We start from the raw sequence: 122,500 nt of genomic DNA on the forward strand, positions 1-122,500 counted from the left end.
CTCAGGGCCGGATCTACCATATGGGCACTTTGGGCACGTGCCCAGGGGCCCCTTTTTTGCTCCACAGAAAATTTCCCTGCTAATCCGAATTAAATAAATGGTGTCTAAAAAGATTAGTGTTTTATTGTTGGTGAGAAGGGCAGCTGAAAAGTGCAATTGTGTGTAAAGCAGCAACAATGCGCTAGATAGAGCTGTCACTCTGGGGGGGGTAGGCGACCGGAAATAGGCCAATATAACGGCATAAAACTGCCCCAAAACGGCTCTGAAACAGCAAAAATGTTGCGCGCGCGTGAAGGGGGGACCTTCGAGCTTCAGTGCCCAGGGGCCCTCAGAGGTGTTAATCCGGCCCTGGCTACTAGTCCTACATACTTACACCTAGAAACCCCATTCAAACCTATTTAGGTTCATCTTACGGTGGACATGTTTGCCTGAAAAGGAATCTTTGAAATGTTTCATCATTTTAGAAATATAGTGCTTTCAAATTTGAGACATTTACAATGGGGCTCAATGGCAGATAATGGCACGTCAAAAAAGCACTTTCACCTAGAAACTCCATTCACACTTTTTATAATTCAGCTTACTGTGGAGACACATGCTGGAACTTTTCACTTTGAAATGTTTTGTAGTTTCTGAGTTATTTAAGTTAAACGCCCAATGCATTCCCAATGGCAATAGCACAAACTTTGGCATGCTACTAGTCCTACATACTTACACCTAGAAACCCCATTCAAACCTATTTAGGTTCATCTTACGGTGGACATGTTTGCCTGAAAAGGAATCTTTGAAATGTTTCATCGTTTTAGAAATATAGTGCTTTCAAATTTGAGACATTTACACTGGGGCTCAATGGCAGATATTGGCACGTCAAAAAAGCACTTTCACCTAGAAACTCCATTCACACTTTTTATAATTCAGCTTTCTGTGGAGACACATGCTGGAACTTTTCACTTTGAAATGTTTTGTAGTTTCTGAGTTATTTAAGTTAAACGCCCAATGCATTCCCAATGGCAATAGCACAAACTTTGGCATGCTACTAGTCCTACATACTTACACCTAGAAACCCCATTCAAACCTATTTAGGTTCATCTTACGGTGGACATGTTTGCCTGAAAAGGAATCTTTGAAATGTTTCATCGTTTTAGAAATATAGTGCTTTCAAATTTGAGACATTTACAATGGGGCTCAATGGCAGATATTGGCACGTCAAAAAAGCACTTTCACCTAGAAACTCCATTCACACTTTTTATAATTCAGCTTACTGTGGAGACACATGCTGGAACTTTTCACTTTGAAATGTTTTGTAGTTTCTGAGTTATTTAAGTTAAACGCCCAATGCATTCCCAATGGCAATAGCACAAACTTTGGCATGCTACTAGTCCTACATACTTACACCTAGAAACCCCATTCAAACCTATTTAGGTTCATCTTACGGTGGACATGTTTGCCTGAAAAGGAATCTTTGAAATGTTTCATCGTTTTAGAAATATAGTGCTTTCAAATTTGAGACATTTACAATGGGGCTCAATGGCAGATATTGGCACGTCAAAAAAGCACTTTCACCTAGAAACTCCATTCACACTTTTTATAATTCAGCTGTCTGTGGAGACACATACTGGAACTTTTTACTTTGAAATGTTTTGTAGTTTCTGAGTTATTTAAGTTAAACGCCCAATGCATTCCCAATGGCAATAGCACAAACTTTGGCATGCTACTAGTCCTACATACTTACACCTAGAAACCCCATTCAAACCTATTTAGGTTCATCTTACAGTAGACATGTTTGCCTGAAAAGGAATCTTTGAAATGTTTCATAGTTTTAGAAATATAGTGCTTTTAAATTTGAGAAATTCAGAATGGGGGTCAATGGCAGATTTTGGCAAGTAATGATTTGAGTGGGGTTTGAACCCACAATCTCCAGGTCATGCAGCCAGTATGCTAAGTCACTGATCTACTTGCTACCTGCCACAACAAAGTCTGCTATTCCCTTTGAGTACAACATTGATACAAAAATAAAATACAAAAATTAAAATAACAGGAGATTTGTCTATTGTTTCTTTTGCTGTTGTTTATCTCTAGACGTTCGAATGTTTATGAACCACAATGGAAACAAGTCTCTGGCTCTTCTGTCATTATCTATTCGGCCTTTTAAGAACAGCATGCACAGTGGCTCACTGGGTACAGAGCCTGCCTGGGAATCAGGAGGCTGCAGGTTCAAGTCCTGCCTCTGACATAGTGTCCCAAAATCATGAAAATATGACAAACCATGGACTATAGTATGTCGTTTTTTCATGATTTTCATCTTTTTTTCAAATCCTCCAAAATCATGAAAAACGACATGCTATAGTATGCCGTCCGAAACCATGAACTATAGTATGTCGTTTTTTCATGATTTTCATCTTTTTTTCAAATAGTCCAAAATCACGAAAAACGACATGCTATAGTATGCCGTCCGAAAAAAATTATAACTTTGGCATGCTACTAGTCCTACATACTTACACCTAGAATCCCCATTCAAACCTATTTAGGTTCATCTTACGGTGGACATGTTTGCCTGAAAAGGAATCTTTGAAATGTTTCATAGTTTTAGAAATATAGTGCTTTAAATGTGAGAAATTTATAATGGCAGATAGTGGCACGTCAAAATCACTTTCACCTAGAAACTCCATTCACACGTTTTATAATTCAGCTTACTGTGGAGACACATGCTGGAACTTTTTACTTTGAAATGTTTGGTAGTTTCTGAGTTATTTAAGTTAAACGCCCAATGCATTCCCAATGGCAATAGCACAAACTTTGGCATGCTACTAGTCCTACATACTTACAACTAGAAACCCCATTCAAACCTATTTAGGTTCATCTTACGGTGGACATGTTTGCCTGAAAAGGAATCTTTGAAATGTTTCATCATTTTAGAAATATAGTGCTTTCAAATTTGAGACATTTACAATGGGGCTCAATGGCAGATAATGGTACGTCAAAAAAGCACTTTCACCTAGAAACTCCATTCACACTTTTTATAATTCAGCTTACTGTGGAGACACATGCTGGAACTTTTCACTTTGAAATGTTTTGTAGTTTCTGAGTTATTTAAGTTAAACGCCCAATGCATTCCCAATGCCAATAGCACAAACTTTGGCATGCTACTAGTCCTACATACTTACACCTAGAAACCCCATTCAAACCTATTTAGGTTCATCTTACGGTGGACATGTTTGCCTGAAAAGGAATCTTTGAAATGTTTCATCGTTTTAGAAATATAGTGCTTTCAAATTTGAGACATTTACAATGGGGCTCAATGGCAGATATTGGCACGTCAAAAAAGCACTTTCACCTAGAAACTCCATTCACACTTTTTATAATTCAGCTTTCTGTGGAGACACATGCTGGAACTTTTCACTTTGAAATGTTTTGTAGTTTCTGAGTTATTTAAGTTAAACGCCCAATGCATTCCCAATGGCAATAGCACAAACTTTGGCATGCTACTAGTCCTACATACTTACACCTAGAAACCCCATTCAAACCTATTTAGGTTCATCTTACGGTGGACATGTTTGCCTGAAAAGGAATCTTTGAAATGTTTCATCGTTTTAGAAATATAGTGCTTTCAAATTTGAGACATTTACAATGGGGCTCAATGGCAGATATTGGCACGTCAAAAAAGCACTTTCACCTAGAAACTCCATTCACACTTTTTATAATTCAGCTTACTGTGGAGACACATGCTGGAACTTTTCACTTTGAAATGTTTTGTAGTTTCTGAGTTATTTAAGTTAAACGCCCAATGCATTCCCAATGGCAATAGCACAAACTTTGGCATGCTACTAGTCCTACATACTTACACCTAGAAACCCCATTCAAACCTATTTAGGTTCATCTTACGGTGGACATGTTTGCCTGAAAAGGAATCTTTGAAATGTTTCATCGTTTTAGAAATATAGTGCTTTCAAATTTGAGACATTTACACTGGGGCTCAATGGCAGATATTGGCACGTCAAAAAAGCACTTTCACCTAGAAACTCCATTCACACTTTTTATAATTCAGCTTTCTGTGGAGACACATGCTGGAACTTTTCACTTTGAAATGTTTTGTAGTTTCTGAGTTATTTAAGTTAAACGCCCAATGCATTCCCAATGGCAATAGCACAAACTTTGGCATGCTACTAGTCCTACATACTTACACCTAGAAACCCCATTCAAACCTATTTAGGTTCATCTTACGGTGGACATGTTTGCCTGAAAAGGAATCTTTGAAATGTTTCATCGTTTTAGAAATATAGTGCTTTCAAATTTGAGACATTTACAATGGGGCTCAATGGCAGATATTGGCACGTCAAAAAAGCACTTTCACCTAGAAACTCCATTCACACTTTTTATAATTCAGCTTACTGTGGAGACACATGCTGGAACTTTTCACTTTGAAATGTTTTGTAGTTTCTGAGTTATTTAAGTTAAACGCCCAATGCATTCCCAATGGCAATATCACAAACTTTGGCATGCTACTAGTCCTACATACTTACACCTAGAAACCCCATTCAAACCTATTTAGGTTCATCTTACGGTGGACATGTTTGCCTGAAAAGGAATCTTTGAAATGTTTCATAGTTTTAGAAATATAGTGCTTTCAAATTTGAGACATTTACAATGGGGCTCAATGGCAGATATTGGCACGTCAAAAAAGCACTTTCACCTAGAAACTCCATTCACACTTTTTATAATTCAGCTTACTGTGGAGACACATGCTGGAACTTTTCACTTTGAAATGTTTTGTAGTTTCTGAGTTATTTAAGTTAAACGCCCAATGCATTCCCAATGGCAATAGCACAAACTTTGGCATGCTACTAGTCCTACATACTTACACCTAGAAACCCCATTCAAACCTATTTAGGTTCATCTTACGGTGGACATGTTTGCCTGAAAAGGAATCTTTGAAATGTTTCATCGTTTTAGAAATATAGTGCTTTCAAATTTGAGACATTTACAATGGGGCTCAATGGCAGATATTGGCACGTCAAAAAAGCACTTTCACCTAGAAACTCCATTCACACTTTTTATAATTCAGCTGTCTGTGGAGACACATACTGGAACTTTTTACTTTGAAATGTTTTGTAGTTTCTGAGTTATTTAAGTTAAACGCCCAATGCATTCCCAATGGCAATAGCACAAACTTTGGCATGCTACTAGTCCTACATACTTACACCTAGAAACCCCATTCAAACCTATTTAGGTTCATCTTACAGTGGACATGTTTGCCTGAAAAGGAATCTTTGAAATGTTTCATAGTTTTAGAAATATAGTGCTTTTAAATTTGAGAAATTCAGAATGGGGGTCAATGGCAGATTTTGGCAAGTAAAGATTTGAGTGGGGTTTGAACCCACAATCTCCAGGTCATGCAGCCAGTGTGCTAAGTCACTGATCTACTTGCTACCTGCCACAACACAGTCTGCTGTTCCCTTTGAGTACAACATTGATACAAAAATAAAATACAAAAATTAAAATAACAGGAGATTTGTCTATTGTTTCTTTTGCTGTTGTTTATCTCTAGACGTTCGAATGTTTATGAACCACAATGGAAACAAGTCTCTGGCTCTTCTGTCATTATCTATTCGGCCTTTTAAGAACAGCATGCACAGTGGCTCACTGGGTACAGAGCCTGCCTGGGAATCAGGAGGCTGCAGGTTCAAGTCCTGCCTCTGACATATTGTCCCAAAATCATGAAAATATGACAACTATGGACTATAGTATGTCGTTTTTTCATGCTTTTCATCTTTTTTTCAAATCCTCCAAAATCATGAAAAACGACATGCTATAGTATGCCGTCCGAAACCATGAACTATAGTATGTCGTTTTTTCATGATTTTCATCTTTTTTTCAAATAGTCCAAAATCACGAAAAACGACATGCTATAGTATGCCGTCCGAAAAAAATTATAACTTTGGCATGCTACTAGTCCTACATACTTACACCTAGAATCCCCATTCAAACCTATTTAGGTTCATCTTACGGTGGACATGTTTGCCTGAAAAGGAATCTTTGAAATGTTTCATAGTTTTAGAAATATAGTGCTTTAAATGTGAGAAATTTATAATGGCAGCTAGTGGCACGTCAAAATCACTTTCACCTAGAAACTCCATTCACACTTTTTATAATTCAGCTTTCTGTGGAGACACATACTGGAACTTTTTACTTTGAAATGTTTTGTAGGTTCCGAGTTATTTAAGTTAAACGCCCAATGCATTCCCAATGGCAATAGCACAAACTTTGGCATGCTACTAGTCCTACATACTTACTGTACACCTAGAAACCCCATTCAAACCTATTTAGGTTCATCTTACAGTGGACATATTTGCCTGAGAAGGAATCTTTGAAATGTTTCATAGTTTTAGAAATATAGTGCTTTTAAATTTGAGAAATTCAGAATGGGGGTCAATGGCAGATTTTGGCAAGTAAAGATTTGAGTGGGGTTTGAACCCACAATCTCCAGATCATGCAGCCAGTGTGCTAAGTCACTGATCTACTTGCTACCTGCCACAACAAAGTCTGCTGTTCCCTTTGAGTACAACATTGATACAAAAATAAAATACAAAAATTAAAATAACAGGAGATTTGTCTATTGTTTCTTTTGCTGTTGTTTATCTCTAGACGTTCGAATGTTTATGAACCACAATGGAAACAAGTCTCTGGCTCTTCTGTCATTATCTATTCGGCCTTTTAAGAACAGCATGCACAGTGGCTCACTGGGTACAGAGCCTGCCTGGGAATCAGGAGGCTGCAGGTTCAAGTCCTGCCTCTGACATAGTGTCCCAAAATCATGAAAATATGACAAACCATGGACTATAGTATGTCGTTTTTTCATCTTTTTTTCAAATCTTCCAAAATCATGAAAAACGACATGCTATAGTATGCCGTCCGAAACCATGAACTATAGTATGTCGTTTTTTCATGATTTTCATCTTTTTTTCAAATAGTCCAAAATCACGAAAAACGACATGCTATAGTATGCCGTCCGAAAAAAATTATAACTTTGGAATGCTACTAGTCCTACATACTTACACCTAGAATCCCCATTCAAACCTATTGAGGTTCATCTTACGGTGGACATGTTTGCCTGAAAAGGAATCTTTGAAATGTTTCATAGTTTTAGAAATAAAGTGCTTTAAATGTGAGAGATTTATAATGGCAGATAGTGGCACGTCAAAATCACTTTCACCTAGAAACTCCATTCACACTTTTTATAATTCAGCTTACTATGGAGACACATGCTGGAACTTTTCACTTTGAAATGTTTTGTAGTTTCTGAGTTATTTAAGTTAAACGCCCAATGCATTCCCAATGGCAATAGCACAAACTTTGGCATGCTACTAGTCCTACATACTTACACCTAGAAACCCCATTCAAACCTATTTAGGTTCATCTTATGGTGGACATGTTTGCCTGAAAAGGAATCTTTGAAATGTTTCATCGTTTTAGAAATATAGTGCTTTCAAATTTGAGACATTTACACTGGGGCTCAATGGCAGATATTGGCACGTCAAAAAAGCACTTTCACCTAGAAACTCCATTCACACTTTTTATAATTCAGCTTTCTGTGGAGACACATGCTGGAACTTTTCACTTTGAAATGTTTTGTAGTTTCTGAGTTATTTAAGTTAAACGCCCAATGCATTCCCAATGGCAATAGCACAAACTTTGGCATGCTACTAGTCCTACATACTTACACCTAGAAACCCCATTCAAACCTATTTAGGTTCATCTTACGGTGGACATGTTTGCCTGAAAAGGAATCTTTGAAATGTTTCATCGTTTTAGAAATATAGTGCTTTCAAATTTGAGACATTTACAATGGGGCTCAATGGCAGATATTGGCACGTCAAAAAAGCACTTTCACCTAGAAACTCCATTCACACTTTTTATAATTCAGCTTACTGTGGAGACACATGCTGGAACTTTTCACTTTGAAATGTTTTGTAGTTTCTGAGTTATTTAAGTTAAACGCCCAATGCATTCCCAATGGCAATATCACAAACTTTGGCATGCTACTAGTCCTACATACTTACACCTAGAAACCCCATTCAAACCTATTTAGGTTCATCTTACGGTGGACATGTTTGCCTGAAAAGGAATCTTTGAAATGTTTCATAGTTTTAGAAATATAGTGCTTTCAAATTTGAGACATTTACAATGGGGCTCAATGGCAGATATTGGCACGTCAAAAAAGCACTTTCACCTAGAAACTCCATTCACACTTTTTATAATTCAGCTTACTGTGGAGACACATGCTGGAACTTTTCACTTTGAAATGTTTTGTAGTTTCTGAGTTATTTAAGTTAAACGCCCAATGCATTCCCAATGGCAATAGCACAAACTTTGGCATGCTACTAGTCCTACATACTTACACCTAGAAACCCCATTCAAACCTATTTAGGTTCATCTTACGGTGGACATGTTTGCCTGAAAAGGAATCTTTGAAATGTTTCATCGTTTTAGAAATATAGTGCTTTCAAATTTGAGACATTTACAATGGGGCTCAATGGCAGATATTGGCACGTCAAAAAAGCACTTTCACCTAGAAACTCCATTCACACTTTTTATAATTCAGCTGTCTGTGGAGACACATACTGGAACTTTTTACTTTGAAATGTTTTGTAGTTTCTGAGTTATTTAAGTTAAACGCCCAATGCATTCCCAATGGCAATAGCACAAACTTTGGCATGCTACTAGTCCTACATACTTACACCTAGAAACCCCATTCAAACCTATTTAGGTTCATCTTACAGTGGACATGTTTGCCTGAAAAGGAATCTTTGAAATGTTTCATAGTTTTAGAAATATAGTGCTTTTAAATTTGAGAAATTCAGAATGGGGGTCAATGGCAGATTTTGGCAAGTAAAGATTTGAGTGGGGTTTGAACCCACAATCTCCAGGTCATGCAGCCAGTGTGCTAAGTCACTGATCTACTTGCTACCTGCCACAACACAGTCTGCTGTTCCCTTTGAGTACAACATTGATACAAAAATAAAATACAAAAATTAAAATAACAGGAGATTTGTCTATTGTTTCTTTTGCTGTTGTTTATCTCTAGACGTTCGAATGTTTATGAACCACAATGGAAACAAGTCTCTGGCTCTTCTGTCATTATCTATTCGGCCTTTTAAGAACAGCATGCACAGTGGCTCACTGGGTACAGAGCCTGCCTGGGAATCAGGAGGCTGCAGGTTCAAGTCCTGCCTCTGACATATTGTCCCAAAATCATGAAAATATGACAAACTATGGACTATAGTATGTCGTTTTTTCATGCTTTTCATCTTTTTTTCAAATCCTCCAAAATCATGAAAAACGACATGCTATAGTATGCCGTCCGAAACCATGAACTATAGTATGTCGTTTTTTCATGATTTTCATCTTTTTTTCAAATAGTCCAAAATCACGAAAAACGACATGCTATAGTATGCCGTCCGAAAAAAATTATAACTTTGGCATGCTACTAGTCCTACATACTTACACCTAGAATCCCCATTCAAACCTATTTAGGTTCATCTTACGGTGGACATGTTTGCCTGAAAAGGAATCTTTGAAATGTTTCATAGTTTTAGAAATATAGTGCTTTAAATGTGAGAAATTTATAATGGCAGCTAGTGGCACGTCAAAATCACTTTCACCTAGAAACTCCATTCACACTTTTTATAATTCAGCTTTCTGTGGAGACACATACTGGAACTTTTTACTTTGAAATGTTTTGTAGGTTCCGAGTTATTTAAGTTAAACGCCCAATGCATTCCCAATGGCAATAGCACAAACTTTGGCATGCTACTAGTCCTACATACTTACTGTACACCTAGAAACCCCATTCAAACCTATTTAGGTTCATCTTACAGTGGACATATTTGCCTGAGAAGGAATCTTTGAAATGTTTCATAGTTTTAGAAATATAGTGCTTTTAAATTTGAGAAATTCAGAATGGGGGTCAATGGCAGATTTTGGCAAGTAAAGATTTGAGTGGGGTTTGAACCCACAATCTCCAGATCATGCAGCCAGTGTGCTAAGTCACTGATCTACTTGCTACCTGCCACAACAAAGTCTGCTGTTCCCTTTGAGTACAACATTGATACAAAAATAAAATACAAAAATTAAAATAACAGGAGATTTGTCTATTGTTTCTTTTGCTGTTGTTTATCTCTAGACGTTCGAATGTTTATGAACCACAATGGAAACAAGTCTCTGGCTCTTCTGTCATTATCTATTCGGCCTTTTAAGAACAGCATGCACAGTGGCTCACTGGGTACAGAGCCTGCCTGGGAATCAGGAGGCTGCAGGTTCAAGTCCTGCCTCTGACATAGTGTCCCAAAATCATGAAAATATGACAAACCATGGACTATAGTATGTCGTTTTTTCATCTTTTTTTCAAATCTTCCAAAATCATGAAAAACGACATGCTATAGTATGCCGTCCGAAACCATGAACTATAGTATGTCGTTTTTTCATGATTTTCATCTTTTTTTCAAATAGTCCAAAATCACGAAAAACGACATGCTATAGTATGCCGTCCGAAAAAAATTATAACTTTGGAATGCTACTAGTCCTACATACTTACACCTAGAATCCCCATTCAAACCTATTGAGGTTCATCTTACGGTGGACATGTTTGCCTGAAAAGGAATCTTTGAAATGTTTCATAGTTTTAGAAATAAAGTGCTTTAAATGTGAGAGATTTATAATGGCAGATAGTGGCACGTCAAAATCACTTTCACCTAGAAACTCCATTCACACTTTTTATAATTCAGCTTACTATGGAGACACATGCTGGAACTTTTCACTTTGAAATGTTTTGTAGTTTCTGAGTTATTTAAGTTAAACGCCCAATGCATTCCCAATGGCAATAGCACAAACTTTGGCATGCTACTAGTCCTACATACTTACACCTAGAAACCCCATTCAAACCTATTTAGGTTCATCTTACGGTGGACATGTTTTCCTGAAAAGGAATCTTTGAAATGTTTCATCGTTTTAGAAATATAGTGCTTTCAAATTTGAGACATTTACAATGGGGCTCAATGGCAGATATTGGCACGTCAAAAAAGCACTTTCACCTAGAAACTCCATTCACACTTTTTATTATTCAGCTGTCTGTGGAGACACATACTGGAACTTTTTACTTTGAAATGTTTTGTAGTTTCTGAGTTATTTAAGTTAAACGCCCAATGCATTCCCAATGGCAATAGCACAAACTTTGGCATGCTACTAGTCCTACATACTTACACCTAGAAACCCCATTCAAACCTATTTAGGTTCATCTTACAGTGGACATGTTTGCCTGAAAAGGAATCTTTGAAATGTTTCATAGTTTTAGAAATATAGTGCTTTTAAATTTGAGAAATTCAGAATGGGGGTCAATGGCAGATTTTGGCAAGTAATGATTTGAGTGGGGTTTGAACCCACAATCTCCAGGTCATGCAGCCAGTGTGCTAAGTCACTGATCTACTTGCTACCTGCCACAACAAAGTCTGCTGTTCCCTTTGAGTACAACATTGATACAAAAATAAAATACAAAAATTTAAATAACAGGAGATTTGTCTATTGTTTATTTTGCTGTTGTTTATCTCTAGACGTTCGAATGTTTATGAACCACAATGGAAACAAGTCTCTGGCTCTTCTGTCATTATCTATTCGGCCTTTTAAGAACAGCATGCACAGTGGATCACTGGGTACAGAGCCTGCCTGGGAATCAGGAGGCTGCAGGTTCAAGTCCTGCCTCTGACATAGTGTCCCAAAATCATGAAAATATGACAAACCATGGACTATAGTATGTCGTTTTTTCATCTTTTTTTCAAATCTTCCAAAATCATGAAAAACGACATGCTATAGTATGCCGTCCGAAACCATGAACTATAATATGTCGTTTTTTCATGATTTTCATCTTTTTTTCAAATAGTCCAAAATCACGAAAAACGACATGCTATAGTATGCCGTCCGAAAAAAATTATAACTTTGGCATGCTACTAGTCCTACATACTTACACCTAGAATCCCCATTCAAACCTATTTAGGTTCATCTTACGGTGGACATGTTTGCCTGAAAAGGAATCTTTGAAATGTTTCATAGTTTTAGAAATAAAGTGCTTTAAATGTGAGAGATTTATAATGGCAGATAGTGGCACGTCAAAATCACTTTCACCTAGAAACTCCATTCACACGTTTTATAATTCAGCTTACTGTGGAGACACATGCTGGAACTTTTTACTTTGAAATGTTTTGTAGTTTCTGAGTTATTTAAGTTAAACGCCCAATGCATTCCCAATGGCAATAGCACAAACTTTGGCATGCTACTAGTCCTACATACTTAAACCTAGAAACCCCATTCAAACCTATTTAGGTTCATCTTACGGTGGACATGTTTGCCTGAAAAGGAATCTTTGAAATGTTTCATTGTTTTAGAAATATAGTGCTTTCAAATTTGAGACATTTACAATGGGGCTCAATGGCAGGTATTGGCACATCAAAAAAGCACTTTCACCTAGAAACTCCATTCACACTTTTTATAATTCAGCTTACTGTGGAGACACATGCTGGAACTTTTTACTTTGAAATGTTTTGTAGTTTCTGAGTTATTTAAGTTAAACGCCCCATGCATTCCCAATGGCAATAGCACAAACTTTGGCATGCTACTAGTCCTACAAACCCCATTCAAACCTATTTAGGTTCATCTTACGGTGGACATGTTTGCCTGAAAAGGAATCTTTGAAATGTTTCATCATTTTAGAAATATAGTGCTTTCAAATTTGAGACATTTACAATGGGGCTCAATGGCAGATATTGGCACGTCAAAAAAGCACTTTCACCTAGAAACTCCATTCACACTTTTTATAATTCAGCTTACTGTGGAGACACATGCTGGAACTTTTCACTTTGAAATGTTTTGTAGTTTCTGAGTTATTTAAGTTAAACGCCCAATGCATTCCCAATGGCAATAGCACAAACTTTGGCATGCTACTAGTCCTACATACTTACACCTAGAAACCCCATTCAAACCTATTTAGGTTCATCTTACGGTGGACATGTTTTCCTGAAAAGGAATCTTTGAAATGTTTCATCATTTTAGAAATATAGTGCTTTCAAATTTGAGACATTTACAATGGGGCTCAATGGCAGATATTGGCACGTCAAAAAAGCACTTTCACCTAGAAACTCCATTCACACTTTTTATTATTCAGCTGTCTGTGGAGACACATGCTGGAACTTTTCACTTTGAAATGTTTTGTAGTTTCTGAGTTATTTAAGTTAAACGCCCAATGCATTCCCAATGGCAATAGCACAAACTTTGGCATGCTACTAGTCCTACATACTTACACCTAGAAACCCCATTCAAACCTATTTAGGTTCATCTTACGGTGGACATGTTTGCCTGAAAAGGAATCTTTGAAATGTTTCATCGTTTTAGAAATATAGTGCTTTCAAATTTGAGACATTTACAATGGGGCTCAATGGCAGATATTGGCACGTCAAAAAAGCACTTTCACCTAGAAACTCCATTCACACTTTTTATAATTCAGCTTACTGTGGAGACACATGCTGGAACTTTTCACTTTTAAATGTTTTGTAGTTTCTGAGTTATTTAAGTTAAACGCCCAATGCATTCCCAATGGCAATAGCACAAACTTTGGCATGCTACTAGTCCTACATACTTACACCTAGAAACCCCATTCAAACCTATTTAGGTTCATCTTACGGTGGACATGTTTGCCTGAAAAGGAATCTTTGAAATGTTTCATAGTTTTAGAAATATAGTGCTTTCAAATTTGAGACATTTACAATGGGGCTCAATGGCAGATATTGGCACGTCAAAAAAGCACTTTCACCTAGAAACTCCATTCACACTTTTTATAATTCAGCTTACTGTGGAGACACATGCTGGAACTTTTCACTTTGAAATGTTTTGTAGTTTCTGAGTTATTTAAGTTAAACGCCCAATGCATTCCCAATGGCAATAGCACAAACTTTGGCATGCTACTAGTCCTACATACTTACACCTAGAAACCCCATTCAAACCTATTTAGGTTCATCTTACGGTGGACATGTTTGCCTGAAAAGGAATCTTTGAAATGTTTCATCGTTTTAGAAATATAGTGCTTTCAAATTTGAGACATTTACAATGGGGCTCAATGGCAGATATTGGCACGTCAAAAAAGCACTTTCACCTAGAAACTCCATTCACACTTTTTATAATTCAGCTGTCTGTGGAGACACATACTGGAACTTTTTACTTTGAAATGTTTTGTAGTTTCTGAGTTATTTAAGTTAAACGCCCAATGCATTCCCAATGGCAATAGCACAAACTTTGGCATGCTACTAGTCCTACATACTTACACCTAGAAACCCCATTCAAACCTATTTAGGTTCATCTTACAGTGGACATGTTTGCCTGAAAAGGAATCTTTGAAATGTTTCATAGTTTTAGAAATATAGTGCTTTTAAATTTGAGAAATTCAGAATGGGGGTCAATGGCAGATTTTGGCAAGTAAAGATTTGAGTGGGGTTTGAACCCACAATCTCCAGGTCATGCAGCCAGTGTGCTAAGTCACTGATCTACTTGCTACCTGCCACAACACAGTCTGCTGTTCCCTTTGAGTACAACATTGATACAAAAATAAAATACAAAAATTAAAATAACAGGAGATTTGTCTATTGTTTCTTTTGCTGTTGTTTATCTCTAGACGTTCGAATGTTTATGAACCACAATGGAAACAAGTCTCTGGCTCTTCTGTCATTATCTATTCGGCCTTTTAAGAACAGCATGCACAGTGGCTCACTGGGTACAGAGCCTGCCTGGGAATCAGGAGGCTGCAGGTTCAAGTCCTGCCTCTGACATATTGTCCCAAAATCATGAAAATATGACAAACTATGGACTATAGTATGTCGTTTTTTCATGCTTTTCATCTTTTTTTCAAATCCTCCAAAATCATGAAAAACGACATGCTATAGTATGCCGTCCGAAACCATGAACTATAGTATGTCGTTTTTTCATGATTTTCATCTTTTTTTCAAATAGTCCAAAATCACGAAAAACGACATGCTATAGTATGCCGTCCGAAAAAAATTATAACTTTGGCATGCTACTAGTCCTACATACTTACACCTAGAATCCCCATTCAAACCTATTTAGGTTCATCTTACGGTGGACATGTTTGCCTGAAAAGGAATCTTTGAAATGTTTCATAGTTTTAGAAATATAGTGCTTTAAATGTGAGAAATTTATAATGGCAGCTAGTGGCACGTCAAAATCACTTTCACCTAGAAACTCCATTCACACTTTTTATAATTCAGCTTTCTGTGGAGACACATACTGGAACTTTTTACTTTGAAATGTTTTGTAGGTTCCGAGTTATTTAAGTTAAACGCCCAATGCATTCCCAATGGCAATAGCACAAACTTTGGCATGCTACTAGTCCTACATACTTACTGTACACCTAGAAACCCCATTCAAACCTATTTAGGTTCATCTTACAGTGGACATATTTGCCTGAGAAGGAATCTTTGAAATGTTTCATAGTTTTAGAAATATAGTGCTTTTAAATTTGAGAAATTCAGAATGGGGGTCAATGGCAGATTTTGGCAAGTAAAGATTTGAGTGGGGTTTGAACCCACAATCTCCAGATCATGCAGCCAGTGTGCTAAGTCACTGATCTACTTGCTACCTGCCACAACAAAGTCTGCTGTTCCCTTTGAGTACAACATTGATACAAAAATAAAATACAAAAATTAAAATAACAGGAGATTTGTCTATTGTTTCTTTTGCTGTTGTTTATCTCTAGACGTTCGAATGTTTATGAACCACAATGGAAACAAGTCTCTGGCTCTTCTGTCATTATCTATTCGGCCTTTTAAGAACAGCATGCACAGTGGCTCACTGGGTACAGAGCCTGCCTGGGAATCAGGAGGCTGCAGGTTCAAGTCCTGCCTCTGACATAGTGTCCCAAAATCATGAAAATATGACAAACCATGGACTATAGTATGTCGTTTTTTCATCTTTTTTTCAAATCTTCCAAAATCATGAAAAACGACATGCTATAGTATGCCGTCCGAAACCATGAACTATAGTATGTCGTTTTTTCATGATTTTCATCTTTTTTTCAAATAGTCCAAAATCACGAAAAACGACATGCTATAGTATGCCGTCCGAAAAAAATTATAACTTTGGAATGCTACTAGTCCTACATACTTACACCTAGAATCCCCATTCAAACCTATTGAGGTTCATCTTACGGTGGACATGTTTGCCTGAAAAGGAATCTTTGAAATGTTTCATAGTTTTAGAAATAAAGTGCTTTAAATGTGAGAGATTTATAATGGCAGATAGTGGCACGTCAAAATCACTTTCACCTAGAAACTCCATTCACACTTTTTATAATTCAGCTTACTATGGAGACACATGCTGGAACTTTTCACTTTGAAATGTTTTGTAGTTTCTGAGTTATTTAAGTTAAACGCCCAATGCATTCCCAATGGCAATAGCACAAACTTTGGCATGCTACTAGTCCTACATACTTACACCTAGAAACCCCATTCAAACCTATTTAGGTTCATCTTACGGTGGACATGTTTTCCTGAAAAGGAATCTTTGAAATGTTTCATCGTTTTAGAAATATAGTGCTTTCAAATTTGAGACATTTACAATGGGGCTCAATGGCAGATATTGGCACGTCAAAAAAGCACTTTCACCTAGAAACTCCATTCACACTTTTTATTATTCAGCTGTCTGTGGAGACACATACTGGAACTTTTTACTTTGAAATGTTTTGTAGTTTCTGAGTTATTTAAGTTAAACGCCCAATGCATTCCCAATGGCAATAGCACAAACTTTGGCATGCTACTAGTCCTACATACTTACACCTAGAAACCCCATTCAAACCTATTTAGGTTCATCTTACAGTGGACATGTTTGCCTGAAAAGGAATCTTTGAAATGTTTCATAGTTTTAGAAATATAGTGCTTTTAAATTTGAGAAATTCAGAATGGGGGTCAATGGCAGATTTTGGCAAGTAATGATTTGAGTGGGGTTTGAACCCACAATCTCCAGGTCATGCAGCCAGTGTGCTAAGTCACTGATCTACTTGCTACCTGCCACAACAAAGTCTGCTGTTCCCTTTGAGTACAACATTGATACAAAAATAAAATACAAAAATTTAAATAACAGGAGATTTGTCTATTGTTTATTTTGCTGTTGTTTATCTCTAGACGTTCGAATGTTTATGAACCACAATGGAAACAAGTCTCTGGCTCTTCTGTCATTATCTATTCGGCCTTTTAAGAACAGCATGCACAGTGGCTCACTGGGTACAGAGCCTGCCTGGGAATCAGGAGGCTGCAGGTTCAAGTCCTGCCTCTGACATAGTGTCCCAAAATCATGAAAATATGACAAACCATGGACTATAGTATGTCGTTTTTTCATCTTTTTTTCAAATCTTCCAAAATCATGAAAAACGACATGCTATAGTATGCCGTCCGAAACCATGAACTATAATATGTCGTTTTTTCATGATTTTCATCTTTTTTTCAAATAGTCCAAAATCACGAAAAACGACATGCTATAGTATGCCGTCCGAAAAAAATTATAACTTTGGCATGCTACTAGTCCTACATACTTACACCTAGAATCCCCATTCAAACCTATTTAGGTTCATCTTACGGTGGACATGTTTGCCTGAAAAGGAATCTTTGAAATGTTTCATAGTTTTAGAAATAAAGTGCTTTAAATGTGAGAGATTTATAATGGCAGATAGTGGCACGTCAAAATCACTTTCACCTAGAAACTCCATTCACACGTTTTATAATTCAGCTTACTGTGGAGACACATGCTGGAACTTTTTACTTTGAAATGTTTTGTAGTTTCTGAGTTATTTAAGTTAAACGCCCAATGCATTCCCAATGGCAATAGCACAAACTTTGGCATGCTACTAGTCCTACATACTTAAACCTAGAAACCCCATTCAAACCTATTTAGGTTCATCTTACGGTGGACATGTTTGCCTGAAAAGGAATCTTTGAAATGTTTCATTGTTTTAGAAATATAGTGCTTTCAAATTTGAGACATTTACAATGGGGCTCAATGGCAGGTATTGGCACATCAAAAAAGCACTTTCACCTAGAAACTCCATTCACACTTTTTATAATTCAGCTTACTGTGGAGACACATGCTGGAACTTTTTACTTTGAAATGTTTTGTAGTTTCTGAGTTATTTAAGTTAAACGCCCCATGCATTCCCAATGGCAATAGCACAAACTTTGGCATGCTACTAGTCCTACAAACCCCATTCAAACCTATTTAGGTTCATCTTACGGTGGACATGTTTGCCTGAAAAGGAATCTTTGAAATGTTTCATCATTTTAGAAATATAGTGCTTTCAAATTTGAGACATTTACAATGGGGCTCAATGGCAGATATTGGCACGTCAAAAAAGCACTTTCACCTAGAAACTCCATTCACACTTTTTATAATTCAGCTTACTGTGGAGACACATGCTGGAACTTTTCACTTTGAAATGTTTTGTAGTTTCTGAGTTATTTAAGTTAAACGCCCAATGCATTCCCAATGGCAATAGCACAAACTTTGGCATGCTACTAGTCCTACATACTTACACCTAGAAACCCCATTCAAACCTATTTAGGTTCATCTTACGGTGGACATGTTTTCCTGAAAAGGAATCTTTGAAATGTTTCATCATTTTAGAAATATAGTGCTTTCAAATTTGAGACATTTACAATGGGGCTCAATGGCAGATATTGGCACGTCAAAAAAGCACTTTCACCTAGAAACTCCATTCACACTTTTTATTATTCAGCTGTCTGTGGAGACACATACTGGAACTTTTTACTTTGAAATGTTTTGTAGTTTCTGAGTTATTTAAGTTAAACGCCCAATGCATTCCCAATGGCAATAGCACAAACTTTGGCATGCTACTAGTCCTACATACTTACACCTAGAAACCCCATTCAAACCTATTTAGGTTCATCTTACAGTGGACATGTTTGCCTGAAAAGGAATCTTTGAAATGTTTCATAGTTTTAGAAATATAGTGCTTTTAAATTTGAGAAATTCAGAATGGGGGTCAATGGCAGATTTTGGCAAGTAATGATTTGAGTGGGGTTTGAACCCACAATCTCCAGGTCATGCAGCCAGTGTGCTAAGTCACTGATCTACTTGCTACCTGCCACAACAAAGTCTGCTGTTCCCTTTGAGTACAACATTGATACAAAAATAAAATACAAAAATTTAAATAACAGGAGATTTGTCTATTGTTTATTTTGCTGTTGTTTATCTCTAGACGTTCGAATGTTTATGAACCACAATGGAAACAAGTCTCTGGCTCTTCTGTCATTATCTATTCGGCCTTTTAAGAACAGCATGCACAGTGGCTCACTGGGTACAGAGCCTGCCTGGGAATCAGGAGGCTGCAGGTTCAAGTCCTGCCTCTGACATAGTGTCCCAAAATCATGAAAATATGACAAACCATGGACTATAGTATGTCGTTTTTTCATCTTTTTTTCAAATCTTCCAAAATCATGAAAAACGACATGCTATAGTATGCCGTCCGAAACCATGAACTATAATATGTCGTTTTTTCATGATTTTCATCTTTTTTTCAAATAGTCCAAAATCACGAAAAACGACATGCTATAGTATGCCGTCCGAAAAAAATTATAACTTTGGCATGCTACTAGTCCTACATACTTACACCTAGAATCCCCATTCAAACCTATTTAGGTTCATCTTACGGTGGACATGTTTGCCTGAAAAGGAATCTTTGAAATGTTTCATAGTTTTAGAAATAAAGTGCTTTAAATGTGAGAGATTTATAATGGCAGATAGTGGCACGTCAAAATCACTTTCACCTAGAAACTCCATTCACACGTTTTATAATTCAGCTTACTGTGGAGACACATGCTGGAACTTTTTACTTTGAAATGTTTTGTAGTTTCTGAGTTATTTAAGTTAAACGCCCAATGCATTCCCAATGGCAATAGCACAAACTTTGGCATGCTACTAGTCCTACATACTTAAACCTAGAAACCCCATTCAAACCTATTTAGGTTCATCTTATGGTGGACATGTTTGCCTGAAAAGGAATCTTTGAAATGTTTCATTGTTTTAGAAATATAGTGCTTTCAAATTTGAGACATTTACAATGGGGCTCAATGGCAGGTATTGGCACATCAAAAAAGCACTTTCACCTAGAAACTCCATTCACACTTTTTATAATTCAGCTTACTGTGGAGACACATGCTGGAACTTTTTACTTTGAAATGTTTTGTAGTTTCTGAGTTATTTAAGTTAAACGCCCCATGCATTCCCAATGGCAATAGCACAAACTTTGGCATGCTACTAGTCCTACAAACCCCATTCAAACCTATTTAGGTTCATCTTACGGTGGACATGTTTGCCTGAAAAGGAATCTTTGAAATGTTTCATCATTTTAGAAATATAGTGCTTTCAAATTTGAGACATTTACAATGGGGCTCAATGGCAGATATTGGCACGTCAAAAAAGCACTTTCACCTAGAAACTCCATTCACACTTTTTATAATTCAGCTTACTGTGGAGACACATGCTGGAACTTTTCACTTTGAAATGTTTTGTAGTTTCTGAGTTATTTAAGTTAAACGCCCAATGCATTCCCAATGGCAATAGCACAAACTTTGGCATGCTACTAGTCCTACATACTTACACCTAGAAACCCCATTCAAACCTATTTAGGTTCATCTTACGGTGGACATGTTTTCCTGAAAAGGAATCTTTGAAATGTTTCATCATTTTAGAAATATAGTGCTTTCAAATTTGAGACATTTACAATGGGGCTCAATGGCAGATATTGGCACGTCAAAAAAGCACTTTCACCTAGAAACTCCATTCACACTTTTTATTATTCAGCTGTCTGTGGAGACACATACTGGAACTTTTTACTTTGAAATGTTTTGTAGTTTCTGAGTTATTTAAGTTAAACGCCCAATGCATTCCCAATGGCAATAGCACAAACTTTGGCATGCTACTAGTCCTACATACTTACACCTAGAAACCCCATTCAAACCTATTTAGGTTCATCTTACAGTGGACATGTTTGCCTGAAAAGGAATCTTTGAAATGTTTCATAGTTTTAGAAATATAGTGCTTTTAAATTTGAGAAATTCAGAATGGGGGTCAATGGCAGATTTTGGCAAGTAATGATTTGAGTGGGGTTTGAACCCACAATCTCCAGGTCATGCAGCCAGTGTGCTAAGTCACTGATCTACTTGCTACCTGCCACAACAAAGTCTGCTGTTCCCTTTGAGTACAACATTGATACAAAAATAAAATACAAAAATTAAAATAACAGGAGATTTGTCTATTGTTTCTTTTGCTGTTGTTTATCTCTAGACGTTCGAATGTTTATGAACCACAATGGAAACAAGTCTCTGGCTCTTCTGTCATTATCTATTCGGCCTTTTAAGAACAGCATGCACAGTGGCTCACTGGGTACAGAGCCTGCCTGGGAATCAGGAGGCTGCAGGTTCAAGTCCTGCCTCTGACATAGTGTCCCAAAATCATGAAAATATGACAAACCATGGACTATAGTATGTCGTTTTTTCATCTTTTTTTCAAATCTTCCAAAATCATGAAAAACGACATGCTATAGTATGCCGTCCGAAACCATGAACTATAATATGTCGTTTTTTCATGATTTTCATCTTTTTTTCAAATAGTCCAAAATCACGAAAAACGACATGCTATAGTATGCCGTCCGAAAAAAATTATAACTTTGGCATGCTACTAGTCCTACATACTTACACCTAGAATCCCCATTCAAACCTATTTAGGTTCATCTTACGGTGGACATGTTTGCCTGAAAAGGAATCTTTGAAATGTTTCATAGTTTTAGAAATAAAGTGCTTTAAATGTGAGAGATTTATAATGGCAGATAGTGGCACGTCAAAATCACTTTCACCTAGAAACTCCATTCACACGTTTTATAATTCAGCTTACTGTGGAGACACATGCTGGAACTTTTTACTTTGAAATGTTTTGTAGTTTCTGAGTTATTTAAGTTAAACGCCCAATGCATTCCCAATGGCAATAGCACAAACTTTGGCATGCTACTAGTCCTACATACTTAAACCTAGAAACCCCATTCAAACCTATTTAGGTTCATCTTACGGTGGACATGTTTGCCTGAAAAGGAATCTTTGAAATGTTTCATTGTTTTAGAAATATAGTGCTTTCAAATTTGAGACATTTACAATGGGGCTCAATGGCAGGTATTGGCACATCAAAAAAGCACTTTCACCTAGAAACTCCATTCACACTTTTTATAATTCAGCTTACTGTGGAGACACATGCTGGAACTTTTTACTTTGAAATGTTTTGTAGTTTCTGAGTTATTTAAGTTAAACGCCCCATGCATTCCCAATGGCAATAGCACAAACTTTGGCATGCTACTAGTCCTACAAACCCCATTCAAACCTATTTAGGTTCATCTTACGGTGGACATGTTTGCCTGAAAAGGAATCTTTGAAATGTTTCATCATTTTAGAAATATAGTGCTTTCAAATTTGAGACATTTACAATGGGGCTCAATGGCAGATATTGGCACGTCAAAAAAGCACTTTCACCTAGAAACTCCATTCACACTTTTTATAATTCAGCTTACTGTGGAGACACATGCTGGAACTTTTCACTTTGAAATGTTTTGTAGTTTCTGAGTTATTTAAGTTAAACGCCCAATGCATTCCCAATGGCAATAGCACAAACTTTGGCATGCTACTAGTCCTACATACTTACACCTAGAAACCCCATTCAAACCTATTTAGGTTCATCTTACGGTGGACATGTTTTCCTGAAAAGGAATCTTTGAAATGTTTCATCATTTTAGAAATATAGTGCTTTCAAATTTGAGACATTTACAATGGGGCTCAATGGCAGATATTGGCACGTCAAAAAAGCACTTTCACCTAGAAACTCCATTCACACTTTTTATTATTCAGCTGTCTGTGGAGACACATACTGGAACTTTTTACTTTGAAATGTTTTGTAGTTTCTGAGTTATTTAAGTTAAACGCCCAATGCATTCCCAATGGCAATAGCACAAACTTTGGCATGCTACTAGTCCTACATACTTACACCTAGAAACCCCATTCAAACCTATTTAGGTTCATCTTACAGTGGACATGTTTGCCTGAAAAGGAATCTTTGAAATGTTTCATAGTTTTAGAAATATAGTGCTTTTAAATTTGAGAAATTCAGAATGGGGGTCAATGGCAGATTTTGGCAAGTAATGATTTGAGTGGGGTTTGAACCCACAATCTCCAGGTCATGCAGCCAGTGTGCTAAGTCACTGATCTACTTGCTACCTGCCACAACAAAGTCTGCTGTTCCCTTTGAGTACAACATTGATACAAAAATAAAATACAAAAATTAAAATAACAGGAGATTTGTCTATTGTTTCTTTTGCTGTTGTTTATCTCTAGACGTTCGAATGTTTATGAACCACAATGGAAACAAGTCTCTGGCTCTTCTGTCATTATCTATTCGGCCTTTTAAGAACAGCATGCACAGTGGCTCACTGGGTACAGAGCCTGCCTGGGAATCAGGAGGCTGCAGGTTCAAGTCCTGCCTCTGACATAGTGTCCCAAAATCATGAAAATATGACAAACCATGGACTATAGTATGTCGTTTTTTCATCTTTTTTTCAAATCTTCCAAAATCATGAAAAACGACATGCTATAGTATGCCGTCCGAAACCATGAACTATAGTATGTCGTTTTTTCATGATTTTCATCTTTTTTTCAAATAGTCCAAAATCACGAAAAACGACATGCTATAGTATGCCGTCCGAAAAAAATTATAACTTTGGCATGCTACTAGTCCTACATACTTACACCTAGAATCCCCATTCAAACCTATTTAGGTTCATCTTACGGTGGACATGTTTGCCTGAAAAGGAATCTTTGAAATGTTTCATAGTTTTAGAAATAAAGTGCTTTAAATGTGAGAGATTTATAATGGCAGATAGTGGCACGTCAAAATCACTTTCACCTAGAAACTCCATTCACACGTTTTATAATTCAGCTTACTGTGGAGACACATGCTGGAACTTTTTACTTTGAAATGTTTTGTAGTTTCTGAGTTATTTAAGTTAAACGCCCAATGCATTCCCAATGGCAATAGCACAAACTTTGGCATGCTACTAGTCCTACATACTTAAACCTAGAAACCCCATTCAAACCTATTTAGGTTCATCTTACGGTGGACATGTTTGCCTGAAAAGGAATCTTTGAAATGTTTCATTGTTTTAGAAATATAGTGCTTTCAAATTTGAGACATTTACAATGGGGCTCAATGGCAGGTATTGGCACATCAAAAAAGCACTTTCACCTAGAAACTCCATTCACACTTTTTATAATTCAGCTTACTGTGGAGACACATGCTGGAACTTTTTACTTTGAAATGTTTTGTAGTTTCTGAGTTATTTAAGTTAAACGCCCCATGCATTCCCAATGGCAATAGCACAAACTTTGGCATGCTACTAGTCCTACAAACCCCATTCAAACCTATTTAGGTTCATCTTACGGTGGACATGTTTGCCTGAAAAGGAATCTTTGAAATGTTTCATCATTTTAGAAATATAGTGCTTTCAAATTTGAGACATTTACAATGGGGCTCAATGGCAGATATTGGCACGTCAAAAAAGCACTTTCACCTAGAAACTCCATTCACACTTTTTATAATTCAGCTTACTGTGGAGACACATGCTGGAACTTTTCACTTTGAAATGTTTTGTAGTTTCTGAGTTATTTAAGTTAAACGCCCAATGCATTCCCAATGGCAATAGCACAAACTTTGGCATGCTACTAGTCCTACATACTTACACCTAGAAACCCCATTCAAACCTATTTAGGTTCATCTTACGGTGGACATGTTTTCCTGAAAAGGAATCTTTGAAATGTTTCATCATTTTAGAAATATAGTGCTTTCAAATTTGAGACATTTACAATGGGGCTCAATGGCAGATATTGGCACGTCAAAAAAGCACTTTCACCTAGAAACTCCATTCACACTTTTTATTATTCAGCTGTCTGTGGAGACACATACTGGAACTTTTTACTTTGAAATGTTTTGTAGTTTCTGAGTTATTTAAGTTAAACGCCCAATGCATTCCCAATGGCAATAGCACAAACTTTGGCATGCTACTAGTCCTACATACTTACACCTAGAAACCCCATTCAAACCTATTTAGGTTCATCTTACAGTGGACATGTTTGCCTGAAAAGGAATCTTTGAAATGTTTCATAGTTTTAGAAATATAGTGCTTTTAAATTTGAGAAATTCAGAATGGGGGTCAATGGCAGATTTTGGCAAGTAATGATTTGAGTGGGGTTTGAACCCACAATCTCCAGGTCATGCAGCCAGTGTGCTAAGTCACTGATCTACTTGCTACCTGCCACAACAAAGTCTGCTGTTCCCTTTGAGTACAACATTGATACAAAAATAAAATACAAAAATTAAAATAACAGGAGATTTGTCTATTGTTTCTTTTGCTGTTGTTTATCTCTAGACGTTCGAATGTTTATGAACCACAATGGAAACAAGTCTCTGGCTCTTCTGTCATTATCTATTCGGCCTTTTAAGAACAGCATGCACAGTGGCTCACTGGGTACAGAGCCTGCCTGGGAATCAGGAGGCTGCAGGTTCAAGTCCTGCCTCTGACATAGTGTCCCAAAATCATGAAAATATGACAAACCATGGACTATAGTATGTCGTTTTTTCATCTTTTTTTCAAATCTTCCAAAATCATGAAAAACGACATGCTATAGTATGCCGTCCGAAACCATGAACTATAGTATGTCGTTTTTTCATGATTTTCATCTTTTTTTCAAATAGTCCAAAATCACGAAAAACGACATGCTATAGTATGCCGTCCGAAAAAAATTATAACTTTGGCATGCTACTAGTCCTACATACTTACACCTAGAATCCCCATTCAAACCTATTTAGGTTCATCTTACGGTGGACATGTTTGCCTGAAAAGGAATCTTTGAAATGTTTCATAGTTTTAGAAATAAAGTGCTTTAAATGTGAGAGATTTATAATGGCAGATAGTGGCACGTCAAAATCACTTTCACCTAGAAACTCCATTCACACGTTTTATAATTCAGCTTACTGTGGAGACACATGCTGGAACTTTTTACTTTGAAATGTTTTGTAGTTTCTGAGTTATTTAAGTTAAACGCCCAATGCATTCCCAATGGCAATAGCACAAACTTTGGCATGCTACTAGTCCTACATACTTAAACCTAGAAACCCCATTCAAACCTATTTAGGTTCATCTTACGGTGGACATGTTTGCCTGAAAAGGAATCTTTGAAATGTTTCATTGTTTTAGAAATATAGTGCTTTCAAATTTGAGACATTTACAATGGGGCTCAATGGCAGGTATTGGCACATCAAAAAAGCACTTTCACCTAGAAACTCCATTCACACTTTTTATAATTCAGCTTACTGTGGAGACACATGCTGGAACTTTTCACTTTGAAATGTTTTGTAGTTTCTGAGTTATTTAAGTTAAACGCCCAATGTATTCCCAATGGCAATAGCACAAACTTTGGCATGCTACTAGTCCTACATACTTACACCTAGAAACCCCATTCAAACCTATTTAGGTTCATCTTACGGTGGACATGTTTGCCTGAAAAGGAATCTTTGAAATGTTTCATAGTTTTAGAAATATAGTGCTTTTAAATTTGAGAAATTCAGAATGGGGTTCAATGGCAGATTTTGGCAAGTAAAGATTTGAGTGGGGTTTGAACCCACAGTCTCCAGGTCATGCAGCCAGTGTGCTAAGTCACTGATCTACTTGCTACCTGCCACAACACAGTCTGCTGTTCCATTTGAGTACAACATTGATACAAAAATAAAATACAAAAAATAAAATAACAGGAGATTTGTCTATTGTTTCTTTTGCTGTTTTTATCTCTAGACGTTCGAATGTTTATAAACCACAATGGAAACAAGTCTCTGGCTCTTCTGTCATTATCTATTCGGCCTTTTAAGAACAGCATGCACAGTGGCTCATTGGGTACAGAGCCTGCCTGGGAATCAGGAGGCTGCAGGTTCAAGTCCTGCCTCTGACATAGTGTCCCAAAATCATGAAAATATGACAAACCATGGACTATAGTATGTCGTTTTTTCATGATTTTCATCTTTTTTTCAAATCCTCCAAAATCATGAAAAACGACATGCTATAGTATGCCGTCCGAAACCATGAACTATAGTATGTCGTTTTTTCATGATTTTCATCTTTTTTTCAAATAGTCCAAAATCACGAAAAACGACATGCTATAGTATGCGGTCCGAAAAAAATTATAACTTTGGCATGCTACTAGTCCTACATACTTACACCTAGAATCCCCATTCAAACCTATTGAGGTTCATCTTACGGTGGACATGTTTGCCTGAAAAGGAATCTTTGAAATGTTTCATAGTTTTAGAAATAAAGTGCTTTAAATGTGAGAAATTTATAATGGCAGATAGTGGCACGTCAAAATCACTTTCACCTAGAAACTCCATTCACACGTTTTATAATTCAGCTTACTGTGGAGACACATGCTGGAACTTTTTACTTTGAAATGTTTTATAGTTTCTGAGTTATTTAAGTTAAATGCCCAATGCATTCCCAATGGCAATAGCACAAACTTTGGCATGCTACTAGTCCTACATACTTACACCTAGAAACCCCATTCAAACCTATTTAGGTTCATCTTACGGTGGACATGTTTGCCTGAAAAGGAATCTTTGAAATGTTTCATTGTTTTAGAAATATAGTGCTTTCAAATTTGAGACATTTACAATGGGGCTCAATGGCAGATATTGGCACGTCAAAAAAGCACTTTCACCTAGAAACTCCATTCACACTTTTTATAATTCAGCTTACTGTGGAGACACATGCTGGAACTTTTCACTTTGAAATGTTTTGTAGTTTCTGAGTTATTTAAGTTAAACGCCCAATGCATTCCCAATGGCAATAGCACAAACTTTGGCATGCTACTAGTCCTACATACTTACACCTAGAAACCCCATTCAAACCTTTTTAGGTTCATCTTACGGTGGACATATTTGCCTGAAAAGGAATCTTTGAAATGTTTCATCGTTTTAGAAATATAGTGCTTTCAAATTTGAGACATTTACAATGGGGCTCAATGGCAGATATTGGCACGTCAAAAAAGCACTTTCACCTAGAAACTCCATTCACACTTTTTATAATTCAGCTTACTGTGGAGACACATGCTGGAACTTTTCACTTTGAAATGTTTTGTAGTTTCTGAGTTATTTAAGTTAAACGCCCAATGCATTCCCAATGGCAATAGCACAAACTTTGGCATGCTATTAGTCCTACATACTTACACCTAGAAACCCCATTCAAACCTATTTAGGTTCATCTTACGGTGGACATGTTTTCCTGAAAAGGAATCTTTGAAATGTTTCATCGTTTTAGAAATATAGTGCTTTCAAATTTGAGACATTTACAATGGGGCTCAATGGCAGATATTGGCACGTCAAAAAAGCACTTTCACCTAGAAACTCCATTCACACTTTTTATTATTCAGCTGTCTGTGGAGACACATACTGGAACTTTTTACTTTGAAATGTTTTGTAGTTTCTGAGTTATTTAAGTTAAACGCCCAATGCATTCCCAATGGCAATAGCACAAACTTTGGCATGCTACTAGTCCTACATACTTACACCTAGAAACCCCATTCAAACCTATTTAGGTTCATCTTACAGTGGACATGTTTGCCTGAAAAGGAATCTTTGAAATGTTTCATAGTTTTAGAAATATAGTGCTTTTAAATTTGAGAAATTCAGAATGGGGGTCAATGGCAGATTTTGGCAAGTAATGATTTGAGTGGGGTTTGAACCCACAATCTCCAGGTCATGCAGCCAGTGTGCTAAGTCACTGATCTACTTGCTACCTGCCACAACAAAGTCTGCTGTTCCCTTTGAGTACAACATTGATACAAAAATAAAATACAAAAATTAAAATAACAGGAGATTTGTCTATTGTTTCTTTTGCTGTTGTTTATCTCTAGACGTTCGAATGTTTATGAACCACAATGGAAACAAGTCTCTGGCTCTTCTGTCATTATCTATTCGGCCTTTTAAGAACAGCATGCACAGTGGCTCACTGGGTACAGAGCCTGCCTGGGAATCAGGAGGCTGCAGGTTCAAGTCCTGCCTCTGACATAGTGTCCCAAAATCATGAAAATATGACAAACCATGGACTATAGTATGTCGTTTTTTCATGATTTTCATCTTTTTTTCAAATCCTCCAAAATCATGAAAAACGACATGCTATAGTATGCCGTCCGAAACCATGAACTATAGTATGTCGTTTTTTCATGATTTTCATCTTTTTTTCAAATAGTCCAAAATCACGAAAAACGACATGCTATATAGTATGCCGTCCGAAAAAAAGTATAACTTTGGCATGCTACTAGTCCTACATACTTACACCTAGAATCCCCATTCAAACCTATTTAGGTTCATCTTACGGTGGACATGTTTGCCTGAAAAGGAATCTTTGAAATGTTTCATAGTTTTAGAAATAAAGTGCTTTAAATGTGAGAGATTTATAATGGCAGATAGTGGCACGTCAAAATCACTTTCACCTAGAAACTCCATTCACACGTTTTATAATTCAGCTTACTGTGGAGACACATGCTGGAACTTTTTACTTTGAAATGTTTTGTAGTTTCTGAGTTATTTAAGTTAAACGCCCAATGCATTCCCAATGGCAATAGCACAAACTTTGGCATGCTACTAGTCCTACATACTTAAACCTAGAAACCCCATTCAAACCTATTTAGGTTCATCTTACGGTGGACATGTTTGCCTGAAAAGGAATCTTTGAAATGTTTCATTGTTTTAGAAATATAGTGCTTTCAAATTTGAGACATTTACAATGGGGCTCAATGGCAGATATTGGCACGTCAAAAAAGCACTTTCACCTAGAAACTCCATTCACACTATTTATAATTCAGCTTACTGTGGAGACACATGCTGGAACTTTTCACTTTGAAATGTTTTGTAGTTTCTGAGTTATTTAAGTTAAACGCCCAATGCATTCCCAATGGCAATAGCACAAACTTTGGCATGCTACTAGTCCTACATACTTACACCTAGAAACCCCATTCAAACCTATTTAGGTTCATCTTACGGTGGACATATTTGCCTGAAAAGGAATCTTTGAAATGTTTCATCGTTTTAGAAATATAGTGCTTTCAAATTTGAGACATTTACAATGGGGCTCAATGGCAGATATTGGCACGTCAAAAAAGCACTTTCACCTAGAAACTCCATTCACACTTTTTATAATTCAGCTTACTGTGGAGACACATGCTGGAACTTTTCACTTTGAAATGTTTTGTAGTTTCTGAGTTATTTAAGTTAAACGCCCAATGCATTCCCAATGGCAATAGCACAAACTTTGGCATGCTACTAGTCCTACATACTTACACCTAGAAACCCCATTCAAACCTATTTAGGTTCATCTTACAGTGGACATGTTTGCCTGAAAAGGAATCTTTGAAATGTTTCATAGTTTTAGAAATATAGTGCTTTTAAATTTGAGAAATTCAGAATGGGGGTCAATGGCTGATTTTGGCAAGTAATGATTTGAGTGGGGTTTGAACCCACAATCTCCAGGTCATGCAGCCAGTGTGCTAAGTCACTGATCTACTTGCTACCTGCCACAACAAAGTCTGCTGTTCCCTTTGAGTACAACATTGATACAAAAATAAAATACAAAAATTAAAATAACAGGAGATTTGTCTATTGTTTCTTTTGCTGTTGTTTATCTCTAGACGTTCGAATGTTTATGAACCACAATGGAAACAAGTCTCTGGCTCTTCTGTCATTATCTATTCGGCCTTTTAAGAACAGCATGCACAGTGGCTCACTGGGTACAGAGCCTGCCTGGGAATCAGGAGGCTGCAGGTTCAAGTCCTGCCTCTGACATAGTGTCCCAAAATCATGAAAATATGACAAACCATGGACTATAGTATGTCGTTTTTTCATGATTTTCATCTTTTTTTCAAATCCTCCAAAATCATGAAAAACGACATGCTATAGTATGCCGTCCGAAACCATGAACTATGGTATGTCGTTTTTTCATGATTTTCATCTTTTTTTCAAATAGTCCAAAATCACGAAAAACGACATGCTATAGTATGCCGTCCGAAAAAAAGTATAACTTTGGCATGCTACTAGTCCTACATACTTACACCTAGAATCCCCATTCAAACCTATTTAGGTTCATCTTACGGTGGACATGTTTGCCTGAAAAGGAATCTTTGAAATGTTTCATAGTTTTAGAAATAAAGTGCTTTAAATGTGAGAGATTTATAATGGCAGATAGTGGCACGTCAAAATCACTTTCACCTAGAAACTCCATTCACACGTTTTATAATTCAGCTTACTGTGGAGACACATGCTGGAACTTTTTACTTTGAAATGTTTTGTAGTTTCTGAGTTATTTAAGTTAAACGCCCAATGCATTCCCAATGGCAATAGCACAAACTTTGGCATGCTACTAGTCCTACATACTTAAACCTAGAAACCCCATTCAAACCTATTTAGGTTCATCTTACGGTGGACATGTTTGCCTGAAAAGGAATCTTTGAAATGTTTCATTGTTTTAGAAATATAGTGCTTTCAAATTTGAGACATTTACAATGGGGCTCAATGGCAGATATTGGCACGTCAAAAAAGCACTTTCACCTAGAAACTCCATTCACACTATTTATAATTCAGCTTACTGTGGAGACACATGCTGGAACTTTTCACTTTGAAATGTTTTGTAGTTTCTGAGTTATTTAAGTTAAACGCCCAATGCATTCCCAATGGCAATAGCACAAACTTTGGCATGCTACTAGTCCTACATACTTACACCTAGAAACCCCATTCAAACCTATTTAGGTTCATCTTACGGTGGACATATTTGCCTGAAAAGGAATCTTTGAAATGTTTCATCGTTTTAGAAATATAGTGCTTTCAAATTTGAGACATTTACAATGGGGCTCAATGGCAGATATTGGCACGTCAAAATCACTTTCACCTAGAAACTCCATTCACACTTTTTATAATTCAGCTTACTGTGGAGACACATGCTGGAACTTTTTACTTTGAAATGTTTTGTAGTTTCTGAGTTATTTAAGTTAAACGCCCAATGCATTCCCAATGGCAATAGCACAAACTTTGGCATGCTACTAGTCCTACATACTTAAACCTAGAAACCCCATTCAAACCTATTTAGGTTCATCTTACGGTGGACATGTTTGCCTGAAAAGGAATCTTTGAAATGTTTCATTGTTTTAGAAATATAGTGCTTTCAAATTTGAGACATTTACAATGGGGCTCAATGGCAGGTATTGGCACATCAAAAAAGCACTTTCACCTAGAAACTCCATTCACACTTTTTATAATTCAGCTTACTGTGGAGACACATGCTGGAACTTTTTACTTTGAAATGTTTTGTAGTTTCTGAGTTATTTAAGTTAAACGCCCCATGCATTCCCAATGGCAATAGCACAAACTTTGGCATGCTACTAGTCCTACATACTTACACCTAGAAACCCCATTCAAACCTATTTAGGTTCATCTTACGGTGGACATGTTTGCCTGAAAAGGAATCTTTGAAATGTTTCATCATTTTAGAAATATAGTGCTTTCAAATTTGAGACATTTACAATGGGGCTCAATGGCAGATATTGGCACGTCAAAAAAGCACTTTCACCTAGAAACTCCATTCACACTTTTTATAATTCAGCTTACTGTGGAGACACATGCTGGAACTTTTCACTTTGAAATGTTTTGTAGTTTCTGAGTTATTTAAGTTAAACGCCCAATGTATTCCCAATGGCAATAGCACAAACTTTGGCATGCTACTAGTCCTACATACTTACACCTAGAAACCCCATTCAAACCTATTTAGGTTCATCTTACGGTGGACATGTTTGCCTGAAAAGGAATCTTTGAAATGTTTCATAGTTTTAGAAATATAGTGCTTTTAAATTTGAGAAATTCAGAATGGGGTTCAATGGCAGATTTTGGCAAGTAAAGATTTGAGTGGGGTTTGAACCCACAGTCTCCAGGTCATGCAGCCAGTGTGCTAAGTCACTGATCTACTTGCTACCTGCCACAACACAGTCTGCTGTTCCATTTGAGTACAACATTGATACAAAAATAAAATACAAAAAATAAAATAACAGGAGATTTGTCTATTGTTTCTTTTGCTGTTTTTATCTCTAGACGTTCGAATGTTTATAAACCACAATGGAAACAAGTCTCTGGCTCTTCTGTCATTATCTATTCGGCCTTTTAAGAACAGCATGCACAGTGGCTCATTGGGTACAGAGCCTGCCTGGGAATCAGGAGGCTGCAGGTTCAAGTCCTGCCTCTGACATAGTGTCCCAAAATCATGAAAATATGACAAACCATGGACTATAGTATGTCGTTTTTTCATGATTTTCATCTTTTTTTCAAATCCTCCAAAATCATGAAAAACGACATGCTATAGTATGCCGTCCGAAACCATGAACTATAGTATGTCGTTTTTTCATGATTTTCATCTTTTTTTCAAATAGTCCAAAATCACGAAAAACGACATGCTATAATATGCCGTCCGAAAAAAATTATAACTTTGGCATGCTACTAGTCCTACATACTTACACCTAGAATCCCCATTCAAACCTATTTAGGTTCATCTTACGGTGGACATGTTTGCCTGAAAAGGAATCTTTGAAATGTTTCATAGTTTTAGAAATAAAGTGCTTTAAATGTGAGAGATTTATAATGGCAGATAGTGGCACGTCAAAATCACTTTCACCTAGAAACTCCATTCACACGTTTTATAATTCAGCTTACTGTGGAGACACATGCTGGAACTTTTTACTTTGAAATGTTTTGTAGTTTCTGAGTTATTTAAGTTAAACGCCCAATGCATTCCCAATGGCAATAGCACAAACTTTGGCATGCTACTAGTCCTACATACTTAAACCTAGAAACCCCATTCAAACCTATTTAGGTTCATCTTACGGTGGACATATTTGCCTGAAAAGGAATCTTTGAAATGTTTCATCGTTTTAGAAATATAGTGCTTTCAAATTTGAGACATTTACAATGGGGCTCAATGGCAGATATTGGCACGTCAAAAAAGCACTTTCACCTAGAAACTCCATTCACACTTTTTATAATTCAGCTTACTGTAGAGACACATGCTGGAACTTTTCACTTTTAAATGTTTTGTAGTTTCTGAGTTATTTAAGTTAAACGCCCAATGCATTCCCAATGGCAATAGCACAAACTTTGGCATGCTACTAGTCCTACATACTTACACCTAGAAACCCCATTCAAACCTATTTAGGTTCATCTTACGGTGGACATGTTTGCCTGAAAAGGAATCTTTGAAATGTTTCATCGTTTTAGAAATATAGTGCTTTCAAATTTGAGACATTTACAATGGGGCTCAATGGCAGATATTGGCACGTCAAAAAAGCACTTTCACCTAGAAACTCCATTCACACTTTTTATAATTCAGCTGTCTGTGGAGACACATACTGGAACTTTTTACTTTGAAATGTTTTGTAGTTTCTGAGTTATTTAAGTTAAACGCCCAATGCATTCCCAATGGCAATAGCACAAACTTTGGCATGCTACTAGTCCTACATACTTACACCTAGAAACCCCATTCAAACCTATTTAGGTTCATCTTACAGTGGACATGTTTGCCTGAAAAGGAATCTTTGAAATGTTTCATAGTTTTAGAAATATAGTGCTTTTAAATTTGAGAAATTCAGAATGGGGGTCAATGGCAGATTTTGGCAAGTAATGATTTGAGTGGGGTTTGAACCCACAATCTCCAGGTCATGCAGCCAGTGTGCTAAGTCACTGATCTACTTGCTACCTGCCACAACAAAGTCTGCTGTTCCCTTTGAGTACAACATTGATACAAAAATAAAATACAAAAATTAAAATAACAGGAGATTTGTCTATTGTTTCTTTTGCTGTTGTTTATCTCTAGACGTTCGAATGTTTATGAACCACAATGGAAACAAGTCTCTGGCTCTTCTGTCATTATCTATTCGGCCTTTTAAGAACAGCATGCACAGTGGCTCACTGGGTACAGAGCCTGCCTGGGAATCAGGAGGCTGCAGGTTCAAGTCCTGCCTCTGACATAGTGTCCCAAAATCATGAAAATATGACAAACCATGGACTATAGTATGTCGTTTTTTCATGATTTTCATCTTTTTTTCAAATCCTCCAAAATCATGAAAAACGACATGCTATAGTATGCCGTCCGAAACCATGAACTATAGTATGTCGTTTTTTCATGATTTTCATCTTTTTTTCAAATAGTCCAAAATCACGAAAAACGACATGCTATAGTATGCCGTCCGAAAAAAAGTATAACTTTGGCATGCTACTAGTCCTACATACTTACACCTAGAATCCCCATTCAAACCTATTTAGGTTCATCTTACGGTGGACATGTTTGCCTGAAAAGGAATCTTTGAAATGTTTCATAGTTTTAGAAATAAAGTGCTTTAAATGTGAGAGATTTATAATGGCAGATAGTGGCACGTCAAAATCACTTTCACCTAGAAACTCCATTCACACGTTTTATAATTCAGCTTACTGTGGAGACACATGCTGGAACTTTTTACTTTGAAATGTTTTGTAGTTTCTGAGTTATTTAAGTTAAACGCCCAATGCATTCCCAATGGCAATAGCACAAACTTTGGCATGCTACTAGTCCTACATACTTAAACCTAGAAACCCCATTCAAACCTATTTAGGTTCATCTTACGGTGGACATGTTTGCCTGAAAAGGAATCTTTGAAATGTTTCATTGTTTTAGAAATATAGTGCTTTCAAATTTGAGACATTTACAATGGGGCTCAATGGCAGATATTGGCACGTCAAAAAAGCACTTTCACCTTGAAACTCCATTCACACTATTTATAATTCAGCTTACTGTGGAGACACATGCTGGAACTTTTCACTTTGAAATGTTTTGTAGTTTCTGAGTTATTTAAGTTAAACGCCCAATGCATTCCCAATGGCAATAGCACAAACTTTGGCATGCTACTAGTCCTACATACTTACACCTAGAAACCCCATTCAAACCTATTTAGGTTCATCTTACGGTGGACATGTTTGCCTGAAAAGGAATCTTTGAAATGTTTCATCGTTTTAGAAATATAGTGCTTTCAAATTTGAGACATTTACAATGGGGCTCAATGGCAGATATTGGCACGTCAAAAAAGCACTTTCACCTAGAAACTCCATTCACACTATTTATAATTCAGCTTACTGTGGAGACACATGCTGGAACTTTTCACTTTGAAATGTTTTGTAGTTTCTGAGTTATTTAAGTTAAACGCCCAATGCATTCCCAATGGCAATAGCACAAACTTTGGCATGCTACTAGTCCTACATACTTACACCTAGAAACCCCATTCAAACCTATTTAGGTTCATCTTACGGTGGACATGTTTGCCTGAAAAGGAATCTTTGAAATGTTTCATCGTTTTAGAAATATATTGCTTTCAAATTTGAGACATTTACAATGGGGCTCAATGGCAGATATTGGCACGTCAAAAAAGCACTTTCACCTAGAAACTCCATTCACACTTTTTATAATTCAGCTGTCTGTGGAGACACATACTGGAACTTTTTACTTTGAAATGTTTTGTAGTTTCTGAGTTATTTAAGTTAAACGCCCAATGCATTCCCAATGGCAATAGCACAAACTTTGGCATGCTACTAGTCCTACATACTTACACCTAGAAACCCCATTCAAACCTATTTAGGTTCATCTTACAGTGGACATGTTTGCCTGAAAAGGAATCTTTGAAATGTTTCATAGTTTTAGAAATATAGTGCTTTTAAATTTGAGAAATTCAGAATGGGGGTCAATGGCAGATTTTGGCAAGTAATGATTTGAGTGGGGTTTGAACCCACAATCTCCAGGTCATGCAGCCAGTGTGCTAAGTCACTGATCTACTTGCTACCTGCCACAATAAAGTCTGCTGTTCCCTTTGAGTACAACATTGATACAAAAATAAAATACAAAAAATAAAATAACAGGAGATTTGTCTATTGTTTCTTTTGCTGTTGTTTATCTCTAGACGTTCGAATGTTTATGAACCACAATGGAAACAAGTCTCTGGCTCTTCTGTCATTATCTATTCGGCCTTTTAAGAACAGCATGCACAGTGGCTCACTGGGTACAGAGCCTGCCTGGGAATCAGGAGGCTGCAGGTTCAAGTCCTGCCTCTGACATAGTGTCCCAAAATCATGAAAATATGACAAACCATGGACTATAGTATGTCGTTTTTTCATGATTTTCATCTTTTTTTCAAATCCTCCAAAATCATGAAAAACGACATGCTATAGTATGCCGTCCGAAACCATGAACTATAGTATGTCGTTTTTTCATGATTTTCATCTTTTTTTCAAATAGTCCAAAATCACGAAAAACGACATGCTATAGTATGCCGTCCGAAAAAAATTATAACTTTGGCATGCTACTAGTCCTACATACTTACACCTAGAATCCCCATTCAAACCTATTTAGGTTCATCTTACGGTGGACATGTTTGCCTGAAAAGGAATCTTTGAAATGTTTCATAGTTTTAGAAATAAAGTGCTTTAAATGTGAGAGATTTATAATGGCAGATAGTGGCACGTCAAAATCACTTTCACCTAGAAACTCCATTCACACGTTTTATAATTCAGCTTACTGTGGAGACACATGCTGGAACTTTTTACTTTGAAATGTTTTGTAGTTTCTGAGTTATTTAAGTTAAACGCCCAATGCATTCCCAATGGCAATAGCACAAACTTTGGCATGCTACTAGTCCTACATACTTAAACCTAGAAACCCCATTCAAACCTTTTTAGGTTCATCTTACGGTGGACATGTTTGCCTGAAAAGGAATCTTTGAAATGTTTCATTGTTTTAGAAATATAGTGCTTTCAAATTTGAGACATTTACAATGGGGCTCAATGGCAGATATTGGCACGTCAAAAAAGCACTTTCACCTAGAAACTCCATTCACACTTTTTATAATTCAGCTTACTGTGGAGACACATGCTGGAACTTTTCACTTTGAAATGTTTTGTAGTTTCTGAGTTATTTAAGTTAAACGCCCAATGCATTCCCAATGGCAATAGCACAAACTTTGGCATGCTACTAGTCCTACATACTTACACCTAGAAACCCCATTCAAACCTATTTAGGTTCATCTTACGGTGGACATGTTTGCCTGAAAAGGAATCTTTGAAATGTTTCATCGTTTTAGAAATATAGTGCTTTCAAATTTGAGACATTTACAATGGGGCTCAATGGCAGATATTGGCACGTCAAAAAAGCACTTTCACCTAGAAACTCCATTCACACTTTTTATAATTCAGCTTTCTGTGGAGACAAATGCTGGAACTTTTTACTTTGAAATGTTTTGTAGTTTCTGAGTTATTTAAGTTAAACGCCTAATGCATTCCCAATGGCAATAACACAAACTTTGGCATGCTACTTCAGAATGGGGGTCAATGGCAGATTTTGGCAAGTAATGATTTGAGTGGGGTTTGAACCCACAATCTCCAGGTCATGCAGCCAGTGTGCTAAGTCACTGATCTACTTGCTACCTGCCACAACAAAGTCTGCTGTTCCCTTTGAGTACAACATTGATACAAAAATAAAATACAAAAATTAAAATAACAGGAGATTTGTCTATTGTTTCTTTTGCTGTTGTTTATCTCTAGACGTTCGAATGTTTATGAACCACAATGGAAACAAGTCTCTGGCTCTTCTGTCATTATCTATTCGGCCTTTTAAGAACAGCATGCACAGTGGCTCACTGGGTACAGAGCCTGCCTGGGAATCAGGAGGCTGCAGGTTCAAGTCCTGCCTCTGACATAGTGTCCCAAAATCATGTAAATATGACAAACCATGGACTATAGTATGTCGTTTTTTCATGATTTTCATCTTTTTTTCAAATCCTCCAAAATCATGAAAAACGACATGCTATAGTATGCCGTCCGAAACCATGAACTATAGTATGTCGTTTTTTCATGATTTTCATCTTTTTTTCAAATAGTCCAAAATCACGAAAAACGACATGCTATAGTATGCCGTCCGAAAAAAATTATAACTTTGGCATGCTACTAGTCCTACATACTTACACCTAGAATCCCCATTCAAACCTATTTAGGTTCATCTTACGGTGGACATGTTTGCCTGAAAAGGAATCTTTGAAATGTTTCATAGTTTTAGAAATATAGTGCTTTAAATGTGAGAAATTTATAATGGCAGCTAGTGGCACGTCAAAATCACTTTCACCTAGAAACTCCATTCACACTTTTTATAATTCAGCTTTCTGTGGAGACACATACTGGAACTTTTTACTTTGAAATGTTTTGTAGGTTCCGAGTTATTTAAGTTAAACGCCCAATGCATTCCCAATGGCAATAGCACAAACTTTGGCATGCTACTAGTCCTACATACTTACACCTAGAAACCCCATTCAAACCTATTTAGGTTCATCTTACAGTGGACATATTTGCCTGAAAAGGAATCTTTGAAATGTTTCATAGTTTTAGAAATATAGTGCTTTTAAATTTGAGAAATTTACAATGGGGCTCAATGGCAGGTATTGGCACATCAAAAAAGCACTTTCACCTAGAAACTCCATTCACACTTTTTATAATTCAGCTTACTGTGGAGACACATGCTGGAACTTTTCACTTTGAAATGTTTTGTAGTTTCTGAGTTATTTAAGTTAAACGCCCAATGCATTCCCAATGGCAATAGCACAAACTTTGGCATGCTACTAGTCCTACATACTTACACCTAGAAACCCCATTCAAACCTATTTAGGTTCATCTTACGGTGGACATGTTTGCCTGAAAAGGAATCTTTGAAATGTTTCATCGTTTTAGAAATATAGTGCTTTCAAATTTGAGACATTTACAATGGGGCTCAATGGCAGATATTGGCACGTCAAAAAAGCACTTTCACCTAGAAACTCCATTCACACTTTTTATAATTCAGCTTTCTGTGGACACAAATGCTGGAACTTTTTACTTTGAAATGTTTTGTAGTTTCTGAGTTATTTAAGTTAAACGCCCAATGCATTCCCAATGGCAATAGCACAAACTTTGGCATGCTACTTCAGAATGGGGGTCAATGGCAGATTTTGGCAAGTAAAGATTTGAGTGGGGTTTGAACCCACAATCTCCAGGTCATGCAGCCAGTGTGCTAAGTCACTGATCTACTTGCTACCTGCCACAAAACAGTCTGCTGTTCCCTTTGAGTACTGTCGTATCTGGTAGACACGAAACATTCTAGTTGTACTATACGAAATACTGTACAGAGACACTTAACCAAAAAGCTGGAGAGCAGAAGAGAATTGTGACACGGCAGCAGACAGAGTGATGTTCCTTGATGATGTCAGTTTATTCAGCAATACAGCATACAGTATACACCTCCTCAGCCTCACGGCCTCGGATCAACTGAACAAATTACATTGAAATCTAACAGTTTAAGTACAGTTTCACAAACATAGGTGACAATGTAGGCGTGTTCACTGTTCCCCTGAAGGCGAGATGCTTAACCTTTGATCAAGCACTCCAACAGTGGCCACTTTGAACCCCTGTTTAGCATGTAATTGCCCTAGGTGTGTCACACAGGAACTGAATTCAAGACAAAAGGCACAGTAAAAGCAAACCATCGACACCCCTGTCCCCAGGTGTTCCTTGCATATCAGTAAGAACAAAGTCAGGCTTTGGAGACGAACTGGCTAGTGGTTTGCATAATTAAGTCAGCTAAACAACAGTTGAGTACATTTGTTCACACATAGCCTATGTCCAAGAGAATTATTGATTCCCAGATATCACAGTACAACATTGATACAAAAATAAAATACAAAAAATAAAATAACAGGAGATTTGTCCATTGTTTCTTTTGCTGTTGTTTATCTCTAGACGTTCGAATGTTTATGAACCACAATGGAAACAAGTCTCTGGCTCTTCTGTCATTATCTATTCGGCCTTTTAAGAACAGCATGCACAGTGGCTCACTGGGTACAGAGCCTGCCTGGGAATCAGGAGGCTGCAGGTTCAAGTCCTGCCTCTGACATAGTGTCCCAAAATCATGAAAATATGACAAACCATGGACTATAGTAGGCTATGTAATATGTGAAAGCTGGTGTTAGTGTGCTATTTATGAAGAATGTGTTCTTCATTTCAGGGGGTGGGTGGCAGTTTGAGTCTTGGAAAACTGTAAAGGTCACTGCTATCCATTGTGCATGTGCTGCTGTCATTTACATGTAGATGAACAATCTATGCATGCATGTCCTTGAGATGAATGGGACTGTCTCTACCCCCTCTTGTTATTCAATTTGGATCCATTGAGCATATTGGGGGAGGATCCCTCCTCCCCCAATATGCTCAATGGATCAGTGGAGGACAACATGTTTGACTGTGATTGGTGGAGAGACAGGTGGGCGGCCTTATTGTTCCATTTGGCCAATCCTATCAAAGCAGTTAGTGGTTCCACCTCAGACTCTCTGGTATAAGAAGACTTGGTCTGTGTCATTTCTCCACAACTCCTCCAGGATATCAATCGATCATTTCTGATCACATCTGACTGTGGACTCCAGACTTCAGCTGAAGATGAACTCTCTTGACCCCACCAGGGACATTTCTGCTGAACAGGAGGAACCCAAAGACCTTGGTATGTTACTCAACCTCCCCTTTCACTCCCCCTCTTCTGTTTTTATTCTCACCTCAATATTCTCAAATATTCTCTTTTCACTTGCCCTGTTCCGTTAATATTGTAATTGTCATTGTATTATTAATTTTATTCTGAATCTTACATTGAGTTTCATTGTAATTTGTCTGGTAGTTTTGCAATAGTTTATGTTAGTTTCTGCATCACAGAAACAACCAGATATCAACTATGCTTTTTAAATACTACTTATATTACTTAAGTAGCTACGTGATTCCTATATTTTTAGTCATGCAGTAGTGTAGTGAGGTTTTTGGGGCCATTGTTTTGTTAAAAGTAGTTGTTCAACAAATCCCTGTCTGCTGTCTTTCTACCTATCAACAACCGTTCCTTTGTATTTGTTTCCAATTCAGTGTTGTATCATCAGTCTGACTGCCCTGACCTACCAGAAGTGAATGAACAAGGAAGCTTGGCAAAGAAAAAACACCATTGCTGTGATCAGTGTGGAAAACACTTTCATTCCATGTCCAAACTTAAAAGCCACAAGATGATTCACACTGGAGAGAAACCGTATGGATGTGATCAGTGTGGACATCGCTTCTCTAGAATGGCAGACCTTAAAAGCCACAAGATGATTCACACTGGAGAGAAACCGTATGGATGTGATCAGTGTGGACATCGCTTCTCTAGAATGGCACACCTTAAAAGCCACAAGATGATTCACACTGGAGAGAAACCGTATGGATGTGATCAGTGTGGACAACACTTCTCTCAAATGTCTAGCCTTAAAGGCCACCAGAGAATTCACACTGGAGAGAAACCCTATGGATGTGATCAGTGTGGACAACACTTCTCCATTATTTCAAACCTTAGAAAACACCAGAGAATTCACACTGGAGAGAAACCCTATGGATGTGATCAGTGTGGACAACACTTCTCCATTATTTCAAACCTTAGAAAACACCAGAGAATTCACACTGGAGAGAAACCCTATGGGTGTGATCAGTGTGGACAGCACTTCTCTCAGATGTCTAGCCTTAAAATCCACCAGAGAATTCACACTGGAGAGAAGCCCTATGGATGTGATCAGTGTGGACAACACTTCAATGAATTATCCAAACTTAAAAGACACCAGAGAATTCACACTGGATAAGTTCACAGGGTTGTACACACTGGATTTAAACTGTTCCCTTGTGGTCAGTGTGGAAAGAGTTTTACTACTTCAAGCAGCAATGTCATGAGCGCACGCATATCAAAGATACATCTGTTTAGTGTAAACAGTATGACATAAGCTTCATTACAGAAACCCACCCACATAAGTGTTTTTTTCTATTATGATTATTATTAAACTAAACTCTTTTTAGTGGAATTTCGTATTCACCGTGTCAAGAGTTTTCAGAGAGTGGTGACTGTGGTTGGAGTCTGTTAGAGACATGTTTTTCTTCTGCCATTTTGATTGATTGTTTCTTTTCCCATTGCATCTACATTTATTTTTCTCTTCTTCATTGCATCTGACCCTACATGTTTTTTGTATTATATGGTTGTTTTACTGTGGAACACCAGCACACCACATAAAGTTGGTTTAATACCTTTTTTGATTGACTTTTTCTAATGTGTTGATTAGTTGCAAGTAAACTGAACACACAGTTGACCTGTTTTTAGTAAGTAAGCCAGCCATGCCAAGCCATAAGGCCTCTAGGGCAGGAGCCTATCTCCTGTTTCTGGACTCCCTTGGTGGTATTTCTTATTTACTGTGTCAACAGTTTCCAGGGACATTATTAGAACAGAAATGTATTGTGTTTGAGTCTTTTATAGCCTATTTTTTTACTTCTGTGTTTTGATTGTTTTTTTTGCCATTGCACCAATCTACCTACAATTTTTGTTTTTGTTTCATTGCATCTGACCCTTCATGTTTTTTTTTATTCTCGATGTTCAATTTCATCCCTGATCTTATTCTTTTTGCACTGTAATTCACTGCAGATTTGCTGTATATTATTGTCAACGCTGAGTAAGGCCCACCTGACTGAAACGCGTTGGCTCATCAGAGGTAAATAAACATGTGAAAGGGACATTCATTGAGTGCTGGCATTCCTTCCTTCATTGTATCTGACCCTACATGTTTTATATGATACTGTTATACTGAATTGTCTCTGTGGAACATGTCCCACCAACATTACGCTGAGATAGAAATAAACAAGTGTCAATATTCAATTTAATTCCCAATCATATTCTTTCTTTCACTGTTGTTGGACCTGCAGATTTGCTGTAGGCTATATTAGATTCAGATGAGCTTGTATTTCTGTAATTTTGGGATCCATTGACTGGGTGGCAATCAATGGTTCAGTAACTCTTTCTGGCTCTGAAATCTAATGCTGATGTGATTCTACAGTTTGCATGTTGTGGTGTTTCTGCCATTGAAGGTATGTGAGTTGTAACAGTATGTGTACAATCCTATGAGTGAATTTGCTATTTCAATTTGGTGCCAGCCAAGTCTATGGACTTTAATGTTGACAGTATGACAAATAGCGTGTTGACTCAATCCACAAAAAGCTTAACATTTAGTGTACAAACTTACCCCACAGTGAGATACTGTACTGTATCCATACAGGACACAGGTTTGTATTTAACCAGGTAAAGAGCAATATAAATAGAAACACCAGGAAAGGCTGAAAACAGAAACGTTTTTGTAGGGGATGACAAAAAGGTATGAATTGTATTAGCTAATACAGCGGCACTCTATAAATGGCCAAAGATAAATACAATTTTAATGGAAAATACTAAAAGCCCTATTTCCTAAAATCCTAAAAATAAATCCTATATAAACTAAACCCTAAAATGAAATCACTTAACGAAAATAACAACAACACATCAATAACTTCTTTAAAATGCTCTTGTATCAAATGTGCAATGAAGGGGAATCAACTCAGAGATACTGGGGTTAAAGTGCTGAGATGTGCAGAGGGGGATATCGGCCTGGTACTTCTTGTACATGTTGTCCAAAATGCTGTATTGGTGTTGGTACCATTAGGTGAGATAACAGGCAAACAATCAAACATAACAATTCTCCTTAACTCTAGTAAAAAGAGTGAAATAAACTAGGTTTCCACCTTTTAGTTTCATGTTACGCTCTCAAGAGTAATAGATCCAGGGTCCATTTGGTTACCAACTGTTCATTATTTCAGTTTAACTGGGAATTAATTAAGTAATTAAGTAGATTAGACATCCTTTCTCTCCCCTATTAGAGGTGGAGATGATTGCCCTCCTCTTTGACATTTACACCTGTATTATGATATGACACTTTTGATCACCCAGGATGCAAATAGTGAACTGGCCCAACCACACCTAGGATGTATTGAAATGCAAAGTGAAGACGGATGTCTGTTCTGTACAAAACAACAACAGTCCTATACAGAACTAGACCACTGTCTTCTAGGGGATAAAAGTGATTAGAACATACATTGCAAATGTATTGATATTTTTAAATACAGGGCACAGTAGTGCATACGGTAGGGATAGTATGTCGTTTTTTCATGATTTTCATCTTTTTTTCAAATCCTCCAAAATCATGAAAAACGACATGCTATAGTATGCCGTCCGAAACCATGAACTATAGTATGTCGTTTTTTCATGATTTTCATCTTTTTTTTCAAATAGTCCAAAATCACGAAAAACGACATGCTATAGTATGTCGTCCGAAAAAAATTATAACTTTGGCATGCTACTAGTCCTACATACTTACACCTAGAATCCCCATTCAAACCTATTTAGGTTCATCTCACGGTGGACATGTTTGCCTGAAAAGGAATCTTTGAAATGTTTCATAGTTTTAGAAATATAGTGCTTTAAATGTGAGACATTTATAATGGCAGATAGTGGCACGTCAAAATCACTTTCACCTAGAAACTCCATTCACACGTTTTATAATTCAGCTTACTGTGGAGACACATGCTGGAACTTTTTACTTTGAAATGTTTTGTAGTTTCTGAGTTATTTAAGTTAAACGCCCAATGCATTCCCAATGGCAATAGCACAAACTTTGGCATGCTACTAGTCCTACATACTTACACCTAGAAACCCCATTCAAACCTATTTAGGTTCATCTTACGGTGGACATGTTTGCCTGAAAAGTAATCTTTGAAATGTTTCATCGTTTTAGAAATATAGTGCTTTCAAATTTGAGACATTTACAATGGGGCTCAATGGCAGATATTGGCACGTCAAAAAAGCACTTTCACCTAGAAACTCCATTCACACTTTTTATAATTCAGCTTACTGTGGAGACACATGCTGGAACTTTTCACTTTGAAATGTTTTGTAGTTTCTGAGTTATTTAAGTTAAACGCCCAATGCATTCCCAATGGCAATAGCACAAACTTTGGCATGCTACTAGTCCTACATACTTACACCTAGAAACCCCATTTAAACCCATTTAGGTTCATCTTACGGTGGACATGTTTGCCTGAAAAGGAATCTTTGAAATGTTTCATCGTTTTAGAAATATTGTGCTTTCAAATTTGAGACATTTACAATGGGGCTCAATGGCAGATATTGGCACGTCAAAAAAGCACTTTCACCTAGAAACTCCATTCACACTTTTTATAATTCAGCTTTCTGTGGAGACACATGCTGGAACTTTTTACTTTGAAATGTTTTGTAGTTTCTGAGTTATTTAAGTTAAACGCCCAATGCATTCCCAATGGCAATATCACAAACTTTGGCATGCTACTAGTCCTACATACTTACACCTAGAAACCCCATTCAAACCTATTTAGGTTCATCTTACGGTGGACATGTTTGCCTGAAAAGGAATCTTTGAAATGTTTCATCGTTTTAGAAATATAGTGCTTTCAAATTTGAGACATTTACAATGGGGCTCAATGGCAGATATTGGCACGTAAAAAAAGCACTTTCACCTAGAAACTCCATTGACACTTTTTATAATTCAGCTTACCGTGGAGACACATGCTGGAACTTTTCACTTTGAAATGCCTCGACACTACTACATTATATATATATTGAAATTTTGGAAAATTGGAACTTTTCACTTTGAAATGTTTTGTAGTTTCTGAGTTATTTAAGTTAAACGCCCAATGCATTCCCAATGGCAATAGCACAAACTTTGGCATGCTACTACCACACTTTCTGTGTTCTTCCGAGTGTTCTTTTTAAAACATGTGTTGGGCAGAAGGACATGAGCTGGATTTGAACCCACAAACTGTGGCTCACATATAGACAGCAGTTTAACCCAGAGAGCCACCATGCTCCTCCTCAGCTTTCCATCTCTTTCCAGTGTTCTTCTCCAAAACATGCTCCAGAGTGAAAGTAGAATGAGCTCAGCTTGGTTTGAACTCACAACCTCTGGCTCACATAGACATTGCCTTAACATGGGAGCCACAGAGCTCACTTTGATTCAGCTCTCTGAGATTCCTCATAGTTAGGTTCTTCTGGTTGTCACTTCAAATGGGGCCTTGGGATCATATACAGAGCATCTTAACAGCGTTTGCTGTTCCATCATAGGAAGTTTCTCTCATAGAAAGTGAGTTTCATAGTAAGTTAGAAATGTGTCATCAAGTAGACAGGTTTTTTGTATTTTTTTATACAGATTTACAGTTCAGCAAAAAATGTATCCTTATACCAGGGTGACATATTTTGGTCATGTTTTTACATTTGTTTTTTGTATGCATAGCTTATCTCAACACAACTTTTATGTGACATGAAAACATGGTGAAGGGTTTTATTCCAGCATATAGTCATTTTAGAGTCATTGTGTGCTTGTAGAATTGCTATTTTCTAAAGATTTTTATACATTTGAAAATTACATGAAATTGGACATTCTGCACAATGTGTTAGAGTGTCGAACCCGGGTTCGAACCCTTCACCTCCACCTTCCGCACAATCCACTGCGCCATCCTCACTCTTCCACCTAGACACTCAGGTTTACCTCAGTGTTTTCCTCCCCGGTGACGAGCTGCCTGACGAGCTGCCTGGGTGTGGCACTGCACACCTGTTTCCATTCTCCAATCAACACCAGAGTCTTCAAGAAACTTTGAACAGAAAATTGCAGTTTTGTGAAAATGATTCTTCTGTCCCTGCTACATGCATACTTTATGGTATTGTTAGAGGCCTAGAGGGTCACTCTAATTGGGTTACTCAAATTGGCCAAATGGTGGCGCTATAGCAATCGTTTGAAAATGAAAACTTTGAACAGGCATAACTCATGCCTCCACCCCCCAGACACAGATTTACAGTTCAGCAAAAAATGTATCCTTATACCAGGGTGACATATTTTGGTCATGTTTTTACATTTGTTTTTTGTATGCATAGCTTATCTCAACACAACTTTTATTCCAGGGATAAGATAGCATATCACAAGATCTACCATCAGTGTAGTATCCTTCATGATTTTCATCATTTAAAAAAACCCAATACTATACGGTGGCGCCGCCAGCACTATGAGTAAAACTTCCACTGTATGACAACTTGGTGCGGTACCTTGGTACTACACGACATAGTGACTGTCAGTGACACGGACAGAACATTGGAGCAAAACTAGGTCTGCAATAGCTCATTTTCTTAGTGATTATTCCATAACTATTGGATTAGTAGACAGGGAGTCCCGTGCCCGGCCTCGACACTACTACATTATATATATATTGAAATTCTTTATTTGGAATACCCCTTGAGATACAATATCTCGTTTTCGAGAGGGTCCACAAGTATACAGTCGCACAGTATACAGTCAGTACAAGGTAATTACAGTACAAGGTAATTAACAGAAAATGACCTTGTAAGAGTCTATGCCAGCTATAGACTCTGTCCACTGCTATGTGATTCACAACTACATTATAACAGCAACTCTGTGAGGAGGACACCTTCAGGACTTTGGCAATTTACAGTATATAGGTGTCGGTGTCAGGTTTCATCCATGATTCTCACGGTTGCGTCTTTTGGAAACAAAAAAATAACAATAATGTGGTTGGGAGTTAGTGTGAGACTTTAGGCCACAATAACAGCTTGATTTCACATTTCAATTACCTTTGAAGGACTTTATAGGAAAAAAAATCGGACCCGTCTGAAGTGAGTGGTGCTGTACTGTACTGTACTGTACTGTACTAGCCCTCCTCCCTGGCCTGTGCAACAGTGACACTTGGTGGTAACGCTATTTTCGTGCTCGGAAACAGCTAGGGACAGACCCAGGAACGCAGCCACACACATAGCTGACCACTCCTATTAGTAAGGGCATTTTATCAGGTATTTGACCAATCTGGGAACTAAATCGTTACCAAGAAATGTCTTCACCAATGTGTTTCTAAAGGTGTCTAATAACATATACTAAAAGTTTGAAATTCAACTCCCGTGGGAAATTGAGTTATTAGCATAATATGTGACCATACCCTTAACATCCTATATAAGGGAAAAAAGTAAAGATTTCATCATTCTTTAAGTAGCATGTGACATATGAAACTAGGGTGATTTCATGATTCTGAATCCATTCCAATCATTAGTTTTGCACAAAAAACACTCCTTGGGCTAAATTAGGCCATATCCACTTGACCAAATGTGCTGACCTCATCACGTTTGTGAGGCTGTTTTCCTCCCAAGGAGTGTTTTTTGTGCAAAACTAATGCTTGGAATGGATTCAGAATCATGAAAACCCTATAGTTTCATATGTCACATGCTACTTAAAGAATGATGAAATTTGGACTTTTTTTGCATTATATAGGATGTTAAGGGTATGGTCACATATTATGCTAATAACTCAATTTCCCACGGGAGTTGAATTTCAAACTTTTAGTACACGTTATTAGACACCTTTAGAAACACATTGGTGAAGAAATTTCTTGGTAACGATTTAGTTCCCAGATTTTCATAGATTTCTCTTACTATATAGACTCATATGGCTATATGAGTCTATAGCCATATGAAAACATGGTGAAGGGTTTTATTCCAACAGATAGTCGTTTTAGAGTCATTGTGTGCTTGTAGAATTGCTATTTTCTAAAGATTTTTATACATTTGAAAATTACATGAAATTGGACATTCTGCACAATGTGTTACGCCAGGGCTCCACCGGACGCGTTGCGTCTCCGTCGCGTGCGTCAAAAAACGCACCGGTTCAATTTTAATGCACGCGTCGCGTCTCCGTCAACGCAACGCAACGCGGGCAGTGGAGCCACCCTTCATTGATTAAAAAGGGAACATTCCCTGACGGTGACGGAGACGCGACGCTGACGCGCCCGGTGGAGCCCCGGTGTTAGAGTGTCGAACCCGGGTTCGAACCCTTCACCTCCACCTTCCGCACAATCCACTGCGCCATCCTCACTCTTCCACCTAGACACTCAGGTTTACCTCAGTGTTTTCCTCCCCGGTGACGAGCTGCCTGGGTGTGGCACTGCACACCTGTTTCCATTCTCCAATCAACACCAGAGTCTTCAAGAAACTTTGAACAGAAAATTGCAGTTTTGTGAAAATTATTCTTCTGTCCCTGCTACATGCATACTCTATGGTATTGTAGAGGCCTAGAGGGTCACTCTAATTGGGTTACTCAAATTGGCCAAATGATGGCGCTATAGCAATCGTTTGAAAATGAAAACTTTGAACAGGCATAACTCATGCCTCCACCCCCCAGACACGCCGATGGCTAGGGATGGAGCTCGTTAATTTTTTATTGATAACGAGCACCTTATCGATCAGGCTTATCGAGCCGGGTCCGTATCGAGCCCACTATCGAGCATTTTCTACAGTTTCTATTATTTTGTGGAAAGACGGGATAGTCCGGGAGCTAGGCCCAGCCCTCATACTATTCTTTACTACCCTTTTTTCACTATTATTTCCTGTTAGCATATACCTTGGGCCATCTCAAAATGAAGGGACCACCCCCAACTCGGGGCCGTTTGGTTTCAGGGGCCCCAAAACCCCTTTTTTTGTATGTCTCTGGCGAAATTGTGTAAAGGCAAATAAAAATTCACAAAAATTACATACATACACATGGAAGTGTGAAATTTGGCATGGAGTATCCTGACACATACGGGAATAGGAATAGGACCAGAATAGGATTTTGGTCCTATTCCTATACCATTGTATTCTTAACCCATTCAGGCCTGACGTCGAAATTTAAAAAAAATGTTTTCTAAATCATGACAATTTTCTGAAAGATTTGAGGCACATTTTAACTATTTTTCAAAAATAGCAGACCTACAAGCTTGTAGATCTGCTATTTTTCAATAGCTAAATTATAACATAATGTATGTAACCACCAAAAGGGGTTCCCGCTCTACAATATATATTTACATTGTCAGAGTTAAAGACCAAGATCCATTTGGATCGTTACAGGTATATATATTGTCCGCTTAACAAATAACAAAGATGGTTATTTTCCAGCACATTATGGTGAATATCACTGCCTCACTTGTATATAGAAAACTTCCCATGTCCTTAACACTAGCGCGTCGGAGCGGTCTGGCTGACCGATTTTGAAATTTTGAAGTGGATTTTCTTTGCCCATGAAGTCCTGAGAAAGTTCCCCTTGCATGACTTTTTCTAAATGTTAGATTCAAACGATCTCTGTTTTTTTTTTCATCTGAAACGTTTTGGAAATATGATTTTAGACATAATTCTACTAAAATGTCTGCTCTTTTTCGGTCCATGGGACCGCTCTATAGACTCCTCACCCTTTCTCCCCCGCAAGCAGTGCTGTTCACACCTCCCTCCCGGCTGGAGACGGGCATTGTTCAAGCTAATGTGTCATTTGCATTCCAACTACTTCCACATGTAGGCAAACTTACATTACGAATGTAAGTTTGTTGTTATATTTGTTATATGCGGTTTGCAGAAATAACGATGTCTGACTTTATTTCTCGAAACGGAAAAAAAAATATGGTGAAATATGGTGTGTTGACGGACTGGCGTATTGTTTTTTTTTTTGTTTTTTTTAAAGATATTTTTTTGCGGCTTACGCCTTTTATTGGTTTTTGAAGGGACAGACAGTAGGCTGACAGGAAACGGGAGAGAGATGGGGGAAGACATGCAGTAAAGGCCGTGTCGGGCTCGGGAGTCGAACCCGCGGCACACTGCGACTGGATTACCAGTCGGGTGCCCAGACGGTTACGCCACCGCCTGGGCCTGGCGTATTGTTTCAACCAAACGCATAGCTCAATAGATATAAATACATGTTGACTATACACGCCATCTTTATAGCATAATTATGTAAGGTGGCGATGATAAAAATGAATCAATTATCCTGGAATAATAAAGTTTATAGCATGGTCTGTTTGACCCGACCGACATTTCCTTTCCTTGGAGCAAGAATGCTCGCCGATGCGCGAATCAGCGCGATGCCAAATAAAAATGACAGTGTTTGAAATCAGTCCAACCCGATAGACGTCCCGAACTTCTAAATGTTTTGTCAGTCAGAAGAACAGTTCTGTCCGTCCTTCTTTGTCTGTAAACTTTTCTGCACGCGACCAGTGGAACTGATTTCCACGCATCACGGCTCTCTTTTTTTCTCTCTCCCTCTCTCTCTCTCCCTCTCTCGTGGAGAGGGAGAAAATATCCAAGTAACTGACGGTGAGGTATGCGGAAGTGCATTTTAGATAACGCTGTAGCACTATTTGTGGCGGTGATGCGTCACATGACTTGATCTATCCTATGGTGTATATATAAACCGTGCTGCTGCTATACGGACCTCTCTGCTGGCACAATAAATCAAATATATATAAATGACATCGATCATAGGCGGCGGGTATGTAAGGCTAGGCCAGGCTTAGCCTTCCCAAAAATTATGCTGGGTATTTTTAAAATATATATAGGCTAATATGTGCGCAGCATTATATAGAAGGCTAGCCGCTCCCAAACTCCCAACTCCTTTGTCTGTAAACTTTTCTGATTTGCACGCACGCACGCACAGCTCTTTCCTTTTTTTGGCACAATCAATCAAATATATATTAATTACATCGATGTTCCCCCCTCTATATAAAAATGACAATATATAACTAATGTCGTATTTCGTCTGACTCTAAGCAAAGTGCCTGGCTCTGGCTGTTATACAATAACGTGTGGTAGCCTATTTTATTGGCTCAATACAAAGTCGGACAGTGTTTGCTGCGCAAGGGTATTCAATATAGCGCTCACACCGTCACTATAATTATAGTTTGGTAAACTGAAATAAAAAATAAAATAACTTGAGTTGTCCTGTCGAGTTGAAACTGCTGCCTTGAATTATAGTTGGAATGTAACATTTAGAAGACAATGGCAAGCCGTCAACAGGTGCAGAGAGAGGTGTGAAGATCATTAGGAGTGGGGGAGAGAATGGCCAATCAAATAGCACGAAAAACACGGTCATCCTGACCGTTAACCGTCATAGTAGTAGTAAAAAAAAATTCAGACATCCTAGTGTTAAAGGACCACTTCACCACTTTTCAACCTATCTTCATATAATAGGTCCTCAATAATAATCATGAAAAAATGGCACGATTTTTTCCTACTCAGGGCTGTGGGCAGTTTAGAAACCGTCTTCCAGTGACATCATCATTAACAAGATTTCTTTACAAAAATGTTTAGATTTTCATTACCGTGAGAACGATGGCTTCCATTTTCGCATTGCAACTTTTCAGGACTAGAAAGCCTGCAGTTTTTATTAGCTTGTATTCCACATCGATGATGTCACTGGAGGACAGTTTCTAAACTGCCCACAGCCCTCCTATGAGACACAGACTGGGTAGAAAATAATTGCATTATTATTAGTGAGGACCTATTATATGAAGATAGGTTGATAAGTGGTGAAGTGGTCCTTTAAGCTTCAATTTAAGCCCAAGATGACCTTTCTATCTTGAAAATTGCTCTTTCTGTAGCCAAAATTCTGCACTATACCTCAAATTGGTCAGTCAGTATACATTTGGAATAAATTAATGAATGACTGAGTTTGAACTCACTCCACATCATGGAATATTTCCTACTTGAATGAGCTGGCAAAGTGTCCCATCTGTCATTTTTATGCAAATGAGTGCCGCAATTATATAAAAATCAGACCCATAGATAGATAGATGATGTACTGTACTTTGTAGTACTGCACTGTACTGTACTGTACTGTACTGTACTGTACTGTACTGTACTGTACTGTACTGTACTGTACTGTACTGTACTGTACTGTACTGTGTTAAGGCAGTCTGTAGGACAATGCTCAGAAAGACATAATAATGAGGCAACACAAGGATTCAGAGTTTGGAAGTATTAGGATTTACTCAGGTAAGGAGTCAAGAACTTACATGACCTGTTCAATGCATTGGAAAACCCCAGTCTGACTCAAAGAGTTACATAGGGTCACAGTCTTTATAGTTTCACTCCCACAAGAGACAACCCCCAACATAGCCCCAAGGAATTTGGGACAGTAACAAAGTAACCAAACAGCACCACAGGGGTGTGACAGATAGCTTGTGACAGATGAGATAACTCAGAGTGCAATAAAGGGGTATTATTATATGTTTGTATCTAAATTTCTACGACAACTGTACTGCAGAATTGCTGGCTGGAACAGTCTTTCGGAGACTGTGGCACGCTCAAATTTAGAGATAGACCAAAGATAGAGTTACCATTTGATTCTACACAACCTCAGGTTTCCAATGGGACCAACCTTGTCATGCCACCTTGTCGGGAAAGGGGGGTGAAAACTAAAGCATCTATAGACCCCATACACTGGCCACTGTACTGTCCATACACTGGCCACTGTACTGTCCATACACTGGCCACTGCACTGTCCATACACTGGCCACTGCACTGTCCATACACTGGCCACTGCACTGTCCATACACTGGCCACTGCACTGTCCATACACTGGCCACTGCACTGTCCATACACTGGCCACTGCACTGTCCATACACTGGCCACTGCACTGTCCATACACTGGCCACTGCACTGTCCATACACTGGCCACTGCACTGTCCATACACTGGCCACTGCACTGTCCATACACTGGCCACTGTACTGTATACACCTGAATACACATCAAACATTTTGCTTTATCTGTCCAGAAATAAAGTCCAGATGTGCTTGAATCTTAATAACAACTTTAATGAATTCCCTTATTCCTTTATTATATAGAAAAATTTGTTAATTTGTCTCTGTATGTTGTTTAGTTCAAGAGTTATGGTATTTTGTGTTAGCTCCATTGTATGGTTAATTTTGGGGGTAGGTGTAAGAAAGGGTTAAAAAATAACCCCCATGGGACATTATTTGATCCGGGCAACAAGAAGAAATCATAACTAGACACCATAAGGGTCCCAAAAAACCATGTTACGAAAACATGTCACTCGGGTGCTGTCGGAGCCTCTAAACTGCCCTACTATCTGTTCCTACCCGGAAGGAGGAGTGAAATCGCCTCATGCGCTTTTGAGCAACTTAATGCAAGTGGATGGAGGAGAAATCCGGTGCCGTCTCTATTAATATATACTCTAAGCTTAAAGTACATAAAAAAATCAATATAATATACCATAACCAGAAACACACAAACAATTATTTAAACAAAAAACAAACAAAAAAAATGACCAGACATGACCAGGCCTAACTCATGACAAATATAGTTAAAACCAACACACATTAGACACAATCGCTTTCCTCTTCTTGATTATGTAGGGCTGAAGTGAAGTAAGAATCAAAATCTACAAAGTATCAAAAGTTTTCAAATTATTGTAGTGGAGTAAAAGTACAATATTTGACTCTGAGATGTAATGAGAAGTAAAAGTATTGTAAATACTCAAGTACAAATACCTCAAAACTTTACTTAAATAGGCTACAGTACGTAATTGTACTTAGTTACTTTACACCACTATAGTTACTTTACACCACTGACTACAACAATCCACAGTGTTTTAAGACACTCAAACAAGTGGTGTTCATGTCAACAAAATGTTTTGCCATGCTGTTGCTTCAGTAACCAAGGCTAGCAGCTAGCTAGCTAAGCTTAGTGGTTAGTGTCAAACTTCTTCATAAACATCACCACAGTGTTGCACTAAAGTATGATTAAAACACCAAGACAATGAATGTGTGTTTGTTTTTATCATGTATCTGGATTCAAACAAGCAAATAAAGTATGTTACGACATGGTTAGCATTAGCAACAGGCTTGGGGCCTAGTGTAGTTTCACAACAACACTAAACTTGACTGAATTCTCTTTGCTTCAGAATCAGTCTGGACTCCAATAACAGAATGGCTCATTATCTCTTACGTGTTATGAAAATACTATTATTCTGTGGGTTTTTTTTCCCTTCATACCAGTAGTTGTTCACAGCTCTTCCCAGCAGCAAGCACAAAATGACCTGGAAGGAAGTGACAATTACAGAACAGGAAGCAGTTCCTGACTATATACAGTGGATTGCGCCCTCCAGTGGGAACAATATGCAACTGCACCTCTAAATCACATGAGTATAGCCATTTTTGACTCACATGGTTTAAACATTTAGCAATGTGAAATTCACAATATAGAGCTTTACCTTAATAAACCAAATGATTTAACCAAAAATATTACTTTCAAGCAACCAAATGGATCCTTACAGGTCTTTAAATCTGACAATGTAAATATTTAACCAAAAGGACCCTTACAGGTCTGTAACTCTGAGAATGTACAAATGGACCTACACGTCTGTAACTCTGCCAGTGGGGGACTGCCCATGACCTCCAGTTATTTGTACGCTCTCAGAGTTAAATTAACATTGATTTTACAATATAAATTGGGGGTCCCAGAGATAGAAATTCCATTAAATGGGGGTCCGTAGACTAATGCATGTCAAACTGTGGGTCCTTGAAATTCAATTGGTTGAGAACCACTGCTAGAGTCGTAAACATCTTCTCTTATGGAAGGTCCCTGGCATATATTTTCAAATGGGGGTCCGCAGGCTAATTGGTGTCAATTTGGGGGTCCTTGATGTGAAAACGTTTGGGATCCACTGGTCTAGCCAACACCAACTCAGGACTCCTGGATCGCTTCCCTCCCCACATCCCCACAGTAGTGGGGATAGTGTTAAAGTAGTGGGGCAGTGGGGTAGTGTTCATTATCATTTTTTCACTGCGGTCGAGATCATGGATTTCACAATGCCACACCAGACTTTCCGGTCCTTCATTGCCATCCTTCATTGCCATCCTCAGTTCCTGCTTACTGATGGATCCCTAGCGATGACATCAGGGAACGACAGTTTTCTACCTCTGGTCTGCTTTGAGGCAGGATTCCAGAGAAGAAGGGAAGATATAACCTCATTGTCAGCTCTGTAGCAGTGGCCGGCAAACGGTGTTCTTCTGGATCGGACTAGTGAAGAAACACACAGGGAAGGTTGCCGTATATTAGATTAGTCGATGGGTGGCTCTTCCAAGACAGGTTTGCGCTCTCATTAGAAGGCGGGTGTAAGTGCCATCCAACCATTTCTCTAATTTCTTTGAAAGTGTCCATGTCTCAGAGCCATAGAGTAGAATCGGCTCAACGGTCATCCTAAATATTTTTACTTTTAACATCTTACTAAGCTGGGATGACCAGATCTTATGCATGTCATTGCAGGCTGACCAGGCCATACCCTTCCTAGTTTGAAAGTCCTTTTGGGAAGAAGATATATATGAACCCAAATACGTATTTTTCAGAATTATGGGAGGTCTGAATAAATGGTAAATGGTGCATTTATATAGCGCCTTTATCCAAGGCGCTTTACATAGATTGTGCATCAATTCACCCATTCACACACACATTCATACACCGATGGCAGCAGAAACCATGCAAGGCACTAGCCAGCACATCGGGAGCAATTTGGGGTTCAGTGTCTTGCTCAAGGACACTTCGACACTAACTCTGGGGGAGCCCGGGTTCGAACAGGCAACAGGCAACCTTGCGGTTACCATCCAGCCACTCTACCCCTGAGCCACCGCCATGAATAATGACATGGCACCCTATGAGTGTACAAATGGAACCAAACAGACCCTGCTGTAACTGAGCGTGTACAAATGGAACCAAACGGACCCCTACAGGTCTGTATCCTGTAACTCTGAGAATGTACACATTTCATTTCATTTTTATTTATTTCAGTTATGGTTTTACATGATTATATTCATTTTACCTTTTTTCTTTTTACATATTCCATAAAATAAATGAAAAGGAGCGCAGGAAGAAGATAAATCTTATTAATACCTGCCCCTATCTATCATTAAAAAACAACTAATTGATGCTCTGCTATAGGCCTAACCGTCAATTTTACTTCATCATGATTACATCAAAAAAAAAGAAAAGAAAAAAAAAAGCATAGAGCACAACACGAGAACAAAACAAAGATGAGAGAACGGAATAAAAATGAAATCTACAACCTTCTAATTCATAATTTATCATTTTTCCCTTTTTAAACAACGCTTCAACTCCTGGTTTTGATAATTCCATAACTTTATACCTGTAACAGAAGTGCACATTTGTTTTAGTGTTGTCCGAGCGAACAGATGTTTATAATCATGGTCATCTATGGTCCTCATCCTCTGAGCTAAACTCAAATAACTTCTGTAACTGTATTGGTAATGATCTGTGTTTCGCTCTGAACACCACTAATAATGTTCATAATTGGACCTTTACAGGTCTGGAACTCTTGAGTGTACAAATGGCACCAAATTGACCCTTACAGGTATATGGAACTCTGAATGCACCATCGGTTTTTCTCTTTCTTTTTTCTATTTTTTCTTTCTCGACGTCATTCAGTAGGAGAATAAGAGTCAGGCGCTCAGGCTGTCGTGTGTTGCAAGACAAAATGGCCTTAAATAATACAATTTAACTATTTAACCCAGGATCTGTGTTGCAAGAGTGACGTTTGAACTCAACCTTTGGGACCAAGGCAAGGTTTTTAAGCCTTCCGAGCTATTGCATCACACTGCCGGATGTTCAATGAGACTTCTTGCATCACCCTTTAAACTTCCATCTGAAAGCTGTGAATCTTGAGCTTTTCAATCTTTCAGGGTAGCCTATAATAGTCCGTTTTGAAATGTAATAAATAAATAAGTACATTCATCTATTATACATTTGAGAAGGTGTCCCCAAGACAGGAACAAAAGCCACCAGCTACTACGTCACTGACACACTGCAACACACACTGCAACAACCCACTAAACACACTAACACGTCACAGACTTACCCTCCGCGTCGTTCGTTCCCTATCTCCTCATGTCGCGCCGCACGCCCAGACTCAACACCAGCCGCCTAAACATTGTCATTGCACTGCCACTAAAGCCGCCTCCCGTCCACACGCGCAAACAATATCAATATCAATAATAAACACAAACACGCCACAAGCACCGACACCCCCGCCTAATTTGTTGCCACGTCTATGACAACAAGCACCGAAAAAATGCCATTCAACACGCTACTTACACACACTACCACTCGCTTACAATACGCGGACCTGGCAACACTACATCTCCCATTTGCTCACAGCCCACCACGTGACCCACACACACACATACCAAAACCAAGTAGAAGAAGAACAACTAGAACTACACAGCGCACACTCTGATTCTAACTTGGAGACTTACCATAATGCTAACACGACCGCGTCGACACCTGGCGTGGTACAAGCGGGACAAACCCAGGCGCATATATGGATACCAACAACAACACTACACGCACACGCGCGCGCTGCAACAACAAACAGCTACGTACCGTGTCAGTGTGTGTGTGCGTGCGTGCGTGCGTGCGCGGGGGGGGAATTTGGATCGCCTCGCGATGCCGCGACAATGGCACTACACTACACAGGGCTCGCCAGTGCCACTACGTACTCGCATTTGCAACTTACAATATCACCGTGCGAGTTGTAACATTCACTTTGTAGCACCGCTGCGACTACACAATCCAAACTTCTTTACAGCTACAAGTTGCGCCGTTTACATCCACAACAATGTGTCACTCTCTCGGTTCTGCACCGCTGCTGGATTAGTATAGCACTGTCGAAGGCAGCGCAACTACTCCCCCCCCCCCCACACACACACACACACACACACCCCAGAGAGGGAGGAGAGAGAAGAGAGCGAGAGAGAGACAGAGCACACACGTCTTCACGTAGGAACACAGATAGACAAAGACAGCGCTTTCCAGTCCTTAGTAACTCCTTACCTTTTCTCTCACATTGTTTTCTTAGCTTTGTGACTGACCAATGAGAAGCAGATTGTATTGTCTGCAAAGCAACTATGTGTCTGTCACAAATAAAAGTTCTGTCCTGCAAGCCCATGTCATGTCAACACAGACAAGGCAGCTGTGCGCGCGGTGACTCCTGCAAATTACACTGACCCAATATTATTTTGTACAACCTAGCAAAGCATAACATATGATGGTTTGGAGAATAGGCTGGTCTCTCTTTTTACAAGACATACGCCATTGCATACAGGTTCTCAACCTTTTTAATTTCAAGGACCCCCATAACTCTGACAGTAAAACCAAATGGACCCATAAGAGTCCCATTTGATTCCATTTGTACAGTATCAGAGTTAAAAGTTATAAAACAGTCCATTGGGTTCCATTTGTACACTCTCAGAGTTACACACCTGTAGGGTCCACTTGGTTCCATTTGTACACTCTCAGAGTTACAGACCTATAATGGGTCCATTTCGAACCCCCTCAAGGAACCATGAGGGTCCCTGGATCACACCTTGATCACACCACTGCTTGATCACTTGATCACACCACTGCTTTCAAAAAATACATAACTAATATAGAGCATATTTGATCAATTTAATGTTAGGCTACAGATTATTTTGACATCTGAATTTAACAGAACCGCCCACGCACGACACATGCACACGCACGACGTGCACGCGCATGTCCACATCCACATGCACGCGCGCATGTGTCCTCTTTTTGCTCATTCAGAATATGGTATGCCTACACACTTAAAATAATGCAAACACGCAAATTGCGCAAACGACTGCATCGACACCTGCCGTGGAACAAACGGGACGAACCGAGGCGCATATATGGATCACAACAACAACACTACACGCGCGCGCGCACACGCGCTGCAACACAAAACAGCTGCATAAAACGCGTGTCACTGTGGACTTCTGTATCTGTGGACTTCTGTATCGCAACGCGGGGCAACGCAACTCTGGGATGAGCGGGCCGAAGGCCCGCGAAATTCTAGTACATATACATTTCTAGTATTAAAATGTAGAGAATTCCGCGGCCACGTGTCTTTGTGCGCATTGAGCACAATGCAAATTGAGCACAGCTTTGTGGCGCGGTTCGGTTGACCAACTCATAGATTGTGACGCACAGTAGTGCCGTTCACACCTGTGGTTGATAAATCACTAATTAGAATCCCTAAATCCCTCATCCCTAAAGTCAGTTATCTCCTTCTCCATCATTTGTTGCTATGGAAACCTAATCATAAAAAAGGACAAAAAACACCTTGGTAGGATTGCGAGAACGGCCTCAAAGATTGCCGGAGTGAATTTCAGTAGCCCTAGAGATCAAGTATTTAAAAAAACAGGTGCTTAAGAAAGCCATGTCCATTTGTACAGACAACTCTCATCCCCTCAGCTCTGAGTTCATGGCTGCTTCCCTCTGGCCTTCGCCTAAAGGTCCCAGGGGCCACAAGCAATAGGTTATAAGTTCTCCTTCGTGCCTGTGTCTATCCAGGCTTTAAATGCCGATGAGGAGGAGGAGGTAACCTGTCGCTTGACTCGCTTGTTGTATGATTTATTATAAAACTGTTTTTGAAAATGTTATGAATTTCAATGCTACACCGATACCTTGAACTGCCATCCTGTTTTATTGTTTCTATGTGCTTTTTCCTACTGGCCAATCACATCGGGGCTTTCCTACAACAACGGTCCCTCTCCCTACCTCTACAGTGCAGTGCCGGTATCGATCTCTCTCTCTCTCTCTCTGATGGACCGTTAGATGTGAGTGCGTCGCAGGCTCGCAAGCTTCTAGTATACATATACCTATACATACACTGTAATCTGTCACTGAAGAGCATACAAGACAACGGACAAAATACAAAACATGGCTCTCATAGCAGAGGTTTGCAGTGCCAAACACTGAGTATTAAGTCCTTGAACTTGCTTCAGTTCTCCTGGAGAATACTGGGGGGGGGGGGAATAATGTCAAGCTTGAATATTACTAAAAATATTCTTCTTGTAAACAGATTTTTTTTTTAATCTGCACTATGATTAATGAGAAATGTTCACTGGACACTTTATTATGGATACGAACGGGGTCAGTTAGCCAAACAAAATACTGTGCGAAATGTAACCTATATATAAATAACAGCTGCTCACAGCAATGGGACATTAGTAAATTACCCAAGCTGGGCTACGCTGGGCGGGCAGTGCTGGTATCGATCACAGAACATTTTAATTCAATGAGTGCTTTACACAACACTGGTTACCATTCAGTATTTAGACAGAAGTTTTATAATGTGGCTATGCAACTGGCTTGGGTAATGCAAGAAGTAGTGTCTCATTATAATCTACAAGGTGCATTCGTTACCGGTCGGCTGGAAAGACAAGCTCGTTACTCGTTAGTGAGCAGAAACACAGTAGCTTACACCCTACAAAAGTACAAAGGTTGCATGCATTTTCAGCACAAAAGAATGAGCATTCTATATACCAGGGGTCCTCAACTAGAAATGCTGAAGGTCCACTAATATTTTTTGAAAAAGACTAAGGTCCGGTCCCATGAGCGCGACGCAGGCCGCCGCGCGCCGAAAATGTTGATTAATTAACATTGGGGAGGCACTCAGGGGGACACTGGGGAGGCACTGGGGAGGCACTCAGGGGTACACTGGGGAGGCACTGGGGAGGCACTCGGGGGGACACTGGGGAGGCACTGGGGGGGACACAGAGATACACACTATACTGTATGGTGTATGACACTACCTTACCTATAAACTGAAATATGCAGCTCCCAGGGCATTGCACAGAGCAGACACAACCTGCCACACCAGAGGGGACATATTTATACCATATAGGGAGCCAAACTATTTTGGTAACCAGGGAGCAGGAGGGGTGGTTAGGCTCAGACTCTCTCTCTCTCTCCCGGGTGTTTCGCCTATAGGTGGGAGTGGTTCTGAGGTTAGGTTTAGTCATATTTTCTGTGAGGTTAGGTTTCTGGTTAAGGTTAGGTTTGGGCATAAGGTTAGGGTTAGGATTGGTTATAGACATAATAACCATGCCCACCAATGCAACATGGCCTGTTTACCTCTACAGTAGCTCTGGTCCATAGCCTTCTACTGCTTCTACGATTCTGCCCTGCAGTATAAGGCTATGGGACTTTCTCAAATCTCAAATCGAAATCAGACCAGCCTCTCCTCTTTACCGTATTTTAAAATAACGTTTTTGCTTCTCACCAAAACAAAGGCGGGTTGTGTCATTAGAAAGCCTACTTTCCTTAGTGGGAGCACTATGAGCCCCCCACCACACGTATAAATGGTACTTTTTGTCCAGAAAGGGATTTTTTTCACCGGAGGAAAAATATTCTCTATGAGGCAGTTCTCTGGGCAATATCGGTAGAGGGCGCATTGAAGTAACTAAAAGTATTTTTTTCCCGGTGGAAACAAAATCCCTTTTGGCCAAAAAGTACCGTTTATACGTGTGGCCCCCACCACACCACCGCTCAGAGTGCGTCCACTAAGGAAAGTAGGCTTTCTAATGACACAACCCGCCTTTGTTTTGGTGAGTAGCAAAAACGTTCTTTTAAAATACGCTAAAGAGGAGAGGCTGGTCTGATTTCGATTTGAGATTTAAAACTGAAAGTCCCATAGCCTTATACTGCAGGGCAGAATCGTAGAAGCAGTAGAAGGCTATGGACCAGAGCTACCACTACAGTAGCTCAGGGGGTATACAATCTTCCTTACACAACTAATACTTTGCTAGACTCAAGGCTGTGAGCTTTTTCAATTATGTTCCTCCAGGACTTCTTATTAGTGCTTCTTAGTCTTGAACTCTGCCACTAAAACATATATTGTCCATTGCCAATAAATTACATCTGTAATTACGAGTCCTTTGGCCAGCACCGTTGCTATTATACTAACAAGAACCCGCTGAGGACAAGTGAAAGCAAGAACTCACTTCAGAATTGTGTGACACTGACTGCACTGCAGGCAGCTGTTAGGAGACAGTTGCCAAGCAAACAGATTCAGAGAACCCATGTTTTTTGTTATTTTCGCTATGCCCCATTGAATGAGCATGAAATGATGAGAGCCGGAATATGAATAGGATTTGATAGGGATATGATTATCAATCTGGCAGATGAGATAAGAGTCCTCGGCAAATCCACCGTGTATACGTGCATGGGAGATCAAAGCAAACAGAACCTGAACTATCAACTCCAGGAAACCGTTGGTTGTACAGGTTGTATTTTTGATCTTTTGTTGTTTTATATATAAATCTATAAACAAGATAAAGGGTGATGAGAATATGACATTTTACAGAAGCAATAACAGAACATGGAAAATAGACCAACTAGATGTAAATCTATGTTCAATAATGTAGATCGGTACTTATAGGGTGTACCATAACTCCTGGAGGGGGCGTCAACATATGTGTCACGTGGTAGCGGCCGCCATACTTGCTGGCTTGTCTGGTTTGTTTACATTGAGCGACTATCCGTGTGCTTGTATACGTTCTTTTTTTAAACTGACCTCACAATGGTGCAGACTTGCTCAGTAAATAAGTGCCACAGCAGGTCGCGTCGAGGAAATGAGCCAGAAAACGGAATTAGATGTTCAGCTTTCCAGCATGGAGACAGCATCAAGGAACCCAGATTGCCGAGTTTACAAAAAGACGTAGAATGGCTTGGATCTCGGCTGTACGGCGCACGGGCGCAGAGACATAAATGTTCCAACAAAGTATCTAAGCCGTGTTTGTTCACAACATTTTCCTTGTCCTTGTAATGTATTTGGGCCCGACGTTCTTTCTATCCATCCTGGTGTTTGTTCACTATGTTGTCGCCAAGAACGAGCTCAATATTTGCAAAAACATACCACCGTCACTCTTTGAGTGATGTGGGCTAGAATTTAATGCCCACGAGAGGGCCGTCCCTAGCTTTTCAGACGCCGCCCCCCTCTTGGTTTTCACACGCTATAAACATCCTCACTGCTAATATAATTTACTAAAGCGTCTGTCGGGTAGAAACCTCATAATGTCCAAAACGGTTCTGTACTTTTCAGGATTCAAATTCAAAAACGGCAAAAGCAGCGATCGCGCCGCGTTTTGAGCTTACAGATCTGCTACTTTTGATACTTTGGATGTGACGCTGTCGTGTGATCAAGTAGGGAGTTAATTTAACCCATTCTGGATGGGAACCCGTTTGTGTTTTAACTAAGCATTATGTTGTACTTTAGCTATTGAAAAATAGCAGATCTACAAGCTCATAGCGCGCCACCGAGTGGCGCGCTACGAGCTTGTAGGTCTGCTATTTTTGAAAATTCGTGAAAATGTGGCACAAATATTTGAATATAATATTCTTTCAGAAGACTTTTTATTTATTTCGTCGTCAGGTCTAAAATCACAAAAAAAGTTGAGGCATGCGTTGTTTCTGCCCGACAACAACGGTGACGTGATTTTGTAAGTGCAGAAGTGCACGCTGCACGCTGAGCATACATGTGTTGAGGTGACAGAGGCCCTTAAACCTCCGTTGGATGCATCAAAGCAATGTCCCTTTGAAGGGTTCAGATTCTTTGCGACCACACTGATGATGGCTGACCGACCGCAACGTTGGCAGTAGATGAGCCACCGGCCCACCGGTTCAGTTACGAAACAGGCCTCCCGTGTGTGTGTGTGTGCGAGCGAGCGTGCGTGCGTGCGTGCGTGCGTGCGTGCGTGCGTGCGTGCGTGCGTGCGTGCGTGCGTGCGTGCGTGCGTGCGTGCGTGCGTGCGTGCGTGCGTGCGTGCGTGCGAGCGTGCGTGCGTGCGTGCGAGCGAGTGAGAGAGAGAGACAGACAGATTCCTCTGTGCGTTGTCAGTGTTTCACAAATGTCTGTGCGTGTGAGAAAGTCTTTGGTATGTGCATGTGCATGTGCATGTGTGAACAGGGAGGATAATGTGCATGCGTGTGCATGTGTGTGTGTGTGTGTGTGAAACAGAGAGAGACAGACAGAAAGGGAGAAAGAGGGAGAGAGAGAGAGAGAGAATGGGGGTCCTAATGGAACCAGAATTAACTGGTTTAGGAGACAAAAGGCAGAAGGGGGCAGTAGGGGGGGACGGGCGGGGGACGGGGTGGGGGTGAGAGAGAGAGACCTAGAGAGTGAGAGAGTGAGTGAACTTCACAGTCGATTCCCTTCCAAAAAAAAGAAAAAAGCTGAATTCCCCAGAGTTCCCACTGCTCCCAACTTCAAACAGCCACTCTTCACCGGCTGAACAAGTAAGTTCATCCTCCAACTTTTGTCTTCTCCCGACTTTCATTATCTGTTGCATCGTAATTACATCATTCATTTGCAGAGTTTATTAGTTGTCTGTTTTTTATATATATATATTCTCACAATAACTTCTGGATACTGTCATTGTTACAGCGACAATAAAATAAGGAGAATTACAGAAAGGAATTACCAAAGGCTTTAGAAAACCAGGAGAGGCGAGTGGGAATACTACACTGTATCTACAGCATCCATCTCCTAGTGAACAAGTGAGTTCCTTCTTTGTCGTTTTATTAACCTGTGAACTAAGTTTTTTTATAATCAAATTCTTTGAAAAACACATTTAGAACAGCTACATATTATATATAATATGCCTATAAAGTCACAACATTTTACTTTATGCAAGTTGTGACTTTTTATGGTATATAAACTGCTTTGCATGCTTGTGATGTCTGCTGCATTTTAAAGGAAAGGCATCGTCTTAAAATAACAGCAATCTGCTGGAGATGGGATTTGACTTTTCGTTGAATTCTTGCACTTTTCGGTTTAAGAAAAAAACAGCAGCAACGGCAAATCCCGGATTAATCTCTCGACGGAGACTTCTGTGTTTTTTGGGGGGAACCAGTTATTTCCTGTTGTTTTGTGTTTTGTGCTGATCTCATGCCTGCTGTGTTTTATGGTGCATTCAGCCTTCGGATGACCCATTTTCAGAGGCAGGTCACACCACTCTCCCAATGCCTCAACTTTCAATAGTGCCAGCAGGAACCCTTTTATGGGTTGTGTGTGTGTGTGTGTGTGTGTGTGTGTGTGTGTGTGTGTGTGTGTGTGTGTGTGTGTGTGTGTGTGTGTGTGTGTGTGTGTGTGTGTGTGTGTGCGAGATCGAGAGGGAAACATTGAAAATAGATTTTGTGTGTAGCCTGTGTGTGTGTGCGTGCGTGCGTGAGCGAGATCAAGAGGGAAACATTGAAAATAGATTTTGTGTGTAGCCTGTGTGTGTGTGTGTGTGTGTGCGTGTGCGTACGTGCGTGTGTGAAAGAGACAGAGGGAGAGAGAGAGGAATGTGTGTGAATGCGTGCGCGTGTATAAGCTATTTCGACGCATATTTCTGGATGGACAAACATTTGGCTGCATGTGTCCTCCTGATGTAGTATCACTTCTGAACACACACAAGACATTTTCAACCATGTATATGAACTTGTTTACACGTACATGCTCACAGGTCCAGAGAAATAATAATGCTATCGGTTTCTGTTCCTCATGACAAGAGGTGGAAAAAATGGAAGACACAGCTGGCAGACTAAGCGAAGGAATCCACACACACACACACACACACACACACACACACACACACACACACACACACACACACACACACACACACACACACACACACACACACACACACACACACACACACACACACACACACACACACACACACACACACACACACACACAGAACTGAATAACTATTTTGCATGCAGTACAAAGCACAACAACAACAACATTGTTCAAACAGTTCAACTTGGCTCATGTGTCGTCGTTATAGAAATACACACAGAGCGACACGACATGTGTCGTGTTCTAAAGTAGACTCACATTATTTCCAGTCAATTTATTTGCACATAATGTGGGGAAAACGCTTGTTAAAGCTATATATAAAGTGACAGGCCAGAAAATCTGACTGCTGGTGAAGCAGTGATCCAACAAGCTGAATGTTTTTTTTCATTCAGTTGTGAAAACAGACACTTGGAAAAGAATATAGGTTATTTATTGATTGATAGGATTGGCTTTGGGCCAAACTCCTATACAGCCTATAGAGAGTATGCGCATGCTTAAAGTGAATGGCACATCGAGTGGCAAAGCAACAGGAAAAGTGAGTTTAACATTGTTTAATGCAATCAGATAGGACTTTTCTGTTTGGTGTATGGGCTGTCAAGGCCAGAAAGTTGTTTTTTGCCACTCAGTAGGCATTTCTGCATAACTTCCGGGTTTGATGATGATGTCACGCGCATACCCTCTATAGGCTTGTTTCCATTGTCATCCTCTGTATAATATCGGAATCGGTCAGAATCGGTATCGGCAGATAATATGACCCTGCAGATAATCGGAGATCGGATATCGGTCATAATTTCATAATCGTGCATCCCTTTGTCGCGAGACATGGCCAAAGCATTTCCGGGAGTCCCCAGGCAGCCAAAAGCGTTGAGAACCCCTGGTCTAGAGGGGGCTGGTGCGCATGGAGCAAGCGCTGGAGAAATATCCCCTCCCCTCCAGAGGTTCCCAAACCTTTTCTTTTCAACGACGCCAGTGGTGGAAAGTTACTTTTACTGAAGTATTTTGAGGTATTTGTACTTTACTTGAGTATTTCCAATTTCCAGTACTTTTACTACACTTCATCTCAGAGCCAACATTTGTACTTTTACTTCACTACAATCATTTGAAGACTTTACTTTACTTTGGTGATTTTAATTTTGATTAGAAAACATACATTAACCACGTCAACCCTATACATTTCGGCCATTTGAAAATAGCAGATGTACAAGCTCCGCCATTTTCAATAGATTGTGTACACATTTTGAACTTGTGAAATGGGACATTCTGCAATATGAGTACTTTTACTTTTAGTACTTTAAGTACATTTTGATGCCGATATAATTCCGTACTTTTACTTGTAACGAAGTAGTTGTAAAGTGCAGTATTAGTACTTGTACTTAAGTAAAACAATTGAGTACTTTTTCCACCACTGAAACCACTGAGTTTGACATGAATGAGTCTACGGACCCCCGTTTAATGGCATTTCTATCTCTGGGACCCCAATTTATATTGTAAAATCAATGTTAATTTAACTCTGAGAGTGTACAAATGGAACGGGTCCATTTTGTTCCATTTGTACACTCTCAGAGTTACAGACCCATAAGGGTCCATTTGGTTCCAAACTATCATTTAGCTGCAGGGACTCCCTCAAGGACCCCTGGGGGTCCCCAGACCCCACTTTGGGAACCAACACTTTTAAACAAACATTAAGTTCATAGACTTGTCTGCCACCTGACGTCACATTTAGTACTCTAAACCAGTAAGACGCCCTGAGGGCGAGGTGGCGCTGAAACAACAGAGCTTCTTAATACGGCACAGTTAAGAAGCAGGAGTTAAACAATTAATCTGGTGTCCGTGAGGCCGGCTCCTATATATATATATAGATCTACGTGACGATCCAGTCTTCTCCATGACACGTGCTATATATGGAGTGTGTATAGGGTTTGATGAGGTCAGATCAACATATGGAATGTCAGAACGGGTCAGCTCCATATATGGAGATCTAAGGGTTTGATGAGGTCGGATCAACATACATGGCCAATACATGTGTATGTATTGGCCATGTATTGGCCATATATGGAGCGTGTCTTGAGTGTACAGGGTTTGATGAGGTCAGATCAACATATGGAATGAATTATGCATTGGCCATATATGGAGCGAAAGCCAGTTGGAGGGGAGCTAGCTAACACCCCCCAACATTTAAATATTTTTTGCCCGACAGCGACAATTTAGTTCATCTGAAACATTTAAGTTGGTGTTTCCATAATGACCACTGCCAGTGTGGTGTTATGGCTGTCTCTGAGGTGTATGCAAGGGTGGGAGGGGTCAGAGCCATAGAGTAAGACAGAGTTAAGACAACTCTATTCACTTCGTGGGGCTTCAGTCAAATGGCGGCTCTTCTACATAGACTTCTATTGGCGAATAGTGACCGGAAGTTTACGGAATGCATTGGACATACAGCCTATACAGGCTTTACAGTGACAAACGAGCTACATGAACCACGTGACCGACCAGGCTGTTTTCTGCCCCCTCAATGTCGTAACTCTGTGGCTCTGGAGGGGCTAACTCAGAGGGGGCGGGGTTAAGGCGCCACCTTGTATCTGCTTATTGCATAACTTTGGGGCAAAAACAAAAAAAGGTTTTGGTATCGCGCCGTGCCGGTAAAAAAACACTGCTATTCAACTCTGAGTCAACGTGGAACTTTGGAAGAGAAGCGGTAAACACTTAAATGTGTCAAACAAAACATGTCAGACTAGGCTATGTCAAGGTTATCCACGGCCATTCCTTCATTTTCATACACCTTGGTATGAGACTGTGAAAGTGCTTTTTGCTTTGTTTTTCGAAATATTTTCGAAACAAAAAATGTGTTGCCGTCAGGCAAATGTGTTGCTCAGGCCTTCTCGCAAGATGGGGGCAGCAGAGGAGAGAGAGATGGAGCGACGGAGGGTGAGAGAAAACAGATTGATAGAAAGAGTGTGTGTGAAGCCGAGAGAGGAAGAGGAACGGCAGAGACGATGAGGGGTGACGGAGAAAGTGGAATGACAAAAAATTGCTCTCAGCAGGGTCACATTCACCTCTTTGTGTGTGTGTGTGTGTGTGTGTGTGTGTGTGTGTGTGGGGGGGGGGGGTGGGGGGGGGGGGCTTTAGGGATAACAGCAATGTGGCCTGAGGTGAACCATTTCAGTCTCTCTCTGCGTGCGTGCGTGCGTGCGTGCGTGCGTGCGTGCGTGCGTGGCCCACTCCAACAGTGGGCCATGTTGGGACAGACATAAAGTCAATTCTGTTCTGCTGCTTTTCAATATCTCTATTTATACAGAGTCAACAGCAAACACATGCAGTCCTACACACACACACACACAAGTGTGCACACACGCACACTTGTACGAACGAATGCGCGCGCACACGCACACACACACAGACTGAAATGGTTCACCTCAGGCCACATTTCTGTTATCCCTAAAGCCCCCCACACACACACACACACACACACACACACACACACACACACACACACACACACACACACACACACACACACACACACACACACACACACACACACACACACACACACACACACACACACACACACACACACACACACACACACACACACACACACACACACACAAAGAGGTGAATGTGACCCTGCTGAGAGCAATTTTGTTGTCATTCCATTCCTGCCCCAGCGTTTCTAATTATGTGCTCAGAATCTTAAAGTTCCGGCGGCAGGAAATTCACTGACAGGTCTTTATGTAAACGGCGAGGTGTAAGTTAATGATAACAACCATGCAGTGTCAAACTGATCATCGGCTCTCCAGAATCCAACACCCAGACAATTGAATTTTTGGGGGCTTTTCTGTCTTCATTCGTATGTGTACTGCAGAGAGAGAGAGAGAGAGAGAGAGAGAGAGAGAGCGAGAGAGAGAGAGAGAGAGAGAGAGAGAGAGAGAGAGAGAGAGATAGTGAATGAGTGAGTGAGTGAGTGAGTGAGAGAGACGGGGGAGTGACACACAGCATAGGTTGTCAATGTGCGTCTGTGTGCATGCGAGCGTGCATGCGTGCGTGCGTGCGAGAGAGAGAGAGAGAGAGAGAGGGGGGGGGGGGGGGGGGGGGGGGTGGGGGGGGGGGGGGGTCACTGGCTTCTCTGAGAAGAGGGGGGAGGTGCATTATGGGTAATGTGCTTGTCCCAGACAGTTATCTCACCCTCGCTGCCCCCTTTCTCTCTCTCTCTCTCTCTCTCTCTCTCTCTCTCTCTCTCTGCCGCTGTCTTTCAGTCTGTCTCACTGTCTCCTTTTATCTGTTTCACTCACTTTGTCCCCGTCACTCTCTTCCTTTTCCCCCCCACTGGGTTTCCTTTTTTACTCTTTTCCTTTCTTTTCTCCTTTTGTTTCCTATAAGACAGTCTCTCTCTCTCCCTCTCTCTCTTCTCCCACCCCCTCTCTCTCCCTCTCTCCCTCTCTCTCTCTCTCTCTCTCTCCCTCTCTCTCTCTCCCTCCCTCTCCCTCTCTCTCTCTCCCCCTCTCCCCCTCCCTCTCTCTCTCTCTCTCTCCCCCTCTCTCTCCCTCCCTCTCTCTCCCCCTCTCTCTCCCTCCCTCTCTCCCCCCCTCTCTCTCCCCCTCTCTCTCCCTCCCTCTCTCCCCCCCCTCTCTCTCCCCTCTCTCTCCCCCCTCTCTCTCTCTCTCATTCGTTGACTGGCTGTGGTAATTCTTCACATGTGACAGTGATGTCCACGCACTCCTCTTTCCCTTTGTATCATTACACCGGTCTCTCTCTCTCTATAAACACGCTAGGCTTTTTGTAATGTTTATTCTATGTCCGGGGCGTAACTACACATCATTAATTGACAAGATGCCTTTTTCAACCCACACAGCCTCTCGAGTTTTTCAATCAATCAGAAACAATCAGAAACAAACGTATATATATAAATGGGCCCACATGGGACGTGCACGTGCAGAGAGTGCAGAGAGTTCAGAGAGTATCCAGGCACGTGCAGAGTGTTACAGAAAATTGCAGATCTACAAGCTCACAACGCGTCGCGACGCGTTGTGAGCTTGTAGATCAGCTATTTTCGCGTCACAACCCAGCACTACTGGAGATGCCCGTGTATATGACATGGATTCCTAAACAAATTTGTTCAAGGCAAAATGCTGCGTTCCAAGTTCAGGAGACTTCGGAAAAAAGCAATTCTCCTGAATGCTAGCCTTCCGGTATATGGCATGGAAAGCAGAGGGGGGTGCATACTTAGTTTAGACTAGTCATTGGTTAGACATGGGTTAAGGTTAGGTTTAGGTGTGCTGCCCCGTGGGAGGTTAGGTTTAGGGTGAGGGTTTGAGATAGGTTGTAGTTGTAGGACTAATGACTGGTCTAACCAATGACTAGTCTAAACCAAAAACTGTCTAAACTAAGTACTGCACGTCTGCACGCATCTCTTTCACCGTAGTATAAATGCTGCATTCATGGTCTGGAAATATGTGGAGTTGGGGCAGTTGTTTTAATAGACGGGTAAAAGGGCAGGGGCTCAAGCCCCCTTTGATGTGTGCACGTCCCATGGGTATATCAGAGAGCACAACGTATAAGCCCACGGCTTGCGTTACCTTGCAACGAAGCTGTGCACTAACGCCACCAAAGAATGTGGAGGGAGCGGAGCCCATATATCAGCGTGGCAGAGGGACGGAGGGGAGGCTGGGGAGAGGAGGGAGATAAACAGAGCGTGGTGCTAGCTGAGGCCACCAGGACGCCATGCCAAATGGTACTCAAACTTTTACATGTCGAGGTCCTCCCCCCAGCTCTGACAGTATACACATGGAACCAAATTTGGTTCTGTTTGTATTGTAGGCCGATTAATAAAAAAGCAATTTAAACGGTTGTTTCAACCCGTCGCTTACATTTTACTTTCCGCTTCGAAACAAAAGCTCATCAAGGAACATCAAACGACAGGGAGTCTGATGTAGGCCCATCGAGAGATTTATAAACTAATAGATGGACTTCATTTGAGGTGTTCTCTTTTATTTGTTTCTTTTAGCTGTAGGCTATAGCAGCAGAGTTCTGAATAAGCTGTCACGACTTTTAGAAAGACCTGTCAAAAGTTTATTGCAGTAGAAAGAAGAAAAAAACGGCAGGTTTTAGTCCTGAAACCTGACTGAAATGTCTCCAGAAGATTCTCGTTTAGGGCCGATTCACACATTTTGGCTCGTCAGAAATGTTCAGTAGCACCGAAGAGCCGACTTTAGGACGGTACCCGCCCCCCCCCCGAACCTTTTATTCGGCTCTAAAATAGGAGTATGAATCGGCCCTTAGAAAGTTCTTTATTTGGTTGAAAACAAGCAAGTTTGATATGGGTATGTCATTGCTTACCATTCAACACAACAAAAAAAACTCCAGTTTCAAGTACTCAAAATATGTATGCCTTTGTTAAGTTTGTTGCCATCAAAAACCCTCTTAATGAGTGTAGAAGGGACAGTGACGGCAAGTAGATTTGCTCATTATAACTTCAAATGAACTACTTTAGAAGATTTAAAAGTTTGTCCTGAATTAAACCTGATGAGGCTGCAGTGCAGTTATAAGTGAAACATATATTGTTTGCGATGTTTGGAGAAAGCCTTCTTGTGTGCTGTGAATTTCTCCTATACCCAGATGACAGTAAGGTGACAATAAAGAAAAGAACAATACCAATACTGCATCAAAAGTAATCAACAGACTATACTATAAAAATCACACCCGTGTGAAGTGAGTGGTGCAACTCCGTGTGGGGGTTCCCGGGGGGGGTACCGGCCCGGTTCCGGCGAGCCGCCCCGTGTCCGAAACGGTAGAGAAATGACAGAGTTACCATGTGCCGGTCCCTCTACTGTACCCTCTACTATGTACTGTACTGGGCTGGCACACCCAAAATCATCATATATACACAGTTAATATGTGCGTGTGTGTGTTTGTGTTTGACAAGGTTAGGTTAGGTTGCGCACAGATGGTGAAAAACAACCATGCTGTTTTCGTGCTCATACCCAGCCAGGCAGGCAGGCACCCACCCACACACAACTGAAAAGGCATTATTTTCATTATTGGACAAAATGACATGATCGGTCCCAATTTCCAATCACGTGATGGGATCGGGACAACGCTAGTGTATTTTTGGTTCCTTCCTGAAAGCTGAAAGCCTTTGTGTCAAAAGGCCCAAAAATATACCAGTTTAGCGACATCATAACCCCAAGCCCTCCCCTAACCCCTCCCTCATTATCACACAACACACAGCTGTGGGTGAGGCTGAGGCTTAATGTGGGTGGTGCCAAGGTGAATCCTTGAGGGAGTTCCAGGGGGTCCCCAGCTAAATGATAGTTTGGAACCAAATGGACCCTTATGGTTCTATAACGAGTTATCGGGTCCATTTGGTTCCATTTGTACACTCTCTGAGTTAAATTAACTTTGATTTTGCAATACACATTGGGGTCACGGAGATAGAAATGCCATTAAATAGGGGACCATAGTCTAATTCAGGTCAAACCGGGGGCCCTTTAAATGAAAATGGTTGACAATCACTGCTAGAGCCGTAAAAATCTTCTCTTATGGCATATCACTTCAAATAGGGGTTTGTGGGCTAATTAGTGTCAATTTGGGGGTCCTTGACATGAATAGGTTTGGGAACCAGTGTTTCTTTTGGGGGGTTGGGGTTGAATAAGGTCACTCAGTCTTTAAGGTAAATACAGAAAAGCACAATGACGTGTTCTGTATATCGCTGACACGCTGAATCATTACTGTCCCTTTGACCCCTTTGCTCCAATTAACCTCTGACCTTGAGCCAGCCTCTGGTCATTACAGAGCTCTGAACAGACCTTTTATGTCTATGGAGTATGGACACACAAATAAATAACCCACCCCTCCCTCTCCCTCTCTCCCTCTCTCTGTGGGAACGATCTGCTTTTGAACTGGTGCAGGGTTACAAGAGGGAAGGAAACCTGATTGATATATTGATCACCATTGTTATTTTGGTCTATTGGCTATTTTGGTCCTGACAGATATTGCGCAGATAATATACAGTATCTATTGGCTATTTTGGTCCTGACAGGTATTGCACAGATAATATACAGTAGTGTCGTTTCAAATAGGAGACAGAAATAGCCAACGGAAATGGAGAGAACTGCTTGTAGTAGGAAGGTGGTGATGAAGTGTAAACACTCTAGGTTGTATTTTGATGGAGTAAAATGGATGTGTACTATACTATAGCTAGTGTAGTAACAGTAGTAGTAGCAGCAGCAGCAGCAGCAGCAGTAGCAGTGGTGGAAAGTAACTAAGTACTTGTACTTAAGTACTGTACTTAAGTACAATTTTGAGGTATTTGGACTTTACTTGAGTATTTCCAACTTCCAGTAATTTTACTTCTACTCCTCTACATCTCGGAGCCAAAATTTGTACTGTTACTCGACTACAATTGAAAACTTTAGTTACTAGTTACTTTAATTTTGATAATAAAACATACATTAACCACTTCAACCCTATACATTTCGGCCATTTGAAAATAGCCGATCTACAAGCTCACAATTGCGACGCATTGTGAGATTGTAGATCGGCTATTTTCAATAGATTTTCTACACATTTTGAACTTGTGAAATGGGACATTCTGCAATATGAATACTTTTATTTGTAGTACTTTAAGTACATTTTGATGCCGATACTTTTGTACTTTTACTCAAGTACATTTTCAATTCCGTACTTTTACTTGTAACGAAGTAGTTCTAAATTGCAGTATTGGTACGGCGCTGCGACACGTTTTGAGCTTGTAGATCGGCTATTTTTGTGACGACAGTAATATATGGCCCTAGGGAGTGAGTGTGGAAATATAGTGGCCCTCTCCATCGTCAAAGTTGCCCACCCCTGCCCTGTAAAACAATTACTTAAGTACTTTTACCACCACTGAGTAGTAGTAATAGTGGCATCTTTATGGGTTGCTGAACACTCCTGTAATAAGCAACGACAGGGACCAGCTTGCTCATCACTTACTTCCCAGATTATTACCATAAATGAGCTGCTAGAAACATCCCCCAGGTGGAAGCTGTTGATCTCAAACGAGTACCGGTAGTCGTCGTATGCGTGAGAATACCACTCTCACGGGAGACCCGATTTAATGGGTCACCGACTCACCGGCAAACTGTGTCAGCCCCTAGATGAGTGGTGGGCAACTGGCGGCCCGGGGGGGGCACATGCGGCCCCTGCACCTTCACTTAATGTGGACCCTCAGGTTAATGTCAGAATACTGATATAATATTGGTTTCAGCTGTTTACAATTCCACAACATGCAAACATGACCCGCTTTAATTACTCCAGTCTAAATTAGTAGCTCAATGCTTCAACACACGTATAATTAAAGGCATTTGAAATGACATCAAAATGTTAATTTTCAGGATTCCAGTTCAAAAATAGCAAAAAAATTATTCAACATTTCAATTTGAATATAGCAAAAAATAGCCGATCTACAAGCTCAAAACGCGTCGCGCTGCGACGCGTTTTGAGCTTGTAGATCTGCTATTTTTGCGACGACAGTAGGGAGAGATGAGTGGTTGGTACTGTAGCTGTATTGCATGCTACAGTATATGCCTTCTATACACAGCTGTTAACGATTCTAGGTCGTTACTCGTTAGGAAGTTTTACATGTATTTTGAGGTTAAAAAATGTTCTATGATAATACAATAATCATATCTGTATGCTCATTAGTTGACATGCATTGTCAGGCCGCGGCGGTAAAGGGTTGATTACATCAACGGAATTCACTAGTAAAAACAGCATTGCATTGTTGCGACCGTAGGTCGCAGTTAACTATGAAATCGTGCATGCAGTCCTGTCAGTTGTTTGGTTGGTTGGTCACCCCAGGCATGGCCATATATGGTCATGCCTTGTGACATCACGTGACATTATCAGGGATGGAGATCTTACTGAGTATTATTGTGTTGTATTGTGCATTGCCAGCCATTGTACATTTTCATGTACTGAACCTTATTACACATAATTTACACTTGATAAATGAGTCTTCAGTGGTGCTAACAGATTATAGTTGTAAAATGATTTATCCAAGCATCTATTTTAAGGTTCAGAGAGCTGGAAACAGAGCAAAACTTCATGGCGCTCTTGGCAGTGCGGCAACAATACATCATAATGCATTCATTAATAATTCATGGCATTCCAAAAATATTATTCTCCCTCGTGCATAACAGAATTCCATGCTAGAAGGCTTTCTTCAAGTCAAGTCAAGTCAATTTTATTTATATAGCACATTTAAAAACAACAGCAGTTGACCCAAAGTGCTTTCCAAAATAGGTAGACCGCAGTCTATCGCTTTCTTACCTTTATTTGTAGTTGTTACGTCCCCAACAAAGAGGTACAGGTGTTATTTTGTGCAAAAGCGCATTATTGGCTATTTCCCCTAATATAAGCCCTCAATGAATTGAATTGAATTGAATTGGGCTATGGGGTGTTGTGCTAATTCGTTTATTTCCATCGCTCAAAAATATATCCTCTCTTCATAATGTAAATAGTATCCCAAGCGGCACACTTTACTACTTATTTCGATGGAAATAAGCGAATTAGCACAAAAACCCAACCCCCGTTTTCTGAAAAACCCTATGTTTCTATGTCAGTCGTTCTCAAACATTTTCATGTCAAGGACCCCCAAGATTATATGTGTTAAAAACGTTCACTCTGAAAGAATATATATTCAAAGATCTGCGCCACATTTTCACGATTAAAAAAAAATAGCAGACCTACAAGCTCGTAGTGCACCACTCGGTGGAGCGCTACGAAGGCCCATATTCTACAAATGCCTTCTAAATAAATATAGTTCTCAATCCATTTAGGCCTGATGTCGCAAAGTCTTCTGAAAGAATATATATTCAAAGATTTGTGCCGCATTTTCACGATTTTTCAAAAATAGCAGACCTACAAGCTCGTAGCGCGCCACTCGGTGGCGCGCTATGAGCTTATAGATCTGCTATTTTTCAATAGCTAAAGTATAAAATAATGCTTAGTTAAAACACCAAAAGGGGTTCCCGTCCAGAATGGGTTAAACTTGTTCATGCCAAGGAGTCGGACCACACAGAATGATATGGATCTGGCTGTGGACCCACATCAGAACATATGTTGTGCCAGAGAACCAACCCCCAAGCAGAAGAGAAGATTAGAAGAAAAAATATTAAAAGATGTTTCAAACTAAAATGACCGCAGATGCTTTACCGGTTTCAACGTGCCAATGATGATCATATTACTCAATATCTGCTCTCTCTCTCTCTGTGTGTGTGTGTGTGTGTGTGTGTGTGTGTGTGTGTGTGTGTGTGTGTGTGTGTGTGTGTGTGAGTGTGTGTGTGTGTGTTTGTTTTGCACAGAATGAGGGGTGTATTGGTGATACTGTTGGTGTCTCTCATGGCCGTTATGGTGGCAGCAGGAAAGGAAGGAAAAAACAAGAAAGGTATCTCTCTCTCTCTCTCATACATTCACCCATTCACACACACACACACACACACACACACACACACACACACACACACACACACACACTCATACACTGATGGGCGATGGATGGCGGAGGAAACCATGCAAGGCACCAATCTGCACATCGGGAGCAATAAGGGCCTTTCTCGGCCCCACCCCTCTCCCATTGGTTTATATTGTGTTTAGGATCCAAGATGGCCGCAGCACCAGGAGGGGGTGGGGCGGAGGTGAGCGGGCGGGGTCGACATATGCCCTTACTGGGCTGCATTCAAGACACTTGCCTTGTGTCTGAACACAGCTTTGATGGATGTGTTCTGCCCCCCTCCCCCCCATCAAACAAAATGTTTGGTCAAGCCATATGGGCTTCCATTGGAAATGCATTGGAGCGGCCATTAAACACAGACACAAGACGAACACAAGACAGGGTGTCTTGAATGTGTGAACGCAGCCCAGTAAGGGCATATGTCGACCCCACCCGCTCACCTCCGCCCCGCCCCCTCCCGGTGCTGCGGCCATCTTGGATCCTGAACACAATATAATGCTCAAGGACACTTGGACACTAACTCTGGGGGAGCCTGGGATTGAACTGCGAAGTTGCAGTTCCCATCCGGCCGCTCTGCCGGCACATAGCGGATGTGCAAGCTCGAGCTCGTAGATCAAGGTCAAGGTCAAGGTAAACTTTATTGTCCACAAGGGAAATTTGTCTTGGGCTTTCACCCCAGCTACAGCCACACATAAAACATCAATGACAAACAAAAATACATTACAGAGGAAGACACAACATTACACAATTGCACACATGATGTGGATAATCTAACCTCACAGTTACTGCTGTTTCAGAGCCTCGTTCAACATCTTAGTTGATGCTGGTACAAACGATTTTTTAAATCTGATGTACTTCCACTTTGGTTCTTTGTATCTTCTCCCAGAGGGCAGAAGTACAAACTCGCCATTTAAAACATGGGTAACATCACTAAAAAAAGGCAACCGTTTTGGACATATACAGCACTAGGTATTGTTGGAGGCCGATGATTGTTTACAGTACATTACAGTACAGTGCATCTATCTGAGGAGGGGAAATATACCAGAAGTGAATGATGTTGAGCACATCGGCTAAAAGACACCTGTCTTGTCCATGCCTTGTCCGTGCTTAATGGCCGCCCCCCCCCAATGCATTTCCAATGGAAGTCACATGGTTTGACCAAACATTTTTGTTTGATGGGGGGCAGAACACAGCTATCAAACAAAAATGTTTGGTCAATGTTTGGAAATGCATTGGGGCGGCCATTAAACACGAAGACAAGACAGGTGTCTTTTAGGTGTGAATGAAGCCCAAGCAAGCAAGCAAGCAAGCAGACAGACATACTGTACAGAACAAACAAGACAGTACAGAGCACGCCAGTCCTTAGCCTTGCCCTTTTCATCTTGAATCATGACGTTGTGGTAATATAAACACTATGCACTTACAGGTAATTGGAAAATAAATTGTTGGATAAAAAAAAGTTAACCAAAAAACCTCTCCCCCTCTCCCCGCACTCTTCACTAGACAAAACCAAAGCTCCCAAGTCGGGAACGGAATGCGCAGAGTGGCGTTATGGCAACTGTGTTCCTAGCAACGGAGACTGTGGTGCGGGGTTCAGGGAAGGCTCGTGTGAGCAGCAAACCAGAAAGATGAAGTGTAAAGTGCCCTGCAACTGGAAGAAGGACTTTGGAGGTAATGGGCGCACGCACGCACGCACACACACACACACACACACACACACACACACACACACACACACACACACACACACACACACATGAATGTTGGTTGTGGTCTGTCTAGTCCAGTAATAATGTAATTTGACCTCAATCTAATTGCAAAAAAAACTAACTCAGCTGATTTTGCATCTTCAATATATCCTGAATAACAGAAAAAACGTTGCCTGGAATTGTCTGAGGGGAAGTGTTGAAAATGGCCTGTACAGTATGGCCACCATTGACATCCTATTATAAGGCAATATTTTCTAAATTTCCTTGTGCTTTAAGTAGCAACTTGCTCAAATGTGCTGACATCATCACATTTGAGCAAGTTGCTATGGCCAGATTTAGCCCAATGAGTGTTTTTGTGCAAAACTAATGCTTGGAATGGCTTCAGCATCATGAGAACCCCCTAGTTTGACATGTCACATGCTACTCAAAGCATAAGGAAATTTAGAAAATATATTGCCTAATAATATGATTGCCATCAATGGTGGCCATACTGTACAGGCCATTTTCAACACTTTCCCCTCAGACAATTCCAGGCAACCTTTTTTTCTGTTATTCAGGATATATTGAAGATGCAAAATCACCTGATTTTGTTTTTTTTGCAATTAGATTGAGGTTGACCCTGTATTTTCCATAGATTTCCTGTACTAGTCTGTCTGTCTGTCTGTCTGACTACCATTGGTTCTGTTCTGTCGTTTACAGCCGACTGTAAGTATCGCTTTGGCACCTGGGGTGAATGTGACGCAACCTCTGGCTCCCGGGCCCGAACAGGGACACTGAAGAAGGCCTTGTACAATGCAGAGTGCCAACAAACTATCTCCGTGTCCAAACCCTGTCCCAGCAAAACCAAGACTAAGACCAAAGGTTAGACCGCCCGCCCGTATTTCACTTTGATGGTTTCATGCCTTTATCTGGACATTATATGCATGGCCCCGTAAAATACTCTCTTAAGTAAGCGTGTGATTCTTTTTGTACTTTTTCGTTAATGAAAAGCCCTACTTAAATGGTAAATGGTGCATGGTGCATTTATATAGCGCCTTTCTCCAAGGCGCTTTACATAGATTGTGCATTACATTCACCCATTCACACACACACATTCATACACCGATGGCAGCGGAAACCATGCAAGGAACCAACCAGCACATCGGGAGCGATTAGGGGTTCAGTGTCTTGCTCAAGGACACTTCGACACCAACTCTGGGGGAGCCCACAGGGTTCAAACTGGCAACCTTGCGGTTACCATCCAGCCACTCTACCCCTGAGCCACCGCCGCCCCTACTTACTACAGTGTCACACAAGAGCATCAAAAGTAGCAGATGCACAAGCTCGAAACGTGGCACGAAGCGAGCGATGCATATTTAGCTTGTAGATTGTCTATTTATAATGTTTTATTTATCCTGAAAAGCAACCGTTTTAAGGTTTCCACCCAACAGAGACGCTACCAACCTTAAAGATGGAGTGCCGTGATTTTTGTACTTTTTCTGTTTTGCATGTGTCTGGAGATAACATTACTCTAATATAGACCCCCAGGCGTGGTTATAATATTCAAATACGTCTTCCCTGTGTATTTTGGTTTCTTCCTGAAAGCTGAAAGCCTTTGAGTCCAAAGGCCCAACCGAAATAACACCATTTTAGTGACATCATAACCCTAACCCCTCCCACATTATCATACAACAACAGCTGTGGGCGAGGCTTAAGTTCAGGTGGGTGGTGCTAAGGTGAAAACCAGGTATACTTAATGAACTGGTGGGTGTGGCCACATAAAACACAATTTTAACACTTTCTTTACACTTTTTTGAAAAAAGTCTTCCTCCTAGTATAATCATAGTACCTGATGATTATGTTTTAGGGGGGGGGGAATCACGCAACTCCATATTTAACAACAGCAGTAATAGCAGCCCTTTCTTGGATTAGATAGTGGTGTACCAAGACAGCACAGCTTTCGCTGTCTGTATTCAAGTTATTAATATGAATTCTAGTTGATAAATTGTAACTATTAAAATTATATTACCATCATTAATTGGTGATTAGAGATGAGATGTCACCTCATGGTGGATTGTGCCATAACGTGTTCCTTCCACGTGCTACGTCCGGCCAGGGAAATTCCCCCCTGTCAGGTGAAAAGAAGCAGCTTGGACTCCTCATGCATAGAAGGAGGCATGAGGTCAGTTCGCTGCCCCCCCAGGTTGGCAGAGGAAGTGTAGCGCCCAGGATTACATTAGATAATTGGCACTGGGTGAAAAAACTGGGTTGCAAAAATCGTGGGATAAAATTTATAAAAACAAATAAAAAAAATATACTTTCTGGCCTTGACAGCCCAATTACATCCAAACAGAAAAGTTCCATCTGATCGCATTGAACGACGTTAGACGACATTGAACTCACTTTGCCACTCAATCAATCGGCACAGATAGATAGAATAGGCTACATGTATGTCATGCTTGCCAAAGCCGGAGCGTTAAGTGGAACCAAAATGCAGTGAACCGTCACCACCAGGAATAACAAGCACTTTACTTAAAACTTCAGAAAGGTTTCACCTCACAGGGCACCATAACAAAACTTGCAAACGTCCCCGAGACATGGCCAAACTTTACTAGCTCATTAGTCCAAACAGCTCGCAGCTGCACTCCCTGTCTCTCTGGTAGGACGGGGGGTGGGGGGGGAAACACACAGGGTAGGCAGGAGAGAACTAGCCAGACCGAATCAGCCATTGGCAAAAACAAATAGTGTGATTTGAGTCTGGCTTATTAGCCAGGCTAGGAGAGAACATAAGGGTGGCGGACGAAGGCATGGTATGTCCTGGGACAGAGTAACCCTCTATCAAAGATGCATTCACGTTCGGGGCCTTAGATTAATCTATCCAGCCTATCTAGACTGCCGGGATCGATCCATTACCTTTGGAGCATAACGCCAAAGTATTTGCAGCTTTGATTCACGAAATTCCAGTGGAAAATAGTCCCATGGTTTGTTGTTGAAGAGAAAAACATGCCGTCACGATGCGAAACGAAACCACCCTGCACAGCATGTGGTAGTCCAAACAAACCCCCGTTCACTTGCATTGAACTCATTTTCCCAGAAGCCCTATAGAAGCCCAGAGCATGACTAGATTTCCGGTTTCGTCATCATAACGCGACGGCCTCGTCACCAGGTCCGCGACAAATCCGCTCTTTTTTTAATTTAAGAGACTTGTGTCCTACACTGGGTATTTGAACCTGGCAGATATTCAAGCTCACAGCGAGTCACTTCGTGCCCTGCTGCAAGCTTACGTACATCGGCTATTTTTGTTGATAATTTTTTTTAAACAAATCTTCTCCTCGGGGGGCCCCTGGCACAACACATTGTCAGTTGGGGGTCTGCAACCAAATACATATTATACCAATTTGGGGGTCCTTCCTTGACAAGAAAAGGTTTGAGAACTAATGAGCATCGCACCTGTCAGACATGCGCAGAGCAAGTTCAGTCGGGAAACTCAGTGCAGTTGCTGCCGGCCGAACGGCCGCCTCAGCATCATGTTCTCATTCACATGATTCATATCATCCAATCACACCACATCACATCCATCTTCACACCGGCTATTTAAACTGGAAGTGTGCGCTGCTCGTCCTGCTTGTTTGCTGCTGCACACACTGATACTGCTGCGCTGCTGTCTGCTTAAACCTTTGCTGCTCACCCTCCTCCACCCCAGCTACCACCTGTCGTTTTGGATCTGCTGTTTAGGTACGGGGGGGATTCGGAGTCCCTATGGTCGGGGACCGATGCACTTTGATCCGAGTACCTCAAAAGCAGATCCAATTCATCGGCAAACCATAATGAATATATTGCTCATTTTACATTCAATAAATATATATTCCATCCATTCACGAGTTGTCCTGACTGAACTGCTGTAAACGAAGCAAATCCACAGTATGCCATTTTAATGCTTTTGTTGTTGTTGTCGTCTTGCCAGGCAAGAAGGGAAGAGGGAAGGAGGAGAAGATCTAGGAGGACAAGGAGGCGACAAGGAGGCGACAGGGAGAAGAAGCGAGACAAGTTCTTGGAGTGACACGGAACAAGAATTACGAAGCAGCAGAAGGAATAAGATAACACTTTAAAGATAACCATTTTGCACCCACATTGCAGGATTTAGAGTTACAGGCTATACCATGTAAAAAATATGCTGGATTTTTTTTCTTCACAGGTTCAAAAGGTCATAACGTTCTCCCCGTGTCCCTTTGGTTGATTTATTTGGCTAATGAGACGTCGTATAACTGCAGCCCCACGGATTAGAGTTAAAAGCATTTTCGGGTTTTTATTCCCCACAGTGGAGTGGAGTCCTACGGTGCAGCCTTGCAAAGCCCCATGATTATGTCGGGAACGTTCCTCACAGTATGAGACATGAGCGCAACGCCACACGCCAGCTCCCTTTTATAATGAGCTGCGCCGCGTGTCGCTTATAGCTGCCTTGCAGAATGCCGAAAAGAGCCCAGGATCAAGCAGTGTGTTTTGTACACGTGCCGTTTCTCATGTAAAATCATTCCGTGTTGCAACATTTTAACCACTTTTGACCTGAGATCAGATTCTAAAAATGTCTTCTACATCCTGACAGTTTTCTGAAAAAGCTATGTTTCTATGTCAGTCGTTCTTCGATTTTTCAAAAATAGCAGACCTACAAGCTCGTGGCGCGCTATGAGCTTGTAGATCTGCTATTTTTCAATAGCTAAAGCATAACACAATGCTAACACCAAAAGGGGGTTCCCGCCCAAAATGGGTTAACCACTTTGGACCCCCAACATTCCTATGTTGGGGGACGGGACGGGGGATTTCGTTTTAATACAAAGATAGAAGGGGATCTATAGTATAGAGCTCTGAGAATCCGGGAGACTAAATGTAGTGCTTAAAAGGTGTCACAGGCCATCACTATAAGCTCGTCATTGTGTTCCTCTATATACCATTAAACTAAGATATATCTAATTGACCTATAGCTAAGCCCCTCCCCAAACTGCTACGGTCCAATCGCAGCTAAGCATAACATGGGTTAGACAAACCTCTCCACCAATAGTTTTCCTATATGATATAAAACGTTTAAAAAAAGAAAGAAATGTCACATATTTTTCCAGTGCAAATGGCAGGCCTTGTTGACGGATTTGGAAGAGATTTTGAAGGTCTGGTGGCGGTTCCAAAAATGAACCAGTATTTAATGTGTAAATTAAATCCCCAACCGTGTTGCTTGTCAAAAGAGGAAACGATTAGTCTGAAATGTCATTTTTGTTGGCCTTTGTTAGCCTTTATGCCGCAGAGAGACAACATGGGTCTGGCTTCTCCCACTGCGATGAACGTATAGTCGCCTCTGTCGGGGTGGAAACCCCATGGGCCCTATTTTGCGTGTCTTAAGTACCAGGTTTTATGACTTAACTTAAGACACGGAGGCGTGGCCAGTGCTGTTTGGCTGTTTTGAGTGGCTAAACAGCATTGGCCATGCCTCCAGGTCTGAAGTTAAGTCATAAGACCTGGTACTTAAGACACGCAAAATAGGGCCCCATATGTCCAAAAAAAAACAAGTTAAAAAACAAGTTACGATATGGACTTAGGAGCTTTCCGCCAGACACCAGCGATATCCCGATCTCATTATATGGTTTGCAAGGCTGGCCTCGGATTGCAGTACCAAAACATTCAACTCACATGTACAGTACTGTATACATTAACAAATAGACAACACCTTATTGTCCACTCTGTGATTTCATAAACAACTATAGCGCACCAGATTTGTTTTCATGAAAATAAAAACAATATACTCATGACCCAAGGGGGCGTGGTTTTGACACCAGACTTTTCTTTTTGGTACTCACTATTGGTTTCACTACTTCAATGTTATGTCTGTGTGGGTTCCTGATTCTCTGTTTCTGTAGTGATGGAATATCTGATTTTGTGGATTATGATGATATATATTTGGTATATATATCATAATTTGTCTAAATAAGAGAGTTGAGGCCGCTCTCTCTAACCAGTAGTTTGGTTTGATGCTCTTTTAGTTTTTAAGTTTTTTTTATTGAAAACAAAATCTATATTTTTAATGGAACCGGACAGTGTTTTCATATGTTTAAAAGTAGTTTACAAACCCCCTGCGAAATAGTTTTTTTAAAGAGCAGTGCCTGTGCTTCTGATAATATCCCTAGTGATTCCCGCCTTGCCTGGTGTTAATGTTCTTGACAATAACAAGTGCAAATAGGCCATTGTTGGGAAATAAATCGACTTCATGTGCTTTTCATGTATTATATGAACATCTATCAAGACAAGCATAGTACATGCCAACCAAATATTTCACTGATAGATAATGATGCTAGGCAACATGACATCTATTAAGTACCATTACGGCTAATCTGATATAGCATGTATACGTAATTGCCTACAGTGTGTTTAGCAGACTGCGGTTGAATTGATAAATTGCTCACTACAATGAGTTTGGGGGGGGGGGGGGGGGGGGGGGTTACTAACATTAGAGAAATGTCTTAAATAATATTGGCGGTTTTGATAAATAATGTTTCAACTTGCAATTTGCTCAACTTTTTCCTTGTCCTTTTATATTCAACAACCCCTTTGCAAATAGCTTGGCTTGGCCCAACGACCTCAATAGAAGAAACTATTTGTAGCGTTTAAATCAGCAAATGACACTGATTACCTCCTGTTTTTGTGACATTAAATACTAAAACTAGCTTATAATTGCTTAAAAATCGACATTATTCTTATATTTTCTTCCTAGTCTTGATACAATAATTGATTGTAAAGTGGAACAAACAAGCAAAAGAAGTAACACAACGTTTTAAGTATTAAAAATAGCCTACTATATGCAACCAATCGAATTACGAAACATCTTTAAATATGGGGGGCAAAGTGTTAAGTAAGGGATAATATCTGGCTAGGTGGTCATTGTCGGGAGATAATTCACCGACAGGGAGTTTAACCACCGAGGCGAAGCCGAGGTGGTTACCCTCCCTGAAGGTGAATTATATCCCGACAATGACCACCTAGCCAGATATTATCCCGCTTATTACATGGCTAACTAACATAAATTAATACATTGACCCAAAACACAACAAAAAGTATTCCATAAGTTCGCGCTGGCTGCGTCTGCCCAGCTGCAGGGCTGCAGCACTGTCAGAAAACAAGGAAGTGAGTTGATCAAATAGAATCCATTTTCGGGTCCTGCTTCGTCTATTTCTCGCTCAAATGTTTTCAAAAACATTTTTAAGAGCAATGTTTAGCTGTAAATTACATTGTGTGTCACTAGTGTGTGTGTTTACATGGCTGTTATGTTGGAAACGGCAGTAAATCAAGCGGGGCGCAGCCACGCAGCTGGTGGTGTTCAGAGGGTTTGATTAGGCAGCGGTCATTATACAGCGGAGCGGTCATTATCATGAGATAACTCACCGCTGAATTAAGCGATTGACCAATCAGAATCAAGCATTCAACCAAGCCATGTAATAATCGGATATAAGGTTTCAACAATCAATGGATATTGATTGTAATTTGTGTACATAAACGTTTCAGATTGCTGTGCCTTTGTCAAGGAGTTTTGGGGCAGTTTACCGTATTTCTTTCTACTCTATAGTTTCTTTACAAAAGCCCAAATGAGCTGTTTTTCATGCAACCTGATACATTTCAGTATAGTTAATAAAAAGGTGTGCTTTGTTGGCGGAGAGATGCGCTTTTCTTTGCAGTGAATTTTATCTGTGGTTTGAACTCAAATGATGATTTCAGTTCAAAAGTAATTTCCTCTTTCGCACATAATAGTGTACTGCACAGTACACACACACACACACACACACACACACACACACACACACACACACACACACACACACACACACACACACACACACACACACACACACACACACACACACACACACACACACACACACACACACACACACACGGTGTCAGTCTCTCTTTGATGTGTGCTGGAGAACAGAGCCTTTATAAATAAATAGCTTTATGCTGCAGTGAGTCATTGTGTAATGCATTCATTTTCATCTTTCTGTTTCCAAGTTTGAAAATGCTTCAATCTGTTCCTCCCGGTAAAGAACTGCATGAAGACGTCTGTTACACACACGGGGCTTGTATTTTTAGCCTGGAAACCAGACGAATCTGCCACAGGGGGAAGAAAAAAATATCCCTGGGGAGATTGGTCTGGCACTCCTCATGTTTGAATTACATTTCGCTCACCCCGGAGTTGTGGGTGACCAATCAGAGCCCACTGTTCAAAGTGAGATATATATTTTTTTTTGCTGTGACGTTGGAATCCGTTTGTAACCGTCCCTTGGAAATAAATCTTCCACACCGAAGTTCCAGACTAAGGGCAGTATTATGCGTGTCTTAAGTACAAGGTCTTATTACTTAACTTAAGACCTGGAGGTGTGAGTAATAAGACCTGGTACTTAAGACACGCATAATACTGCCCTAGGTGTCCTTATCCCTCGAATGTGGTTATGGGGGCATAATGCACATTATCTATCGCAGTCTGTTATCTGTTGCCGTCTTATTTTCTTCGAAATCTTGACAGTTTTCAGTTTTCTAGGTCAGTGGTTCTCAAACATTTTCATGTCAAGGAAAGTTAAAAACGTTCGCTCTGAAAGAATATTCAAACATTTGGGCCACATTTTCACGATTTTTCAAAAAATAGCAGACCTACAAGCTCATAGCGCGGCACCGAGTGCCGCGCTATGAGCTTGTAGGTCTGCTATTTTTTGAAAAAGCTTGTAGATCTGCTATTTTTTTATAGCTGCCAGACTTGGGCTATACCGGCCAAGGTGCCTGGACCGCTGAGCCACGGCCCAGGCCTTTTTGTGCCTATTTTAAACTGCCCTTTTGAGATTACAAATGGCCCAAATGCAGACCTCTAAGTTGCAGGAATAACAGCCTTTCGACAGAATTGATCGGTGTTCTGATCATTGATAATGTGCAGCGTGTGGGTCAGTATAGCCTACCTCATGGGACCGGCGGGCGGCGGGTTCTCTTGCGCTCCAAGTAGAACATCACGTTCAGGCTGCATTTTACTGTGTAGGCAGAGACAGTTACAACACGCACAGACACAGCTGTAAATAATCTGGATGATTATGATTGACAACTTGATTGAACTTTAAGTAATCATGGTACATTAACCCATTTAGGCCTGACGTCGAAATTTAAAAAAATGTCTTCTAAATCATGACAGTTTTCTGGAATACCGATGTTTCTATGTCAGTGGTGCTCAATATTTCATGTCAAGGACCCCAAAAATGATATGTATTTGGCCACCGACCCCCATCTGAAAATATGTTGTTTCAGGAACCCCCCCAGAAGCAAAGATTTGAGTTGAAAACGTTCACTGAAAGAATATATATTCAAAGATTTGTGCTCACATTTTCAAAAATAGCAGACCTACAAGTTCATAGCGCGGCACTCGGTGCCGCGCTATGAGCTTGTAGATCTGCTATTTTTCAACAGCTAAAGCATAACATAATGCTTAAAAAAAAGGGTTCCCGCCTAAAATGGGTTAAGATTAAATAGTTTCATTTGTACAGAACATCTAACCAAACCCATACTACATTGCAACCTATGTCAAATAGTGGAGAAAAAAAGCATCATTTGATAGATCTTCAGGCCGGCCTGACGCCCACATAGGCACCCACGAGCAAATTTGAATATAGGATTCATTCTCCATTTTTTTTTCACTTTGGAGTGCTTTGTTGCTTATTCTGCAATATGGCCACACTGGCGCTTGCAACGGCACAATGCATCATGGGAAAATTGCAGTAACACAGAAAGACCATAACAGACAGCAGGGCATTTTCAGCATCACCATAAAACCGAATTGTTTCCATGGACTCATAGACTTAACCATTGACAAAACGGTGATTTTGTTCCTTTAACAAGGCAAAAACATAGCTGCTTTATCCCATTTTGGGCGGGAACCCCTTTTGGTGTTAGCATTATGTTATGCTTTAGCTATTGAAAAATAGCAGATCTACAAGCTCATAGCGCGCCACCGAGTGGCGCGCTATGAGCTTGTAGATCTGCCATTTTTGAAAAATCGAAGAACGACTGACATAGAAACATAGCTTCTTCAGAAAACTGTCAGGATGTAGAAGACATTTTTAGAATCTGATCTCAGGTCAAAATGGGTTATTCTGTACTAGACCCAGTGACCCAGGGCTTTAGAGCAGCGCCATCGCCTGCCCACTATACCCACCGTCACTCTGTTATCACACGTCCAGCTGGTGTACAAAACAAACATGACCACAGGAGTCCAGAAGCTGACTGTCTTCAGCAGAGGGCTCTACACAGAGAATAGCATTGAAGCCCGGCCCGTTCGTTTACCACAGTTTTACTGTATGATCTGCACCTCCCATTGTCTCTCTGCAGCGCTCACACCACCAGAATGTTCCCGGGGTGCGTTCTTTGAACACGCACGCACCTTTCAATAGATTGTATCGTTATTATATATGGGCCTTTTGTGAGCTTGTTGTACTCTCTGTGCCTCTTGTTTGTATGGGTGAGCACTGCCCGTTGCTGCATATATACCCACAGGGCGTAACACACAGTCTGTGAACAAGAACACAGAGCCAAAAGGAAGAGATGAGAATTAAGATGAGGAGCAAAACACAAAATCAACGCTTGTTCGACACAGGTGTCATGACCTGGCTCTAGGCCATAACAAAAAGGAGGAAGACACAGCTTTTAAAAGTGCACAAGTAATATTTATTTACAATATAAACAACTTAACTGTTTAGGTGCCACCCACGAGATCACGAGATGAATCTAACCATGTACTGGGTGCCACCACCGAGAAACCGAGATTCTTTTAATCCATATTTTGAAAATTCCTCTAATCTGGTGTGCAGGTGATGACATGCACATGACATGCACAATAGAATGACATTTTCTTTCTTTTATTTATAATGGGGACAGTGGCACCCAGGACCAAAACTGGTGTCCACCCCCTGGCACTTCATGTGGGGTGTGTTAATCAGTGAAATCAGTAGTGTAGGTGAGACTGGTGAGTGGATGTGTGGTAAATGTAGTGTGGGGTGTTGAATGGTGCAAACCAAAGGACAAACTAAAGCTAAAGTGTTGCTGCCAACAGGAAGAGAGAGAGAGGGTGAGTGTGGCCAACACCCAGTCCTTATAGAGCACACTGGGAATACTGGCCAGGTGCTCCCAATGTACTGATTGACACCCCAATTTCCCAACCTGCAGGCCTTGTGGAGACAGATAGAGTAGGCAGCCTGGTAGGCCAAGCTACAGGGGGCTGTGACCAACGGGCCAGTGAGGCACGCCAACGTTGAAGCACTGGGCCCTAGTGGTAAGAGGAGGGACTACAGGCGGACCCATGGATTCATGACCGGGAAACCCTGTGCAGCTGGGATTTAACATTGAGTGCTCGGTTGCACTTCCGCATTTGCCAACCAAAATTTGGTAGTAGACGTTTTGAGACGGTCCTTCCGGGTGCTTCAAAACGCCACTGAGCAACTTCCACTGACATGAATAGTGGAGGGGGCGGAGCTTCGCGCCAGATCAGTCTCCATCCTTTTATATACTCTATGGCTGTGACACAGGGAAAAAATATCTGCTAAGTGTCCCTTTGGCAGTCTATAAACGCAAGAATCAGGACGTACCCAAATAATGGGGAAAGCATGTCAAATTTGCTTTCTCCTCGTTTGAAGAGAATTAGGCTACACGGAAAAAAAATTCTACACTACAAAGGTAGAGGAAAATTAAGTTTCTATTTAAACTTTTCACAGCTTGAGCTGAAATGAGCAGAGATTTCAAAGCCCTGACACGCTAATCCCATCTCTCTGCCATAATATCGAAGGTTTAAAGAATTTATAAAAGATTTGATCTCCTTCGGATGAGTTGCGTACGTTTGGCACGTTGCTGAAGATGCAGAGAGAATTGTTTTGACGAACTAGCTGGCCTCACACAGTTCACTAAGTTTAGTTTACAGTTAATTACAGTATGTACGCAACACCATATACGATAATAGCAACAAATTAGGCTACGTATGTTGAAATAGTTGATATAAATGCATTCAATAACATCAACTCACATAAGTTTTAAGGCAATACATTTTCACATCTTCAGTCAGCCTGTAATATATGGTTCCATATTCTCTCCTCTGGTGGTGTTTTGATCTGCTGGATCACAGAGAACATGAGAGAGGGAAGAGGATGGCTGGCATCTTTGAAGATGACGGGTAATGGAAGACCTTTCATTCCCTAGCTCTCTGGATTGCTCCTTTGCATTCAATAATCCTTGTTTCAACTGTGTCTTGTAGTTGTGTTTGAATCGAAGTCCACATAGGCAGGACGTTAAGACTTCAGATATGACATCATACTGCTGCTTGCCAGTGATATGGATAACAAAGGTACTTGTGCTCTCATATGAATCCCTTCATGCTGCACAGGAGCAACAGAGGTAGAAACCTACTATTTGAGTAAACTATAAAGCATCCGGCACAGTTGGTAGTGCTGTCGCCTCACAGCTAGAAGGTCCTGGGTTCGATTCCCGCTCGGGACGCTGTGGGTGCTGGGGGCGTGTTCTCTCCTCCGCGTCATCAGTGCCCATACCCGAGGCGGGGTTGGTGAAAGGGCCTTTCTGTGTGGAGTTTGCATGTTCTCCCCGTGTCCCCTAGGGTAGGTAGGTAAGTAGCCTTGCCGAGCCATGAGGCCCATAGGGCAGGAGCCTATCTCCTGTTTCTGTAGCGTGAGGCAGCTTGATGTACAAGTACACCCCCTGGACATGACGCTAGTATGTCGCAGGGACTTACCCCCAATCCAACCCTAGGGTATAGGTACCCTCACAAAAAACATGCAGTAATCCTGGTCTCTAAACTGCATCCCCGTGGCCAGCCGGGGCGCCTGATGGAGGGGAAAGGAACTGGTCGGAAATAACGTGTTCCTTCCAAGCGCTACGTCCAACCAGGGAAACTCCCCCTGTCAGGTGTAAAGGAGCAACTTGGACACTCATGCATGAAGGAAGCATGAGTTCAAGTCCGTTGCTCTCCCCAGGTTGGCGGAGGGTGTGTAGAACCCAGGATCACATTAGATAATTGACACAGGGGGAAAAATGGGTTACAAAATCATGGGATAAATTTTTTTTAAAAACTATAAAGCATCCACAGGTGGGAGATGTTGTGACAAAAAGAGAGTTGCGCCAGAAGGCTCTCTGTCTACCGAGCAATCTTCGTTCCTACTCTCACCTATGGTCATGAAGTGTGGGTCATGACCGAAATAATAAGGTCGCGAATACAAGCGGCCGAAATGAGTTTTCTTCGACGGGTGGCTGGCATCTCCCTTAGAGATAGGGTGAGAAGTTCAGTCACACGAGAGAGACTCGGAGTAGAGTCGCTGCTCCTTCGCCTGGAAAGGAGCCAGCTTAGGTGGTTCGGGCATCTGGTTAGTATGCCTCTCGGGCGTCTCCCTAGGGAGGTGCTCGACGCACGTCCCACTGGGAGGAGACCCCCGGGGGCAGACCAAGGCGCAGTTGGAGGAAACACATCGACTCACTGGCCTTGGAACGTCTCGGAATCCCCCAGGAGGAAGTCACTAATGGAGTCTGGAGAGGGAAGTCTGGAGCACTCTGGTGGAGCCGTTGCCCCCGCGACCCGACTACGGATAAGCGGTTGAAGATGGATGGAGGTGGGAGATGGATTATAATGTGTCTGGTCTGACCAGGAAGTCCTGAATATTTCTGGGTCCAGTGACAAAATGTAGGTGGTTGAGCAAATTGTCTTTGACAAACAGGATCTGAGCTCAATATACGGTACTATTTTTGAGGGGCGCTATAGCCCGCCCCTCCTATATATATATTCAGCTATTAGTGTAGATTTCCGTCCAACACAAACATTAAATTCCCATTGACAATCAATGGAGAATTTTACAGTACGTCATAGTGTCTGAGCAAATCGGCTTAGTGTCTACTTTTGTCTTACACAAACATTAAATTCCCATTGACAGTGCATGGAGAATTTTACGTCATAGAGCAGTGGCGTATCTACAATAAGGTGAGGACAGGCGTCCGGACGCCTGTCCAAATCCATTTCTGCCTGGCCAAAAATCCATGCACTGAGGACAAAAACCAGACCTGAGAACTATTAGTGGACAGCGGATCGGCCGTTTGCGCGTATAGAGCGCGACCCTCAATCACCCATTGGAATGCAAATGCATGCCCTTCAGCCTTTGTATCCTACTGTGTGGCAGGTATATCTCTTTGAAAACCTCTAGTGCTACCGTTGGGGGACGACAATTAACACATCTTGCCTGCCCCAAAATGTAATTCCTGGAAACGCCACTGTCAGAGCCTGAGCAAATCGGCAAAGTGTCGATTTATGTCCTACACAAACATTAAATTCCCATTAACAATGAATAGAGAATTGTCCGTCATAGTGTCTGAGCAAATAGGCAGTGTCTATTTTATGTCATGATGATGTACGATGATAAGAGCGGCCCTCACTTCACACGGGTGTGATTTCTTGTCCCCGCAAAATGTCCGCAACGCAAACATTAAATGTCATTGACAATGAAGGGAAATTTTACGCCACCTTGTCCCCACACGTCTCATATTTGCCATCGACAATGAAAGGAGAAATTAGGTCAAATGTCCGCCAAATAATTTGTGGCAACAGGCATTCTTATTATAACTCTTCCTACTTCCAGCCAAGGACTGTCTAAAGAGGACGAGACGCGAAGACCGTACGGGCGACGCCATGTTGCTCCATGGTGCTCCATGGAAGGAAAGAAACATGCGCAGTTGAGACCAGGAAGTTGTACATGCACAAATTTGGGCATGTCGCCCGTACGGTCTTCGCGTCTCGTCCTCTTTAGACAGTCCTTGCTTCCAGCTAGGCTGCTTCCCTACTTCCTTCACCGATGATACTAAATTACTAATCAGTGTACAGTGTTTCTCAAACTTTTTTAATTTTAAGGACCACCATAACTCTCAGAGTGTACAAATGGAACCAAATGGACCCATAAGGGTGTTACCTTCATTAGTATAATCGGTAGCACCTGTGAAGGAAGTAGGGGAGGGTCCCAAGTTCTTTGCCAAATGGCTGCTGCAGTGCATTATAGAGCCTGGCTCATAGAGGAATAGGTAACAGAGTATTGTTTTTCTCTTCTGTCCTGATCCATATCGACGTCTGCATGAATATGTCTGAGTCCTGTCCTGTTCATACTTTAGGAAACAATCCTACATTTCTTTATAGCCTTTCTGCTCAAAATACAAGGCACTGAGTGAATGTGTTTCATTGTCTCAAAAACTATCTATAGAAGTGAAGGCCAATTCTTTATGTGCACTAGATAAACGGTTATATAGAGCCTTTACACAAAAGTGCTTCAAAACGGGCATTTCACACATACATTCACACACACCCACGCAGGAGGAAACCATGCAAGGTCTTTCTCAAGGACACTAAGCCAGAAGCGATAACCTTCTGATTCCCAAGCGACCGCTCTACCATAATTACGGCAACAAAGGATGAAAGACGAACAAAAAACTGCAGAAAACTATTGTGATCAGTTGGCCAAGGAAGGATATACTGTGATGTACATCTTACCTTTTCTGTGGGGAACGTATGTCGGATCTATATACATTCATGAACTCTTATCCAAGAAAGGAAAACGTGCCAATGGAAATGAACAACCGGGCAGAGTGAGAAGCCGATTGCAGAGTTGCAAAGAATCCTAAACCTCCACTACAAGCACCATGCCTAGCTCGCTTCTAGGCTAACAGGTGAAACTAATTGTCAATTAGTTTCACACTAATTGTGTGAAATGATCCCATACCTGGGCTTTCGGATGAGATGTGGATTTTAAATTGATTCAGATGTACTGAGCGATAACAAATAATCTTATATCAACGTCTCACTTAAAATAAAATTACACGTCTCACCTCTAAAAAAGGTGAAAGTAAACTATAAACTATATCCCCTGCTGCAGCCCTATACTGTGCTGCTAGTGTTGACTGCAAACTTCCAGGGACAATTGAGAGGCTCCGCTTATATCCGGAAATTGCTGCGCCGGAAATTGGTCCATATTGCAGTGAACGGAGCTGTCATCATTCTATCTTTACATCAATCTGGCCCCCCTGCTGTGCAGGGTGGCTATACGACTATATGATGAGAGACAGTCCCTAGCTGACCCAGATAAAAGTCAGACAAATGAACCAAATCTAAAACGATGAAAAACACAGAGAGAATTTAGATTACACAGAAGAAGAAGACGAAGAAGAAGTTTTAGGATAATTCTACCCATAATATACCCTAGCCTACAGTATTTAACCCATTTTGACCTGAGATCTAAAAATGTCTTCTACATCCTGACAGTTTTCTGAGAAAGCTATGTTTCTATGTCAGTCGTTCTTCGATTATTCAAAAATAGCAGACCTACAAGCTCGTAGCGCGCCACTCGGTGGCGCGCTATGAGCTTGTAGATCTGCTATTTTTCAATAGCTAAAGCATAACATAACACCAAAAGGGGTTCCCGCCCAACTGTAGGGTGTGAGAAAAACAGGGAAGAGGTATATAGAAAAGAAAAACAAAACGCATGCCATGAACAGAAAACGGTGACGGCCGTACCCTTATTGAGACCACGTTACGAATGCAATCGACGGACGTTTCTGTATTCCGCCCGCGCTGCCATGAGCAGATCGAGGTTTAATGTGTTCAATGCCCTCTGTGAGCAATGAAGAATCATTAGCATTGTGAAAATCATTATGTGTCTAGACATGGGGGCAATCATGACTTCTAATGTCATTTTGTGCATGGCAAGGCGATCTCTCAGGCATCTTTTAAGTATGTACAATATTATGTACAGTACACAGAATGTAGAAACAATGGTAACAAATGTTATGATTGTAAATAAAAAGGGACATTATTAACCAGGACAATTGGATAAAGACGTTTCCTGAACTCCCTATTATTACATTTAGACCTTGCCATGTACAGGTAACTCCAAATAGGTGTATTGTTCAATAATAATAATAACTAGAAAAAGTGCCCTTCTGGGCACAGGTCTCCACCAGGAGGATAGGAGTGTGTGTGTGATGTTTGGCAAAATGTTTAGGAGCAATATAAACGTGTGTGTGTGTGTGTGTGTGTGTGTGTGTGTGTGTGTGTGTGTGTGTGTGTGTGTGTGTGTGTGTGTGTGTGTGATGCGGCTTGGCCTGTTGTAGCGCCACCATGAGGCTGATTTGAAAACTGTCAAGTGGCATTTCTTCCAAAGCCTAGTGGGAATATGCATGGACAGTTTCACCACAATCGGACGCTGCGTTGAGTAGTTGTGGCGATTTGTACAGAGTGATGCAGGGAGAGTGACGCAGGGAGAGTGACGCAGGGAGTGTGACGCAGGGAGAGTGACGCAGGGAGAGTGACGCAGGGAGAGTGACGCAGGGAGAGTGACGCAGGGAGAGTGACGCAGGGAGAGTGACGCAGGGACAGTGACGCAGGGAGAGTGACGCAGGGAGTGTGACGCAGGGACAGTGACGCAGGGACAGTGACGCAGGGACAGTGACGCAGGGAGAGTGACGCAGGGAGTGTGACGCAGGGAGAGTGACGCAGGGAGAGTGACGCAGGGAGAGTGACGCAGGGAGTGTGACGCAGGGAGAGTGACGCAGGGAGAGTGACGCAGGGAGAGTGACGCAGGGAGAGTGACGCAGGGACAGTGACGCAGGGACAGTGACGCAGGGAGAGTGACGCAGGGAGAGTGACGCAGGGAGTGTGACGCAGGGACAGTGACGCAGGGACAGTGACGCAGGGAGAGTGACGCAGGGAGAGTGACGCAGGGAGTGTGACGCAGGGACAGTGACGCAGGGACAGTGACGCAGGGAGAGTGATGCAGGGAGAGTGACGCAGATACAGTGACGCAGGGAGAGTGACGCAGGGAGAGATACTATAGCATGACGTTTTTTCATCATTTTTGAGGATTTGAAAAAAAGACTAGAAAAAGTGCCCTTCTGGGCACAGGTCTCCTAGGAGTGTGTGTGTGATGTTTGGCAAAATGTTTAGGAGCAATATAAACGTACGTGTGTGTGTGTGTGTGTGTGTGTGTGTGTGTGTGTGTGTGTGAGAGACGCGGCTTGGCCTGTTGTAGCGCCACCATGAGGCTGATTGACTGTCAAGTGGCATTTCTTCCAAAGCCTAGTGGGAATATGCAGGCACAGTTTCACCACAATCGGACGCTGCGTTGAGTAGTTGTGGCGATTTGTACAAAGCGGGCTACTCCTGAAAAGTTTAGAAGCCAATCGTAGCCAATGAGGGTGGATTATGAGAAATCAAACAAACCCGTCTTGATCACATGACTATGGAGAGCATGTGTGCCGATTTGCGTGAAATTTGGATAAAATCGAGTAATATTAGAAAATGACACGATGTGTTCATGATTTGCAGCATTTTGTTTGAAACTGAGCACTCCTGCAAACTTTGGAAGCCAATCTTAGCCAATCAGGATGGAGTCTGAGAAATCTGAAAGACCCGTTTCGTTGAATGGCTCTAGAGAGACTGTGTACCAATTTGCGTGATGTTTGGACAAAATCTGTAGGTGTACTGTCCAAAAACTTGTTTTGCACAAAGCAGCCTCCTTGTGGCGCTATAACAGGCCGTTCTGGACATTTTGGGGCAGAGGTTCATCGTTGGCATCCAGGGAGAGTGTGTGCAAAATTTGGCATCGACCGGGTTAACGGTGCCGGAGATTAGCTGGTCACGGACGGACGGACGGACGGACGGACGGACGGACGGACGGACGGACGGACGGACGGACGGACGGACGGACGGACGGAGTGCAAAACATACTCTCTCCACCATGCCTTCGGCCTGGTGGAGACAATAATAATAATAAAAGAAGGGCAGCTTTAACCCATTTAGACCTGAGCTCGATTCTACAAAATGTCTTCTAAATCATGACAATTTTCTGAAAAATCCTGTGTCTATGTCAGTGGTTCTCAAACTATTTCATGTCAAGGAGCCCCAGCATTATCTGTATTTCTCTGCCGATCCCCATCTGAAAATATGTTGTTCCAGGGACCTCCCAGAAGCAAAGATTTGAGTTAAAAATGTTCACTCTGAAAGAATATATTCCAAATTTGCGCCACATTTTCAGGATTTTTCAAAAATAGCAGATCTACAAGCGTGTAGCGTGCCACTCGGTGCCGCGCTATGAGCTTGTAGATCTGCTATTTTTCAATACCTAAAGTATTCGAGGGATGACTTCCGCACACCCGGTTCAGTTTTATAGCAGGTGCGTATAGGTCCTGGCAGTACAGCAAACGTTATGAGGAAGGAGGAGAGACCCGCACACCGCCACTTGCTGGTTCAAGAACTTTATTTTAAAGAGTCATAGCAACGTTTCGGCCTTTCGGCCTTCTTCAGGCAATACCTAAAGTATAACATAATGCTTAAAGGAAAGATATTTATCCATGGGGAAATTGGTTGACACATCAAAAAAGGGTCCACAGACACTCCTACCTTTTCCCTGGGAGGGCTATCTATTATTATCAGTTATCTAATAATTATTATCCTAATAATTCCTTCAGGGGGGAAGGATAGACAGATGTTTTACCACTAGCCTAGGCCTACATTAACACACTCAATTGGGATAAAACAGCATTTTTATGTTAATTTGTGACTGGCCCAAACACAAAGGTTCCATCTGTGCTGTGCTATCCTTTGTTATACACCCAATTCTGACTGAAAGCAGGTGAAATTGGCAACCAAATTATGATTAAAAACCTGTGTGTATAAACACTGGGCACAGTTCTGTTAAATTAGATTATACCGAGGCTCCAGGCTGTCTGGAGATCAGTATTGACTTTGACTGTATTGTGGGGTTTTTTTTGCAATATGGCCTCTTGCAGCAGCCTGATGAGATAATGACTGCTCCATCTGTCCCACCCAGTTAGAGTGTCCGCCCGGGGGTTCGATCCCCGGCCGGGTCATACCAAAGACTGTAAAAATGGGACCCAGTGCCTCCCTGCTTGGCACTCAGCAATCAATGGGTTGGATTGGGGGGTCAAATCTACTAATGATTCCCGAGCGTGGTGCACGCTGCGGCTCACCGCTCCAAGAGATGGGTCAAATGCGGAGAACAAATTCCACTGCGGTAACGTGTGTGACTAATCGTACGACTTTGACCTTTCCCAGTTTAAGCAGACCTAGGGAAACCCCTATAGGCCTACTGTAATACTGCAACTGATGAAGAATTACATGCGATTTTCAACAATTCCGATCTAACAGCTCACAACGTGAACCTAGATTTCAAACATTTTTGTTGTTATTGCCGCAAAAACAATGACTTCTATTTCAGCATGCCAACGTTTCAGGAAGAGAAAAAGGCTATGATTTCCATAAGCTTGGAATCCCCCATCGGTGATGTCATCGGTAGGCACTGAGGTTTCTGAACTGTCCATACTAGCCCACCTCTGAGAGCACAAATGCTCATAATATTGAGCATTAATGAGGACAATATGAGGATATGAAAAAAGCTTGTGAGACGGTGTTGCGTTCCGAAAATAGCAGATCTACAAGTTCACAATGCCACGCATTGAGAGCTTCTAGGCGGACTGTTCTCGGTGCACATCATCGTAGTATGAGACAAAAAAAAAATCAGGCTTTTTTTTTTTCTGCCTTAATTGATATAGTATCAGGTGAAGATAGACAGGAAAGAGGGAGAGAGAGAAGGGGAGACATCGCAGCATGAACGGGACTCGAACACACGACGCGCTGCCAGGCCAAAGCCTGTATGTTTAAAAAGCAGGTGGCTTGCGCACATCCAGTGCTGGACTAAGGTAAGTACAGTGAAGAGAAGAGAGTCCGCACACAGGTTTGCTCCAATGGTGTTTTCTTTTATTTAAAACACCATAATAATAGACACGACGTTTAGACCGCAGGCGGCCTTCATCAGGTGATGAAGGCCAGCGGGCGCTGCAGATTGAAGCAAAGTCACCAACCAGGCTCTCTCTCTACTCCTTTATGTCTGTCCAAATTGGACACATGCAGGGTTAAGACAGATTCCAATGCCCAAAATCTCGGCCATCTCGCTCACTTATACACTCGCTCACTCCAGCATGGCGGTGTTACGATGAAATTGGTTACCTGCCGAAATATGTGACCATCTTGTGTGGACTACACACAACTTACATCATTTAAACATTCTTTAAATACGTTGCCTAAATACCTCTAGATTGAACTCGTGCTAACAAACAAACCACAATGATTTACATTCGGACACTGAGATTATGTGATTAGTCTACATGATTGTCACATATTTCAGCAGGTCATCAATTTCACCGTAACACCACCACCATGCTGGTGCGAGTGGTTTGTGAGTGAGGCCGAGATCTGGGGTATTGGAATTTGGCTATAGAGATGGAGGCAAGGCGTGATGGTATACAGGGGTTGGAGGCAAGGGGCTTGTGCGCAGACGGGGACTATATATATATATATATATATATATATATATATATATATATATATATATATATACACACACACACACACACAGTATATATATATATATATACATATAAGGCATCATTAAATAGACAGACGCACAAATACACAGAGGAACCATGTAGTCATGTAACAAGACTAATTTATGCATTTCAGGTTGTGTCCAAAAATACCCGTAGATGCGGCTCTTTGTGCCGAAACCACAAACGTGCACATCCGTGCCTATAGCGAGATACGCACGCTCGTGTGGTGTGCATGCATGCGCACATGTGCAGACACTCGACACATCAGGAGAAACCTACTCCTTTTTGAGATGAACACTCGATAGAAGAGAGAGAGAGAGAAAAACACACAGTTGGCTGACCTCATTAAAATGTCTTGATACGTAAAATAGCTCACTGACTCTCTGCTTTGGTTGGGAGAGACAAGCACAGAGCGAGCGAGCGGGGGAGAGAGAGATACACACAGAGCAGGAGAGAGAGAGAGAGAGAGAGATACACACAGGCACCGTGTGAACGTGAACGTGGGGGTATATATCCATGCCCTGCATGTGAAAGGAATGTTGTTTTTGTGTCAAAGAGAATCATCATACGGGCGAAGTCGTAGACTATCTATGCTGTCTTTCGCTATGCTATATAAAGAAAGGCACGTGTCTCTTTGTAGACATGTGTGTGTGTGTGTACGTATGACTGCTGTGTGTGTAAATGGTAAATGGTGTGCATTTCTAGTACGGCACCTTTAAGCTTTGTGCAGCGCAGTGTTGGTTTCGTCGACTTAAAACCAAGACGAAAAATGTTCGTCGACTACCTTTTTCCACTGATGAAAACTAAATGGAAACTAAATAAAAACTATAAGCTATGGTGACTAAAACTAAGACTATATATACTGACGATTGTCAACAAATACAAACTTAACTAAAATGGGACTAGTGGACAAGAGATCCAGTATAAGTCATTTTACAATTAGTTGCATGCTGAAAATAGACGATCTACAAGCTCACGTGTCGCAGCGCGACGCGTTGTGAGCTTGTAGATCGTCTATTTTGTGAAAACTTCAAAAAAAGTGAAAAAAAACACTCATTACGACGGCATCAAGACCCGCCAAAATACATTTTGTTTGACTAAATCAACTGTAGATTTAGTCGACTAAAATCTTAGGATATTTAGTCGACTAAAACTAGACTAACACTAAAACAGTCCAGGTGACTAAAATGTGACTAAAACTAAATTAAAACTATTCAAGAGACTATGACTAAAACTAAAATAAAAGGTGCAGCGTGCTTTAATGTGCATGACATTCACACAAAAACATAGGGATGGGTAATTAATCGGTCATCACATCGGTATCGGCCGATATTGGCCTTAAAATGCAATGTCGGTATCGAAACGACATCAAAATAATATATCGGTTTTAGCAGATATTTTATATTTTAATAATTGTCAAAATAATGTTAATAAATGTTGAAAAATGTATACAAAAAGCCTGAAAAAAGCCTTTTGTGATGATGAAGGCTGCAAAAAACAAGTTGGAAATACATTCAAGCTGTTTATGTTGGGATATGGGCCAACATTTCAATTACAGTGCATCCCTAGTTTTGCCTAGTTTTCCCTAAAGCGCCCCTTCAAAAAGAGAGAGAAAATAAGAACAAGAAGTGATGTGCATAGACCAATCATGGTTCTCAAACGGTTTTCATTTCAAGAGCGTCAAGGTCAAGGTCAAGGTAAACTTTATTGTCCACAAGGGAAATTTGTCTTGGGCTTTCACCCCAGCTACAGCCACACATAAAACATCAATGACAAACAAAAATACATTACAGAGGAAGACACAACATTACACAATTGCACACATGATGTGGATAATCTAACCTCACACAGTTACTGCTGTTTCAGAGTCTCGTTCAACATCTTAGTTGATGCTGGTACAAACGATTTTTTAAATCTGATGTACTTCCACTTTGGTTCTTTGTATCTTCTCCCAGAAGGCAGAAGTACAAACTCGCCATTTAAAACATGGGTAACATCACTGACGATTTTTTGAGCCTGTTTTAATGTAGCCTGCTCATAAATAGACTGCAGAGAGAGGAGTTGTCTTACCCCTATGATCTTCCCTGCAGTCTGCACCAATCTGAACAATTTGGACCTCAGTTGCACTGAGAGATTACCGTCCATAACTCCGAGTCAACAAACGAAACCAAAATGGACCCGTTCCATTTTGCACACTCTCAGAGTTACAGAGATCTGTAAAAGGGTCCATTTGGAACCCCGAAATCCCAAGGGTGGCCCCTGGACCACCACTTTGAGAGCGGACTTTCGATCCAAGCTCGACATATATCCCAAATGTCAGGCTTCTAAAGAAAAGAACAGACCTCGGGACATGTTCAATTTAATGTGCACGACGACTACATGTGCAGCACACCATGAACACATCAAAAGAGTTGATCCTTTTTACTCCTTGTGACCTTGGCGGAGATACATGATAAAACTAAAGGAGAAAGGAAGGAGAGTTGCGAGGAAGAATGGAGGGTAATAACCCATATTGGGCGGGAACCCCTTTTGGTGTTAGCATTATGTTATGCTTTAGCTATTGAAAAATAGCAGACCTACAAGCTCATAGCGCGCCACCGAGTGGCGCGCTACGAGCTTGTAGGTCTGCTATTTTTGAAAAATCGAAGAACGATTGACATAGAAACATAGCTTTTTCAGAAAACTGTCAGGATGTAGAAGACATTTTTAGAATCTGATCTCAGGTCAAAATGGAATAATAGGGCAAGGAGGAGAGAAAGACGGGCGATGGGGGAGTGGGAGAGACGGAAGGTGGAGGAATGCCAGAAGGTGGAGTATAGGGTGATGGATGACTCGCTCTGTACGGAGGATAAGCGGAAGACTGATGATATTATTCCAACCTACCGTACATCATTATGGTGGGCAACTACAGTACTGGTTCTCAACATGGGGGTCCAGGGACCCCCAGGGGTCCTTCAGGGGGTTCCGCAGGACGCCCCAGCCAAATGATGGGAGAGTTAAGGCTCATACATAGTCTGGATTTTCGGTGGTGGGGTGACCACCGAACTACAACATGACGTCACGAGCCGCGGTGAAGAGCAAACCACCGCCACCGCTCCAGCCCTTCTCTCTGTTTTTACTCACCACCGCTCAACGTTATTTCAGCTCCGGTGGTCAGCTCACCACCCCACCACCGAAAATCCAGACTATGAATGAGCCTTTAAGAATCAAATGGAATCTTATTACGGCCGGTCTGTAACTCATGGAACCAAAATGGCACTCTTAGTTTAGTTTGGGGTCCCAGGGACAAAAGTCATATAAAATGGAGAGGTCAGTGCATGCTTAATGCACACCAAGGCCATCAAAAAGTGAGACTCCCTACCCTCCATAAAACAATTGCCATAAAAGAGCACCTGTCTGCCATTTACAACAGGACCTAGACAAGCCTAAACAGCTGATTCGACCGTTATCATACCATCTTATGGGGCCAGTATGGCCATACTGGCATACTCACCATAGCCTGGTCAAGGTTTCCCCCTGGTGGACGTGTCATTTCCAACTATTGACGGTGCATGGAAACTAGGGGCTACTAATATATACTATTCTCTGCCTATCGGGACGTAACTCGGACGGCGCCGAGTCGTGTCTGGTGGCCTTCGCAACGCTCGGCACGGCGACTCGCTCGGCGGTGCCTCACGTAGCTCAAGGCCACCAGACACGGCGCGCCTCCGTCAGGACATCAGTGATAATGACAATCGCTGATAATGACATACTGAAACAGTGAGTATGCCAGTATGGCCATACTGGGCCCATAAGATGGTATGATAACGGCCACACTGGCCCCATTCAATGGTATGATACCAGTCGAATGGGGTGCAGCCTAAAGATTAAGAAATTAACGCCTACTGTTTTTCTGTAAATATACCTCCCTATCCTAGCATTGATTTCTTGATGCATTGTCTTGATGCAGCTAATGCTGCCTCCTCCTGGTCACAACTTCCTTGAAAAGCATGGAAGCGGCTGACTAAATAAGCCTTTTAAATGCTCGTTTCAACTCGTTAGCAGACCCTTGTCTGCTAATAAACAAAAATCACACCTGTGTGAAGTGAGGGGGGCTCTTGTCGTCGTACATCATCCAATAAAGAAAATGTATATACTTCTTCATGATTTGTCAACTTATGTTACCAAAGGGCACTGCACCCCCTAACGCAATGGTTCCCAAGGTGGGGGGACCCCCAGGGGTCCTTGAGGGAGTTCCAGGGGGTGCCCTACACCTAAATGATAGTTTGGAACCAAATGGACCCTTATGGGTCTGTAACTATGAGTGTACAAATGGAACCAAATTAACCTGTACACTCTCAAGAGTTAAATTAACATTGATTTTACAATGTAAATTGGGGTCCCAGAGATAGAAATGCCATTAAATGGGGGGTCCTCAGTCTAATGCATGTCAAACTGGGGGTCCTTGAAATCTTATGGGGGTCCCTGACATCTTTTCAAATGGGGGACCGCAGACTCATTAGTGTCGATTTGGGGGTCCTTGACATGAAAAAGTTTGGACACACACCACCACCACCACCACCACCACCACCAAACACACACACACACACACACACACACACACACACACACACACACACACACACACACACACACACACACACACACACACACACACACACACACACACACACACACACACACACACACACACACACACACACACACACACACACACACACACACACACACACACACACACACACACACACACACACACACACACACACAGGGGGCGGGACTGGGAGAAGGAGTTTGTGGAAGGTTGGCTGATAAGCAGCTATGGCAGGGAAAAGGGGCACAGAGACAGAAGGAGAGATGTTGGCCTATTGGATGGGGGAAAATAATCAATCTATTTAACTCGCATTGTGAGCTCATAGATCTGCCATTTTCAGTCCACAACGCAACGACCATTGTAATACAGACTTGTGCCAAACGGGGGTGAGTGACACTTCTGTGAGTAGCTTGTAGCACCCAAAAGGCACTATAGCAAAATCTGGACTAGTTATTAGGTTCGACTGCTGGAGCTGTGGGGAGTGCTTAACCCTGTAAGACCCACCGTTGCAATAATAACATATTTTAATTAAATTAATTATGTTCTGTTCTTTTCACCTAAACATCATTGATGTTCATTGCAATGCCATTGTTCATATTTGCATATAAACACCCCCCAGAGGCTGAAATTCACACAAAATATAAATCTCTGGACACTCAATTTTGAACAATTTTTTACCTATGACCTTTAACCCTGATAAAAAGTAAAATAACTAATATATGTTTTGTGATTAGAATGTCTAGAACATGTTTTATTTATTATTGTGAAAGATATCCCCCAAATGTAAATTATTATTTTAATAATTATTATAAATGTGCATAAAATTTGCTCTTTTTTTTTTACATAATTTCCTCTACAAAGTCCTAGTTGAAATCTCTTTTTTGCAGGTAGAAATGTATACGGGTCTTGCAGGGTTAAATGAGACTCAGACACAAGGAGGTTAAATGTTAAATGATTGCCGGCAGTTATATTGAAAAACAATAAAACAAACATACAATATGGAAATACAAATCATTTGGTACCAATTCTAGTAGCAATTGCTTGGCCACTTTCAATTCTCACAGTTCACTGTGTCTTCCTATTTTAAGGGTGCACCCTTCGAACTTGAATCCTCAGTTATCTCCTTTTAAACCTTCAACTCAAGTTTTGTTCTGTTCCAGTTAAATCACATAACATTTAGGGTTCAGAGTTCCAAGGATAAACCAGGAGGGTATGTATCAGAAGTTCCATATGGTTTCCAAAACTGTACGTAACAGAGTTCCATGAATGTGTGTGCATGCCGTGCGCACCCTTTGTCAAGTCCTGGTTCTGCCCCTCTTCGCACCCATTGGTTGCTGTTCCGTGGTTGGACAAAAATCCTCCCTCTCCATCCACTACCATTGAAATAAGGTGTTTTTCAGTTGCTTCGTATTGATATTCTTGCACTCAATTCTTATTTAAACTTGGTGTCAGTAAAAAGGAACATCACAGGTGCAGCATATGGTGACTGTGCATATATACAAGGCAGAAAGAGCCTGCTGGTTGGTCAGTCAGGGACCAATCAGAAGGCTGACAAAGGGTGACACTGCAGCTGAGAGTGGGGGAGTCTGCAGATTAGTCCTACCACACTGTAGAGTGCAGTAGTATCTGTCCAGTGGTCACCAGAGTATGGGGGAATACTCGCTGTCCATCAATCTCTAGATCCTGGTGGTGGGAAGCTCGCCATCTATTGGAATGGTCAACTGGAAAACGATCCAATCCAACAACAAAAATCCTGACCAGTCATCAGACAGGGTCAGAGAAATCTAATCAGTATCATGGTATCAACTGTCTGTTGATACTATGAAATATGAAATATGCATTACATGAACTTTTTTAAATGAACAATAAATGTTCAAACTGTATGAAACACTGCATTTTTAAACCTTTTACATACTTTTTCAACATGCATTTTAAGCAAAAACATCTTCACATGAATTCAGTACATCTTGTATAAAGTGCATGGTGAAATGGATTACATCCATTTAGTAAACAAATCATCAAAACATAAACTCCCTTTTAAAGTGTTACTCTCAAAGTGTTCACAATTAACTTGCAAATTGCAAAAATAATATCCCTTCATTGAAAAGAAATAAACTGTCTCACAGATTCTGCTCAGGTTGGGCACAAACAATGCAATGGCTGCCCCAGTGAATCCACAATGGTTTCTAGAAATAAACAACACCACTCATCAAAAACCAAAGTAACTTCCAATTATTTGTTACTCTTAAATTAACTTATTTATCTGGTGAGTTACCTTGCTTCGCTGTGGTTTGTATTCATAAAACTCTTCTAGAATCACACTTTTCCTCTCTGTTCTGTGCTCTTCTCATTTGTTGTGCACTGCTGCCTGTGGCTTTCTTTCTGTCTCTAACTTCAACAGCTGAACTGACTCAGTTCAATTGGGCTTGATTAGTGCAGCACTGCAGGTAGGAGTAACCTCGCCTCACCAGGCTTCCCATCAAACTTTCAGATGGTGTTTTTATATATAATCCTTGGTTTCTGTTGTGTTTGAACAATAATAGCAATTCAAAACAGTTGTCCTCAAAACCACACCTCCAGTCGCTGTCATAAGAACGGGAGGTGCGCTCATGAACACGGCAGCAGAGCCTATTTGTGCACGGCTGCACGCGCACCTGCAGCCCATCAAGTATAATTTATGCTTCGTCCCGCGATGGTGTCGCGCAGCGCTCCCCAAAACAACAGGTTTGGAGATCTGTTGGGAATTGATTACATGAAACAGTCACCTGTGCGCCCAGTCCCAATGTTTGTAAACAAATAATTGGTCTATATGATCCACAGGACCAGCAAAGCTCTCATTTTACACATCTCATATCATATGTATCGACTTACATAAACACAAAAATGGACGAAAACTACAAAAAACATTAAGGCATACAGTGTTGTTTTTGGCAGCAAATTTTGATTTTAGTTTTAGTCATAGTCTCTTGAACAGTTTTAATTTAGTTTTAGTCACATTTCAGTCACCTGGAATGTCTTAGTGTTAGTCTAGTTTTAGTCGACTAAATGTCATAAGATTTTAGTCGACTAAATCTACAGTTGATTTAGTCGAACAAAATGTGTCTTGGCGGGCCTTGATGCCGTCGTAATGACTGATTTTACACTTGCTGAAAATAGCATGATCTACAAGCCCACACCGCGTCGCGCTGCGGGCTTGTAGATCTGCTATTTTCATTTTAATTTGTATCGTTTGACAGTCATTCACTCATATATGAATACAGTCTGTTTCTAGCGAAAATGTAACTAATTCAGTAGCAGTAACAACAGCGTTTTCTCTCAGTCAGTTGATTCTTCAGATATCCATATGAGTGAAACGGCCGGTATATTTTTCAAACAAATCCCCCTATGGGGATTACAATGCAAATAAAAAGTACATGAACCCGTGGATTTGCACCCCTCTACCGATATCGACGTCAGACTTCGGTGCTCTATTGGCGAGTAGCAACGCAGCACAGTATGGCCTACAGTCGTCGTCCCCACCTGGAAGCGCGCCAGCCTCGTAACGTGCTATCGAATTTAAAGTCTGTAACGCAGAGGAACCAGGGGTACCTATTTACACCGCTGCCACCAATGTAGCCACAGCCGGGAGGCCGGAACCCGGGACCCCTATTCCGCAGCAGGCACGTACGTTACCAGTCGACTAAAGAGCCATGGCTCAATGGGGCGAGTAGCAACGCAGCACCGTATACCCTCCAGTAGGAAAGGTGCACAGCAAAATGTATTGCCAGTCCATTAGCACAGGGGTTCTCAACCCGTGGGTCGCGACCCCTCGGGGGGTCGCCAAATTATTTTAGGGGGTCCCCAAATTATTTTTTTTAAAAAAAGATTTTTTTTTTATTTTATTTTCACGATTTTTCAAAAATAGCAGACCTACAAGCTTGTAGCGCGCCACTCGGTGGCGCGCTATGAGCTTGTAGATCTGCTATTCTTCAATAGCTAAATTATAACAATGCTTAAAACACCAAAAGGGGTTCCCGCCCAAAATGGTTTAAGGTTATTGTAGCAGTCAATTTATATTGGGGGTTGGGAGAGGGCGGGGCGGGGGTCCCGAGACATTGCCAAAGCATTTCCGGGGGTCCCCGGACAAAAACGTTGAGAACCCCTGCATTAGCAGGGTTCACAGCCCTACCATGAAACGAGAGGGCACGGAGAAATGTCAACAACAGATCCCGTTCCCGTTGAATGATACCGTAGATCGAAAAAGCGACAGCAGGATAGCGTCAGTGATACTTCAAGGGCTCCCGAGCTAGTTAATTACTTCCTCTCAAATGGATTGATCGATCGCTGGTCGATATGCTCCGAGGGTCGCCATTCATTCTCTCTTTCTCTCTCACTGTATGTGTCTCTCTCTCTCTCTCTCTCTCTCTCTCTCTCTCTCTCTCTCTCTCTCTCTCTCTCTCTCTCTCTCTCTCTCTCTCTCTCTCTCTCTCTCTAGCCTGTTTTCCCCATTGCATTTCTCAATGTAATGTTTCCCTTGAGCTAGCACGGTCGTAATATCCGTGGAGCAACTTTGAATGGAGCCGATGATGAATGTTCGCGCGGGCCTGCGTTGACTGGCAACAACAGCATGGTGTGACTGCAGTGAAAGCCTTTCAGAGCTGCTGTACGTGTACGTCCCCCCCACGTATAAAGGGTAAATGGTGCATTTATATAGCGCCTTTATCCAAGGCGCTTTACATAGATTGTGCATTACATTCACCCATTCACACACACATTCATACACCGATTACGGCGGAAGCCATGCAAGGTACCAACCAGCACATCGGGAGCAATTTGGGGTTCAGTGTCTTGCCCAAGGACACTTCGACATGTAGACAGGAGGAGCCGGGATTCGTATGGAATAAAAGACACAGTGTCTGCCTCCGCCGATAGAAAATCCATCCATAATGCTTCAATTATGTCACAGTCAGCATGTATTCTTAATTCTAATCACAATCAGATAGTCGACCGCGGAAAAAAAAGAAAGCACAGGCCCCAGTCTGCATTTATGTCCATTTATCATAATAAAGTTACCAAGACGGCTTTACAAGCCCAAAATTGGGACCAAACAAACTGCATATTGACTTTTGTACAGATATACAGTAAGTCTTTGTACAGTCGTGTTTGTACAATCTGTGCTTGGATAGAAAGCAGACATTGAACGCTGTTGTTGTCGAAGCTCTGCTGGAAATCAATTTGCGTGGGGAGTTGACCTCTCATTGTTCTGTTATTCCTCCGCTTGCCTCCCTGATAGATTTTTTACGCCCCGCAGGTCATAGCAGGAGAAAGGGCTCGAGGATGGAAGTGCTCATTGGTTTAAACCATTCTGACCTGAGATCAGATTCTAAAAATGTCTTCTACATCCTGACCGTTTTCTGAAAAAGCTATGTCGTTCTTTGATTTTTCAAAAATAGCAGACCTACAAGTTCATAGCGCGCCACCGAGTGGCGCGCTATGAGCTTGTAGATCTGCTATTTTTCAATAGCTAAAGCATAACATAATGCTAACACCAAAAGGGGATCCCGCCTAGAATGGGTTAACCATCCTGGTGACTGCTAACAGAAACTACGAACCGCTATGTGGAGGAGGCTGTAGCTATGTGGCAGTCCTGAAGTCAACATTATGCAGAAGCTGGAACATTATTAGCATTTTATAAAAAAAACAAAAAATGAATAAATTGTTTCACGAGCAGAGGTAGAGAGAGGTTTATGTTAATGCTGTAGTCCTTTTCCACGCAAGGGCAAGAAGGGTCGTCCGAAATTTAGCTTTAAGAATAAGCCTCACAAAAGAAATGCAGCATTACAGGAACAATGCAAAAAAACTGTATTTAACCCATTTAGGCCTGACCTCGAAATTAAAAAAGAATCTTCTAAATCCTAAATTATAAAGTTGAATTATAATGTTTAAAACACCAAAAGGGGTTCCCGCACAAAATGGGTTAATATTTAATATCATTTATGTATTTCCAACGTATTTCTAATCTCCACTCTGATATAACCAGTTCAAGTCATTTCTGTATTTCTGCGAGCGAAAATCTATGCTAAAAATCTCAGGGTATTTCAGTGTGAAACGCCAACTTCAGTAACTTGAAGATCATCCCAATAATAATATACGTTTTCTGTGCAGAGCTCACGGTCTTATAGTGCTGGAAAACCAGTGAATACGTAGGTTATCTATTAACAACACACCAGCCGCCAGGATTCATTCATAAATTCGCTATAATTCACACCAGGAGCCATTTAAAACCTGCAGCCGAATGTTACAAATGTTACTCCCACTGTGTGTGTTGTCGCATCCACTTCCGGTCTCGCAATCGGCGACGAGAAAGCCTGATCGCGACCATTCCAGCATCGGCCGTGGGCCGTGGAATAAACCTTATTTTTAGTATCTAATTGATCCTGGGCTCTACACACCCTCCGCCAACCTAGTCCCCATATATGGGGGACATGGGGAGAGCAACGGACTTGAACTCATGCTTCCTTCATGAATGAGTGTCCAAGTCGCTCCTTTACACCTGACAGGGGGGAGTTTCCCTGGTTGGACGTAGCGCGTGGAAGGAACACGTTATTCCAACCAGTTCCTTTCCCCGGCGCCCCCGGCTGGCCAGGGGGAGGCAGTTTAGAGACCAGGATTACTGCATGTTTTTTGTAAGGGGAACCTACCCTAGGGGAGAACATGCAAACTCCACACAGAAAGGCCCTTTCGCCAACCCCGCCTCGGGTATGGGCACTGATGACGCGGAGGAGGAAACACGGCGCCAGCACCCACCAACTGTGCCACCGTGACCCTTTGACCAGGAATTGGAGATAAATGGGTGCGGGTGTGTGCACACTTCAAGATCGCGCGCACCATTGCTACTGACATCAGCTATAGCAACCCAACGCTAATGTAAGTAGCATTATGACTTGATCGATAATAAGCACTATAAAAGACCAATTGTACCGTATATATCTACGGCAATGGCGCTAAGCGTGGTATTTATTTTAATGCCGTACATCTACGGCAACGGCGTTAAATGTGTCAAGCCTGCGTTTGATTCTACAAAATTCCTTCCAAATAAAAAAAAATCTAAAATAGCAGATGTACAATCTCACAGTGTGGCACGCAGTGACGCGATGTGAGCTTGTATATCTGCAATGTTTTTCATAGCCAACGGTAAAATCTGAAATGCCAAAGATATGCGTTCCCGGTTTTAGGCAAATCAACTGTAAAGGACACAGGAATATAAAATCACTCTCACAGATACTGTTCTCAAATATACATCTTTATATCAGTTAATATCCCAAACACACACACAAAAAAATGTTAAAATATATATATATATATATCTACAAATTACAGAAATCTGTATTTTTCTTTTCTTTCCTTCTTTTTTTTTAAGAAAGATCTAAATAAACATGACAGCATAATAATATTCAAGAATCCACTGATAGAAAGACTAGATTAGCAAAAAAAAAAGAAGATATTTAAAGCAATGTAATAAACATTAGAAAAAAAGACTAGATTGGCCGCAAAGAATGACACATTGATACAAAAGTACTGTACTTTAAATTTAAGTTGTTTCACAAAGAGCATCTGAATGCAAAGCTAATAATAATAATATTATATAAACCCAAACACAATTCTTTTGTCATTTTGTTTTACGCTAACATTTTTGGAGGCAGTGTGCTAGCAGTCAGAGAATGCTTTGACTTTCACCTTTTTTAATTGCAAACCACTGGATGTGTTGTGGAGTTGAATGATTTCATTATGAATGCTGTGCATGGTTGACAAGGATTTTGCCATCAAGGTTTTTGTTTTTCTTCCGAGTACCGTGCTCCGGATTCTGTCACTGTCATTTTCTTCCGAGTGCTCTGACACAAATTATAATAATTATTGTTATTATCACATAGCAGAGCATAAAGGTGGTGAATAATAACAACAATTTGGAGCTTGGAGGGGCCGCCACATTCACAACACTGCAAACACGTGTTGAGAATGCTGTCTATATTGCACCTTTAGCAGGCACAGTAAGGCCTCACTCACACCTTTCGATCTAGCATACAACATTGATGCATGCTTGTTGTATTTATGTTGTGAGTGTCATGGCCGCCCCAATGCATTTCCAATGGAAGTCACATGGTTTGTAGTCCACATTTTGGACTACAAAATGTTGTATGGCTTTTGGCTGTGTTTCGACTGCGCCCCTCCCCCTCATACAACACAAATGTTGTGTCAAACCATGTGACTCCCATTGGAAATGCATTGGGGCAAGCTGTGTCACACCCTTTGTATACAACAAGCATACAGCAGTCTGCTGCGAAGGTGTGAGTGAGGCCAAACGCACACCAAAGATTTTGGTGGTGAGGTGCTAGCTGACCTTCGAGAAGAAAAGTGTCATACACTCCCATATGCAGTGATTTATTTGATTAGCGTTTCGGTATGTTGGCCTTCCTTTGTTAATTCTGAGGGAGGAAGGAAGGAAATGTTAACGTTAATCAAATAAATTGCTGGAGCCAGAGTCTTCAACACACTTATTTCTTCTGTTTAACAGAAGTAAGACACGTTCATCAAATCTGCTCAGCACCTCAAAAAAGGTCACCGTATCGATGGATAACTATGTAGCAATATCTCATTGTGTTTACTTACCAAAACATACAGTAAGTCAATGTGCCAAATCATAATCCAATTTACTTCATCCCAGCTGGTGGAAATGCACTGAATTGTTGCAGGTTATTTTTGCCCGATATTTCAAAAGTCAGCTTAAAATGACTGAGTGTTTTTATTTTATTTTTTATGATCTGGTGACTGTAGAAGTATAGCCGCGAGCCTATATGCAGCATATTGATGGAGCAGACCTGCTTGGCACTGGAAACGCATACAACACATTTCAAAGCACACAGTAAAATCAGGAGTATATCAAAGGACAGGTCCATTTGTACACTTTCCTTAAGTTGAAATAACACTCTGGATTTTGCTGTGAATTTCCCCAGTGGAGAAAGAAAAAAAATAATAATCCAAGCACTGGCAAAATAAAATGTATTTACGTATTAAAATCCTATTGTAATTCAAAATATACTGTATATTCAAATATTTACAGTACATCATTAAACCTCTATTCAGTCCCCCGTCCCCCCCTCCCCCAATCCTATTCCATGTTGTGGTTTGATGTGAGCTCAACCACCTGACATGTATTAAATAAAGCATTCCTCTAGTAGACTTAATTATAAATTACATGTAATGTAGAAAAGTCCCAAACTATTCCTATCCAAAATTCAACATCCGACATTCTCTCAATGTATTCTGTTTATAGGTCGAATCTAGACCTGAATTCATGGCATTATGCAGATTTGCTGCTAATAAATCCAGACCTTTGAGCTTTATGTATGCATACTTGTATCTCACAGAAATTCAAGAAGTACTAGTATTGAGTACGGCATCTTGACTGGAACTTAAGTGTCTAGTAGACCTTTGAGCTCTATGTATGCATACTTGTATGATCTCACAGAAATTCAAGAAGTACTAGTATTGAGTACGGCATCTTGACTGGAACTTAAGTGTCTAGTACCGCAATTACACTTGAATTCAAGAGTTTCAGAGAGAGTTTCCCGCATATTGGCAGTGAAATGTCTAGTTCTGCCATGAATGCAGGGCATAGTATGTTATGTCCTTTTTAACTCATTTAGGCCTGACGTCGAAATAAAAAAAAAGTATTCTGAAAGATTTGTGCCGCATTTTCACGATTTTTCAAAAATAGCAGACCTACAAGCTCGTAGCGCGCCACTCGGTGGCGCGCTATGAGCTTGTAGATCTGCTATTTTTCAATAGCTAAAGTATAACATAATGCTTAGTTAAAACACCAAAAGGGGTTCCCGCCCCAAAATAGGTTGAGGGAATGCCCATGAGCTAGAGCACTCCCTAGTATTTGCACAATAAAAGGGATTTTAAATGTCCAAATCTTCCACCATTTAGTTACTGTACTGTATTTTTTTTACTGTAAAATGACCAGGAATGTAATTTGTTTTACCTCTGCCAACAAATGACTTACATTAGGGACATTTAACACAGAAGAAGGCTATAACTATGCGAGAAGAATTTGAAGAGTTAAAAAATAAACAAAACAATTAAAGAAAAAAAAAACTCCTCGATAAAGATTTGATATAAAGTTGTAAATAGAATCTGTACATTTTAATCAGTCTCTTTGAATGAACGAAGAACAAGAATAAATCTTTTTTTCCCCCACCGATGCTTATGCATATTCAGAGCAGTCTTTCTTTGTGCGAGTGTGGAGGGTTTACTCAGCACATAAATGGCAATGTAAACGTTTACATTAAGTATAGTAAGAAAACTAAATCATGGGTCGGAAATCATTCACTACTCCCTACAGTTCTATGAATGGAACATATCGTTTAAAAAAATAACCCGGACACAACACGGTTCACCATTAATTACTTAATTGCTGTCGCACAATTAACCACATGGACCCTAGAGACCCTATTATGGGGCAAACAATCTGCAAAGAGCAGAACTAGAAGCTCACAATGTGTCGTGACTCGCGATGCATTGTGAGCTTGGCTATATTCCGTAAAGAGATTTGGTGTCGATGGAAAAAAAAGGGGATTCTGCTAAGATCAGAATGAGAAGATCACCTGTGGAGAAGGAGAATCAGCCTCCAATCTTTACATCAACCATGATGGAAACAGCCACAAGGCTAAACTAGTAAAAACGTTGAAAAAGCCACCTTAGCCAGCAATGTCTTTGAGGTGGAGACTTCACATCGTCTCAAACTAGGGCAGGGCTACCTCTGGTCCATAGCTATAATGCCGTTGCATTTAGAGCTATGTTACCGATGACTTCCTGGGCCTCGCATAAATGCAGACCAGCCTCTCGTCTTTAGCGTAAATAAAAATAACGTTTTTGCTTCCCACTAATACAAAGGCGGGTTGTATCATTAGAAAGCCTACTTTCCTTAGTGGAAGAACTCTGAGCCCCCCACCACACGTATATAAGGTACCTTTTGCACCGAAAAAAAAATAATACTTTGTTACTCCACTGCGCCCTCTACCGATATTGCCAAGAGAAAACCCTCATACATATTTTTCCTCCGGTGAAAAGAAATCCCTTTCTGGCCAAAAAGTACCTTTTATACGTGTGGTGGGGGGCTCAGAGTGCTTCTTCCACTAAGAAAAGTAGGCTTTGTATTGGTGAGAAGCAAAAACGTTATTTTTATTTACGCTAAAGACGAGAGGCTGGTCTGCATTTATGAGAGCCCCGGAAGTCTCTAAATGGTCAACGGCTCTAAATGGCCAAAGGCATTGCAACGGCATTAGAGCTATGGACCAGAGCTAGGGCAGGGCAGTGATTCAATTACATGCTTTCAGCTCAATGCATGATAGTGACCTGTCGTACCCTACTTTTCATAATGTCTTGTGGGATAATACTGTGAGTACAGTATACACTATATCGGGTCACTCTACATTCGGACACCACTGCTAAAATGGCATAATCACTGTACTGTATATTGCACTATAGGGCGTGTTTTGGACACAGCCATGGGCTGTGGAAAATCCATTTAGGTTATTTTGCGGCTGCCATTTTGGATGCCTCTAAGTGAACATACACCTAAAATCGACCGGCTGAGATCAGCGACCTTGACTAATAACATCAAAGTATCAGTGCTCGTCGATATTTTTAAAATGTTAGGCTATATCATTATACATTCATTCGTGCACAACAAGTCCATATGGGCACAGAATACATCTTTATCAAACAGGGCTGGGATCGGTTTTACTGACAAGATCCAATAACCGTATTCATGATTCCCTCCATAACGGAAACTGTTCAGAATGCAGAGGTTTTCAGATGCAAAATTTAAAAAAAATATTCTGAAAGAATATATATTCAAAGATTTGTGCCCCATTTTTACGTTTTTTTCAAAAATAGCAGACCTACAAACTCGTAGCGCGCCACTCGGTGGCGCGCTACAAGCTTGTAGATCTGCTATTTTTCAATAGCAAAATTATAACTATGTTTAAAACACCAAAAGGGGTTCCCGCCTAAAATGGGTTAAAGAGTGAATACTTTAGAATACAGTCTATAAAATGATTTGATTTGTCGTATAGCGACTGATCCCTAGCCCTGAGTCACCAACCCCCGAAAACATTAAATTATACACAAATTGAAAAAAAAAAAACAACAACAAAAAAACCAGCAAACTTATCATAAATATTGTTCCTATAATAGATAATACGACATACGTCAATGTAACGACATACGTCAATGTAATCTGTACAGTGTGTAAGGGATACAGTGATACGCGTTGAGGTGAAATTACAAAGACCGATGCTGAAACTTGATATAGCATTTGTTGAAACGGATCTGGGATTCCAGTAAGGCAAGAGTCCCTAAATCTTCCATGCCAATAAGGACCCCCCGTGTAGCCATAGCCTCTGGATGCCATCCGCCCCCCCGCCCCCCCCCCCCCCCCCCCCATTTGCAAAAAAAATGCAACAAAACAAAAACATGCGTGTCTGTCGTGTGTGTGTGTGTGTGTGTGTGTGCGTGCGTGGCCGTGGAGGTCCTAGATCCACGTCCAGTTGACAGTCTACGCCTGCCTGCCTGTCAGTCAGCGTGCCCTCCTTTGGTTTCTTCCAAAACCCGATTATTTACCTCATTCTGAGCTGAGTCAAACTACGATGGCGTTTGCTTTATTGACAATCTGTTTTTGAAACTGCGTTAGGCGCGATTCATACTCCTATTTTAGAGCCGAATAAAAGTCGGTTCGGCTCTGTAGAGCCTACAATGTGACGTCATTTGAGGTTCGGGGGGGGGCGGGTACCGCCCTAAAGTCGGCTCTTCGGTGCTACTGAAAATTTCTGACTAGCCGAAATCATTTCGGCACTACAGCGGTAAAATAGGAGTATGAATCGGCCCTTAGATACAAAATGAAAAATACTGAATGGAATTTCTATCTGGCTTTCTGAGTTCTGCTTTTTTAGGTCCAAAAAATACAAATACCCTTTGAAAAATGGACCTGGACTCCATGAAGTATATATATGCAGAGCTGCAAGAGTCTTGCGAAAGAACTTGGGATCAAAGCCCAACATGAAGGCAGACACGCCTGTTCATGGCGATCACACAGCATTACCAACAACAACAGGAGGGAGTCCAGGGATAAAGAGAGTGATGTGGAGAGAGCTGTGGATATAAATGAAAGCCAAGTTCTTCTCCAAGAGGATAACACAGTTAACTAATGAGCACGTCTTCAACCCGATATCCTTTGTGATCAAATATGGAAATTTAAGAATGATGTTAATTTGTTTTCATAATGGTTTGTCCTTATTTCTTATATAGGTAGTTATGTTATGGTTTTACGGTATATTCTGTTCGATATACTGTCCCAAAACGAGTGCAACTACAGCAAAAGCACTGCTGATTGAAAGGGTACAAGGTCTGACATAATTAGATTATTATAATTATTTGAACATTACACAAACTCATAAAATCGTCTATTTTCAAAATAATTTAGATTCATTAATTTATTTTTTGTAATGGTTTGTACTTATTTCTTAGGTACTTTTTGTTGTATATTTTATTTTGTTAAATCAATGAACAATATTCAAATGAATGCAGCTTCTTAAAACATGTGTTTTGCATTCTCAATTAAATAGCTTTGGCTATGAGCTTGTAGATCTGCTATTTTTCAATAGCTAAATTATAACATAATGTATGTAACCACCAAAAGGGGTTCCCGCTCAAAATGGGTTAAACTGGCACAATAATCTTTTGAAGATTGCAATAGTTGTGTGTAAATGATGCCTCTTTTGGTTCCTATGCGATACTTAGTGATTTATGTTTTAGCTTGTAATAGATACATTTAGTTTGGTGTTTTTTACTGTTTTACCTCATGGTTGGTAGAATTTGAACACGCATGAATGTTTGTTTGCACTTTTTTCCTTTATCTGGACATAGAAGAAAATTGCCAACCATAATATGGTGGCCACTGGTTTTATTTTTTAATACCAATCTGCAAGTTTTGATTTGGTTATTTGAGATTCTTTGGTTCAGCTTATTACTGGGGTTGAGTACATTTAGGCCTCACTCAGACCTTTACTGCATTGCTGTATGCTTGTTGGATGAATGTTGTGTAGTGTCATGGCCGCCCCAATGCATTTCCAATGGGAGTCACATGGTTTGACATTTGTGTTGTATGAGGGGGAGGGGCGCAGTCGAAACACAGCCGAAAGCCATACAACAGCTTGTAGTCCAAAATGTGGACTACAAACCATGTGACTTCCATTGGAAATGCAATGGGGCGGCCATGACAGTACACAACATTCATCCAACAAGCATACAGCAATGCAGTAAAGGTCTGAGTGAGGCCTTAGCCCACGACAGCACTTCCAGGGGCCACCCAGGCTCTATGCACAACAGGCCTCCTCCTTACTCCCTTCACAGGTGTTACCAATAATACTAATGAAGGAAAAGGGAGTTCCACCGCGCCTCAAGCCTGAGGTATAGGCTATAGTCTGGTGCGTCTCAGAGGCAGGACTGACGAATAGGAAGGAAGACAGTGGAGCGTCACAGAGAGTTCGAGCCCTTTTTAATTCACAGGGTTCAGGTAAAAAAGAAAATACATTTCGATGTGTCGGTTACATCTTGACCTGACGAAGATGTTAACCGACACATCGAAATTAAAAAGGGCTCCAACCTTCTGTGATGCTCCCAGTGTCTTCCTTCCTGATACTAATGGAGGCTCTGTTCCATTCTGGTCAAACAGATTCAGGGTGACGATATACTGTGCATTATGTTTGCTCACTGGAAAGACTCCCGTTACTCCAGTGCGTCTCAAACTGGGGTCCACAGGGACCCTCATGGTTCCTTGAGGGGGTTACAAATATAGCCCCATATACAGTATGGGTGTATAACTCTGAGCAAGAGGAAGTAAGAGGCCCAATTTCTTTCCAAAATGGCTGCTGTGCATGAAGCCCGCTCTGAACTGACATCCAATAAAAATCAATTTAAACAGAAGGGAAATAATAATAATAATAATAATAACAGTAAATAAACAGTTCCAACATACTTGAAGTTCAATGTTCCTCAGCAGGAGGGCGCTTTCTTGGCAGTGCAGTGCAACTATTTCCCCCCCCCCACCCCCCAGTCTCCATCGCCTATGTGTCGCATTGACTGTCATAAATTGATTGAAATCTTTGGAATACTTTACGATATGAATTCTCTTTGACGAAGCAGGTCGCACAAAGACGCCCCCCCCCCCCCCCCCCCCCCCCCCCCCCCCCCCCCCCCCTCCTCTGCCTCCCCCGGGAGTCACATTCATCACGTCAACAACAGAGTCGATATCGGACTCGTTCCCGTCGCTTTGTTGCGCGTCTCGTCCACAAAGCACAACGATCCTCGTGTGTCGGAGAGCAATCCCAATTGAACGGATGGATGAACGGATAGATGGATGGATGGATGTGGCTGACATGATGAAGCTCAGCCATTGTCATCATCCGGACACATTCATCACTGTCATTGTTTTTGCTGTTGTCAGCACCGCAAGCATATCATCATCATCATCGAATGCATCATGCCGTCGCAACAAATTCCATTTGGCACAATGGACATTCCTGTCAGTGCTATTTTGTGCAGCAAAGCAGAGGGACCTTTAAAAATTCCACTGGGTCCCCTGTCCCAGATATTAAGGATTCTCATTTTATTTTATTTTTCATTTTA

The 122,500-nt window shown here is 40.8% G+C and overlaps 1 protein-coding gene and 2 long non-coding RNA genes across 5 annotated transcripts; 1 reads left to right on the forward strand and 2 right to left on the reverse strand.

Moving 5' to 3' along the window:
• Nucleotides 1-47,423: 47,423 nt before the first annotated feature.
• Nucleotides 47,424-96,389, reverse strand: LOC306916991. Its single transcript, XR_013789078.1, has 4 exons — nucleotides 96,269-96,389; nucleotides 89,661-89,729; nucleotides 50,156-50,246; nucleotides 47,424-47,850 (listed from the first exon to the last, which is right to left on the reverse strand). It is a non-coding gene; the product is annotated as an uncharacterized lncRNA (long non-coding RNA).
• Nucleotides 66,052-86,307, forward strand: LOC306916984 (midkine-B-like). Of its 3 annotated transcripts, XM_079495094.1 has the most exons (6): nucleotides 66,052-66,170; nucleotides 66,319-66,431; nucleotides 78,843-78,925; nucleotides 80,495-80,662; nucleotides 81,400-81,561; nucleotides 84,644-86,307. In XM_079495094.1, exons 3-6 carry the CDS (start codon nucleotides 78,844-78,846, stop codon nucleotides 84,676-84,678), a joined length of 447 nt encoding a protein of 148 aa, XP_079351220.1. In that variant the 5' UTR covers nucleotides 66,052-66,170; nucleotides 66,319-66,431; nucleotide 78,843; the 3' UTR covers nucleotides 84,679-86,307. The 3 variants fall into 3 exon arrangements, with proteins under 3 accessions (XP_079351220.1, XP_079351221.1, XP_079351222.1); XM_079495095.1 differs by lacking the exon at nucleotides 66,319-66,431 and having other exon boundaries at nucleotides 66,104-66,170; XM_079495096.1 differs by lacking the exons at nucleotides 66,052-66,170; nucleotides 66,319-66,431; nucleotides 78,843-78,925 and adding an exon at nucleotides 79,518-79,621.
• An 11,322-nt stretch (nucleotides 96,390-107,711) lies between the features above and the next one.
• Nucleotides 107,712-109,350, reverse strand: LOC306916988. Its single transcript, XR_013789075.1, has 3 exons — nucleotides 109,047-109,350; nucleotides 108,896-108,957; nucleotides 107,712-108,524 (listed from the first exon to the last, which is right to left on the reverse strand). It is a non-coding gene; the product is annotated as an uncharacterized lncRNA (long non-coding RNA).
• Between the last annotated feature and the right edge of the window lie 13,150 nt (nucleotides 109,351-122,500).

The sequence above is a fragment of the Electrona antarctica genome, assembly GCF_951216825.1.
Source record: "Electrona antarctica genome assembly, chromosome: 24".
Taxonomy (NCBI): Eukaryota; Metazoa; Chordata; class Actinopteri; order Myctophiformes; family Myctophidae; genus Electrona; species Electrona antarctica.

Excerpts from the sequence above, each read along its gene's own strand:
- LOC306916984 (XM_079495094.1), top strand. The coding sequence starts at position 78,844 with ATGAGGGGTGTATTGGTGATACTGTTGGTGTCTCTCATGGCCGTTATG. Across the intron at positions 78,926-80,494 it reads GGAAGGAAAAAACAAGAAAG|ACAAAACCAAAGCTCCCAAG; the intron begins GTATCTCTCTCT and ends ACTCTTCACTAG. Across the intron at positions 81,562-84,643 it reads AACCAAGACTAAGACCAAAG|GCAAGAAGGGAAGAGGGAAG; the intron begins GTTAGACCGCCC and ends TCGTCTTGCCAG.